This window comes from Paramacrobiotus metropolitanus, unplaced genomic scaffold (assembly GCF_019649055.1).
Source record: "Paramacrobiotus metropolitanus isolate TYO unplaced genomic scaffold, Prichtersi_v1.0 Parri_scaffold0000044, whole genome shotgun sequence".
NCBI classification, from domain to species: Eukaryota; Metazoa; Tardigrada; class Eutardigrada; order Parachela; family Macrobiotidae; genus Paramacrobiotus; species Paramacrobiotus metropolitanus.
In genome coordinates, this window is record NW_026570264.1 from 286389 (window position 1) to 427895 (window position 141507).

General features: G+C 42.1%; 11 protein-coding genes and 4 long non-coding RNA genes across 36 annotated transcripts; 6 read left to right on the forward strand and 9 right to left on the reverse strand.

Annotated features, from left to right (window-relative positions):
- Nucleotides 1–7238: 7238 nt before the first annotated feature.
- LOC129591144 (uncharacterized) lies at nt 7239–9922 on the reverse strand. Of its 2 annotated transcripts, XM_055486682.1 has the most exons (5): nt 9809–9922; nt 9550–9662; nt 9284–9461; nt 9027–9183; nt 7239–7539 (listed from the first exon to the last, which is right to left on the reverse strand). In XM_055486682.1, exons 2-5 carry the CDS (start codon nt 9647–9649, stop codon nt 7357–7359), a joined length of 618 nt encoding a protein of 205 aa, XP_055342657.1. In that variant the 5' UTR covers nt 9650–9662; nt 9809–9922; the 3' UTR covers nt 7239–7356. The 2 variants fall into 2 exon arrangements, with proteins under 2 accessions (XP_055342657.1, XP_055342656.1); XM_055486681.1 differs by having other exon boundaries at nt 9550–9908.
- A 6383-nt stretch (nt 9923–16305) lies between these two features.
- LOC129591052 (uncharacterized) lies at nt 16306–23167 on the forward strand. 8 transcript variants are annotated; one of them, XM_055486570.1, is made up of 7 exons: nt 17694–17734; nt 18758–18857; nt 19240–19983; nt 20273–21761; nt 22092–22374; nt 22555–22734; nt 22790–23167. In XM_055486570.1, the coding sequence occupies exons 4-7, from the start codon at nt 21118–21120 to the stop codon at nt 22895–22897; spliced, it is 1215 nt and encodes a 404-aa protein (XP_055342545.1). In that variant the 5' UTR covers nt 17694–17734; nt 18758–18857; nt 19240–19983; nt 20273–21117; the 3' UTR covers nt 22898–23167. The 8 variants fall into 8 exon arrangements, with proteins under 8 accessions (XP_055342544.1, XP_055342547.1, XP_055342541.1 ...); XM_055486569.1 differs by lacking the exons at nt 19240–19983; nt 20273–21761 and adding an exon at nt 16306–16510 and having other exon boundaries at nt 16847–17734; nt 22790–23150; XM_055486572.1 differs by lacking the exons at nt 19240–19983; nt 20273–21761; nt 22555–22734; nt 22790–23167 and adding an exon at nt 16306–16510 and having other exon boundaries at nt 16847–17734; nt 22092–22178; nt 22246–22346.
- Nucleotides 23168–23559: 392 nt separating this feature from the next.
- LOC129591110 (decapping and exoribonuclease protein-like) lies at nt 23560–26096 on the forward strand. The gene is made up of 7 exons (XM_055486642.1): nt 23560–23944; nt 24011–24084; nt 24155–24257; nt 24650–24892; nt 24975–25122; nt 25251–25345; nt 25728–26096. Exons 1-7 carry the CDS (start codon nt 23679–23681, stop codon nt 25861–25863), a joined length of 1065 nt encoding a protein of 354 aa, XP_055342617.1. The 5' UTR covers nt 23560–23678; the 3' UTR covers nt 25864–26096.
- Nucleotides 26097–26610: 514 nt separating this feature from the next.
- Nucleotides 26611–30972, reverse strand: LOC129591100 (pseudouridylate synthase TRUB2, mitochondrial-like). The gene is made up of 4 exons (XM_055486628.1): nt 30685–30972; nt 30366–30629; nt 27907–28225; nt 26611–27194 (listed from the first exon to the last, which is right to left on the reverse strand). The coding sequence occupies exons 1-4, from the start codon at nt 30806–30808 to the stop codon at nt 26915–26917; spliced, it is 987 nt and encodes a 328-aa protein (XP_055342603.1). The 5' UTR covers nt 30809–30972; the 3' UTR covers nt 26611–26914.
- A 5052-nt stretch (nt 30973–36024) lies between these two features.
- On the reverse strand, nt 36025–45797 carry LOC129591048 (uncharacterized). Of its 7 annotated transcripts, XM_055486559.1 has the most exons (5): nt 45539–45797; nt 44887–45087; nt 38759–39230; nt 37179–37720; nt 36025–36633 (listed from the first exon to the last, which is right to left on the reverse strand). In XM_055486559.1, the coding sequence occupies exons 3-5, from the start codon at nt 39170–39172 to the stop codon at nt 36216–36218; spliced, it is 1374 nt and encodes a 457-aa protein (XP_055342534.1). In that variant the 5' UTR covers nt 39173–39230; nt 44887–45087; nt 45539–45797; the 3' UTR covers nt 36025–36215. The 7 variants fall into 7 exon arrangements, with proteins under 7 accessions (XP_055342534.1, XP_055342533.1, XP_055342532.1 ...); XM_055486558.1 differs by lacking the exons at nt 44887–45087; nt 45539–45797 and adding an exon at nt 41849–42252; XM_055486557.1 differs by lacking the exons at nt 44887–45087; nt 45539–45797 and adding an exon at nt 41326–41786.
- Nucleotides 45798–52681: 6884 nt separating this feature from the next.
- On the reverse strand, nt 52682–70768 carry LOC129591050 (uncharacterized). Of its 2 annotated transcripts, XR_008690795.1 has the most exons (9): nt 70673–70761; nt 70292–70458; nt 69648–69980; nt 68868–69289; nt 68281–68583; nt 67758–67840; nt 55199–55563; nt 53592–54113; nt 52682–53081 (listed from the first exon to the last, which is right to left on the reverse strand). It is a non-coding gene; the product is annotated as an uncharacterized LOC129591050 (long non-coding RNA). The 2 variants fall into 2 exon arrangements; XR_008690794.1 differs by having other exon boundaries at nt 70292–70768.
- LOC129591051 (uncharacterized) lies at nt 58588–66851 on the forward strand. 2 transcript variants are annotated; one of them, XR_008690796.1, is made up of 5 exons: nt 58588–58915; nt 59090–59147; nt 59220–59353; nt 63005–63110; nt 66204–66851. It is a non-coding gene; the product is annotated as an uncharacterized LOC129591051 (long non-coding RNA). The 2 variants fall into 2 exon arrangements; XR_008690797.1 differs by having other exon boundaries at nt 59276–59353.
- A 1722-nt stretch (nt 70769–72490) lies between the features above and the next one.
- LOC129591093 (uncharacterized) lies at nt 72491–77180 on the forward strand. Of its 2 annotated transcripts, none has more exons than XM_055486619.1 (5): nt 72491–73005; nt 73502–73863; nt 74357–75013; nt 75845–76399; nt 76697–77180. In XM_055486619.1, exons 1-5 carry the CDS (start codon nt 72515–72517, stop codon nt 76930–76932), a joined length of 2301 nt encoding a protein of 766 aa, XP_055342594.1. In that variant the 5' UTR covers nt 72491–72514; the 3' UTR covers nt 76933–77180. The 2 variants fall into 2 exon arrangements, with proteins under 2 accessions (XP_055342594.1, XP_055342595.1); XM_055486620.1 differs by having other exon boundaries at nt 74375–75013.
- A 150-nt stretch (nt 77181–77330) lies between these two features.
- On the reverse strand, nt 77331–78898 carry LOC129591098 (uncharacterized). Its single transcript, XR_008690812.1, has 2 exons — nt 78760–78898; nt 77331–77799 (listed from the first exon to the last, which is right to left on the reverse strand). It is a non-coding gene; the product is annotated as an uncharacterized LOC129591098 (long non-coding RNA).
- Nucleotides 78899–82166: 3268 nt separating this feature from the next.
- On the forward strand, nt 82167–83057 carry LOC129591074 (melatonin-related receptor-like). Its single transcript, XM_055486594.1, has one exon. It carries the CDS (start codon nt 82167–82169, stop codon nt 83055–83057), a length of 891 nt encoding a protein of 296 aa, XP_055342569.1.
- Nucleotides 83058–95166: 12109 nt separating this feature from the next.
- Nucleotides 95167–96260, reverse strand: LOC129591127 (uncharacterized). Its single transcript, XR_008690816.1, has 2 exons — nt 95968–96260; nt 95167–95694 (listed from the first exon to the last, which is right to left on the reverse strand). It is a non-coding gene; the product is annotated as an uncharacterized LOC129591127 (long non-coding RNA).
- An 865-nt stretch (nt 96261–97125) lies between these two features.
- Nucleotides 97126–98721, reverse strand: LOC129591118 (uncharacterized). 2 transcript variants are annotated; one of them, XM_055486651.1, is made up of 4 exons: nt 98570–98721; nt 98380–98441; nt 98178–98270; nt 97126–98087 (listed from the first exon to the last, which is right to left on the reverse strand). In XM_055486651.1, exons 1-4 carry the CDS (start codon nt 98599–98601, stop codon nt 97273–97275), a joined length of 1002 nt encoding a protein of 333 aa, XP_055342626.1. In that variant the 5' UTR covers nt 98602–98721; the 3' UTR covers nt 97126–97272. The 2 variants fall into 2 exon arrangements, with proteins under 2 accessions (XP_055342626.1, XP_055342625.1); XM_055486650.1 differs by having other exon boundaries at nt 97126–98270; nt 98570–98712.
- A 1840-nt stretch (nt 98722–100561) lies between these two features.
- LOC129591092 (uncharacterized) lies at nt 100562–107047 on the reverse strand. Of its 4 annotated transcripts, XM_055486616.1 has the most exons (8): nt 106822–107047; nt 105409–105847; nt 105147–105257; nt 104181–104520; nt 103896–103963; nt 103746–103833; nt 103533–103658; nt 102866–103464 (listed from the first exon to the last, which is right to left on the reverse strand). In XM_055486616.1, exons 1-8 carry the CDS (start codon nt 106907–106909, stop codon nt 103336–103338), a joined length of 1389 nt encoding a protein of 462 aa, XP_055342591.1. In that variant the 5' UTR covers nt 106910–107047; the 3' UTR covers nt 102866–103335. The 4 variants fall into 4 exon arrangements, with proteins under 4 accessions (XP_055342592.1, XP_055342593.1, XP_055342591.1 ...); XM_055486617.1 differs by lacking the exons at nt 102866–103464; nt 103533–103658 and adding an exon at nt 100562–101580; XM_055486615.1 differs by having other exon boundaries at nt 103533–103833.
- A 10548-nt stretch (nt 107048–117595) lies between these two features.
- On the reverse strand, nt 117596–119115 carry LOC129591111 (uncharacterized). Its single transcript, XM_055486643.1, has 2 exons — nt 118864–119115; nt 117596–118753 (listed from the first exon to the last, which is right to left on the reverse strand). The coding sequence occupies exons 1-2, from the start codon at nt 118958–118960 to the stop codon at nt 117774–117776; spliced, it is 1077 nt and encodes a 358-aa protein (XP_055342618.1). The 5' UTR covers nt 118961–119115; the 3' UTR covers nt 117596–117773.
- Nucleotides 119116–132860: 13745 nt separating this feature from the next.
- LOC129591075 (uncharacterized) lies at nt 132861–135241 on the forward strand. Its single transcript, XM_055486595.1, has 3 exons — nt 132861–132998; nt 133155–133302; nt 134763–135241. Exons 1-3 carry the CDS (start codon nt 132861–132863, stop codon nt 135110–135112), a joined length of 636 nt encoding a protein of 211 aa, XP_055342570.1. The 3' UTR covers nt 135113–135241.
- The last annotated feature ends 6266 nt before the right edge of the window (nt 135242–141507 follow it).

Sequence of the window (141507 nt, forward strand, 5' to 3'; positions counted from 1 at the left end):
TGGCAATTTAATACCGTTTTTTTTTATTATGTTCTGGTTTTCCGATCTTGATGTCTCAGCTTTTTTGAAGTTATACTACACAGTAGATCTTGTTCCTGGATAAATACGTAGCAATACTTCACACATGAAACTGATGAAAGTGATGAAACTATTAAAACCGTGGGAAAACAAAATCTGATAAACGCTATCCTACCAGGTCAGTCGATTCTTTACGGTAAAATAGACTGGGTACTTATCGGTAAATGATAAGTCTGGTACACCATAGTATGTTATAACTTTCGCTTGTTGCTTTCGATACGTTGCTTTGCGTCACAACGTAAGTAAGGCGTTGCAACATCTAAACTCCAGTTTAATCCAGTTGTGTGGTATTACTATTACGCCGACGCAGCCTATGCATCCTGATGATAAGAACTCAGCCTACGGTAACATCTATGTGGAAGAGGAATTTCGGTGGCATCCACTACCTGGCTCGAACTGTCACGGACCACTGCCGTATTTTGTGAGAGTGGGAATACTGTCTGTTCTCCTTGGTCGGATTACTGAATTTCTTGTCATTGAAGCTAAAGTGGCTAGTCGTCACTGACAACGCGCAATTGTACATCCATGAATTGTTTGGTTTTCTTCAGCCGACCAATGTCTTAACCTTGACCGAGGCGGACGTGGACATGTTGTTCCCTTACAAATCTCCGGAATTCCGAACAATATGCGATAATATCCTGTTGCAAAATTGTGGGTTCAATGCGAAGGAGCCCATTAATTTTCCTATAATATGTGGCAACGGTAGTATGATGGACGCTGACAACGAACTGCTCATCCGATACGAAGGCACATTCTTTATCAGCGTGACTCATTGGTCGTTCAGTTTTGCCGGTAAAACGAAAGCGGATTATTCGGCGTCGGTTCGCAGGATGTGCGAAGTATGTTGTCCACAACTGGAGGACACAAAGCTGCACCGTCTGCTGGATGGCTTAAATGCTTTCCCACCCCCCAGACATCTACTTGAGGATTTACTGTAGGCGTTTCTAAGCGCCCCTTTTGTGCTGTAAGTAGTAAGTATTGATCCGCTGCCGTTCGTTTTGTGTTTTTTCAATGACGTTTGTGTGTCCACAGTAACGCAACGTCAATGGCCCTGAAATTACGAGTATTGGTGAACCAAAATTTTTTTTATAGTACTAGCGTGGATTAAGACTTGGAAGTCAAGACTCAAGCCCGTTCAGTATTTTATTACGCAGATGTACATTTGGCACTAATGAAGGTTATACATGTATTATTGCTTAAAATTAAACTTTTCCTAATGGGAGATTGTATTCTTTACGGTAACGGGCAGATCGTTCTTAACTTCAGCGGCTATCGTTCGAGCACCAATCACCAAGCAATTCTGCTCATTCTACAAAATGCTTACAAAATGCAATTGTTTTGAGTAAAGCCATCGTGCCGTGTTACGGAGTTCGGCGTAATATGTGAGTTTATGTATATTTTTCGCTCACTTTAAAAATTAAATTAATTAGAATTAATTGAATGCAATTTGGAGTTAGCATCTCCTGCCAAATTGATAAGTGGTAACTCGGTGTAACGATATAGCAGCGTAATGAATTGTTGGACGGAATTGTATATGTTTCATGAACACAATGCAGTTTACATGTTTGATGGAGAGCCGAGTTTCTCAGTCGTCGAAAACATTAGACAGCTTCGAGAACTGCAGCTTTAAATTAGTCTACAAGCCGTTTTAGGCAGCACTAGGAGCACGGTAAAGTGGCTGTTGAAATATTTGTAGGTGAAACAGTCCGCCTCCCGATACCATTTCTGACATTCGGACGGCCCTTCTGACAGAGTCGCCTAAGCGCCCAGCGGAACCTGGTAATCCCAACGCTGCTTTTATTACCATTCTTGAAAACAATTCCTGTAAACGGACGTTAGATCTGCAATGAAAGGGACCCTGGAATTCTAGAATGTTTTATTATTTCTTCCGTGAACATTAATTATCCTAATTATGGCGGTTCTGGCATTGTATACAACGTACCAGCCTACCTTACGACTCCTAGTGGATAGTGTTCGTGTGTGGCACATTCGTGCAATCGCGAAGCTTTCAGTAAACGGAAGCTCTCTTTGTTCCATGATGAGGGACCACTGTAAACCTTGCTTGGTAGCGTGAATGTTGCTGGTTCCTCTTGCAAAATAATAAAATCCCACCGTCTTTTTCACAGTTCTCATCGATCCAGCGACACGGCAACGAAAATAAAACTTTTTTACCATCTTTCACTAGTTAGATACTCCACGTTGTAGCATTGGCATTAATTTTGGGGTGTAGTTTAACTTCCAATAGAGTGATAACAATATTATCAAGATTCAGTTACACTTAAACAAAACACCACTTTCCACAGTACCAATAATAGAAGCGGCATTTCCTCTTTGGATGGCTAAAGAAATGTTCTGCTTTAAAAACTCATGGCTGCGAATCTCGCCTGTTTGTAATTCATTCAACCTTCTTTCCGACTTCTTTAGCCAGTTTCTTGGCTGATGAACCAAAACTACCAAAAGTTTCGAATCCAACAGCAGCGAACACATATCGTCCTGACAGGAAGCTGTATTGTGCACTTTTTCGGCTTCTGCCTGGTCGGCTGCCGCTCCGGCCCTTAAGCTGGTGTGATCCAAATATGAGCGCGCGACGGTGTCCCCACAGGTTACATCCCAGGCTAAACACAGCCTTTTCGTCCAGGGGAAAGTAGTGATTCCGTCTGGGCGTGTGTCGTTTTCGTGGTACATGCCTCTAGGTTCCGTTCGCGCCACGATGCCTGCCAAAACCACAGCTCGTCGGCATTAATTATTGGTGCGTCTTTCAGCAGTTCCTTGGCTAAAATGGCGTACGTTGCAAAAAATCCTGCCCTCTACAAATGAACGAGTACAGTGCATTCGTGCGCTAGCATACATACTGTACTCATAAAACAGGATACAACTACAGGTCAACCAAGCATTTCCTTGCTGCGGCTATCAACCCGCGGTCGAACAAGAAAAACCCTCCACCGGTCAACAGCGGCGGCAACCATCGCACGGAGCGCAAAAAATTCCGCAGACACTCCGTCTCAGATAAACTGTGTTCCGAGGAGTGCGTATCATGTCATTCCCGTGGCGACAGAAGCTTCTTCAGCATTATCTCCCACTGTGATGTAGCAAAAAATTAATGTCTTTAAAACGTTGTTAATATTTTCGCAAGTACTGCAAAATGATTCATCTTCGTCTGCATCAAGGAGAATTTATACTGTGGTAGCAAGACTGAAAATGAAATTTTTGAAATTCGTCAGTGTAATAATAATAGTTAGTATTAGTTACATCTATCACTGGGCGAAAGTTGAGTAAATTCAGGTGGCAACGAAAAAAGTTATTGATGTTTTTTCGTTGCCGACCATGAGCGATTCGGCGGGCTAGTGTCATGTCAAATGTGTGGTTTTGATGCAGCTCAATTGAGCCAGTGAGAATAGTCAAAAAAGGTCGAAACCGGTATAATCTCTTCTGAAATTTGCTGAAGGAGACACCATCATTCAATACAGAGTACATGGTCCAGAGGTCGTATTTCAAGATAATTTCGTGATATGTTGACGAATGTTGTACTGTTGTTAACGATTTCCGTACAGCTAACTGTACCTGTAATGTGGGCTAAGAAGAATGTATCATATTGCACGAACATGAGTTTATGTGCTGGAACCCAGAGCTGGGTTCCAGCTCTGGGTTTTTGGTTGTATAGTTAAATTTCTGAACCACTAACACACCAGCCGCTTTCATCGTCTTCTGCGCTGCATTTTACCTCAAAATGGAGCTTGATAGACAACACGATTGGCAACAGCATCGACAGCATACAAAACCCAATCACAATCACCGGTATCAGCGCTCTCACGGACCCACTGAATGCCGGATTGCAGAAACTCTGCACGAAGCACATCCTTAACCTACTGCAGCCAATATGAAACAGAACTATCAGCGAGAACGCTCTGCCCAACGCATCAATGTAGCTGCGCATTTTCATAACGCTTTCTTGAACAACCTCAGGCATGAACTCTTTTTTTCCGCAAATAGGCATCTCGCATCATAGCAATTCCGTCCAGAATACGCTTGCACATAACGGCCAGAACTAAGTAAGACAGCATCTGCGGCACGCCCATCAGCGGATACACGGCACACTGCCACGCCCACAGCGGCATGATGAATTCGCCCATCACTTGGAAGTAGTTAGCATCCATGGTCCGCGGTAGTGTGGTTAGAGAATTCTCGAACAATATCAGTATTCGTTGCGTAATCCAGCGAACCGTAAAGAAAGTTGTAAAGAACTCCACACTAAAATTGTTGCCGGCCGCGAGATACATGTAGCATTGAATACTTTCTGTTTGAAGACGAAAGCAAATACTATCAGCACCGCGGCTTCGTATATAACAGCTGAATGGCAACGGCTATATTTAAATTGGATAAGAAAAGGGCATGGAGACATCCGGCATGATGAAGGCGCTGAGCACCTGAGCATACCGCCCCATAACTAACAGCAGCTTTTAACGGCTTTGAACACAGTGAGTGGCTTATGCTGCAGGGTACAACCTACTTCATTTACATGCCCATTAGCAGATTTTACTTCACCAGAGGAAAAAAATTATTTGTTTGTGAAGCAATACAAGCGAACAAATCTGTAACACTCAGGATCTTCCGCTTCTGATTGCTGAGCAAGTCATAATCTTACTGCAGAATTTTTGTCACTTTATTGTAAAGCATTCGTGCAAATCTTCCCATCGATTGGATACCTTGTACCTGCTTCTCGCTGCTATGTCGAGAATCGTTGTGAATATCGTTCGACACGCTTAAACCAATAACTGTGTACGTGAAGCCATGAAGCATTGCACTGACAAACTTACATCTTTCTACGCCATTTCCAGCTTTCGCCGGTAGAATCCCGTACCAATACCCGTTGAAGCGCACCGTTCCAAACCTTTCGGGGTCATCAGTACCTGACGACCGTCCTCTAGTGCTTCTAGTGGGCCATTATTACCCTGATCACTATCCTCACCGCCATGGCCATGATTTCCGCCACCCTGTCCCTGAAAATCCTGACCTTCTGGCTTTTGCGCAGTACACCCAAAAGTGCACCTAGCTGATTGTCACAATTTTGACCTTTAACCCTCCAGCGCTCACTACTCGAACGGGTGGGAGTTTCTTTGTGAAAACCTGGATTTTACGATAAAAAAATTCAATTAAGAAAGGGAATTTTTTGTGTGCTTGTACTGACCATAGGTCACCGGCGGTGACATGGGTGATTAGCAACACCATTGGGCGCAGACGATTCTAGCCATGAAAACGTTTAATTCTATAATAATTCGGCGAACAACACCTGACAGAAACAAACGTTTATCGTACAGTTCATAAAGAGGGCTTCAAAACAAGGGCATTGCAGTGGTCAATAAACTGACCATTGGTCAGCAAAACTGGAAAATAAGCACAACGGTTTTTGCATGATGTATAGTAATTGGTGGATAACCGGACACAATAAGTACAGCGATTATCAACAATCCATCTATCAAATTAGCGTTACTTTTTAATTTTTATACAAGACATCGCGTAACAGTCTTCATGCCACGCTGAGCTGCTTTTACACTGCGTGCATGGTGCATGATTTAACTTTTATGGCCATGGATGTAGCCGCAGCGTTTGGATCGGAAATCAGCGATGACGGTACAGTAGCACGTGCGGTAGTGATGCGCTGAAGTTCACATCAACAGTTCTGGAAGCAGCAGCCGCCATCATGAACTCAGCATCGGCCGAATGTTATTAATACACCTGGCGCAAAGGTCACTACTCACTATCGACCATGTGCTTATTGGAGCTGTTATCATCCACACCTGCAGAAGACCGACATATTTTTTTCCTGCTCGCATACACCGCTGTAATGTCCGCTTCGTTTAAACTGCAGTAGATCGCACAAGGCGCAAGGCAGACTGCAGGATTGTAATGCCGATTACAGTGGAATTGCACTACTGCAGATTACGAAACAAGGTTACCACGCTCGGCTACCTTGAAGGCTTGGTTGTCCAGAAACGACCAACGATTCATTCGTTTGAGTGCCATTGCCGACCGCCCAGGGTGCCGCCCAACTAAATCGTTTTTGAAAGAGTTCCGGCAAGCAGAACCACGTGGATCGTGTTACGGTAGAGGTCCGAACCAACAAGACCTTATCCGATTTACATAATTATAAAAGTTTCGAAATTGCGACCGCCCGTACTTCAGGACCATACATGCCCAATGGTGTCTGCACGCAACACGAGTTTTCGATGGAGTGTGGCCATCTACTGTTTAACTTTCAGAACCGATGCTTGTTATTTTCTAATAAAGCATCACTGATATTACATTATTGAATTATCTCAGATTAATTTACTCTGTGACTACTTAGTTAATTAGCAGGACCTTCGGGAGGTCAGAAAGTTCGAAATTAGCGACTTTCGCGATCTCGTGGTTTTTGAGGGACTCAAGATTCCAGTTTGGCTTGTGTTTTTATTGCTGCTGTTAGGTCTCGTAACGCTGATTACGCTTTCAGATATCGGTTAATTGCTGTTGTTCATTACGAAAAACATTTTGAAGACCCTGTTGCGCCCCAACACCAATGGGCGTCAGCGGGTTAATCAACGGACCAGTCTGCGGAGACAAAACTGTTGTGTCAGCGTCCACGTCGGTGAACTTTGCTGCACGGAAGTACTGGTGTTGATCGTTTACATCGCGCTGCATTTAAGTACTCTGTGGATGTCATATTCACCGGAGAGTATAAAAAAAATTTGTTCTTATTCCAGTAGCACTCCCCGCGTAACGAGTTTTCATTATAGACCGCGATGATGCTGCTGGCATAAGCCCGCTCGCCAAAATGTGGCGTGGATTTTTTTTATAATCTGCACTTAATTTTGCGGTTATAGGATTCTTTGCAACTTATGCCGTGCTCATGAAACAGCTTTAGTGTAACTGCAGTTAATGGTTTGCTGAACGTTTCAGATGACGGACAGTTAATTTAAATTGCTCTTCTAGTGGTACCCGGCACTGCAACACTAATACGGCTATATGTGGCTTACTTAAATCAGTTAGAGGTGACCGTTCCGATGAATTAATCACGATGCGAAATATGTGGACGTACTCGGTTGTCGCTACTGAGTTGACTTAGCAATACAAGAATAAGCGTACATATAGTGTGTATGCGTTAAAAGTGCGTTGTTACTTTATTGTTCTTCCTTCGACACGATTCGTTTTAATAAAAAAACACGAACATATAAAAGGCACGACACAGCAATGGTGGCTACAACAAGGTTCGATTACTCGGGAACATCTTCGTTCCGTGGCCAATTATTTCTCATCCTTTGAACTGCGAGGGTTCGGGGTGCGCGATCGTGACCGTTTATCGCGATTGCGCTCGTGCACCTGGCTCCCGGAAAGTACCTCCCCGCTTGAATCCAGAACTTGGCTTGAGTTCATCCCGGTGGTCCGCATCTCAAAATTGCTGGAGCCAGCCTTTCCAGCGCGCGTGTCCTTCAACAACAACAGTAAAATTACAGACAAAACACCGTTTAAATTAGGAAGTTCCTAATTAGGTTCGTGCCTAGCGATAATGCCGATAAATAATTATAAACGAGAGTCTCAACGTAATAAAAGAGTCAATAGTGACCGCCTGCCGATACCAGCAGTTTACGCCAAAGACCTCGAAGACCGGGTTATGCTGCCGTAATGTTCAGGTGGACGGTTACCCCTTTTCTCTACGATCGGATGGCAGTCTTACAGTTTCTTCAAAAAATACGGCAAACAAGCGGCAACGGTAGAGAGTTTGCGGAACGATAGCTGAATTCGACCCACGCAGGGTCCTTTCAACACAAGCACGATCGAAACTATGTCCAGTTAGTCTCTATAGGGTTGCGCATTTTCGTTTCACTATCAAATGACGTTCGTAGAAGTATCTTCTGCCTAGCGGCTACAGTTATCGTATTCGCCTGATTGGCACGTGTCTTCCCGCTGATGACTGCTGCTTAAACGGACCCCGGTCCACACCTTATTACGGAACTGGCGCTCATCGCCTTCCATTGGCCAGACGTGACCGGCACTTCGTATACCGAACAGCGGCAAAGTGCAGGCTGGTGCACGGCAAGGCGACCAAACTCTCGAGATTTCGGTCGCATGACACCATATAAGCATTCACAATGAGTAGCTGTGAGCGGTGATGGTGTTTAGTGAGAAACTCCTAGATCCCAAAACGGAAGTGCAAAGGCTAGTGCAATGGTGAAGCTCAATGCTATGTCGGCTTATGCATTGCGCTGCCACTGTCGATGTCGAAGTTTCTTGCAGCGGCCCGACTCACAGAAGAACTCGAACGACATAGCACACAGTCAACTCGCACATGACGTTGTGCATCGGTTTCGTTATCCTGATGCTGATGTCGGCACTCCATATTAAGCGTTAGGCAACTTAGGCTATTGCAGTAGTGGGCATGACTTCGCATGTGGGCAGCCAATTTCAAAAGAAAGATATCACAAGATCATCGACCAAAATTAATTTTTTATAAATCCCAACGATCGGTGTCGTATCATTTCAACAACCTCAAAACAAAACCATTAGCGAAAATTTATAACTATGTATGAACCCTTGATCATGAAAACCTTCAGTTAGGAATCGATGCTTCTGTTAAAAATTAACTTTGTTTCGGGTTCACCCGTTGCTGACCATTGAGCGTGCATGACCAAAGGCGTCTGTGCAGCGACATCGGAAGAAATGTTTTCAATTTATAACGGAAGACTGGATCTGTTCTGTTTAATTTTTTTTAGTAAATCAAGGACTAACTGACAGGATAGAAATCATGTGTGAATGCGAGAGCGGTAACTAACCGAATTCTAGATCAGTATCTACGTACAGTATTTATCTCTCTTCTGAAATATTTGTTGCACAGCAGCTGTACAGGAAAATGGGGTAGCAAGGCTGCTCAAGACTGAAGTTAATTTTGGAAAATACTAGCTACAGGGAAAACTTACAACGTCAGTTTCCAACCAAAGATCCCGGTTTCGCAGTTTATCCCATTCGCGGATAGTTTCCGTCATGAACTTGCGCGTAATCCCATGTTCGGTCGAAATGCGAGTTTTCGAAAATCCTTCGATAACTGTATGCTCACGCCAGGCCTCGGGCCCCGATCTACAGCATACAGGAAAATTCAGGCAAAACTCGCAGTGCGACCAAGGCGAAAAGAACAGAAAATCAGAGAGCGAGAAAGATCTATAATACAGCCACTTACAACAACGCCGTAATCCCCTGCACCGCCTTCTTCAGCGATTTTTCATAGTGGCAGCCGAGAATTACGCACACGTCCGGGAGCCCGCTCCCTGGCAAAAATTTGCTGCGGCCCTTCACGTCTCGCAGCTCGTATTTCTTGTGTAACATAACCTTCGTCAGGCGCTTTTCGACGCGCTTGTCTGTAATATTCAGACATAAGGAGCCGTTTGCTTTCAGCGACTAAAATGTTTAAAAAATCATAATAATAATTATAATCATAATAATTACATCGTGTTCCGCTGAGTTTGTGCAAGATAAGCAAAGCAACGAAATAATCATCAGAATACGGGTCCTGATCTTCGAGGATTCGGAAACCACGGTCTGCCATGATGGAGATGATGCTCTCAAACAAAACACACACTGATGAATTTACAGAAAAACGAAGAACTTCGCACAAATCGTGGAGCACTACAATCGTACAGACCATGAGAAAACAAAAACGGAGTCTACAAACGAAAACTAAAAGTTTGTTGGGAATAAGAGTTACCTTTTGTAGATTTATGCTTAGAAGTTAAATCTGATAAAGCTCAAACAGTGAATACCAAGAACAATATTGAAAATCTCGTTTGATTACGAGTGTGCGAGTGGGATCTTCCGTCTTTGATAATAATTAATAATAATAACACTGTCGCAGTTATTCGTCAGAACATGGCGCTCCAGACTGTGAAGATACTTAGTACTGCTGCAGTGCCACACTTACAGGGTTTTCATTAGAGTGGCATTATTATTTGGCTCGGGAAATTGCTGATTAAGTACAGTAATTGTGCAGTAATGATGCTAATGGTAAGCGCAACCGAATGGACAGTACAGTACGAGCCGAAGTATTGGGTTCGGTTGCTGACCAGTAAAGTTGAAATCGGCGCATATTGACCAAAATATGAGACTTATACCACCTTGTAGTATAAAATCTGCACTATTTGGATAAATTTTTTATATTCCGGTAAGTATTATTAATTTCGTGTAATAATCATCCAAAGTAAGTATGAGAGAACGTTCGGTGACGTCTACTCGCGCACATCAAAGATGCCGCCCATCGCGTACCTGAGATACGGATCTTCTCAAATGCTGATCGCGGATATGCTGCATCGCCTGGTTATCAGTTGGCAGATCATATCCGCGGATTCAGTGCGAGCTGAAGTGAAGTCAGCTGTATCGTCTGAGCACTGAACGGCATAATTTTTGTTTCTGGTTCTACGAACCAGAAAAATTGCAATTCAAACTTTCTAGATTTGAAAACTTACGAAAATAATAGTATTCCGTCGGCGCTCTATGTAAATCGAAAATTAGAGCGAATAATAAATTTTCTTTTATCGTTAACGTAGCTGCTGTACAGACTGGCCAGCGCTGAAGATCGGAGTAAAGATCCGTATCTCAGGTGCGCGATGGGCGGCATCTTTGATGTGCGAGCGTAGACGTCACCGAACGTTCTCCCATACTTACTTTGGACGATTATTACACAAAAGTATTAATACTTACCGGAAAATAAAAAATTTATCCAGATACTACAGATTTTATACTACAAGGTGGTATAAGTCTCATATTTTGGTCAAAATATGCGCTGATTTCGACTTTACTGGTGAGAGCCCGAACTCAAGCTCGGATCTGAACTCAGACTTGGACTACTAAATTCAGACTACACTTACGCTTTGACTAGCACGTTTCTTGTTTTCTTATGTCTTCCTATCCATCCAGTACGAGTATATATTAAAGCAGGACTCTCTGTTCGAACAGATCCCGCCTCCAAGCTGTTCTGATTGTCCAGAACCAGCCTTTCGGCTTTCAAGCTTTTAGCTATAAGCTTTCGAAACCTTAGTGCCTGTTCCAGCCTTTATTTGATCAGCCAGAACTACCGGGTTTGATAGATAAATCAGAACTGCCGGATAAAACAGAGCTACCAGAGCAGCCAGATAAACCAAAACTAACAGATCAGCCAAAACTGACAAATCTGCCAGATCAGCCTGAACTGCCAATTCTTCCAGAAGTGAAGTTTCCAAACACACTAAACTTTTAAAGTTTAACAAAGCTAAGCTTTAGGAAGATTAGTACGACTAGGCTTTGGAAAGCTTAGTAAATTAATAAACCCAGAAACCTTGTAACCGTAGGCCACGCGTGGGTATCCACCTTTTTAAGCCTTTTGTACCCGAAAGCCACGCCTGTGGTACCCACGTTTTTAATCTTCGGTCACCGAAGGCTTTTTAAACCTTTGGTAACCTATGGCCTTTTAAACCTTTTGTCACCGAAAGCCACGCGTGCGGTACCCGCCTTATTAAGCCTTTGGTCTCCGAAGGCCAGTACTTTAAAAATTTTAAACGGGAGCACTGTTTAAATTCGTAACCGGTTTTGCAAAAGACTGAAAAATTACTTTACTATTTCTGTTTTCGAACAAAGCTCGTTACTGTACTTTATTAACCAGTTTAAAAACCTAAACTCAAAACATGAAGTATAAAATACTGGCAGTACTTTACATAAAATACTGACTTTATGTAAAGTACTGACTGTTCACCGATTCATGGATTCACGGCATGCGGGAAGTATAAAGTATTGGCAGTACTTTAAATAAAATACTGATTTTATGTAAAGTACTGACTTTTTCACCGATTTACGGAATTTAGTACATGTGGATGGATACACCGCTGTGCAGTACTTCACACAATCCCGGCATAGTGTGAAGGAATTTAACATGAGGCGCGAAAGAAAAGCTATTTTTGTTTGTCGTACAGGGGTGCCGCGCCAAGTTCGGACAGTTTATCTTAAAAATCACTTTAGGTCACCCACCAACAAATTACTAGTTATTGAATTTTTCTATTATTACTGTATGTGTCATGCATCTTTTTCACTATGGGTCGCGAAGCTGAGGGCGTGGCTTGCAATACAGCGAGATTTAAAGTAAAGCAGACCAGAGTGAAAAAACGATTCGACCCAACGACCATCCTAGTCTCCCTCCTGTTTAAAATTTGTTAAGAAATTCCACTGATGCTAGAGTCCAAAAAAGTGTATGCTGGACTGTTTGCCATTCAAAGCCGTTGCTAAATTCGTCTGACTTCATTCCATTTCAATAATGGCGACGTGACCTTTGCAATATTACTGTAGGCACTTGCAGAATGGTGGATGGTGCCCTTTGAGAGCTCGCACAGGAATCGCAGTAGGTGGGATGTGTCAAGTATGTACAAAAAACTCGTTGGCAAAGCACCGAGCAACATTTTAAGCTTTTGTTTTTGCCCAAAAGGCCTGCGACATCCCATTTCAGCACGTTTTCGCACCATCGAAAAATTTGTCTGGCCACTGCTGTGTCGGTGTTTTCTCCGATCCTTCTGCCACCCATGTCTTACTGCATGCTTGGTAGATAACAGATGGAATGCAAAAATCCTCTACTTTGATGCATGTCTCATTCTTGGGAAACATCTTCTCGAAGTTGTGTATCTCGGCGCGCTAGGCAACTACATTCTTCCGGAAGCACTGTTTAACATACAAGTCTATGGGAGGTGCATCTTCATTCTGGGTTACCTCGAGCACCATCCACAAGGAAGTTTTTGCTGACCCATACCACTTACTTACCTTTAAGGCCACTCAACAATTCAGAAAAATGTCCATCAAAGAATGTCACGTGGGGAATTTTCTAGAAGGTCAGTTATAAGCCCCCTGGAAATGACCACTACCCCATCCTGGTTTTAATCGGCTTACTACTTATTACCCCATTTAGCATTTCAAATTTTAGCATACTCAGATCCGCATTAAAAATTACACTAGAAAAGTGCAAAATAAAAAGTGAAACCAAGTATGCTAATATTTTTAAATTTAATTTTCGCAACTGTCCGAACTTGGCGCGGCACCCCTGTACTTACAGTTAATATAATATTATTATTATTACAATGTACGATCGTCGTACGTGAAATCCGGGTTCGTACCTTTTCTATATACCAAATTTTGACGTACTAAAGTTTCCTATAATTACAAAACTCCTGCGCATAGCTGTGACCTTGTATGTCGAACATCATCAGTCAAGCAAAACATTTTTAAAAAGGTCAAAGCTATGCGCTGGAGTTTTGTAATTATAAGAAACTTTAGTAAGTCAAAATTTTGTATATAGAAAAGGTGCGAACCCGGATTTCACGTACGACGATCTTACATTGTAATAATAATAATATTATATTAACTGTAAGTTGTTTTGCTTGACTGATGATGTACGACATGTTCAGCAGTCATCCGCATGTGTATAGAGTAGATACAGTTGTAGAATCTGTATTTACGTATAACGTCACTCTAAATTCCGAAATACTGTAGAAAAATCGGAAAGTTTGGAGGCTACAAAGCGAATGATTAAACATTCCTTTTCAAATAGAACTACCATTAAGTAGTATCAAGATTTCAAGTATTGCAGTATATACGCGTAATACATACTGTAGCCGCGCGATGAGTTTGCACCGCAGAGTCTGGTATACGGAAATCGTCATACACGCTGCAGCATGTTCTACGTAACGTGTGCGCTGTCCGATCGGGGGCAGGCAGCGCCCGGATCTAAAAGTGGTGCAAACTTATCGCACGGCTACAGTATTACATACGTACGTAATGTGCTTTCGCGTAATACGTAATACACGTATGCACATCCCTTTATTCTGATGGCTTTTGCCCAGTAAACATACGAGTATATAACATTCCTTCTGCGAAGCACAAAATTAATTTATTGGGCAGGGTATTGGCAGCCACCTTGCGCTGTGCGTTCAGTGAGATGGAAACTGGCGTCTTGCATAAAAGTCGTTTTGTGTGTGGGTTTGATTATTGTAGCACACGTGACCTTAGTTTTACTTTACAACGGTTTGATTGAGTATGCTTGAAGCAGCATATTTTAACTTCTTAAGAGCTCGATAAAAAGAAAATAACAAAATAAAAGAATTTAATTACAATTACAGAGACCCCTGTTTAGGTTTTCAATTATAATAATAGTTTATATCGCAAGAATAATGCACTACGCTTACGTTTGCGTATCACGCAGTGTAGAAATTTAAAGCGATGGTGTTAGAACAACTCAACACAAATTTGGCTGCGGCTCCTAGACTAAAACCAGAACAACAGAGCGGTATACATATATACGCATTCAGTTTTTTGAATATACTATATTTGTTTTACTTTTACGTCGGTCTGCACACAGATGCAGACTTAACACTATGTATGAAAAGAAGAAGACTAGTCTTCGCATAGGAATAGTGTTAACGTCTTGTTTTTGCTTTGTCTATGGAGATTTGTAACCAAAATGTTACACGCCTTTGATTCGCCCATTTTCGGGGAATGGTTTAGTATTTTCCGGAGGGCAAAATCCTGCAGAGCGCAGTGAGTTATCCATACATAAAGACACTGTATACGTTATGCATACAAAGACTAAGTATATACGGCTTGTTTTTGAACGGTTAATACTTTTTAAGAGAGTAGTTTAGCATTGCTGGCAGTGTAACTGTGCAACCATCCACAGTTGGTTTAGTTACTCAAGTAAGCCGCTGACCGCTGGTTGCGTTCCAGACTCCATCGAATGAAACGCTAGCTTTGTGTGTTATCGACTCATTCAATTTTGCTGAATCACCCAAGCATGGAGTTTGTAAGGATATTAGCAGTTACATTTAACGCAAAAGCCAAAAACATTTAGCTTTTTTTCTAATTCAGAATTTGTTTTTGCTGAGTGTTTTCAGAACATGCTGAATTTCTAATTTTAAATTTTCTAATTTAGAATTTGCTTTTTCATTTAAAACCGGTCAAGGGAAAATTCTGGTTGCCGGTTCCCGAGCACCACAAAAACTGAAGGCGGCGGCTGTGGAGTGTGGAGTAAAACGTACAAAGTCGATTTTGCATTCTTATCACTTACTTAAAATGAACTTAAACGTTTCATAAGCGTGATTCCGCATGTATTGAAATTTCTTGGCAGCGACAAAAGGTGTCACAGAAAGCAGCATGTTCTAAATTTTTGAAGTTGGTTTGTTTTATACAATGACTGATCGAGCCACAAGAGTTGGAGTTATCTGGGCAAGTCCAAGAAAAACGACCAGCCGTGAGAAACTGCATTAAACCGTCGCCTGTTTGCGATTGCATCGGTTACAGTGCACCTGTTAACGTGTTTTTTCAAAACATCAAATTTTTTAATTTTGGTTCAATCCACACCTAAGGGACTAATTTCAATATTTCAGGCAGGAAATGGGTGCTAAAATGTGCACATTCCCATTCCAGCAGCACGCTGCTGAAATGAAAATCTTTGAAAATTCGTAACTTTGTTATTTTCCGTGCTGAATTTTTTTATATGCGCTTAAAAAATATAAAATAATATATACTATTAGGAAGAATAACTGATTTTCTGGTTTGGTCTCAAGGTTTGGCACTCAGAGCATACGTGCTTAGCATAGCCGCCTATGAGAAATCTCGAATGAGTCTTCCATAGACAGGTACTTCTGTTAACAGCAAAGGCTCACAGTGAATAACCCGGAATTAAAAAACTGAGAATCAGTTTTTTTGCCTAACGGTATGCGTTATTTTGTATTTTTTAAGCTTATACAAAAGAATTTAACAATAAAATTTACAAAATTACGAATTTTTGAAGATTTTTATTCCAGCAGCGTGCTCCATGGGCCACCGCACGCGTACATCAGCTATGTTGCTGCTAGACAGCTGGCAAAATTTTGCCAGCGGCCCAGCAGTATTGCAAACAAAATCGACAATAAATTTAAGAAATAAGAATGGACTGCCTTGTAAATAGTATGCTCTCGTCGTACATTGTATAGTACTTAACTATCCTCCAAAATTGTTGCAAAACAGGTGCGTGTCACAGTTTGGTTACTGACTCTCGTTTCACTGTTCAGAAACAAGCCGTATAATTATAGACTATAGAAAGTCTCATGTATTCTCGATATATACCACGACCGACGGAACTATTTCCGCGAGGAAATGCCACGAAGTGTTTTTGCAAATGCGCAGACCGAAGACGACAGAGTACGATATTCCAAGATCCTTTTCATATTAAATTTTGAGGTATTTCCCCGCGAGTGTTGCATAGTCTGCCCAAAGGCCGTAGAACATTCTAGACTTTTGTCTGCCACATGAACAAGCCCTAGTAGTATGCCTTCTGTAAGTAGTAAGTACATATTGATCGGTGTTGTATAATTTTATGTGAAAGCAGATCTCTCGGAGGCTGTGCTGGTTATCGATCAGATCGGTATGTGAATCGCCTACTTAGTGCGCCTTTCTCACTCTGAACTGATTACCGAAAGCTCTGTATTTGTAAGTTTGTAACCTACTTCATTAACCATATTGCATATTATCACAGTCTCCAGTTCTACGTTCTACCACTAGTGTTCTCTGCTAAAACTGTGTTCCGCGCTTTGTAACACGTAATGCTTTTGTGTTAAACGGTATAAAAATCCAGCTTTAATCCTTTGCATTTTCATAATAGCGGTTAAATATTTGGCTTACAGTCGCTTAGTTAAAATTCAATAATTGTTACACTTCTACTATGTTTTCGTTAGGTGCATTGTATATTTTACATTTTCAGGTTAACGGCAGAGTAACTGCATCATAGATTGAATATCTATGGAAAAGTTCCTTATATTCCCAATTCACCAGCCAGAGTATGCCACACACGGGTCTGGAAATGGTCTTTATGACCCATTTGTTGTGGATATATGGGGAAATTCTGGTGAATTTCAGCGTGGTTACGTGTGTGATGTAGATGAACACGGCCTGTCCGTTAAGCTGGACGGCCATACGGTACAACGTGTTCCTTTCGGTCGCGCATGGCTTGTTAAACAACAAGATTTCCAAGAATCAGCTATCCATCTAAATTCGGGAGACGTTGATGTTCGCATCAGCCCCACCGACATGGGCGTGGCGTCGTGGACGCCAGCTCGGTTAGTAAACAGTATTTCGTGCGCGAGTACGGAAATGTACAAGTGTAGTTCGTGCCCGTATTCTGTTGCCACGGTGGAAGTGATCCAGCCGGGCACCATGGCAACACGATACACCGTTATTGATGGACCAACGGCACTGGCCCAACGACTGCGCAAGCGCAGAGATCTCGGCCCACTCGTCCCACAGAAAGCCTTTCAAAAGGTCCACATGCGAATGTTCGACGCATCAGCGGAATATCCGTATCCAGAGCGCTTAATGAGAACTGCACGTTCATCTCCACGATTCCAGAATTTCTGGCTGAGGCTCACCCGCACGATGTTAGTTAGCCTGCACGATGGGTATACGGAAGTGCTGCTACCCCCTGATTTCGAGAAATATTGTTCGAGGGAGGATGACGACAACGAGGGCGATGACCATTGCCGTCCGGTGTGGAAATCAATAGGGGATTTTGTGGATCGTTTGCTCGTAATGCAGCACAGGACCGTCGACCGAATACTGGACGGCTTGGTTATCGCTCTTCTGCAATCACACGGTAAGAAGACTCCAAGCAGTAAACACCGTTACAACTTTCATTTAGTTGACACAGTCAGCAGAATAAAGTTCGACAGATATTTGATGTACAGTATATGCCGACAACGTTCATAATCAGTAATACGACTTCATGGGGCGTGTCAGGACGAGAACGAGGCCGGTCGCAAGTTCACTGCCATTTATAATGGGGACAATGCGCAGCAGCAGGAAGATGGTCACACTGGCGGCAAAAACAATTATCACAAAAATCCTGAAGGTGCTAAATTTAATAATGGGGCTGAATATTTGCGATGTTTCAAGTGTTTGTTAACCTTTGCTTGGCACATTGCGGCTTGCCCTGCCGATGATTGCCGCCTAGTCGAAACCGAATGGAAAAGAGCAGCTCGTGGTAAAACTAAAATCAGTGAAGTGGATGATGGCGGTAATAGCCAAAAGGGGAAATGGAAGGGAGTTACAACAGTTAGTGGGAGTGCTTGTTTTATCATTTTATAAAAGGGGTGATAGAGGGCGGCAATAGTAGAAGCACACTCCTCATTAAAAATCTTAACAAATGTTTGAACACACCTAAATTTGTAAACAGGACAAAATGGAAAACCACGAAAATAAATTTATTCGTTCAACGTTGTAATTGCTACTAAAAGTTTTTTGACTATTACAAATAGAGAATGTTCACGTATAACATCACTAAAGAAAAAAATAAATATTTTACCTGTTGGATTTACATATTTGAAAGCAATCCTGATTGAAAATGAAGATAACGAGATTCAAATTATGAATGGGGAATCATCCATTCAAACCGGCTTTGCTGATGCGCTCACTGTATCCTGTATTTCCGATCCTATTGCCCCTGTGATTTAGCAAGTGGGTTTGTGCACATCTGGACTCCGAAGCCCTTTAATATCCTTGTGCACTGCAGCACTATAAGAGATTTTTAAATGGAAAGCGATTTTTAATCGTAACCAGTACATGGCTAAAAGTAACAGACTCATTAGCAACCTTGCATCGACGATTTCCTGATTTACAGAGATTCATGACAATGAGCTCTGCTTCGATGAACTATTCTTCGAAATCCAGCTATTTGTCTACTCATATCTGGATATATTCGACCAAAATTTAGTTAAAAGGTATGGAAATGGAAGTTCGGGTGATATTTTATTTCCACCAGTCTCAGACAAATGTTGTCTACTTGCCACAGTGTAATTTCTGCAATTTTGATTTACCGTGTGCATTATCTTTAACGTGGAATCGCATGCACCTATAAAAACTTACTTTTACTTTCATGCTTTCATGCTTTTACTTGCTTTCGCCTATAGTGTAGAATATAGAACACAAAGTACAGAACACAGTACAAAATAAGAAAGTTCCTGTACATGTAATACATAATTAAGCTTTGATTATTGACAATACTCAAGAGCAATGGTTTTTGAACAGCTAATGCATTATTAATATCAGTCATTTAAGAAGATCTTGCTGGGAAGGTTACAATACGTCGATTGACATTATCAGGGTGAGCAAAACGTCTTTTAGCCTGGTCAACAGCAACATAATTCAGTCCTGCGTCAATGTGCCAACGCGCCCTACCTTTGACGCCGTGAATCCCGACATTGCTGGATCAACACGCAGTCCCTGGATGTGGAAAGAAAGTTTCGCCTTTGCCCACCTCCTGGCTCGAACTGTCACAAGACACTGTCGTATTCTGTGCATAATCGGGGAGTGGGATAATTGTCTGTTTTCCTTGGTGCAATTACTGAATTTCTTGTCGCTGAAGTTAAAGTGGCTGGTCATCGCTGACAATGCGGAACTGTACATTCGAGAGTTCCTAGATTTTCCTAAACCGAATAATGTCTTAAATTTTTCCGAACCGGATGTGTATACGGTTACCTTTTACGAGTCGCCGGCATACGGAACAATTTGCGATAATATTCTGCTTCGAAATTGTGTGTTTCCTGTGCAAAATTCCATTACCTTTCCCGGTGTGCTCCATGAAGAGAAGATGCGTATCATTGACTGCCCACTGTACTTCCGCTACACGGACACGTTTTCTGTCAGCGTGACGAGTTATTCATTCAGTTTTATCGGCACAACGAAGGCGGATTATCTGGTTTCTGTTACCCACATGTTCGAAGTATTTTGTCCGGAGCTGGAAAGCATAAAACTGGACCGTCTGTTGGATGGCTTGAGCATTTTTCCCCTTCAAACACATCATCAAGGGCTATTGCAATGGGCGTTTATGCGAGCCTCCTTTATGCTGTAAGTAATGCACCACTATCGATTATTTTTATGGGTTTTTGACGTTCATTTGACCTTGCTGCACGGCTAATCGAAGTTAGGCTGTTGCATCTGTGCTGCTCAGAGTCTCAGCGCGACTGTTAAAAGCTTTCTGTCGAGGGGTTAGCTTTCAATAGACCTAACACCCAAGCTTCTGTCATTGCATCACAATACTTCCCGGCGGCTCGATAAAATAATGTCAGCAGGCTGTGAAAAGTCCCAGTACTTTTCTCATAGTAAAGTATCTAAAGTTGTTGGATCCGCTTTCTAGGTGGAGCAGTCCGTCCCCCGATACCATTTCCGATATTCAAAATGCCATCGTAAAGGGAGCATCACAGCGCAAACTTGTGACACAGACTCTGCATTTGTTAACATTCCTGCAGAGGCCCTTATAGAAGGGCGCTGGAGCCGCAATAAAAGACACCCCAAACGGATTGATTGTTATCTTTGCTACCGGAACACGGTCTTCCCAACATATATTCGCGCTTTTTGCACCACAAAAATTATACAATCGGAGAACGATAGCCAGAATTCATGACTAATAGCCGGAAACGGGTGACCCAAAAGCTGCAACAGATACCATTCTTACAGTAATTTCTGCAAAGAGGCGTTAGACCTGCAATAAAAGGAGCCATGGAGTGCTTGACTGATTTATAATTTTCTTCCATAAACATTATTTACGGCGCTACTAGTATTTGTATACTTTGTACCGGTCCACCTTACGACTCTTGCGTTATTAATGTTCCAGCAATCAGGAAGTATTTGTATCCCGTAAAATGTGTACTGTATGACTATGGTAAAGAGAAGAATATCCCATCTGTCCGCCTACTCGCAGACTGCAACACCAGCCGAGTAGCAGAATAAAATCATTTCCCATGTGACGGCAAGATAAACAAACAAATCCGCAAATAATCGGGATCCTGCGCTTCTCAGTGCTGGGCGAATCATAAATGCAGTTTATTGTCAAACACCATCTGCACCTCTACATCAATCGATCACTTTTCTTTCTTCCATCACGATTCACATGTTGAATATTACTGCGAACATCGTTTTCGTACATTTAACTTATGGTCTGTTGATTAAAATGACCGTGATAACGTCTTTATCCATTGAACCATGAAGCCGACAGCACACGGACCGACATATTCGTTCCTACGCTTTTTTCTTCTACTGCCTACGGAGTGCACCGACGCTTCTCGTTCCACCGGCCTGTTCCGAATCTGCCAGGGCCGCAACCGCTTGGCAACCGCCCTAAAATGTCTTTACTGGGCTATTATTTCTCTGATGACCATTCTCACCGCCATGGCCATGATTTCCGCCACCCTGTCCCTGGGTATCCTGACTTTTCTGGCGTTTGCGCGGTATGCCATAAAGACCCAGTGCTATCTGCTGATTGTCATCGTCTTCACCTTCAAACAACGCTGCTTCCATGCACTTTGCGCGGAGACCGCCCTTCCTTTTGTCACTCCACCGCGGCGAGCCCGTTGTAATGTGGAAGTACTGCTGATGGTCGTATACGCTGCGCTGCACGTGAGCGGATACGTCCTGATAACCAGTGAATACTATTTGGTAAATCACCATAACGCCTGGCTGACCGAGTTCAGCCGGTTTGATCCGGTGGGCACGATGAATATCCCTTTCTGGGCATGGCAGCTGGTGTCCTATCCGCTCACCGTGATGCCCACGCTGATGGCCGATTATGTCATCGCGCTAATGGTGCTGGGTGTGTACAAATGCACAAGGGCGGTGCAGTCGTTAAGGTGTGTTTGTAAACTGGAATGTGGTTGAGTAGGTTTGCTGTGACATTTAAACCTTTCGAAATATAGCATGTATTTCTCAGGTAATCCGTAGTATTTAACTAAGGATTATCTGAGAAAGGAACACATTGTACAGTAATAAATGTGTGGCTCATTTTTTAAATTTTTTTAAGTAGCTTTCTAACATTTTTTAGACTTGGTTAGCAGGAATTTAGTATATCAATACAGTTCAAATCACTTCAAGAACGCGAAGGCCTATTTGATTTTTTAAGTCCTTTTGCCCTGACGTCGAAATTTATAATCGTGAAAGTTTGACGTAAGTCTTACTTTAAGGCATAGTGGAGGCGCTGATAACACGGATTTGGACGGAGTTAAGCTGTCTGTGCTGCGGATTCGCGAGTACATCGCCAATCTGGAAAGGTGTTTTTCGTTGGTGTTATTGCTGCACTGTGTGGCCAGCTGTTTGACCATTCTGGGCTGGGTGCAGTGTATTCGCATGCCGGATGGCAACGGTCTGGTCAGCATGTTGGTGGTGCTGATTCAGTCGACGCTGGCCACATGGAATGCCGTGTCTATACTGATTCCTGTCGGTTTTATTATTCTGCTGCAAGATGAGGTAAAGCCGCGCTTCGATAGCGACAATATGCGGCGGAAGCCGAATATTGCCCTACATTGCACCTGCCAGCTTCGTATGGTCCTGCCCAACTAATGATAATTACCAATTTCCGGCGTTGCCTTGCTTTCAAACAACGCTTTTCACAAATTTATGAAATTAATAGTTGTGCTGCTACTTTAGCTGGATAAGATGATCGATACGTTCTTACTCCCGCTGGAGTCACCGTATCCCGCCGATTACTCCGACCGACAGATCTTGATGACGGAAAGCTTCAAGCAGTCCCTCAACGCGATGCGACTAATTCCCGTGCGGCTTACCGCGGGACGCTTCTTCATTATCGACCGCGGCTTTATTGCTGGTGTAAGCTGCACTTTGAAAATGTAGTCCGGTATGTTTATACAATTCCATTTTATAGTTAGTGGGATTCTTCGCAACGTATGCCGTGCTGGTGAAAGAACTTCTGAAGAACACTTCCACTTATGGCGCGTACAACGTTTCCGTCGTTTCGGAATCGAGTCAGTAGCTACTAGCTAGTTGGACGGTTAATTTAGGTTGTGGTGCATGCAACCCGGCACTGCAATGAATCCAGTGATATCGGCAGCTTGTAACCGTCGTGCTTCTTCACACGGTACACGGTACACCGTACTTCGTGCTTGAAATTGCCGTGAATCTGATAAATCTAAGGGAATTTTGTTTTCATGTTTGTACTCTTTTCAATAAAGAAGGCGTAAGAACTAATTTGATTGAACGGCTGTAGACTTGTAAGTTGTAAGTACTAAATGTCTGGTTTGTCACATCGCGTACGACAGTTCCTAAGCACTGGTAATGTTCTTTACGTAATTCGTTCCACTGCACTGCATGGATGACACATACACTGCATTCCATGACGCTCTGTTGACGTAATAAGATGTCAGCGACAGCGGCCCGTGCCAGTGACATACAAATATTGTGCTGCCGAGGCGGCGACGCACTATAGGGGCGGGCAGAGCGGATATATATCCGTAATGAACCGGAAATGTCTCATTGTGTCATCATCACCAATCATGTGTGTGCCTGTCTGCGCCTCCGCTGTAAGTACTTTTTATCGCATCAGTCATCACCTGTAGATATTTATGGCTCTATCAGGCAGTACAGTACCGTTATCAGTAATAATGATGGACTTAAGCATAGCCTAGAACAAACAACAATATCTGTATATAGTAATTATAATAGTATCGGTATCCTCGCTGTGTTACAAAGCGTTTCTCGACGAACGATCTACTGCATGTGTTTATCCATTTGGCATGAAGGTTAGTTAAGTCTGCATGACGGCGCACAGTGAACCGCACGAGATCGGCTCGTTTTCCTGGAGCACCGCGCCATCTGTGCAGCATCTACTCTATCACGACGACCGCAGTGGTCTAAGGGAGCTGCATCGTCGCGGCCGACCGGGACAGACCCTGGTTGAGGAACTGTTTATTCCGCTCGATAAGGGGCGCCCAACCGAATCAATCCAAAAGAATCCCGGGCCCGGTTTGGAGCTGTTGCTACACTGGATGCAGCGTCATCCCCACAGTGTCGTTAAACATTCGTAAGAACACTGCTTTGTGCTTGGTGACGCTGTTCTGTTTGGAACTGGAAGTTGGTTGTACTTTAGGTGCCATGCAACGATCATCTGCTGGCGTGACGTTCTACACAAAGTTATAGTGACACCATACGAGAGACTGAAAGGTAATGCAAGACTTTACATTTCGGCAATAACGAAAAGTCTTTACGATATTCTACTATCTGGTGGGGGCAGGCTGGATAATTTACGCATGCAACGTCGATGGCCAAATCTACCTGTCTCTCAAGGAACCGGGCCTTACTGCAGCCCGGAGTGGTCAATCCCGAGATGCTCACTGGTACGTCAGCTGCAGCAAATCTGATTGGTTATTTGGACACAACTTTACAACTTATGCCACTATTCCCTTGCGTCACATTAAATGTTATTGTTCTATTAAGAGCAGTTTACGTGTTTTTGTATTTAAACGAGCATGCGGGTATCAGAATGAATGCGAAGACTGAACACGGTTTTATCTTGTGACCTTAGTGTATGCGAGCTTGCAAATCACTAAAATTTTGGTCCGCTAGTCTGTCTGTTCAGCGGTCCCACGGAACGGGAGTTAGGCAGGCTGATATTCTACTGGAGATTTTTAAAGCTATGTACCGGGATAGTTAACTTAATGTTTGGGTGCTGTAGTCTTAAAATCGAAGACAGCACGACATAAAGTTTTCGATGCGGACCTAATTTCAGGCAGCGCAGTTTCCAGCATTACATGACCAGTCCACCGCAGCGTCCCGAATCTCTCCCGGCATCTCCCTCCACCCGGCATTTTTGCTCCGTAACCAGCACAACAGTCGGTAGCACGACGGTAATTTCCGGTGGCGTGGTGGTCTGCTTCGATCCCGGCAAACTGCACATTTCTCCGCCGCAGTGCTACGTCCAGTTGCATATCGAGCAGCGAGCGGATGAAGAGAATCTCTGGCGCAAACTGTGGTCAGTGAAGTAATAATTATTATTTCAGTTTGGCTATTCCGGCGCGTTTGTGCAAGGATCTTTGTTAACCGGTTCTGTATAGGGACCATAGTATGCGCTCCATATGGGCGGAATGCTTTCTGTCCGGCACACCAAAGGTCATCATCGGCTACCATGACCAGCTGGGACATGTGTCCATGACAGAGGAACTGCGGACGGCCAAAATTCCGGCTTTGACGAAATGCCACAAAGTCGGTAGAATATATGTATCAAGACATATACATATTGTGTGTGTAGAACATATATGTATATGTTGTTTCAAGACAAGGAACAACAAACGCTTCAAACTGAATTTTAGTACAGTAATTTACGTTTACAGCAAAAAGAAAACACCTGGTCGGACTCCGTGTGTCTGGGCTATCTGCGGACCTTTGCAGATTTGGTGACGCAGACGGTTACCGACGACTACAATGAGTAAGCGGCAGTTACGACACCGGTTAATATTTAAGACATAATTAATAACTAAGTACCTAATATCCGTCAGTAATCAAGAATTATTTTGTGGGTCCACATTACGCCATAGCATAAAAGTGTCCAGCTTGCAGCAGTACAGAATTACAGTAGTTAGAGGCTAGAGCAGCATTTCATAATTTTTGTCAGAATTTAGTTAATTCGGGAATAAATATAAATTCGAAGATACGCTAAAAATCAGCAGAACAAACATATATCAGTTTGTTTACAAACAATATATAAATACTAAAATAATTACCTTAATTTTTGCCATTTTCTTATTTTAAAAAAAAATATAAACTATCGGATTCAAGCATTTTAATAGGGGATTTTTTATTTCATGTAGAGCGACATACACATTCGAATGGGATGCCGTCAAGAGCGATACCATCACTGTGGAGCGGTTACCTAACGAATCTCAACACCGGTTCCTACCGGCGTGGTATCTGGCGCAACCGCCTTCGCCACCGGCAAATCATTAATAATCAATTAGCTAGGAACAATTCTTATCGTGGCGCTTGGAAGCCGAAATATATTATTTTCTTCTAACCTGGCTGCCCAGCGTTGAATCTACTGAGTGAGATTCTGCTTCATTGTATCACAATGCTGCCCAATGTTTTCTCTTTATTTCCCTTTACACGAAGTTCACAGATTTTTTCGAATTAACCGCATTTACCGAGTCCCCCGTCTTCCATACGCATTTTTACAAATAAAAGGAATAATCTAATGCGCTATTAACGAGCAATCGTCATGCTTTCTGACCCGAACAAAATTAACGGTATATACTTCTACAGCAATTATCCGTAAAAATGCGAGTATGTACACAGAAATTGGCTGTATCTTGTATATGATTTCTTTATCATTTTTCCCTACACGAGGTTTTCCGAGTTTTCTTCGAGTTAACCGCATCCAGTATTTCCTCCATTTCTCCACGGATATTTTCACGAATTAAAGAAATTTTTACATGTCATGTTTTGTAAGCCCAACAAAATTAACCCTATATAATTCACTATAAAAAAACATATGCAGATACTATGGGTGTATCTTACGGTTTCTTTTTTACTTTTCTGGCCATACTTTTTTCCGTTTTTTTCGCATTGACCTCATTAATTCCTCAGCTTTTCCATGGTTTAAATTTCCATGGATTTTCTATGAATATTTATTTTCTATTCTTAAAAATTAAAGGAATTTCTACAGCGTCCCACAACGAACAATTTTCCTGTTTTGTAAGCCGAACAAAATAACTCCATATAATTCACTATAAAAAACACATATAAAGATACAGTTGCTGTAGCTTATGGTTTCTTTCTAATTTTCCTGGGCCTATTTTTTTCCGTTTTTTTCTTTGAATTAATCGCGTCTATATTCCTCCATTTTTTCCATGGATATTCTTACAGAATAAATAAATTTCTCCAACATCCCGCAACGAACAACCGTCATTTGTAACCCGAACAAAATCAGCATATTCTCAGGCCGAAAACCAAAATAATAAGCCGACAAATAAGCGAGAAAGCGGTCGCATCACAGTCGTTTTCATTCGCGCACCAGTCGCAGCACATTGGGAATCCGTTCGCGTTCCTCCAGCGTCTCGGCCGGGATGCGCTGCAGGAAGGGTTCATCCAGCAGGGCCATCTCGCGGTCGGCGGCCACGGCGCACTCCTGGATGTTGGTGATGATGCCGGCGGCGGTCCAGTCGCTGCGGACCAGGGCGTGCTCCAGGGTGAAATTACCGCAGCGGATGCGCCGCAGCCGCGTCACCACGGCGCTGCACTTGCAGTCTTCGGCGATGTCGTTGATCATCTTCATTAAAAACCTGTGCAAAATACATATATGACCATTAATAAACTGCTATTAATTTAATCAGTATCTCTTTTTTATTATGTATTAGTAATAAGCATAGCGAAAATATTTTTTGTAATTAATATAAACAATATTTCTGGTAAAAAAATTAAAAAAAATTAACACTGACGAATTTATTAATTATTAACTAATTAATCAATGCAATTGCAGTCTTCCCGCGATGTCGCTCATCATCTTCATTAAAACCTGCAAAACAGTATCTTCTACAAATTAACGGAAAAAAATAATCCCTATCATTAAAAAAATATATGTCTTGCGCAAACCAAAGAGAAGTTAGTGCAGTGAGAGACGTTAGAAGCCAATGCAGATGTTCAACGTGAATTGATATCAACTTCCTGCCGCTGCACTACGATCAAACCCGGTTTGTACCGAGTGCGTATGAAAATCACACAAATCGTTGACATTATCTCTATGCAAAGACTAACGCTCTGTAGCCCAAATTCAATTTAATTAAAAATAAAACAATAAAAAATAATGCTTCTAATTTCTTAAATATAATAAAAATAATAATACGAATTTCACGACGGAAAGTTGCAATTATTTTGTAGATATTCACAAATTAAAAAAATATTCTCCATAGTATCGTAGGAAAATTGCCGAATGAATTTCTGAAGTTCGTAACCAGAAGGAAAAATAATTTCCTTTAAACTGAGAACTAAACGTACGTGTCAGTCTCGTTGATGCAGTGCACCTCCACGGTGAAGTAGGGCGGCTGGAAGTCCACCAGTTTGAGCCGGTAGATGAGCTGCAGGGAGTCGTCGCGCGGGCGCACCAGGCCGCGGGCGCGCAGTTCATAGGCGGTCTGACTGCGCGGATCGACGCCGTAGGATGACTGGATGTGCCGCTGGAACTGGCCTTGGTAAAAGGTCAAGAAGCGCTCCAGCCGGCCGCGCGTCACATGACTGAAGGTCGTCCGCTCCAGGACGCGGCCCGTCTGCAGGTAGTTGGTGGTGCGCAGGCCGAATTTACCCTGGATGTGGTACGCTGCGGGGAAGGGAAAACATTATTTTTCTGTGAATAACCATTAATCGAATTATTATGGGCCTGAAAACATTGTAGTTATTTTCATTTACTGTTGGGGAAATATTTAAAAAATTCTCAATCTTTACGTGACCGGTTATTACAGTAATTATTCATTCATTTCAATAATTTTTTTTATTAATTGAATTTATTAATTTGCGCGTTGATTAATTTATCTACATTCTCAAATAATTATTCATTTATCAACAGTTATTAACATGTTACACGTGACCAGTTATTTTTTGGTACTAATTTACGGCACATTAGCTGTATCATTGTAAGTGGATGCAGGAAACAAAATACTTTACATGACACATAAAAATATTTTGATAATACATGACAGTTCGGTTACCGATTCCAAAAATTCCACAAAAATTGTCGTAAATATTAAACAGTTATTCAAGTGTGTTTATTGGGCAATAGCCGCCATAACAACAAAAGTGCAAGCGCGGGCACACTACTTTACAGTTAAAATTTAAACATTAAAAAAACAACCAAAATCAATATCCGCCCGCGGGTTAAAAGGCAACGTACTTAACACAGCAGTAGCATTTCCCTTAATGACAGCCAAACTAAAACGTTGCTTCATAAAAGCAGTAGAACGCGCTTCTCCAGTTAATTCACGAGTTTTACGGCCCATAAAATGTACAAATTCACTTAAAGCTAGGCCAAAGACACCGAACGTTTCAACAACTATTCAAGTTACTTATTTTTATTCAAGTTACTTATTTTTTAGTTATTCAAGTTACATATTTTTATTACTTACAGTGATGCAGATACACATATCTGAAACAAGGGTGGCACTGGTAAAGATCTCGAGGTAATTATGCCGCTGCACTACGACTGGTTACCCCTTATTAGACGCGGTACAGTGGTAACTACTACCTAACTATTGTAGTAACTATGGAGAACTGAATAAAAGTATTATCGAGAGAAAAATTAATTACCCAGAGAATCACCAATAAACCGATTCTATCATATACTGTACGAGTAGTAACAGTGTAGTTTCTTCTTAAAATTCAGAATTAAATTTTCAGAATAAGACTTGAGAAAGCAATTTCCTTTTTAATACGAGTAAATTCGAACTCTCAACACGCATCACACTTCCACGTTACGAATAAATCTTTTAAAAAATATTATTCAAATTTTCAATGCTAAACAAAAATTAAAACTTCTGTTTCAATCGACATCGTTTCTTTCAATTTCGAAAACAGCCAACACTATACACAGTAAAAATTAATAGAAGTTGTAATACGGTAAAATTATGACAAAATATGGTAAAATTATTACGTAAGAAATTAAACTAAACTGATTATGTACAAAAATAAAAGACCTGGTTAACAGATTGTGCAGTGTCAAAATCAAAAAATTCTGCAGTAGGTAAACAGGCAGAAAGTAAAATGTATGGAAAAAGGGAATGTTAATACTGTAAACTTCTGTTTGTTAATCTAAACATTACTGCGAAATTTGGGAGACCGACACATGCTGCGCCACTGTTCTACGAAAATTACCGGCAGCAACCAAAAGTCCGAAACACGATAAATGAAAAAAAAAAAACTGCCAAAAAATACAAAATAAACAAAAAATTCCAAATCTATTCCACCAAGAATTTAAGTAATGTTTTCACCTGTTCGAACATACACCAACAAAAGAAAATTAAGTAATATGAAAACAAATTAACACAGCGTACTCGAAAGTTTCTGCAGGAATTAATGAACATCAGTCCGAACATCTCTGTAAATCACTACAAGCAATCGCAAAGAAGAAAATAAACAGTAAATTAAATATTAATACAACGTTCCTATCCTAAGCAAAACCCCTGGCAATAATCAAACACCAAAAACTTAACAGTAAAATTCCACAAAAATCTCCAAATTAGTCCAAAATAATTCCAAAATACAAGAAAACATAATACAAATAAACGGAAGAAAAAACAAACCAACCAAAACGAACTGTTCTACGGAAAATTCCTGACAACAATCAACACCGTTAAAAAATTTGACAAAATTTCCAGAACTATTCCACGAAGAAATTCCACAACCAGATATACGAAAAATCAAAGAAAGTAATTGAAAGAAAAATTAAGCAAACATGATTGACTCACTGCATACGGGATTGCGATGGGACATGCTCCGCAGGGCGCCCACCCCCCGCGCCCCCACCCCGCACACCGTCACCCCCGCCATCTCCGTCACCCCAAAATGGGCGATGCGGATGTTGAAGTCGGTCTTCTCGAAGGCCGGTCCCAGCAGCAGGGGATGGTCGCGAATGTCGGGGACCGTGGTGACACGGTACTCACTGGAGTTCTCATCCGGAGGCTCGATCTTCACCAGGGACTGGGCGCTGGCACGGGGCAGCTCGTTTAGATCTGCAAGATACGGATGTTAAAAAAGTGGAAGATGGTGGCGTGGTAAAGAGCACACCGCGGCAGAGATTGGTGCGCAGAGCCCAGCGCAGGATACGATGATGGAGATCCGAGGGTTTGTAGATGCAGAAGACACCGTTCAGCAGTTTGAACGCCATGGACGAGTTCTCGATGATCACCATTCTCGGGGTGAGGTATTATTACCGGAATGATGTCCCCCAATATGCTGGAATAATTTACCACTGTAATCACCAGTTAACAATCAGAATAAAAAGTTGAAAGTCAAAAGTGTTGGGAAAAATCAGTAAAGTATCTTAAAATTAGTTATTAGTATCCGAAAAATACGATTTCTCGATTTTTAAATTTTACAGCAGCAGGGTTTCTTCATTTTTCTAACTGCCGTCCTAGGAAGGGTAGCTACCAGATTGCCCGCTAAACCTTTGTAACTGATATCAGTGATATCAAAATCAACCGGAAAATTTTCCCTTGCAAGATTGGATAAAATATGTACTAACAAAAAAAACCGTGACAGCTTTAAATTTTCAAATTATTACTGCCGAATGATTTCGATAATGTTCAACGCCCGTTCAGCTGGGGAAGTCAGCTGCAGCTCCATTCGTACTGGTACAGTGTTTGAGTACATTAACGATAAGTATTTGTACATAGCTCTACATATAGATATACTATACGATATTACTGTAGTTTTTTTGAAAAAAAATAATTTTACAATATTTCGTTTGCTTCTGGCTTTACAGTTAGTCGAGGCATCAGTTTTAACATTTTTGCAATAAAAAACACTAAATACTTTAAAATAATTAATAAATAAACCCTTACAAAGATAAACTAAATTTTGTTTACAAGTGTGAAGTGTATTAGTTAATTTATTATAGAATATCCAGTGTTTCGCTCTATAGTACTATCATAATATTACTAAACTTAAGAGTTAAGGTTTAGTAGTATTATAATGGTACTATAGTCTATATATACTCGTGTTTTCTATAGCTGTGAACAGTATAGCTATGCTCACATTTTTTATTTTTTATTCTCGATCGCTGTAATTAAATCATAAATCACACCAACAATTACACTAATAATTCATATATCTACGCTCCGTATGATACGTATAAGCACTGATTATATTCCTCGTATCTCATGCACTTAACGGTCTGCATATTGTATTATTACTGACTTTTTTACTGGACCTTTCACATTTTCGCGCTCCTCCCAAGGTCACGTAAACAGGAAGATCATAATCTAATAGACAACCGAAACCGATGATTAGTTTAATGCTTCCTGTCTAAAACGTTATTCAGATTAATCAGCGTAGGTCGATAGATTTGGTACTAATCCTGTAACCATCGGATATAAATAAATGTAAATTAGGTAAATACTAATTAAAATTATTAACCTATAAGAAAAACACAATTTTGAAGGTGGCCTGCAGTATAAGGGGGACAGCTAGCCGGCGCAGTTAACGGTAAATACCCTCGATCGGGTCTAGAAATAGCCAGTTAAATTAACCAGCCATATATATATATATATAGACAATCGAAACCGATGATTAGTTTAATGCTTCCTGTCTAAAACTTTATTCAGATTAATCAGCGTAGGTCGATAGATTTGGTACTAATCCTGTAACCATCGGATGTAAATAAATGTAAAAAGTAAATACTAATTAAAATTATTAACCTATAAGAAAAACACAATTTTGAAGGTGGCCTGCAGTATAAGGGGGACAGCTAGCCGGCGCAGTTAACGGTAAATACCCTCGATCGGGTCTAGAAATAGCCAGTTGAATTAACCAGCCATATATATATATATAGACAATCGAAACCGATGATTAGTTTAATGCTTCCTGTCTAAAACTTTATTCAGATTAATCAGCGTAGGTCGATAGATTTGGTACTAATCCTGTAACCATCGGATATAAATAAATGTAAATTAGGTAAATACTAATTAAAATTATTAACCTATAAGAAAAACACAATTTTGAAGGTGGCCTGCAGTATAAGGGGGACAGCTAGCCGGCGCAGTTAACGGTAAATACCCTCGATCGGGTCTAGAAATAGCCAGTTAAATTAACCAGCCATATATATATATATAGACAATCGAAACCGATGATTAGTTTAATGCTTCCTGTCTAAAACTTTATTCAGATTAATCAGCGTAGGTCGATAGATTTGGTACTAATCCTGTAACCATCGGATATAAATAAATGTAAAAAGTAAATACTAATTAAAATTATTAACCTATAAGAAAAACACAATTTTGAAGGTGGCCTGCAGTATAAGGGGAACAGCTAGCCGGCGCAGTTAACGGTAAATACCCTCGAATCTCGATCGGTCTAGAAATAGCCAGTTAAATTAACCAGCCAGGCGGTGCTAATCGCTCGAGTTATATCAGGCGACAAATGTCTCCCGGCTGTACCAGGGAATCCAGGTCTTGGCGTCCAATTAATTTTTCTTTGCTTGGCCGGCTATTATTTGTGTGCATGTACTATGTATATGCATGGGCAGCCAGATTAGCGGTCATCAGCGCCCGCGAAGCCCGTCAACAAGGTGTCTCGTTAAATCAAATTGCTGTCGATCGATTTCTGCAGATTTTTGCACGCGACAGGGATAAACCATTCAGGGAAACTCTGAGTAAAAAAAATGGGAGTAATCCATCTTTGCCTCAGGAACTCTTTGTCCATTTAATTAATGGTACAGTATGCTAGTGGCATTTAGATTTAGATGCGACATTTCTTTAATTTATGCAGTTAATTTTAATCATTTAGATTTTTACCAACTGCCTGTCCATCCATATCTGTACATCGTTGCACATAGAAACAGTACACCGAGGCCGGATAAATATCCAAAAACTTACTGCGTGTATAATTAGTAATTAACTGTATGTGCTAAATTTGCTCTGGCTGTCATAGTGAATAATATACAAAGTAGGTATCATGATTTCCAGCCTGAAGGCTGCTTTAAAACTTTTTATTAAGTTCTGCCTCTGTATTGCCTGCAGTACTTGTATAATAGTTTCTAGCTTGGAAGTAGCCGTCCGTGAGATTGTGATTCCAAATACTTATGCATTTTCTTGTTCGCACAGACTTTTGTAAAGGACCCAATTCATCTTCCGGTGCAATACAACAATTTATTATTATGTGTTTACGAAATGTACATTTACAATACTCTTGTTTTTTTTGCGACGTACTAGTTTTACGTTAATTTTACAAACAATAACTATGGTTTTCCATACAGTTTTATAGTACGAGTAATACTGATTTTGTTTATAGTTTTTTATATCTATAATCTTCAGTTTACTAATTAATATGAACTTCATGATATATATTACGTATACAGCTTTTTGTACTACAATATATAAAATTTTATATAGACTCTAGTACTACGTGTATACCAGATACATTTAAAAATAAAAACACAGCAAAGCCTTAAATTTCGGCTGATAGGGGAGTTTTAATCTTGTACTAGTACTTATATATGTACTTTTCGTTAAGAATTAAAGGAAGAGTTTTTTGGGCAATTTGCATTGCCGGTGTGTCACTATTAAGTACTTTGGTGCAAGAATTAATAATATAAGTATCCAAGTGATAAGTTGACAACTCCGCCACATTCGGCCTCCTTATAATCCCGTGAGGCTCACGTGGGTCGGGCAGTGAATTAGCAGTTCCCGCCGGCGATAGCTGTAGCTCACGCAATGCTGCAATATTTTGGGCGAGTCAGGTCGCGGAGATTGCACGCGCCTTCCGATCCCACGGTGGCAATGGCATCGCTGACCTTCGCCAGATCATAAAAAGTGGGCGAGGTCATTCCAACCTGCAAGATTAATTTGAGTACATATACTAATACATGAAGTATTATAGTTTAAGAGCATATACTCGTACAGTATAGTTTCCCCAGCTGATACCAAAAATGAACAGCAATTGATCGCAACCAGTATATAGTATAACGACGTACGCTGTACATAATTGCTAATAAATACTTTTATAAATGTATGATTTTTGTGCCCACTTATTAATATATAAACACTTTTATACGTGTGGGCTGTATTATGAAGTTAATTGGCATACCATAATAATATTCTGAGCCTTTATTCTGGTGCTCCACGTATGCATATAAATATTCTACACATACGAGTATATAGATATACATTACTCTTATCTTTCTTTCCAAGTTTGTAGTTCTTAGTTGTAGTTTGTAGTCTTTTCTTTCCAAGTTTGTAGTTCTTTTCTTCTCGTAGGTTTTATTAACGAATACACAGCTGCTAAGCTTATTAGTATCTAAAACAACCTACAGAAAATCTCGCGAAAAATATGTGCTTAATTAAAAAATTTATTTTAGTTGTCAACGTTTTCTATTTTTAATGCTAACAGTGTATGAAAATTGTATTGTCTATAAACTATCTGTGATATCCTGAATCATCTAGCTTCGCTGTAGAATTAATGATTTATTTACAGTAATTAAAAAAGTGTAATTACTTATTACGCCTAATTCATTTTCTGACAAATTTCGTTTATTTCTACAATACTTGTACACCTAAAAAATATTTTCATTTTCTTTATTGCACGGCTTGTAAAAGAGGCCGCACGCGCGGTCATCAGCTAACTCTGCGTGTACGTTTTGTTTTGTTGATTATTTTGGCCGGCACTTTGCGCATGCGGAACAATCACGAGGGAAACCGTTTTACTCACGTTTTCATCAGCACGATGTGTTTCTTATGATCACCGACATAATCTGATCCTGACTTCATTCACGCCGCCCGGCTTCTCTGATCCTACACGGCGATATTCGGGTATTAATAGCGTTTATCCTATCTCGAAATTTCCATGTTCCTTGAGTAAACCGAGGAGCGGCGTTACTCAGTAAAATTGGGTGCCCTAAGAAATTAATTTCAACGTCGCTGGAGCGTCTCCAAAAATAAGATAAACACAAAATAAAATAATCAGCATAAATAATTAAAATAACAAATAATTAATATTTGATTAACCAAAATGTAATACTAATTAATAATCTTTTATGACAATAATATGTTTTATTTATTAAAAATAGTTAATAATATGTTTACTAAAAAATATATTTATTATTTCTTCTCAATATTTTTAACCTTTAAACTTTATTTTTTTTTAAAAATGAATTTTTCCATATTCATAAATCGACCGAAGCAAAGCGAAGGTCCTCTATGTTCAAGAAAACTGGATTTGTGTCGGTCAATCAAATTTTGTAAGAACGAATTTGATTATTGTTATTCGTAAATTATTCTGGTTTAAAGATACAATTAAAATATATTTTCCAATAAAATTTCTCCAATATAATTTTGGTGAAAATTGGTGTCACTTAATTTCAGGTGTTCTTATGCAATAAATCTGACTGCAAATTTCGAAAACGATGCCGGCACATGTCAATCGTTCTTTATAATATAAAAATTCGCCTCTCCCAAAACACGACCAACAAAAACATATGACACACAAAGAAACCACCACAGTAATAATAAAATGAACAACCCGAATGATAGATTCCGAGAGAATAATAACGACGCACAAACAACCGCGGAAAATACTTGAAAAAATCGCACAATTCAACCGCATTACAATCCGCGCCGTTTCTTCTTCCAGGCGCGTTCGGCATCAACCGCCGGGGCGTTCAACATGTGGTACAGCACCCGGCCGTTGTGATGATTATTTATTTCCACGTCATCGTCGTAGCGTTCTTGTAAGAGTTCCTGCGCCGAACTGATGCCGTGCGGTCCGATGGGCGTGTTGATGACCTCCTCGAATTCCTGTTGCAGACTGGATTCGCGGCGTTTCAGCGTCTCGATCTTCTGGCTGAGAAAGCCGCGCGGGCTCTCTTCGGCGGGGGCGCCGGCTTTGGCTTGGATGCGTTTGAGTTTGGTGGACAGGCGCTCCTCGCGCAGCGGCCGCCCCGGGTCGCTGCCGGCCGGCTCCGGGGAGATGGAGGCGGCGGGGGAGGCCGGGAGGCCCGAGAGGCGCGGGTAGGCGTGGGACCTGGATAAATTGAAAATTTTAGTAATTTTAGTAATTAAAATTATAAAATAAAATTATTTAAAAATAACTACAAGGCCAGGGAAAAAATCTGCCTTATTTTGTAACTATTTGGGATAATCTGCTTGAAAAAGTTAGCAAAAAGCAATTCTTACAGCCGTTATTTAGAAAATACAAATAAGGTTAAAGGTTTAATGGTTTAACGTCCGCACACATTCAGCGCGAGAGCCCAGTTCGAGGCAGCAGGCACTCACAAGTCACAACAACAACAATTCTCCAGAATACACAGTATTTCAGATCAAGCTTCCGCAGCGTATTTAAACACACAACTCAGTACACTTTTACATTACAATCTATGTAATGCAAACTGTAAAGATATTTATGTAACGTAAAGGTAAAGGCATCTATAAATAATTATTTACGGCAGCGGTGGAAATTTTTAGAATGGAGGGGTCAGAAAAATCCTTACAGAAATCAATAACAACCGTGTGTCGAAGGAGAAAAATCAATTATTAAAAAATAAGCTTTCGGTGGAGTTGATAGTTTACCTCGAGTGTGAAACGACGTCATTGGCGTGGTGTTTGTACACGGAGGGGTCCAGGCTGTGGGGAATGTACAGCGGTTCCCCGCCGGGCCGTTCCACCCGCACCATCATCCCGGGCACCAGCATCATGCGGGGATAATACGCCGCGGGGGCGGTGGCGGCGGGGAGGGACGGTTCCGTGATGAAGGTGGGCGGGGTGTACTTGACGCTGACGGAGCCGTCGTCCGAGAGCGCCGAGGAGGCGGAGGAGCGCGCTGACAGAGGAAGGCCGACGGCCGGCGAGCGCCGGATGACCGACACGGCGACGGTCTTCTTGCGGGCCGACCCGCTCCCGGGCTTGCCCAGGCGGGCTAGACTGGGGCTGGGCTGGCCGGGCGAGGGCACGGCCGGGACGCCCACCGCCCGCAGTTCCTGCTCGATCTCGGCGGCACGGGCGTTCTGCTCGGCGATCTTGTCCTGGATGGTGCGCCGGCCGCGCGGACGCCCCCAAGCCGTGCGTTTCTGCGAGGAGGGGGACGGTGCGTCGTGGTAGTATGACGCCGAGTCCTGATAAAAATTAACCGCAATTATTACATCGTTTTTCTAATTTTTAAAAAATTTATATGATATTTTTCTGAAATTTTTTTATACTTATTTTTCAAAAGATATGTTTAATTTTTTTAAATTTTATTTTTAAATTTTTATTCGTTATTTGAACTGGCTAAATTAAATTTTGTTTCATAAAGCCAAAGTCAGAATTATTTTATCATAAATTTAATTGATATCGGTTTCGGGAAACCACAGCCTTAAAAAATAAATGCAAATAAAGTTCCTTTTTCAATTTTAGAACGGTTAGAAATTAATTTAAATACTATGCTGCGAGATGAAATTAATATGGTTTTTTCGCTTATTTTTATTTATTGTGATCAAACCGGTTAATGTACGATTATGCAATATATTCGCGAAGATAAAACGCATCGTTATACTTCCGCTTCACGTGCTACCGCGGCCATTATCGCGGCCATAAAACGGTTGCACTCCTTTCTTTACGGCTTAATAAATACAGTCATACTGGCTATTTATACCACGGCACAGTGCAAACTCCCTCAATAAATTACGCTGCAGTTCTATGCATGACGCAGATAAATAACTTTCTAACTATCCACATGTTCTCACGCCAAATTCGGGCTAACTCATATCAATGATTAACGAACAAACAACCCGGGGTGTTCCTGTTGGCACGCGCGGACGCTCCACGTGTATTTTATTTTTCTTGCTCATTCCAATAAAAATGATTCAAAACAGATACTCGTATTTAAAAAAAACTAATTCAAAAACTGATCAAATATTATAGTATTAATTGTAATTATTTATTATTTAAAATTAATTTATTACTTTCTTACTATAGTTACGTTTTTCTTTTATATTTTTGCAAAGCATGGAAATTCTAATAAATTCTGTTTTAATTAACAATTATTACAGATTAATAAGTTCTGGTTTTTAATTAATTCTCATTTATTGCATTTTATTTTACGTAATTTTTGAAAATTTGTTTTATTGATTTTTATTTATTGACCGATTTGTTCATCATAACCGCGCATTTACCGAATGATGCGGCTGCTGTGAATCATCCATCTCCGGCTCATCATCCTCCTCGTCATACGTGGTCCACTGCGGCTTAATGGCAAACTCCAGGAAACTGCGCCGCGGGGCGGTCACCGGCCCCAGCATGGTAGCCAGGGCGTGGTGCTGTGGCGGCGACGGTGCGGCGTCGTACTTGCGTTTGCGGTGCACCGGGTGGGGGTGGTGGTGTTCCATGAGGGGGTGCGGGTGGTAGTCGTCGCGCGGCTCCTCCTCCTCATCGGAAAAGCGGCTACGGTAGGTGTAGGCCGGTTTGCGGCGGTAGGAGGCCGGCGAGGCGGACTCGTAGTCGTCGGCGTCGCCGGGGATGTTCATGACGGAGGGATTGGTGATGAGGGACTGCAGGGACACGGTGGCGTGGCTCGTGGCGATGGGCATTATGGGCTGGACGGGGTCCGACGAGCGGGGCGGTGTGGGACGGTTGTCGCCCGTTTTCCTGTTGAAAAAAGCTTGTTTATTTTTGGATCAAATATTTTCTTAGATTAACAGGGTATTTTATACGGATTATTTTCTTTGCTGTAAAGCTCATTTTTCTAACATAAGTATCATTTTATTTATACCTTTTTATTACGTTAATTAAATCAACTATTTTTCTGTTTTTATTTACTAACGGGTATTTTATTTAATCATCTATTTTCCTTATTTAATGCGTCTATTTTTTCACAGTTTATTTTCTTAAGCACCATTAAATTCGATCTTCTACAAATTTACCTACAATTATTTCCTATCAATTTGACGTTTTCTAAAACTGGTAATTCCATTAGGATGTACGCTAAATTATTCCTTTCTGCTGTGAAAGGATTTAGGGCGGTAACAAAATTCAGTTATTTTCGGCGAGATAATTTTTTTATTTATTACTGCAACAAATTGTCGACTAGATTATGCAGCAAAAAAAATAATAATTACCTCACATTAATCGGATTATCCGCGATTTATTTAAAAATAATTATAATTTAGCGCATAGTCTCAATTTTGAAGATGAGCGATTAGTATTACGGGGCTTCTCCGATGTTTTCATAACAATTCGTCACCATTACACAGTCGGGGACGGCGCTGCAGGTTGACGTTGGCGAAATATATAGGTGAAACATAATCCGTTGACGTTAACGACGACCTCAAATTTCTTTCACTTATGCAACATCATTCTGTAATTATACTTTTGTGACGCAGCACTCTGTCGCAGCGGCTGTGCGGCTTAAAGCCTGGTCGCAGCCCGCGCATTCGCCGGAAAAGGAAAATAAAAAGCAATATATAGATATTTATTTGCTGCCCCGGAGAAAATCGATACCGCACGTACAATGTAGGACTAAATGGTCGCATAGCCCCATACCCAGCATTCTGTACGCAAGCGGTGCAGTGCACTTGTACGAAACGGATATTTTGAACTCAGTCGTACAGTGCACTGCGCTGCATTCGTACTGAATGTGGAGATATTGGGTATGCGACCATTTTGTCCTAAGCTGTAAGACTGGTAATGAAAAATTCAATAAAATCCCAAAAATACCCCCAGTCCGAAATATTATCAATAATTCACTTACTTAACGCTGTGCACCCGATAAACCGTTATTTACACTGAGCACAAAATTCCCCGATAAGATCCAGTACATGCACTACGTAATTTGCAATAAATTTACATAATCCAAACAGATCAGCGGAACGCGCGGGTTATGGAGAAGTGCTGCGTCAAACCAGTTACCTCGAAGTTATAGCACAACGTGAACACACCGAATTACGGAGAAATCGTTATCGCGTCTGATCGGACGGGGTGATAAGCCCTCGTTTGGGGAAAAAACCGTATATTGATAATAAATACGGGAAAAATCGTTGCGCTGACGAACGACGATCATAAGCTGCTATCGACAGAAGTGCGCGTTTCTTTACCTTGTAACGAAGAACCGGTTAACTAGGTTGTGCAAGAGGGAGGAAAATGTTTCATCAAGTGACGCACGGATGCATTAAGAGGGAAATGTGAAAATGCCAACTTGCCTCGGTCTCGTGTGCCAGAGTGAAAAGGAAAATATCCTCTCTGTCTCTCTTTCTCCTTTCTGCCCCTCTCTCTGTCTCTTTATAGCTCTCTCTCTCTCTGCCGCTCTTTCTCTCTTGTCTGTCTCGTTCTCTCGATGACGCAGAGCCATTCACCCGCACTGCGTTATAGAAAAATTGCGCACACCGATGACGTCACGCCCATACGCTATCCTCATTCTGAGATTCTCTCTCTGCCAACGCGCTGATTTTTCATCCTCTGGTATTTTGCAATTTTCCATGGGGCGCTGCATGGACTAATTGTTATGAATTAAGCCGTTTAAAAATTCAAATGGAAAATTGCCGATTGACGGAAGAGCACAGCCTCCGATTGGCTGCCGTGCAATGGGCTGATTAAACACGACTGCCTCGTAAACAAGATAATTGTTATCGCGGCAATACACAGCCTTAATTGCGCTATCGGCTCAGGGACGGTCCGGGCGAGCCGTACCGGTTGATACGCAATTTGCTGATGATGTATCGATAAATGCCATCTGACAGTCACCTACCTGTTCATCGATACAAGAGACGCAAAAAGTTGGACGACGCCGCTGTGTTGCAAAACATGAATAAACGCGTTCTGCGTACACCCGGCATTAAACGCTGTTCTCTGTAATAGTTTTATAACTAGCTGAATCTCGTAGCAATGCGCCGCAGGTCTTATTCTGCAGCAGAAACGGATGTTTATCTGGAGAACTCGGTTTTTATTAATGCCGGGCCCTTAATGCTGTTCCGCAGAAGAGTTCATTGTGTGGGAAAACAAGTTCTGGTTGGCAGGCAGTGCGCGTGCAGATGGAGAAACTTGATAACGTCATGAAAAGTTTAACAACAGTAGAAAGACTTGCTTTCTGCCGCAGCTTACAGCGCAAAAGCCGATCGGTGTCGCTGATAATTTCCCTAACGGAAAAATGCTTTCTCACCCAATCAAAAATATTTGGCTAAATGTAGCCAATACTTGTGTTGACCGAACCATAAAACCAGACATTAATCTTTTTAAAAAGCGAGACAAATCCGTAAAATACTACTTCTTACCTGGATTGTAACCGCCGTGAAATAATAAAAATAATCAGCAAAATCACGGTAATAAACACCAAGTGTTGCAAAATGCAATGTGGAGCGTTAGCGTTGAGTGGTGATCATATAATCCTTGTTTACTGGCGCCACAGCGAGAAATAAAAACGCGTAATAGCACCGGCAAACGAACGCCAAACAGACTGCGCACAACGCACAAAATCTTGGGGCTGTGTATGTAATGTGTATCTCGTCAGAGAAGACCGATTTTCTCTAGTAACTCAACCGGCCAGAGCACTACATGGAGCGTTTACGTCGTCAAACGGTTTTGCAAGCTAACTACGTAGTTGGATTGCGCGATCATGGCGCAGACGCACTCTTATAAATACGTTCATATTTTAGCAAACGCCCGTTATTACGATACGTAGTGCGCTGATTCGTAATTTCATCGAAGTACTAGTATGGTTGAGCTTGCGATTCTAGCTGAAGTGGAGTATTTTGCTTGACCGTTGTACTCATACACGTTGTACCACCACTCTGTACCACGCACTGCACTCGGTACGTCTGTACTAATACACCTGACTCAGCCGGCTTTGTACGGGGCTGTACTTGTACGTACCAGGTACGTACCGCGATTACGCGGTATTCAGCGAATCAGCAGCAAGAAGTTGGTGAGCTGTTCATGACAGCTCATGCACAATGCACACACAAACACTTATTGTACCGCGTAAAGACAATTACCGTGTAATGGTCAATTGCATTCTTGGTCAACTCACGTCACTTTAATTTATCTGTATCGTTCTATCAATAACGGTAAGTTAGGAGTATTGGTTTTATCGATCACGTACCACCTTTTCGGCATCCTTCTCCGTTTATGAATTACACCCAAACATACGTAAGAATATCTCGGGTTTAGCATGACAATTAACAAAACTCAATTTTATCGCTGATTAGAGAGATTCCTGTTCCTCATGCGATTTAAATCCTGATGCGATTTTATGATACCTTGATACTGAAACAGGAAGTGCCGGGTTACATTGTCCGATACCCTTGCCGGACTTTTGATGACTTTGCAGCATTACAGTATATGAGTAATGTTTGAATTATTTAATTTGTAGGTACACATTTTAACCTTTTACCAGTGTATAGTTAGGCAGTAGAATTGCAATTTTAGCAGTCAAACCCTGCTTCCGTTATCGTTGAAAAACCTGACCCATCCTTTTTATAATTTATCATTCGATCGTCGTAAAATACCGTGACCCCAGGAAAACTTTTATCACAAATAAATAACGTTCTTAAAAAAAGAAACCACTCGAAATGAACAGCTTTTAATAAATCGATCGGGATTCTTTCAAATTAATCACAAAATTGCTGCGCCTATTCCTTGTGCGATACGCGGTACGTACCTAAGTTCTTATTTATATTTCGAGTAGGGACTGATTATACTAGTAAGAATTTTTCATAATTGCTGCTCAAGACAGTCATAGGTTTAATTAATACTAATGTATGAATGGCCGCTTGAATTCTACTTAAGAAAATTCCTTGAATGATGCTAAAGGAAACGGTGCGTCATGTAATTATGGTAATTGTGATGTAAATGTGCACCAGACATGGTGCAGTGATCCATGAAGATTCTGCAAAATTCTGCCGTGTCATATGAATTCGACCTTATCGGACATTGCGCTTAACTCTTAAAGCTATGCATGTACGTGTGCCAGTTAGTATTTAATTTAAGGTGCCACCGCTTCTGTCTTTGCTAATTGGAAAGGTCACCCTATAACACAGTACAAACGCGTACCCGTAATACCCGTAATGTTGGAAGCCCGCACTGCACAGCTCCAAAGTTCAAAGTGCAACAAAGTTTTGCTTTTTAAACTTAACGCTGGCTAGGTTAATACGAGAAGATTCGGAAATTCTTTTGTGTAGTTTACGTGACACTAACGGCATATAATTCGTCTTTCTAAGTCACGATGACTCGTTAAAAAGTAAAGTTTTGGTAAATTTGTATTCGCTTATACATAGCTTTTAATTTTCCTATCCGGCCAGCACCAAAACAAAACAGCATAACAACCTTGTCTCAATTTAAAATTCACTTACATATGTACGTACACTATCCACCAGTAATTATCAAGCTGACTCAAAGTACCGGTAACTCGGAATGTTTTTAATGATGCTGTTATTGGGTGCCCCTCCCCGGTAACCTAACCTACATGACCCTTGTTAGAAACGGAACGTTTCACTTTTAAAAAATAGGATACCGGGATACCCTGATATATGAGCCCTTCCTGCATTTGAATTAAGTAACAAAAAAGGGAACCCATATTTGCATAGAGGTAGTTGATAAAATGCACAACCTTATTAATTTTACTGTACCCTATTTAAAAAGCATTAACTTCAGTATAAGAAAGCTTAATAAGTAAGATCAAAGTAGCATAACTGATATTAGATTGGGTTTATAAACGTAGAATTAACATTCCTTTATCAATTGTACGTACCACTACAATATATTAAAGAACAATTATCTAGTAGCAGCATAAAACATAGCAATTATTATACTAAGCACTTTTAATTGAACGTGCACGGTATTTATCCTTTTAACTCCTATGAATAATTTAATATGGTTTAATTTTCAACCCTATTGCATGTTTTCCGTGAATACATTATAATACCGTAATTGTAATTAACGACCGAAAATTACATGCCCATCAGCGTATTTGGTGTGCGCAGGATTAAGTATGCCGGCTAGACGTTTCCTGCCTTATTTCGTTCATAAGTTGCCGTTTTACTGCGAAATAATTTTACGCAATTAGTAAATGATTCTTTCTGAATTATTTAATTCCCGGGTCATAAAACTGGCAAAAGTAAGGCATTTTCTATTATATAGATTGTTCGCATTCTCGTAAGGTTTTAACAGTTATTAACTGCGGACTGGAGCAATATTTATCATGATTATACGGGTATAATTATTTGTACTGCGTAACCCAAAATTACAACACATCACGTTCACGTGCAAAAGCTTCGCAAAATCCCGGAAAAAAATGCGAATAACAGTAACTAACCTTTAGTCTCGGTTCCAGCGCGGGTAAAAGCAATCAGCTGCGACGGGCTCAGTAGCACGTCTCACAGGAAATGTTGCCGGTAAACAACGCGGTAAGTAGAAATGTAGAGTGCCGGTGCACAAACGTTTGGAAAAAAATGCTGCAGACAGGGGAGGCTGTGTATGTGGTCACGCTACAGTACGCGGCATTACGCACTGATATCTGCAGAACAAACGTACTGCGTCAGCCTTAAGCCGAATTTGCTCTTAGAGTTAATGCAAAATGCCAACGGTCGCAATTATTTGTAAAGCCGGTTGATAATAACAAGGAGGAACTCAGGAAATGACTGCACGTTATGTATTGTAGAAAAAATACATTCAGCATTTTTTGTCGTCACCAGCTTTATATGAGTAAACTTTTCCAAAGCAAACTTTTTTCCTTTTCCAAAAACCAGATTATTTTATCATATGCAATAAGCACTTAAATTTAAACAAATAGATAAAATATTTATTGTTTACGAAATAATTAAATATTTATGTAATACGTGCGGATTAATAAATTAAATAAATACGCTAAGTGTTTTATATCACTTTCGATATACGATTCGTGATTTTACAATATTTGACCGTATTGCAAGTAAATTGTTGGACATACATGTTGATAATTATTTTACCTGCTTGAAAATCAGTTTCTAGGCCTGCACCTGATTTGGCTAATGCATTAATTGCACCGTGCACGAGGCAAACAATAAGGTCATATCAAAACGACCGGCACTAGTTGAGTACGATTATAACGAACAATTTAAGTGACATGTCGAGATATAATCGGTAATATTCTTGGCAAAAACACACACATTTCTTGGCTCGAAGTTCAGTCACTGGGCCCAGGTTTCAGCGAATATTGCGCGAATAATCAAACGAACCGGCCTGCGTATACTTTTCAGCTCTGCAAGGCACGTCCGCTGCCAAGGAGAAATAGAGAAAATTTAGCTGATAGATAAAAAGAACGGTTGCCGATTTCTCGTCACCGCGGTATTACCTTGCCTGCTGACTGCAGCATTGTCGGCGCAGTAGCGTGGCGAAAGTGGTCGTCTAGGTGCCGGTGCGCGCACGTAAGGATGGCTGTTTTATACAGAAAATGGATTTCAAGGTGGATTAAATTTTTTTGATGGAATTTCGTTTTAAACGGCCAAGTGAATTAACCCTGCATTATTGAAAATAAACTATCTGAATCCATTTTCAACACTTCCACGTTTTCGCTAAGGATTTTGCGTTAGAAATATTTATTTTTACATCAGTTACGCGCTTTGTTGAACACGTTTTAATCCCATGCTTTAATAGCTGCATTTCAGAGATTTTCTATTCAAACACTAATGTCACCAGATTAATTTTATAGCGAGGGTACTTTTTTGAATCTTACTTTATGAAAAAAACATTTTTCTTTTTCGAAAAACGTTAAAGTAAAAGATAACTACCTACTGTAGTCTGCCTAGACGAGTAGAAACTGAAATTTTTTATTTTACTTTTTAATTTCTGGTGCATCAACGTATTGCTTAATGTAAAATAAAGATATGCACATTTACACACATAAAATGTATGTACATGTACATAGTACATTTACATACAGTTTATGTACATGTACATAGTACATGTACATTACATAGATCATAGATAAAAAGTAAAGAATATGTAAAATACTGTTTGTAAAAAATCTAAACGTTCATGTATTAAAAATTTCAAAAGTTTTTTCAAACACGATACCATGGAAAATTCGCAGCTTTTGACTTCGGTCAAACCACAATACCACATTGCAACTACGAAGTACAAAGTACTTCGTTGCGCCCCGCCACTACAGCTTTACAACGCGTGCACGTAACAGCCAGCCTACCGAAAGAACACGTCATATCGATCGATATTCTCAGCTGTATCTGTACATGATTGTACGAGTATGATGCATGTGTAGCGCTGACAACAGCCGGTTGACTGCGCAGTACCGTGCAAACTGCAATGCATCGCAGCGCCCGGCATGACGCGCTTGATTACTGCAGCCACCACACCGCCGACTGCTGGGTTGCACGTCACCGCGTTAAGCCGGCTCTTCGCATAACATCAACGCGCAGGCAGCACACCGTCGCAATCTGCAACGTCATGTACGCTTACTTCTTTTCTCCTTGCACCTATAGCCTATACCTCAGCGTATCCATCGGAAAAATGTAGGCGGACGCGGGTGCCGGCGTTCTCGTCAAAGCAGCATTCAGTGCGCATATGTATTTTGTTCAACATACACACACATGCAGCCGGCATCTCGGGTTACTGGTAATTCATTTCCGCCGCGCGTGTTTATCCCGGCAGATACATTAATACCCGGCGATCGTCAACAAGGTCGCCGGTAGTGTGTGCTTTATATATGTGCACGGGCTTTTCACTTCACGGCGCACTGATTACGATATTATCGGGTGGCGTAATCGGAACTCGTCCACTTTTTCGATTATTTGATTAAGAAGGACGGACTTAGCGGAAAATTAAAAACATCCATATTATACAGCGGGATATTATGGATTAGCGTCTTTAATACACACGGTGACGACATAACAGATAATTGTTCGCTTCTCGGTCGCAGTTTAACGTCAACAATTATTGTTATTCAAAACAGCGGTATAAGTACATTACTTGTTAAATACATGAAAATTGTTGCAAAATTAATCATTATAAGGAGGCAGCGAGAAATAATGTTGTTTTTTTCCTGTGACGCTAAAACCAATGATGAAATTGATCAACCATTTAATTACGGAAAATTAATCAAATCATTGAATAAATTAAAATAAAATAATTAAGGATGGTATACACTATATACAGTAAACGAATTATTATTATTTGTAGCCGCCAATCAAAATACGTGCTGGTGAATTACGGATAAATGGAGGCATGTACAATTGTATATCATACGATACAGTATACATATATATACATCGTATGTAATACTGCAATCAAAATGTATCTGTACAGCTGTAAAACACATTATCGTTTGAATTCATTATTTAATCATTTCACATTTTTACATTTCACCTTCATCTGTAAATTTTAAAGGTTTAATCATATACTCGTATTTTATATTTGATAGATAATGCTTCTAATGCTATGATAAAAAGCAAAGTATTAGAAGCATTATCCGCTGTATATGTGGTATACCAATGATCAATGTATACCAATGTAGTGAAGTATGTAAAGAACCGATTAAACTGTACCCACAAAAAAAAACTTCTAAATTGCAAAAAGGCAATGAACACGCTGATCGCGTACGAATCGACGCCGACAACATGTTGTATTTCACTTATTACCTAACCTTTTCAGAAACTGGCTGCCATACGTTTGGTCATAGCACTATAATTAAGAAATGTGTACAAATATCTACGCATCGCAGAACGTACTGTCCATTAAGGAAACGCATTTTAAGAGATTACGTATACCGCGCGATTGCGAGAAACGAACGCGCGAGCCGTATATGTATTTAACGCGAAACCGGCACATGATGCATATGCACTTCGTAGATTTGTTTTTCGGTTGGAGAGATAATTGCCGGAAGGAGAATATATGGGCGCACCTCGTGATCCATACAATGGACTACATGCATCCGTGCGAACGCAGGTGCATATGTATATATGCGATACATTACAGACCACCACTTTTCTCGTGGTTCCACGTAGCACCATTGCGTGCAAAACATTTTCGATAATTATGCTACTGTGTATTGTATCGTTTGTGCACCTCGAACATATGTAACAATTAAAACATGTCATTTTATTGTTACGATTGATAATGACTTATCTCGATACATGCATTATAAAGCGTTTGAGAATTTAATGACGAACGAAGAAATTGTTACACAAACTATGCAGTTATGTTGCAACATACTCGTATATCTATATATATGCTCGTATCTGATACATAAAACTCTTGATTCCGATTCAATGACACAGTAAATAATCCCGTCAAGTGTCGGCTCAATGTACAGTAATAGTCTATTAGTTTTGTAATGGTACACATAGCAAAAAAAACAGTATTTAAACATGTGCACACTTAAATGACGGTGTAAATAATATCATTTCGAGACCCCTTTTTGAAAAAAAAACAAAGATTTGATATATAGGCGCAATTAGAATATAAAACTTACGAATTTTAGTAAAGATTAAAGTTGCCGACGCACATACGTACTGCATAAAAGTGCACATACAAAGCTGATAATTTTAACCGTAGCATAAAGGAAGCTTAATGTAGCAGTTTTATGATGCCCGAATGATGATATACTTCTTTAATTTATTATTTCCACTATTATATATTACCATTTTACAATGTTTGTAAATTGTAATTATACGTTGTTACTATTTCACTTTATTTTTGATATTATATATTATTATATATTATTATATATTATATATTATTATATATTATTATATATTATATATTATTATATATTATTAACTAATCATCATTATTGACCGTCAAAAATTTTACTGTTTTCATCCTTATATATTATATTTCTTCAGTACTGCAATAAAAACAGTGTTATTCCTCTATTTTAAATCTACAATAATGTGAAATTTTGCCGAATAGAGTGACGTAGGCTAAATTAGGGCCACAGAAAGAAAATAGATGATGGACAAGTGAGACATAATAACGCACGTTATTACCGGTAATTTGAGGGTTGATATCGGAGATTTCCCCGTGACGCACTTACATACAGCTTCTAGGCTAATAATTTAATGCCATCTAAACTATGTTTCTAAATTAAATTCCCATAGGTCAACAGACATAAAAAGGTCATGGATGGTTAGCAAATTAAATGGCATGGCTCGAATAACCCACCTACACAAGAATATTCTGGATGTTCCAACAAAACCGCTAAAGGTCATGCGGTGGGATGGGCATTGTGCGCTCAAGTAATGCGCATGCTGTAACATATTTTCGACATAGTCAGGTGATTATATTATTGAGGAAATGGTAAATGGAAATTATTGGTTCTAATTTTAATTCCGATTAAAACGCGTTATACGAATAACAAGTTAATCCGGATTGACGTCATTGTCAATATTGGTAATCCGTGAACAGTTGGTTGTCTTGTAATCATCTACCCACATATTTATATTGCACTCTATTTTAATATTTATGAATTTACTTATTTGATAACAATTTTATTTACTTTTTAATATTTGAACAGTGAATCAATAAATTTAAATTCTTTAACTTAAATTCGAAAAACTGGTGAAAAGTCTTCGTACGTATAAGACGGTTTATTTTGCTTTTCTGCTTTTACTAACAAGATATTGTTGACTCTATGTAAAAATAAAACTCCCGCCCAGTAAATCGCATGTTATCGTATCGGCAAGATGACATCAGATAAGAACATATAAATATCAACTGAAACCGCTTTCCATTAAATGTTTTACTACCGCAAAATTCTGAGAATTGGTTACGCGTTAAGCATTGAAGTTTCTCCGGAAACACTCCATCAAAATTTGTCACTGCATACATTTCACTGTAATATCCGATTACAGAAGGTACATCAGCAAATTTCACATTTTGCAGCTTATCGGTCAATGTTATTTGCGCAGAACTCTGACAATTGTGTTTATCCGCGCTGGCGAACAATGTGACGACACATTATCGAGGCCCAGTCTGCCTGGTACCCGTCCACTGATTAGCGCCTGACAGCGGTGCATTTTGCCTTCCGATACGAAAACGTCAGGTTACTGCTATAAATAATTTTCTAAAATGTAATCGGGACCACGCACGCCGCCACCTGATTTGCGTAAAGCGCTGCCAGAATTATTGCCCTTAATTAAACCGGTATAACAAGGTTGACCTTTTACCCTGGCTCCAGTTTACCTCTTATCCATTTAACACGCACTGTTCACGAAGGCGCCGCACAAATGAGGACGGTCTTTGTACTGATTTAAAGTCGTCTGTACGACCCTGTTTACTAGGCTGATTTGATAACGCAGAGGACAAACAACAACATACAGATTATTAAGTTTAAAACCTTTGAGGCGACGTTTTACCGAACTCCGTAGATAATCACTATATCGGCCCAAAAAACGCTCCGATTTCGAAACCAGCGCTGGCATGTATGCGCATAAATGAGTTTTTGTTGCACACTGTAAGAATAATACTAGTACTGAATTAAGTTCTGAACCGCGGACCGACCGGTCATTTCCGCCTTTTTTTGTTGTACAATCTTTTCCCTGACGAAAGCCAAACCATAATTCGAAACCGGTTTAATATGTTACGAAATATACAGAGTTTTACGTTTTACCGGTTAAAGACACTTTCGCTGCATTCTTTCTAGTGTTGCGGAACGAAAGCATTTTCGTATCAGTTTTTGTCACGCATTCAAATTTAACGTAACTCTTCGTTATCGTAAAGAAAACAAAAATTCGCCAACTAATCATCTTCGTTACGACAACCAAAGTGGTCTGAATTTCACTTTCATAAGAAAAGTAAAATTCAAGGACGTATACGTACGAAAAAGTTCCTTTTGCATAAAAACTTCCAACAGCATTATCAGCCGCTCGGGCGCGCGGTTCCTTGAACAGCGACAACTGGCGGAAGTCAGCGGTTACCGTTTATTTTCAAACATTTTTTTTATGAGATCCTCATTTTATGTGTTAATGTTAATACTATGCGCATATTAAATACCGGTCTATATAGAAAATTTTTTTACTTCATTGTTGTGCTCTTGGTTCTGGAACAAAGGGCCGCTACATTATTTACCTATGCAGCCGCAGAAAATATTTTTCATGTGGCCAGTAGTATAGGGAAATTGTTTTTGGCGGAATTTGTTGTACGATGTCATAATCCTAGCAAAAGCATTCATATTGCGAAAAACAATCTGAATACGGAAAGATAAGCATTACGGAAAAGCTAAAACTTTAAAAGGCCAAAGTGTAGTATGGGGTGATGTCTGGCTGTTGTAACGCTATGCCATAAATACCGTTGGTACAATGCGCCTTGTGACGCCGGCGTCCCGGTTGTAAGATGCTACCGCCAGCTGGCACCCTGTCTGACAGAATATATTTCGTCATATATAAGTATTTGTCACTACTATGAACAAACGATTAGCATGTTGATAAGCCAACACAATGCACATTCTTCCATTGTCATACACAGAAATAATTAATTGCAGTACTGAAAAGGTAGCAATGACCGCAATATCGCTAATCGGCGCATAGATAACTTAATTTTGAAAACAAGATACAGAGTCATACGATTGCGATGTAAAGTTCTCTTGCCTACTGGAAAGGTAATTGTAGTGTACCATACTCCAGAGTAGCACGACTCAGTCGTAAAGGTGACAAACTGCGGAAGGAACATCGAAATTTTTCTTGTTCTGATTATTGGGTATTTAAAGTTTGAATGTAAATGACATCGAAATAAAATTTATGGAACACGAAAAAAAGCAGAAAGAAATTACAATGACATAAAACAGAATTACTCGTCCAATAAGTCCTGCTTTTGTAGTTCCTTTCCTCAGTAGTTTGGTCAGTCTCTCTACCGCTAATTCGTCAAGGAAGGTCTTACATATGGTATCTGCAGAATAAGCCATAAGGTACATCCGTAAACGAACTGCACTCTATCACTATTAAGTCACTGATTCCAGTTCCCAAGTCAAAAAGTCGTACTGGTCTTGCAACTGTTTTGACTACTTGATTTGTACTTAGAACTTCCAGTTTGCACCTCGTGCAGTTACTAAATTGGGAGTGTTTTTCGTACCGTTTCCATTACTTTTTCGGGTGTTCTAGCGAACAAAATGAGGATCAATACTAGGTATTGTTAGCAACTTTTCGAACATTTAGGCAGCGCCGCAGCAGTGCATCGAACATCCTTAACCAGTATTCAGTAACGCATAACAATGGAACCCATGAAAAGCAGAATAACATCAGCAAAACATCAGCGAAATCAACAACACATCAGCGGTAACATCAGCAAATAATGGTAACATCAGCGAAATATTAATAGGTAACAGGACACATAATTGCATCCGCAATTATACAATAAAATAGTAAACTGCAACAAGAAAATGCAAAATAACCGAAAAAATAATTCTTCCACGACCACTCCGCACCGTTCATCTGCAGCCTGCAGGTGTAGCTTCTCGACCTTCTCCACCACGTGTCCAGTGTCCACTGTCCACGGGGTCCTGATGCGTAAAATGCTCGTACACTGCAAGTACCATTATATACAGAAACATTCACGACGTGTGTTACCATTAAAAATTCCCAAGAAAAAAATCTGAAATAATGCTGCGAACTGGATAAGCAGGCAACCCGTAACAACATCAATTCTTCAACGAATTATTACCGAAAACAGTCACATGCGTGCGTGCGTATACCAGTGCGTGTTCATAAATATTTGAATAGTAACTATAAATAATTTTTAGGATACGAGTATCCATTCAACAATGCTAGCATTACAACCGTAAAAAAATTCACCAATGCTTTTTCATTACGGCTAGTTACATTCAATAATTTATATGACTGACGTGGCATAACTGAGGCAGCAGTAAAATTTTATTTAAATATTATTCTTAGTTTAGTTTGTTCGAGCAGACAAAGTGACAAACCCTGAAGCACTTAAAAGGGTGGTCGCATTATGAGTGTCAATAACAACAAAAATAAACCAGTGAAGCAAATATACAGAATACAAGCCGTGATTATCTGCTAAAGAACGTACCGAGCGTTTCGCGCATGAGTTTGCACAAATTGATGGAGTCGGTGTCCATCATCAACTCCCTGACGACCCCACCCTGCTCGTTTTCAACCACGAGCACCACCTTCGGCTTGGCTATCCGCGCCATTATCATGCATCTGCCCTCCAAGAGCATCGTGTCGTAGAACTAGCGGCGGGGTGTGCTGCGCCCGAGATTCCAGGCCGCCACTTTTCATCAGCGAGAACGGGAAGGTGGTGCCTGTGGGGTAGGCGCAGAAACGATGCTTTGGATACAGCTCCGAGGCCATTGTGTCCCAGAACTCCAGGCAGATCTTGAAGATCTCGATCTCATCCACTAGCAAGATGAGCAGCACGTAGCGCAGCGTCTCCAGCAGCTGCGGCCGCAGCTCCGCCGTCTTCTCGATCAGCTTGCTGTGCTCCTTGCTGCAGGTGGCCAGGAAAAGCGCCAGGTTCTGGATGAACTTCTACTCGTCGTCCGTGCGCTTGCCGACACGCAACGCGGATGTCCGCCTCCAGCGGCAGTATCTAAACCATTTCCAACCACAATGCCACAACTAATTCACCAAAAAATAAAGAAAATTATCTTAAATTGTCAATTACACAAACACTTCACCAGCACGTATATACGCACATAAAAACTCGTTTACAAGAAACGATTGGTACCACAGTTCTTTGTTTGCGCTAACAAAACAGTTAATGTCGATGTGATAATAAAACCGTGCCACAAAAAAGTGTCACAAAACAAAATGAAAAAATATACGGTAACTATATCCATAGCAAAATGCAAATGCTACGAAATATGGAAAAAGTCTAGAATAAGAACTGAAAACTGATGAATATTCTTCAACGGTCGGAAGAAGTTAAATGTACACGACGAAAGTATAAACAACCACGCTAAATGAAAGCCATCGTGCCCATGAACTACGAAATCCACTCAATAATATAAATCTGCCATTAATATAAAAATATCTTCCCTTAAAAAAACGTTAGCTTTTAAAGTAAGATATTACACAGCAATAATTCTCTAACGTTTTGATATACGTTTTGATTCCTGCAAAACAAACCACGGTGCTGTCGACATTTTCTCCTGTTTAATTAATATTTTCCATATTTTTTTAGTTTTGCCATTTTCCGTCAATTCTTCCCTCTTATTTTTGGAAAAACTGGTTTTTCTTTTCCATAAGTAATCCGGCATCCACATTTTATCCTTCCGTTTTTACATTTTCGCTTCTTTAGAAGGTTCAGCACACACTTCATAATAATATTTAATTAAAAATATTTCTATTATGCACTTGAAGTTACCATGGAAGAAATTTAATGGACACGGAAATCGAAAAATTTCTACGAAAATGAATTATTTGAAGACGTACATCTACTTAACTGTTTCCATTTATGCCCTTCTTATTATCTCATTTCTTCGAATTCCGATAACGATGGTAAAAATGAACAATAAACTGCAGATTGCTGAGGAGCAAATTGAGAGAGGAAAAAACAAATTCGAAACAATATTCTTGAATTCGTCTGGAAATTTGAGAAACTGGGAAAACATTCCATACGAATTCCAAGTGATCAAACGTTAGGATTAGCTGGAAAACGAGAAAAACCCTCACCTTCACACTTGGCCATGGCAGCGTCTTCTACCTAGTATTGATGACGTTCTTGAGGATCTGCGATTTTGCGTGTCTGCAGGGCAAATTACTTGGTCTCGGGGGTCTGCGAGTATTCCACCATGGCGTGGGCACGCGTCCACGTTGCGAGATCTTCCGTTCCTCCGAGGCACCCTCTGCGCCTCTGATTGCTCATACTTGGCGCAGCAAAACATCCTGCCAAGCAGCGCAATGTCTAGTCGCTCGAAGAACTAACGGAGCTTTGCTGGCCCCCGAAGGACCAGAGTCTGCTGCAGCCATCCAGCCTGGTCGTCGCAGCCATCCAGGCTGGCCGTCGCTCACCCTTGTGGAAGTTGTCAAATTAAGTGCTACAATCAAGCGCTCAAATTGACGTTTACTGACAAGTTTACAATGACGCTGTTAAAAATCACACTCGGAAATCACGATAAGTATCAGGCGATTTTTAATTTTATACGCCACATTTCACAAACAAAAGTATAAAACTCAATAGTATTGCACTCTGTCGTGACTCAAAAAAATGGAGACGTTGTAAAAAAGCCGTTCGAAACTGCGTGCTATGAAGACGCAGCGCAGCGAGATGCTGCTTTGTGTGCGTCGGGTGCCCATATGCGGTATGCTGTAGAGGTTATCAGGTGGCGCTGCTAACTGTAAGTGCTGACTGCCCGCGCTTCTGACACGCTACCGCAGTATGAGCCAGTATGTATAAGACTAGTAAAATAGGAAATAGTATAAAATATATATAATAGGAAAGATTAGTATTTAGGAAATAGTATAAAATATATATAATAGGAAAGATTAGTAATACTAATCTTTCCTATTATATATATTTTATACTATTTCCTATTTTATAGCATTGTGAATTTCCTAGTATATATTTATCCTTTGTACTTGACTATTTCAACTTGTACAGTTTTCTTTCTATTTTCTACAGGCACGTAGTTTTCAAACTGCTGTATAGCAGAAAAAATGGAAATTAATAATTATTGCTGCTTCCAGCCAACAAAAAAACTTAACACAATATAAAAACTACCTGTATACATAAATTTTTTTTTAATTTGTATATTTTTATATTACTAGTAAATATACAAATTTTAAGTTACAAATACTACAGAATTAAATTTAATACTATTATAAATACTACTATTAATTTATTATTTGATACTATAGTATTAAATCTGTATATTAATTTTTATATATTTATTTTTGGTTATAAAGATACGTAATGCTTTTGGGCTGGCTGATGAAACATCGAACGTATATAACACACAACTGTCTTATTTTTCTGAACAATTTTCTGAAATCCATTACCGTTTCTCTATTTAAAGTGCTCTTTCTTTACTTTATGTAATCTTCTCCAACAAATAATTTGAACCACGTAGCCGCAGCGCACCGCTCTGCATCATTCACGGCCGGATTTTAAAAATGCATAAATATATAAATCAGATTATTCTTAGAGCATCCGATATGCAGAAAAGTGTTCCATGTTTCACACATATTTCCAGTATTCTTTTATACTTGAGTCGCTAATTAATTGACACTTAAAAAAACAGAAATCTAGTAATTTTTAGCAACTTCCGGTTCGAACTTGGAACTGGTCTAGACCTTTGGGTCTAATCCAGTACCATTATCTTCGTTCGGAAATCGTGACACCACATTCGAACCAGTATAGAGCTTTTCTGTGTACTTAGCAAGTACGAGTACGACCTTTTGACTTGGGGTTAGGATGCAGCGTCTCTGTACCGGTCTTTTGCCAAAGATGCTTCCGTAATTCGAGCATGAGAAATGCTTTTTCTATAGGACTTTGAAAAAAACCCAATCAATACCCAGCAGAGAGCAAACAAATTTCCCCGCAGTTATTCGAATTCCCGACGATAACCTTTTCTACAACTACGTACGTTGACAATAAGATTTCTTCAGTTTTAATTCAGAACCAGGTATCCTAAAGCTCAGCAGCAAACAATCCAGTAAAACAATTTTCGAAATGAAAACCTTTTGAAATACACAACTGCTGACATCCCCCATCTATCTTCTTCAAGTAGCCACATGACCTTTGGCGTCGATCACTTATTCGAGAAGTTTTATGAAGATCGTTCTACTGCGACTGTTCGGCTCCATATCCATACTGCTTGGCAAAATTTCTCCGGTAATTTAAAATTTCACACACGCGAATTGTAGGCTTACGCCGCAAAAAGATCACCCGCCACGCATGTCTGTCGGCATGGTCCGCTCAAATTATAATTGTCTATAACTGGTGAGACAATGATACTACTGATTCACCAGTACAGAAGGAAAAATCTCACTTTTTTATACACAAAAGACAATAGCAGAGTAACAGTTTGGATCAAAAGGGCACCAGAATGCCAACATCACAGTCCGTCCAAGCACTATGCCAACCTGTAAACACGGTGCGAAATGGCCTTAGGGCTTCCGGAATATTGCAAAAAAATTGTGCAGGTAAGCTGTCAGCTACGATAATGAGCCGGCAACCGAACCGAGATGGTTTTTATAGGCTAGGCTGCGCGAATGGCCCGAATCCGGTTCTGAAGATGGTAGACAAGCGGTTAAAAGGCAAAGAGAGGCTGGAAGTTCGGGTGGGCTTCATCACCAGAATCACCAGATTTCTCCCATCAGAGAACTCTTTACCAAAACTTCATAACTATTGGTGAAGTTTGTTCCTGAACAAATTAACCCCGTCATTTGATCGCTGCTGATCAGTTCTGCACCGTATAGTAAAAGTATGTTCAAACTGACAAACTTAATATGAATTCATGTATACCGTACGCATTCCGAGACATGCGTTCTAAATCGACGCTCTTCGCCTCCCTGGCAGTGGACATTGTGCGACAGAGTTTTTATTTTTAAATGTTTTCCCGTCAGGAACTGGAAAACGTGGGCGACCGTTTATCTGAGTGTTCAAAAGTTTTAATAAGAGCGATAGGTTGGTTAGAAATGTTAATTTACTACTTCGCATTTAAGACAAGAATGAGGCTTGCTGAATTTTCATGTTTGATAAGTTTCTCAGCGGGGCGGATCCTCAGAGCCGTAGTACGATAGCTATGCGCCATTCCATAGGCGATGAGTTTGAAGATGCTGAAGAAGCGAAACGTGGTCGGCTGCTCGCGGTACATTTGCCGCCACAAGTGTTTTGTGGGAAATTGACTGCAGTTTCTAGTGTTTCAGCTTGATGAGTCTGCAAAATTACCCGACGCCATTTCGCGAGTTCACCTAGCTGAAATAGCCATTCTGCTGCTGCTCAAGTATTGCCGACTACACAATTTGCTGAAAACTCCATTTTTCCGTCCCTTTTAAGAACTCTCCAAATTGTCAGCATAGTCAACGACTCAATGATAAACGTATAACACGTAAATGATTCTGATAGCGCCTTTCGTATATGTTATAAGGGCTCATAACGCCGGTTCAAATTTCATTAATCCAATTTTCCGGTCGGAAAATTTCTGAACTTTGTTAATGTGTGGGACCGCATCATAAACGATGAGCGTGCTGATTTATTTGCCTTGTCTATTTCTGTGCAACGCACAGAATTCTGTACAACCCACAGAATGAGGCAGCGCAAACAAATCGTTCACAGCGTATCGGCTCAGTCGGATGGATACGGTTTAGGCCAGAATCTTGGTCCTGTTGGCCGGGTCTGTTTCCTCTTGTTTCATTTACTTCGGCCTACCAGCTGGTACTCTTGATGTAAGTTAATTTAGTTTGTTTGTCTATTTTTTCTCACTTGCGTTGCGCCATTATTTAAAAAAAGTTTGGGCGCTGAAATGCGGGGACAAAGTACTCCATAACGTCAGTAAAACCATTTTTACGGTTCTCGTGGACTTTTGGCTTCTAGTAGACGTAAGCGTTTGGTTTTTTTAGTCAAAATTGACGTTGGATCAACCAGCCTCCAACTTTGTGGAAAATCGACACTCTTCCGGTGCGTACTGATTTACAATTAGAACTTAATCGTATGAAGATCAATCTCTTCTATAAAATCCAGTAAACTTAGGACATTAGCCAAACTCCACCGAACCGAATAATTAAAATATTCCTCTCCCTGACCAGAACTGTGAAGGCAATCCATACAAGTTTGGCTCACATTTCGGACGGATTTCCTTGACGGGAAGTCTGGATGATGATAATGTACGTCTTGTGTGTAAGCGCATGGTTACAATAATTATCAATATTTATTTCCTTCCTGCCGGACAAATGACCATTAGACTGAGACCGGTTAACTAAACTGTACTGGGTTCTGTTGTGTCGATATGCACATCAAAAGGCGCCATGTGTTAGTTATCTGAAATTCCAATCTAACTGGATGATTAATTCATCAGATCCTGGTGTCAGCAGAAAAACACCTGTACTGGCTGTACATGGCGGAGATATTGTCGAAAACAATTTATACTGTAGCTGTGTCAGTGTGAGTAACTATACATTGCAGCATTTCATTATAACTGGAAAACACTAAAACCGAGAAGTAAATTGTAACGTGATGAATACGATACTGGCTTACAGTTATATTACTTGTATTTTTCTACATGGTGCTTGGGCAGGACAAACATGATCGGATCCTGTATGACTTGTCGAAGCACCATTCGTAAAAATACATTCCCCATTTTACCCAGCCCACCGCATCCAGGGAGATTTGCAACGTGACCGGCTCTACCAGTGCAATGAGCGCTGCAACGCAGTAAAATACTCGTAGCATTAAGTAGCAGAAAAAGGGCAGCACGCATTGTATCTGCAATTTCCGTAGCACAGCCATCCGATTCTTACGTTATCCTCAACTATTTCTCGTTTAGTGCAGTCGCCGGTTGTCTGCGTTGGTTATTTTTTGCCACCTCCTGAGTTTCCGAAGAGGTCAAGGGTTTCCGATGTCTTCCCATGTTTTCTCATAGGTTTTCATAGGTTTCTTCAATTTTTTTTAGAATTTCTGAATTTTTGGTTTTCGTGATTTAGTTATTAAATAATTTTAACATTTTTAATAGTTAAAAGAAATAAATTATCAGGTCGGGTCTCTCCGCCCACCTGACTTGTTCTTCGCTTTTGTGCTTTGCTGTTTTTCGGGATTTCCATCCATGCATTTTACATGTTTTTGATGAATCTGCAGCATGTTTTGATGAATCTGTAGCTAGCGCAGCCTGCGCTAGCTACAGATCCAGTTTGGTGGTTTTCGTGTGGCGGCAACATCGCCAATAAAGTCGATGTTTCCAGGTTGTTCCGTCGAATGCACCTGCGGAGTCTATAACGCCCCACGTTACAAAACTACGAAACCTAGTAACAAAATGTCAGGGCGGGCTTATGATTCAGCCCTTCTGTCATTGGTTGGTTTTGGGTTTTTTCCTGTCTGGGCATTTTCATGCGTTTTGATGGCTCTGTAAGGCAGCTGCGCTGCCTACAGAGACCAGTTGGTTTTTGGCTGGCGCGCAAGGCGCGGTGTGTGTTAGATTTCGGCATTAAAGCCTTCATCCGGGTTTGCTTTTGTTCCGCTGTCGATGGAGGATGCGCGCTTAGCCAGCGCCATCTGATAAAAAAATCCGCGACCACCAATAAAAGATATTATTAAGAATGCTACGAATATTAAGAAATTTAAGAAACCTATATGAACGATGACCTGAATGTCGGAATACTCAGCGCAGAAACTGGATCCAGTTATGAATTGCCGTTTTACCGCTTGCCAGTAAGCCGCTAGTGCCGCTATGCCGGTGACAACAGCCAGTGGCAGGTCCCACCGCTACATTTCACAACCCTGCCTACACGCTGAAGACACCGTCGCTTTGGCTCGCACGCGTGTTCTACCAAGTAGTTAATGGCATTAAACTAGGTATCAAGACAGAATAGCAACTAACGATAAACACTCTGTACTTAAGGCAGAAACTGTGGATGAACTTAGCACTTCTTGTTAGTAGTTGTTGTTGTTAATTAACTTGCCGTTTATGGAAGCCACGGATTTCTCCTGAAGACCTGGACAGCTAGAAAAGCGCAGATAAAAAGCCAACGAAGAAAAAACATTTTTGCGTTGCTTGAGTTTTTTATAAATACATAGATACAGTGGTGTTAACGGTAGGAGGTACAGATAGCCTTAAGCCCATAACTGCAACTCGCTGTCCAAAACACCAGCACAACAGAAAGGTTGGCCTTTCTACCAAACGAGGTTAAAATGGTGTGTTATTACACACTTTCGACGGTTTTTTATTCCGGACATTTTTACAGTACGGATTCGCGTACCGGACACCAGATGCACGGTATTTTCCGCGTTGTTCCATGCGACAAACGCTTTTCGAAAATGGATACATGATGGTTATCGTTTTCATACACGCTTATGCACGAGATTAATGAAAAAATTAATTACCAGGTTTTCTAGTGTGCAAACAACGCCGAGAATGGTGTCCGTCTTTTTGGTGCCCGGTGTGTGGATCTGCACTGTGTAAGTGTCCGCAATGCAAAAATAATCTGTTTTGTGTATTAATCCGCTACCCGCGACCCGGCCGATAGCTGGTTCGGCCGTGCCTAACGTAACTGCGACGCGATGAGTGATACTGCGGCCGCCCGATGACACCTCCAATGCACACCGATTCAAACGGTCATAACAAAACTTTTCCAGGGTCATTATTTTATTGGGAAATAATGGTGAAGGCTATTCGAGAAACGAAGGAGTTCTCTTATCAAAATATCAAAACATAACTTTGTAAAAGCTGCGGACGATTAAGACGCAATAGTTTAACCCAGTGTTTACAAATTTACAGGACTTCAGAAAATTGATGTTACCAATCAGCCTCCAGCGCTACAAGATATTGCTCACAGACAGATGTTTTTGCTCCCATTTGGAAGACTGTTGTTGCGTTGCTAACATGCCCATCTTCCTTAAATCATGGATGTACTTGTACCTAACTTAACCTAAGTGTGCCCATGATACATGTAGCAACACAGTCGCCGTACTGAAAAGTACGTAATTTATTCTCCGTCACAACAATCGCTGATCTAAATATTGCCAGCCATCACTTTGGGTTTGATGCACCAAATATTGCTAAAACACATCCGCACTGTTACCTATACTGGCTATACAGACATAACAAATGCATAATTTGTTTGTTTTCGGCTTTCGCAGTATCTCACCTAGTCACACCGTTGTTACCGGCAACATTGGTGTTCTTCTGCTACCGCTGCCCACTGTGGTAAACAGCAGTAGATTCCTCAATAGTTTTCGACCAGAAGCAGAAGAAGCTGCTCACCGGTCTACCAATGCACCACTCGGCGCATTCGGTGCACTAATTTATCAAAGGTTAATAAAAGAATTAATGATCAGGACTGTGTGCGAGAGCGTTTACGAAACTGCGTCAGCGTTTAAGAAATCCGACAAAGGCGAATGGAATGTTCGTTATCTGCTCCCGTTTTCCGCAGGAAACCGGAAGTAGGATGAGTAAACTTTCGCAAACGGATGGTGCAGGCGTGAGAAGTAAGCAGTCACCCGGTGACACAACGGTGCATCTTGTAAGTTGTAACACGCACCCCAGTCGATGTCTGATAGTCCATTTGTTGTTGCGTACTAACGTGCAGCATGGGGCAGACCCGATGGTGCATAACTTACACAAAGGTATGTAAGCCTGCTTACACACATATACTTATGCTTATGCTTATACTTCTGCTTACACACATATACATATGCTTACACACATATACTTACACACATATAATCCTGCTACAAGAGCATTTGTTCCTCATTCTACATTTTTTGTAATGTGTGATTGTTTTTGACAAAACGGTCTGTATATTTCTGCCCGGATATTTCTTTAGGCAAATCCGCAAAAACTCGGTTATCACATTTGCAATTTGCGGGGCATTTTGCGGGTTTTTGTTAGCTGTGGTTCTCTTGAACGGAGCGGCAGCGGACCGGCCTAGGGTAAGAAATCCACATTAAAAATAACTAGAAAAATGCACGTTGGCGTGCCTTAGCAGACCGGAGCGAAGCGATTTCACAGCTTGGTCAAGAAGCTTTGTTGCATGGCCCGCCGACAAAAATTCATTGAAATTTTTTGTAAATCATTCTCGGACAACATGTAGGAAAAACTGAAAACCAGACTAAACTTTTTTGCCACCGTTCTTCTGTCATTTCTGTTCTTTCTTTCTTCTTTCAGTTTTAGTTTTCTCACTTTGTAGTTAAGCAAGCTTAGAGCAGTTGTTCCCAGAATTTGCCACATATCACCCGTCAACAAATACAAATTGATCATTTTTAAGTTATTACCGTATGTCCAGTATCTTTTGCGAGTATTTTCAAGTTATTTCTGACACTAAACCGTGATTACAGCGAAATTAAAACTACGGCAAATTTGCTTAACCCGGCAATGCCCGAGGTATCAAGGAATTTTTTGTCGAAGTTGAAATTCATACCATAGAATAACAATAAATAACCCTGAACTATGTTTTTCAAAATTTTTGCTGCAGTAGTTTAGAATTTGAAGGGTAGGTGGGTAGGTGGGTAGGTGGCACCGCTTGGGCATTAACGATATACAATACGGGCGGTGTGGGCAGTGGGCACGGTGGTTGCCGGTGCCACACCACACAAATTCCGTTGTACACAACATTGTGGCTACTTGATCTACTCGAATCAACCTGGCTGTGGTAGCTGCTTACACTTTATAATAGTTAGCTTGTGCAATGTAATTCATCATGAAAAGGTTCATGGTTGAATTTATACTCAAAAAAATGTTTGAATTCCGGTCAGTATGCAACAGGGTCATGGTGGGCTGCGCCAGTTTACATGAGCATAACACTGATCATAGCCAGCCATATTTATTGTTGGCTGCTTCGATCACAACGTCGTTCTATTGTTCTTTTCCTATTGCAGTCGAAGAAAATATTGTGATATGATAAGAAAAATGTTTTATTAGCATTTATGCTATTATAAAAGCACTGAGATGTCCTTATTTGTTTGATATTTTGATCAGTTTGCTGACAGTGTTATGGTTTGGCTACTCTCTTAGTACGCAACGGCTGAATCATATGAAGTGTGCGGCTCTGGTTATTGTGCCTGTTCAGGCAGCATGTTACTGTCCTACGACAATGCCTAAGCGGTGGAATTTCCACCAGTTTTTTACAGAAGAGCTGCAGACTTTTGTGGGATACTGAAATTGTGAGATACTCATATGAAGTTATCACCAATTAAATGCCAAATTTTTACCATAACAGCCGATTTAGATACACTTCGTAGAACTTTGCGTTATTTTTTGAGTGTTTTCTGTTTTTTCAGTGTTTTTTTTTCAGTGTAAATTCACAGTTTTTTCAAAAGAGCTGCAGACTTTTGTGTAATACTGAAATTGTGAGATACTCATATGGAGTTATCACCAATTTAATCCCAAATTATTACCATAAGAGCCGATTTAGATACACTTCGTAGTACTTTACGTTATTTTTTCAGTGGGTTTTAAGCCATGTAGGTTTTTTAAGGTACTAAAATACAGTATGCAACTAAAATACACTATCTTTGCTCTATCTAATCTAACGCATATGTGACCCAGGCAATAACAATAGTCCTGGTGTTGTAAAAACTGGCGAACTACAGTATACTGGTGGTTTTTCCACCTAGCAGACGTTGCCGGGTTGAAGCAGTTCAACCCAGGGTCCCTAAAGCACCTCCTCCCATTAAAAATTCGTTTTTAGTTGTTGCCAGAGTTGAAGGTAATTAGTTTAGAAACCGTTTAGGTATCATAAGCCCGCTTCTCTAAATAAATGTTGTAACAAACAACGGAATTTTACGCAAACAATGGAGTGTCTATTTGCCAGTCGATTTTAACCAAGCTCTGGGTGACCTTTTTGAATTATTGCCGGCACTGTTAAAATTGGTGATCACCCCCAGTTGCTTCTTACAACTGCCTAAGCCAGGGTTGGCACGGGTCTTCATTATCTAAGCCAGGGTGCCCTTACTTGTCGAGCTTCTTCTATAAGTTAGGCACGTTTTATTCGAATGCGACATTGGGAAAGGTTGCTATTTGAAGTGCCACTGTGTTCTTCATTAGCGTTTTAAGCATACAGGAAACACCACGTTACCATCAACGGTGCTTCCCCAACAGACACAAGATAAGCAGTGCAAAACTGTTCTACAGTCTCATGGCGTTATCGGGCTAGTCCGCGGTAAAGTCATATTTGGGACTTTCGTAACGGACACAAGTTAAGCACTGCAAAAGTACTGTACAGAGCCGTGACGTCATCTGACTTATCCAGGATGACGTCATAGCTAGACTTCCGTAACGGACACAAGTGAAGCTAAGCACTGGAGCTGAATCAGGAAGACCTTCGCTTCGCTCCGGTCAATAATAACATTATTAACCATTAACATAAGCGCCACGTTCTGATTTCATCGGTCGGGATTGATGTCATCAAGTCAGTAGCCCGCAAACGTAGTTAGTTCAGTACCTCGACTATCGCCTCTAGATAAACTGTGCTTATATAGCATTATATTAGTGTTTCTTTCTGATGTAACCACTAGATCTTGAAATGGTAGTCGGGCAAGAATTTGCTTATGCGAATACGATCCCGGGCGTGACTATTTGAAGTAAAAAAATTTCGCAAATGAGATTTTAAATTGACAGTTTAAATTTCAAACTAACTTAGATTTGGATTTCAAATTGCAAATCCAAGAAAATTATTCAAATCGAATCTTCAAATTTTCGAATCTTCTTATTCGGACAATACCCGGTTAAACAGCCGTTCTACGATCCAACTGGGACACTGTCTGCATAATGCTCCGGTTTATATGTGCTAAAAAAGTCTGTGATGTCTGATCCAACCCGGACAGTAGCTGCTTAACTCAGGTTTTGTTTGTTTCCAAAAATCTCGGATATCCGTTGTCTGATCCGAAACTGGAGTTCGGAGCGAATAGGATGGGATATTCCGATTTATCGCCAATCTCTGATGCATACTAAATTATACGCGTTGCAAAGCCACGAGATTACCCATAGGCTACTCCGAATATGTAACAGAATATCGTTCATCCTAGATCTTCGTGGACAAGGGTTCTCGCTCAAGCTCGAATGCAGGCTTGCAGTTGGACATAAGCAACATTCGCGACTATCTGTGCAATACCGACTACGACGTCGAGGGAGATCCACCGGGTATTGGTAGTCGTATTATAAGTGGCAGTATGGTGGCTTCCCGTTGCTGGAAGCATGACCGCTACTGCCGGGAAAGCTGTCAAAGACTCCATCAGTCTCCCCTTGCCGTAGGCTACTGTTTTGGAACACCTCCGAAGTGCTACTGCGAATATGAGCAACGTACACACACTCCACAGTCTAGAAACTCTTCATTGACCGAAGACTCCGGCGCTGATTACGCAGAGTAAACAACAATCATTACCACTTACTCCCGATTGTTCTCCCACAAGCAAACGAATGTTTTGAGCGTTGAGTTATGTAAACGGGCTCGAACAAACGCAAAAAGATCCAAGATAAAGCTCACTTTTACAGATACATAGCACATACAGTGCGAGATAATAATTATACATGTATTATCCTCGTTGAAAATCTGGAAGTTCTAAACTATATTTTTTGCCGTTTATCTGTATGTTTTGTCACTGTTGTGTGCTCCTGTAGTGAGCACAATGATGTTTTACCTGGCCTGTCACTTTTACGATTATAAAGCAGCTCTGCAGTGCATTTATTGAATTCATTTCGCCGTCGTTGTTCGTAAGACCGCACGCTAGAGTATCCGTGGAGTCTAAAGATGCTGATTCAGCACTGCTGTATCTGCCGATAATTTAGCTTATGCAAAATAATACAGCCGAAAGTTGCAAAGCAAAGGCATAATCTTAATGGCGGTGGTGGCTTCACTTCAGACCAGACGTATTAGAAAGTGCGTACCGTTGTATCCCGTTATAAGCTATGCTTTGTCGTCCAAGGCAGCTGAGCTCACGTTCATTACAACCCGTAAAAACATCTGCCGTAAAACACGATGCAACAGCGTTCCTGAGCATGGCGTGCAATAAGCCGTTTTAAAACTGTATAAGCGACGCGTGGGCGCCGAGCTAACGGGAGCAACTTACCATTTTACTGGGACCGTTCTTGTCCAATTGGTACGGGTTATGCTGTACCAAGTACAGCGTACAGGCACACACTCGAATATGTTCAATGCAAATCAGCGGTTTGTGCTTCTTATGGGCTGCATGGGATGCATGCCGCGACATTACCACAGAGGTGCGGGAACGCTGATACTTGTTTTGTCGCAAATACCCTGTCGGTCCGCTAAAGAAAACCACGTGAAATCCCAGTGTTCGTGGATGGGCCCATTCATCCCAGCCGCTGGAGCCCTCGAAACGCGTATTCCTCTACGTAAACTTAGGTGAAAGGCCCCTTGATGTGCCCTGATATGGCTACTCATTGTAATTATTATAATTATTATTAATATTAATACGAATATTAGATGATTAGGATTAATTATTAATTAATTATTATTATTATTTAATTAAATATTAGTAATTACTATTAATAATTAGTAATTACTATAAATTACTATGGAATTACTATACTGTTAATAACTATTAATTACTATAAATTACTATGGAATCAGGAATGGACCGTGGTGAAAGGGTCCAACTGGATTGTCCAACCAACTGGAGGATCGGTTATCCAAATAGCTAACCTAATCCAAATAGTTAACGCTTATCAGAATAGTGATAATCAGTAAAGAAGCCTGAGTACAGTACATAAGTAATTACGCACCGATTAATCGTGTACGTAATTATTACGACGCTAAGGAGAACTAAAAAACTGTTGGAGGAGTAATATTGTACGTAATTATTCTACGATAAGGAAAACTTCAACCTGAGAAAGTTAGGACGAGTCATACAAACCAGGAAAACAGTAATAAAAATTATCAGGGCACATAAAGGGGCCCTTCACCGCAGTTATGCGACAAATATAATATAAAAACCGTTATAATTTATTATCCTTCCATAAAAACGGTGGTTTCATCCCGTTTTGGCAGAAATGCTGTCTTCGTTTCTCTACGTTCCTCTACGTAAACGGGGATAAATACCACACCGGTCTACAATATGTGTTAAATCCGAAGCGAGTCCGCACCTGGGATGGGCTGCTAGCAGATTGGTCCAATTGGATCCGGCCCCGCTTTGGCGCTATACGCCGTGTGCTGACGCCCAAACGTGGATGAATGGACCCAACACCCTCTGTACCACTACTGCATTGTCATCCGTCCGCCGCATTACTGTGCCATCTTCGGTACTCTCATCTGGATAATGCTGCAGAAGGTTACGGGTGAAATACTGCAACCAGCGAGGAAAGCTACGGATTTTGTCCAGTGTTAGTCCGCTTTCCACGAGACTCTTATCCTTCCAGGCATCTGCACTGCCCGGCAAGCCGAAGTACCTACAAAAAATCGAAAAATTTTTACCTCTTGGCGTTTTCTGATCTTTTACATGTAAAGATCTCATTTATGTCACGGAATAACTGGAATACGAGCCGTAATCTAATTGTGTACAATGGCTGGCTCGACAGCAGTGTCGTCAATCGCATCTATCAAAAGTTCAAAAATTTTTAGGACTCTAAAATTTTTTGTTGTTTTCACACTAGAATTGGGCAGCATTATTTTAGCTGACTGGAAACCGGTGCCAGTTACGCAAAAACCGTTGATGATACACATCTAAAGTCACCTGATCCAATAGCCCGCGTAAGAACCAAGCTTCGTTGATGACCATAACACTCGCTGCATAATTCTTTCATCCTCCGGTGTCAATGGTGTTGTTATCAATCTCCCGAATAGCTGCAAACTCTGGTCGAAAAGCCACATTTCCTCTCTGGTGATGGTCTCCTTGGCCACATTCGTACAGAGAACGATTGGAACTGGCCTGGTATTTCCCCATGGATCGAAAATTTCTTCCCATGGTTTGAAGTGACAGTATATGGGGTATTTTCAAAAGTAACTGCATTACGAAAATTTGGCATCTTGTTCGACAGGGCGTTGATGTATAACTTCAAATTCTGCAGCACTAGCGTAAGATTCTTCAATCCATTAGCATTCCCTTCCGGGTCGCGATGAATGCTATGGAGCATTTCGGCAATTTCTCCAATTATGCTGTGCATAACAGATTGACATGTCACAAATGAATGAGAGGCGTGCACTCTTTCAACTACAGGTTTACAGCATAGCCGAGTGTGTGCATTTATGAACAATTGACTATAAACTACTCCTGTCAGGCAGTTTTCAAATTGAAAATTTCAACGAGTCTTACTGTAAATTCGTTTTCATAGCCTCCAAAACTATTTTGTGATGAACATATCATTGCCTGTTTCACTTCCCCAGTTCTAAGTACTTCTCCAAATATTTCTAGCTTCGCTTCGGTCTTTTAGTGCTAGCGAGCAGCGGTGCACTTCCCTAGTTATATAAACTTTTATGCAACACCTGAGTCTGCATTCCTGATATTCCCACGTACCGAAGCGCATTAAAAGGGTGGTAATAGTATTCATAATAGCAGGGCTCAATTGGAAATGAGCTGTATTCCCCACGATCATACGACGTTTTTATAAGGAGCTCTGCATTGGGTGCACATATGTCCAGTGGCCAACGGAGAATCAGGGCGCGCGTGGCCCGTGTAACGAATCTGGTAACCAGTGGCTTAATTTTTCGGCGAGCTCGCACGACATATTTCGGGACTGGATAATCGTCCGGGCCGCTGCAGCCATATTTTTCCCATTTTAACAAATCAATGACGACGTTTCGTTGGATGGATGGCAACCGGCTTATGGTCTCCCATCGCTTGCACACACTAACAAGTCGCACCAGTCAGCATAATATTACGGTACATAATTTGATAAACAAATGTACTGTACGTATATTACGAACTAGGAAAGTCACTCTACGAATTCTCGTTAGCTAAAGTTTTATATATTAAGCCTAAAGGGTAAAGCAATAATATTTTCAGTTTTTTTTGGGAGGGGGAATCATTACAAGCATATCTTTTGTTATTGGTTGCTCCGTTGCTGCAGTATGATGCAACCTGTAATAACTTGTTTCAAATTGCTACCATGGTGTGTGTGAACATCCTCTATTACGTATTATGGACTTACTGTCACTTACGTTGTACCATTGGAAATCTCAAAAATGTCCAAGAAGGAGAGCACACGTGCTACGAGTTCAACGGGCAAAGTATGAAAAAAGCAAGGCTGCTCAGCGGCACTATTGACTCGCTCGGAATCGCTTGTGTTGTGATGTTTTCCATCAAGTGCCATTTCAACCAACCTGTACTGGTTAACAAAATACTTTTGTAACGCACTCGCTGCAGCACGAAACATATCACGAAAACAAATCCAAATATTTATGATTACTGCAAATTTTCGTTTCTTGTCTGAGTCGTATTGTGAGATCAGAGACTATCAGAGACATATGCTAAGCACCGGATGTTCGTAACGTTATGCTAACCAAGGAAACATAAACTAAAAAAAGGGGGCAAAGATTCACCGTTTCCGTAATCAAATATATATGGGAAATTCAATAAGGAAGCTGTTCAAGCAAAACTTCAATCATCCACGCAACGGACAGTACATGCATGAAGCTTTTCAAAATGTTTGCGCACTATATGCAGTTACTGCCAAACCAGTTGGTAACACTATGCACCTGAATACCATAGTGAAATCATGCAACAATCACGCTACAAACGTCGTGGTTTATCATCAGTATGCAGCGCTAACCTGTGCTTACATAAAAACATCAGCTGTCAGAACGAGTCGACCAAGCTGCGTTTTTCCTTATATCACTGCTGTGTCGCTGCTTTGCAGCTGAATCATACTTAAACTGCGCGGCCACTGTGACTTCCAAACATGCAGAACAAAGCAACAACCATGATGCCACCTATATTTCTGTAATAACTAGCACAGTACAATGAGTACATTAATTTTGCATGAAACCGAAAAACATAGCTAGTGTACATTGTAGGCCGAAAGAAGCGCCTAGTTCTATAACTCTGACGGCACATGCGGGCTGCGTAGACGTTACCAACTGAGGCATAGAACTGTAATATAACTGTTTTAAACCATATTTTGATTACGTATTGCGATAGTTCCTCCAAATAACCCGCCGACTGCGGTGACCAAAACACTCGTCTGTACAAGTACAGTACAGCTAGTGCTAGTGCTAGTGTCCAGTATGATCGTGGTAATTCTGCTAAAATTAATCATCACTCGGGATAGAACGCCGACACCAAGTCTACAATGTACAGTAAAACCTGCGTACATTGAACACCTGCGGTTCCAGCTTTTCCGTTCAATGTAGACGCCTGTTCAATGTACAGAACAGCTGCCCCCAAGGGGACCGCCCCTGGGGGCAGTGGTTCTGTGCACTAAAGCTGCTCCTGAGGGCGAACGGACGCCGCCTCAATGGATCAATCCCGCTACCAAGCCTTTTTTATGCTTTTTTCGCGCATAACAAATCAAAAATCGTGTGGTGTTAAAGGTGGAACAAGCGAATGGCTAGTGAACTCTGGTCCGTTGAGCGCTTTTCTTGTGTTTTTTTTCGCTCCCAAAACCAGATTCTGGCGCTTTGTTCATTTTCGAAAGGGCTAAACATTAGTAAATAATTAGCTTCGTTCCAGCTAATTTGTTCAATGTTCACTTTAGAGAGATGTTCAATATACGCGAGCTCCCCCCTGTGTTATAGTCTACCCAACGCGCCGGTTCCGTAATGACCGTTCAATGTACACCAGTGTTTAATTTACGCGAGTGTTCAAAGTCACAGGTTTTACTGTACACAAATAATCTGGCGAGCTAGTACAATACTACTGCACTCTGTACTTGCGAACGGGTTACGGGAAAATGTCTTATGTTTCCGTCAAACTGCCAGGTGGAGGTAGAGTTGACCAAACGTTTTACTGGTTGTGCCGATATTCCCTTTGGCAACAGGACTTTGACTTTTTTAGTACGCTCTCGGAAAGCCGTAATCGTTATTTGCGCCACACAAGGCGTACAGATACTACTCATACGCTTTATAAGAAGAGCACACCATCACTTGGTAGCCAATGAGCTACGTGGTGGAAACGGAATATTGTCGATAAAACTGCAATCAAATTATACGCCTGGCATGAAGTTGTACCTTGCCTTAAGACTACCGGCTTCTGGACACAGCCAGTCAGCCAGTAAAAGTGGACTGCCCCACGCGAGAGAAGTTCAAACTAGCACGCATGAAACCGACATTAAACTCGTTTAAGTGGTTTCTAACTGATAAGCGCCCACGCTTCGCAGCATGTCAAGTCGGCATTAAAACAACCTCTAACTGCGACGAAATCACATCTTTAACCCTGAACACACCATGACCACGCTCCCACCGCTCAGCCACAAAGAGCGCCGTGAGGTCTCCGAACTCCCGGACGACCCGCCGCACCCACCCCCGTCGCATCCCCACATCCTGCACAATGTCAGTTCCACCTCCCTCCTCCCGCACGCCGTCTACCAGAGTCAGCGGGTGCGGGTCCGTCCCTTCTTTGTGCAGTGCAAATCCTCCAAGGTGGAGAAACGACCGTCCCTGCTCAGTCGTCTGCACACGTGGATGGTGTGCGGGAAGGATCCCTTCGATGTGGACTGGACCACGCCGGCCGGGAATCTGCTGGCCACGGCGCTGTTCCTGGCCGATTTATTCTCGGATTTTGCCGTGGCGTGGTACCATTTTCAGGAGGGGAACTACGGTTATGCCGGGATTAGTTTTATGATTTTTATCGTACCTATTATTCTGTCGATCGGGTATTACTCTGTTTATAAGAAATATCCATGGTATTTTGCGCATCCGTTCGAGCCGATTTACTGGTAAGAAAATCATATACGTATATGTCACCGCAATCAGGATCACGAGATTTACCGAAACATGTACCAAATCGCTTTAATGCATTTCCTGCAAAAATAAAACTGGAATAATGCCAGCTGCAGGTTTAAATAAAATTTTATATGACAATTTCTCAATATTTTGGTTACTCATCTTGGCATAATTATTTAAGGTACATATTAATTTGTTACAATACAAAAAACAATTACAATTAATCAGTTTGCTAAATTTGGTTACAATATAATTATGAGCTTGATAGTTCTCCTATCATTATTTTTTTAATGGAAAGTAGTAATATTTATTTAAGTTGTATTAATTTATTTGTCGTAGGTTTTGCACGAGTCGCTAGAATTTAAACAATTGCATAGATTATTATTATTGGTTTCGTTTTTTCGCCATTTAATGGTTTTGCAACCGGCAATTAATTGTGTATGCTTGTAAAATTTTTTCAGGCCTTAAAAGAAGTATTAATTTATTTAGGTTTAAGAAATCATATTCGGAGTATCGTAAGGTCGTCGAGCAGCGCAATGAAGATATGGGTCGCGAGGACGCCTGGCTGCATTTCCACACGGTGAAGAGCTTCCGTACATCCAGTTGGGCACGTGTCTCCGCCGTGCGCCTGCAAGTCCACTTAGCGGCTCTGCCGCAATTGCTCTTCCAGTGTTACACCGTCAACGAGCTACTGCACGATCGGGAACTAAAGCGGATATCATGGTTCAGTTGGATTTCCATCGGGCTATCCGTGATTTCACTGTCCATGTACCACCATACGCTGGCTCTGGCGCAGGAAAAAGTCATCGAGAAAGACCACGACCAAGACAATTTCACCAGGAATTCACCAAGTAACTGCCGTATGATATGTGGAGCTATCCGTTTGCTTTATACTGTAATATGTAAACTTTTGGCGGGAATTTCGCGTTTATAACACAGAACGGGTTTTAAAAAATTAGCAAGAATGCTGGTTGTTTTGTTGGGTAATAAATAGATAGTCAAAAGAACCAACCACGCGAAATTTTTCTAATGTAGAATTTCGCGAGAAAATCAGTTAACGAAAGGACGAAAATTTTTCAAAATTAACTGAGTAAGAATAACAGAAAATAAACAGAAATGGCTGAATTTTTTTATAATGCAAGTAGCGCGATTTCTGATGTTTTGTTAGCATAAAAAGGTTTTAAATGATTTTAATAACTAATAAGGAAACTGTTTTTTTCTCCGGTGACAAATGTTTAGTAAAAATGCAATTTTCTTAGAAACGTAAAGTTTGACGGGAATTAAATATGTACCGCGAAAAACTTTACAAAGCTATTAAACCGATGCATGTTTTTTGGCTAAAAGAAACCTGGGATCTCGCAGGCATCCTGCTGGACCTGGTCGGCCAAGGCGTCTTCGACTGCGTATACATCGTGTGTCGCGCCGTGGCCATCTCCTGCTTCTGCACCGTCCATCCGCCCTGGCTGAACGGCCTGGTCTTCCTGACCCTCCACCTGGCGGCCTCCTCCCTCCTCATCTACTTCGCCGGCCCCAAACTCCCCAACCAGTTCACCCCCGACTTCCGCCTGATCCTGTACAACCGCACCAATCACCCGGACATCCTCACCGCCGCCGTGGCCAGTTTGGTCCTGCCGCCGTTGATCAACATCCAGGAGAAGGTTAATATTGAGCTGGAGCGCTCGGAACATGCTAAATCTTCGGCCCAGGAACCGGCCGGGCATTGCGCCCGCATCAGGAGAGCGAGGTTCGCGAAGCATTGGTTGTCGGCGCAGGCGCGGACCTTCTGGGTGGCGGCCATGTTATTGATGGTGGAAACGGAGGCGATCTTGTTGTTCTGGGTGCGACTGAATCCGGATCATGTGCCCGGGCACGCGCGGATTGTGACCATGGCCGTGATTAGTGCCGCGATGTTGGGGGTGCTGGTTGGGCATGTCGTGTATGTGACCTTTATCTGTGTGCCGATTAAGCAGCGCGAACGACTCGTATGCATCCGGAATAAAGGTAAATAATCAAACTCGTAACGATACAATTTAGGTAGGGCATGCGGTAATTCCATTCCCATTAAACTACCGTCTCACTTCTGGATGACTGGATCCACTGATCAAAATTTAATCGTTGATGGTCAATTTTATCGCTGCTATGAAACTCAAATAAAATAATGTCAAAAAAAATGAATGACCCAATTCCAAAATTTGAAACTTACAGAATGCTGAAATTGCTGATGTTGCTAATTTTAAAACTTAGAGGAATGCCAGAATGTGAATTTGTAATATCTGATTTGTACTCACAGCTCTGTGCTCCTTACAGCAAACTTTCAAAATCTTCGGGTAATAACGCTGACTTCTAAGCACGGCATTGTGGTTATTTTTCTGTCCATTTCGATTCGCCCAATTCAACAACAGAATGTTCGCAAGCGCAGAAGGTTTCCGGGCAAATTTGCGTAAATAATTTGATGTAGAACGGTTCTGCAGTCAAATGATTTGCCCATATTCGCCCGGAAAAATACTACTCGTAGAACGGATGGAACAAATTGAACATATAAAAAATGGGCGTGGGAGCGAGCATTTGAATCCATGTATAAGGTACTGGCACCATGTATCTGACCGTTTTCCATCCGCTGGAATATGTGTTGGAGAGAGAATATTGTCCAAACGTCTTTGTAAAAATAAATAATAGTTTTACTGTCGAACAACGCGATACTGTGCAATTTCCTTGGCTAAGAGCGCAACATGTCCTTCGTTTAGCACCTTTGTAAACCAAAATAAATGGCGTCTCGCTTCGGTTACTGCAACCTGGAATATTTTCGGCAGCAATAGTGTTCACTCATTGCAGGCATCGTAGCGAAATGCTGGATTCTGGAGCTGGCCGACGTCCACTACAACTACCTTCAAGAACAGGTCATGCAGCGCCTGATCAACACCGGTTTCACCGTCTTCACCCGCAAAACCAGCAACATCGACTCTCCCAACCGCAGCCCCATCTCCCCGCATCCCGCTCTGTGGCGGGTGGGGTCCGTGGTAGACGATGAAGCCTACCAAGCCCCGCCCGATTACGAAGAGAACGCCCTGGTGTACGATCGGGACTTCCCGGCACGCGAGAGCAACTGCACCCTGACCACGGAGGATCTGACGTGGATCACGGAGACCCTACGGGTTGTCACCGACCAGCGAGAGAAGGGAGATGAACGCCGCGGGTCAATGAGCGGAGGAAAGGGCGAACTTGGGTTAAAATGGCAGCGGAGACACTTTTTCAAGACGATTATCCTGATGGAGCGCCAGTTGACAAAGAAGATCGCTCGGATGGCGCAGCGGCAGCTGGATGAAGTGGTGCGGTTCGGTGTGGTGTTGGATACGGAGGAAAAGGTCCCGTTGACTCAGGAATGCAAGCGTAGGTCGATTGTTAAAATGTCGGACAAAAATAAATGTTTCGCTAAACGCCCAGCGCTATTTGTGCGAATCCAGTACGAGCGTTCCCTGCGCTTTGAATTTGCTTCTGTCATATACACCTGTGAATATTTTATTCGATTTAGCACTAGTAATATCTGAACCACGGAGCGACCAGGCAGTTTTTTGCTTTTTTTTCTATTTTTAAATGTGGTTAGTCTGTCACAGTTATTCTAAATGCTCGATGTGGTTTGCTAAATAAACGTACCGAAGCTGTACTTGTGGCAGCTATACTTTGCAGGTTTGATAACGTTCTGGATGGAAGTGACCTTTCGAGCCATCACCCACCAACCGCTGCCGAACTGTCTGGAGGATATGCCGGCACACGATACCGCCTTGCGCATGCTAGAATGGTACGGGAATGCCACCCGGCGGGCGGAGCCGGAGGTGGTGACTTTTGTTAGTCCTGTGGATGATGATCCGGGATCGCGACGCACTAACGGCATTCTCAACAAGCCGCCAAGTTTGCCCCATTGAGGATTATTAATGCTTTCTTTATTACATGGATTTTCTTTAACATTTTTGTGTACCGTGGCGAAATAATATTACGGTACCGTTATTTGACTTTGTTTTAGTGAAGTCCGATTTAAGAAGAACAAATCATCTTCACACATGTGCAGTAAACTAATAAACCGTTACCATTAACTCCGTTATCTACATATTAGCCTGCAAGAGCCAGAACATTATGTTAAAACTGATTTTTATATTTCATTTTTCGGGTTATTTCCTTCCATTCCATCTTTATTTCATTAACTTTCACAAACTGCTCGCAATCTCTTGAACTTAGTCCGTGCCTATTACGCTTAAAGATGTTTTTAACGCAATAAAGAATTTTAACCCGTGCCTGTTACGCTTAAAGATGTGCAGCCCACCAATGAACGGCACATCATTCTTAATATTTATTTCTTCTCAAGGCTTTACCGCAGTGCGCTACCATCCTATCGGATCGAGTACAGGAACCAAAAGAAAACAATCGCGCTGAATATGTTAGACAAAATCCAGTACAAGGCTTATAAGGTGGCTGCTGCCACAGCTCACGACGCAAGACAACCCGGAAGTATCGACATTTAATGGAGAATGGAGATACGGCGCTAAACCAAAAACCAACCAACTGACAAGAGCGGATTCTGTAGCCAGCGCAGCTGTGCTGTAGACCCGGAAAAGCGTGTAAAACACCAGAAACAGAAGCAGCGAATAGCTAGTGAGGAGGGTGGAGCTACCCACCCTGACAGGCTCATACTCCGATTTCCGAGCATTAACTGGATTTCTGTTTGATGACAGGGATGGCATGTCCCTCCAAACGTAAGTTTTCGCCACATTCTCCTTTAGATGCGACGATGACACCTGCGTTAAGTAACGGCGTCTGGATGCTTCTTACACCAGTGAGCAAAGTAACTGTAATCTTAAGGCGATAACTGCTCCCCAAGTATGTCTTATATAAGCCTGGCGACACTGTAGCTGACAATGCATTTGTTCCGACAGTAATAACAACTAGTATTAAATTAATAATATTAAATTAAATTGTAAAAAATTAAATAATAACTTTAACTAACCAAGGAACATTTTGAGGCTATAAATTCAGAAAATCCTTGATTTTTTGCAGAAAGCTGGAAAACTATTTAGGATGCCTAAAAAATTATTTCATGTGCCAATGGGCGTGGCCAAAACAGATTTTTAAAAGTTAATCCTACACTGTGCTGTAGCCTATAGGCAGTGCACCGCATTATACTTTACGAGACTAATATAAACGTTACTGAACAATCTTCACCAGTACGAGGCCAGCTTACTCGTTCGAAATTTTTATCTGTGCTTCACAAGCGGCTGAGTTGGGAATATTTCTTTGCGTTTGGAGTCTTACGACTTCGACGTAATATTCGAGCAATTGCTAACAGAAATCAAAGTGAATCGTTTACTAAAAAAAATGAACTGCAAACTGTATAATCTCCAGAAACGGGAAACAGCTATTACAGACCACAAGCGAGCAACACAGATACAAATTTGAAACGAGAAAGCTGGCCTCATATTGGTACAGATTGTTCAGTAACGTTTATATTAGTCTCGTAAGGTATAACGCAGTGCACTGCCTACAGGCTGCAGCACATTGTAGGATTAACTTTTAAAAATCTGTTTGGGCCACCGCCATTGGCCATGGCACATGAAATAATTTTTTAGGCAACCTATATGGTTGTTCTAACTCTCTGCAAAAATTGAGGATTTTCTGAATTTATAGCCTCAAAATGTTTCCTGGTAAGCCAACACATCAAGGAATATTAAAAACTTTGGCGCTGTGCTTCGCACACTTACGGGCAGCCCTCGCAAAACAGGCGTTAGAATACGTCCGTCCATTATCCCCACATACCGGAAGATAAACTAGCGGGCAAGAGGTGGCTGTAAAAAAATAACCAGGGAAACGTTTAATTCCCACGACAAAGGGCATAATACATACTGGCGGTACTGTACAATTATTTCCGAAATGCAGCAAATGTCAGCAAACGACTAGCTGCGCCGGGGTATTTGTCTGTCTTCTAAACCGTGATAAGTAATGATTACTTATCACGGTCTAGAGAACGGACAAATACCCCGGCGCAGCTACATGGAGTCCCTTCTATCCTTGTAATTATCTTAACCAACCTGGTGTTGCTGGAACCAGCAACAGAATGAGAGCAATGGCAACACAGACATACATCGTGATGCACGTTTCTAGTTTGCTGATGAAGTCTTACGATCGGGGAAAGATTTTCAGAAAAGCGTTATTAGTATACGGTAATCGCACTATTGCAAACTTTCGAATTGCCAACGCCTGGAGAGATGCTATGAATGCAATAAAACGTGGTCCACGTTTTATATGTTTCGGAATGCAGAATACAATGAATAAACACAAATGAGGATTTTTTGGCGAGAAAGCGGTGAGTCTGAACCTGTGTATGGTATTTCGGCGAAAAGCGTCACACTGCATCCTGATCACCTTGAACAAGCGCCTGCGATGCACGACAGCACTACTGCATGCGGACAAAAAAATCTGACCGCTTGTGAAGCAGCAGACAAGTGGTATTCTACGCTCGCTATACATGGTTTTAGGAAAGGCTTTGTGCCGGTGGAAGCCTGTAAGCCTTATTTTTTACGATAATCATAGCCCTCACTATCAGCTTGGTAAGTCATGCTTTTACCGCTAACGCAAACTGTTATCATCGCGTATAGTTCGCCTTTTTCGATAACGGACCAAATTACCAGTGCATCCTGATTAAAAACGGATCACCGCATCCGCCACACGTGGCGCGTTACATGATGAACTGTGCCGATCGCCTCATCGATTAGCTCCATAGACTGATGTGTTAATTCGTTATTGGGAAAAGTTGGAATACTGGAAAGCCTGGACCTTTGTTCTGGGCTCTGTTATTTCGAAAAACCCTCTACTGCCTGTAAAGGCAGTTGAGCTACTGTGCGTCAGCTGCTTGCACTAGTGTATTGTGGAGCGCCACTGACTTAAGGGATTTGGCCCGGTACATAGTACTAAAATCGTGTACACTGACGGGAATATTCGCTTTCCCGCACTTCCAAACACATTTTTGGCTTGCTTTTAGACATTTTGTGTAGATAAATGATTTGTATACATAGGCGTTAAATCCGTTTGCGCGCGCAACATCCGGTTGCGGAGTTATGAGGGTAAAAAATTCTAAAAAGGTTAAACGCATTCAGATGTACCAAAAGTCTCATTATGGAGCGATCCCGTTCAAATTTCGAAATAATGCACAGTACGATGAAGATCGTTTTTCACCGATCCAGACTTCCACGATTTTTTGCAAATTTTAAAATGAATTTTAAAATTTTTGGAATTCATTTTAAAATATGCAAAAACTGCCAGAACAGCAGATCGGTGTAAGAACGATCTTCATGGTCATGTGCATTTACGTGCAAAATCTGGAAGGGATCGGTCCATAAATGAGACTTTTGGTAAACCTGAATGCATTTAAACTTTTTGGAATTTTCTTACCCTCACAAGTCCGCAACCGGATGTTGCGCGCGCAAACGGATTTCACACTTACGTATACAATTCTTTTGGCTACAAAATACCATAAGGCATTGCAGAAAAGTGTTTGGGAGTGCGCGGTAGCGAAAGTTCCCGTGAATGTACACGAATTTGGTGCTATGTACCAGGCCAAATCCCTTAAGGGTGATGCGTGACCCGATACATGACGCTAAATTTGGGTATCCAAAGAAACTTTCGTGCACTTTCAAACACGTTTTGGGATTGCTCTATAACATTCTGTAGCCAAATGATTTGCACACATAAGGGTGAAAACCGCTTTCGCGCGCAACTTCCGGTCGCGTAGTTATTTGCATGAGAGCAACAAAATTCCATACTGTATGCGCGATGGAGGCGTTGCCCTGAGGAAATAATACTTCTTCATAAAAATTAAGTTAACCTGTACCGTACGGTCATCATGCAGTGCGTGTATGACAGTGCTGGGGAAGACGAACGCCACAAAGTTTGCACATTTTGACAGCGAAAGCGGTTATCATGTTGCTGACGTTGGCAGAACTGTGCGAGCGCTGGAACTCCAAATGATATTTTAGGAAGCAAGCTCTTTCGACCGATAAACTAAAGAATGCCCGGTGAAACCATTCAAAGCGATCTAAGAAAAACCGCATTTGTATCACACCGACACGCTATGACCGAGTCAATATCCATTGCATAGACTGTTTTCCGGAAGCACGTCACTGACAAATATATAATCGTCTAAATTCCTGGAATTATTTAATGTTATCCTACTTCGCAAATTTGGCGGCGCTTTGCATGATCATAAGACAAAACGACTGTAAACAATGCTTTCCCCTTCATATCCTCTATAGAGGTGGTAACAGGTACACAGGTCCAATCATCCCATGTCTAAGCATTACGTATTGATCTCGGCTATTAATTCGCCTCCAAGGCACTGGAAGACATTAAGCAAGACGCTTTGCTGCATATTCCTTATTTTTAAGTTTTCTGTTCCAAAGGATTATCATAATACTGTAATATCCTACAATCATCACAATTCAAATGCGTTTGCATTAGCGAGGCAGTCATACTTAATATCATGAATTATTAGACCCCGTCAGTATTACGTTTCAATATGACGTTTATTTAATTTTTAAATTCTCCATCCATGACAAACCTACAGCCTTCTTGTTACGAAAAATCTGACCTTGTGGCTTGTATGACGATGTACTGCTGCAGATTTTGCGTCCAGCAGTTCGTACAGATATGCTGTGAAAACGTGGGTACTGTATAAGGTAATGCTGCCTAATTAGTGGTTAAATAACGCCGTTATGACAGGTTTCTCCATGTACACTCTCAATGCCAAATGCTGTATCATCCGCTCTAAAACGGCAGTATATTGCGTGATCGACAGAGATTAACCGTCACGGACAAAACTGCATATTGTATGGCTGCTGTTCCGCCAGCTCTTCTACTAAAGTGGCTCATTGTCCCATTTTCCGGGAAAATTTCAACATTATTGTTATTATTTCCGCAGAAACGGAAGCCCTCCAGATGGCACATCTACCTACACTGCGTCGGTTTCTCCGTTCTCATTTGCCAACAAGGAGCGTTACATGATACCCTATACGGACGTATAACTACCATGCTTCCAGCATAAATTCTTGCAGATTGTCTCCGCACTGTGGGAACAAGAAAATACGTTCAATCTGGGCGGTGAATAATTACCGCCATGAACGCCACGAACGACAGTTTTTTATTGTTTAACAGCACTAAATTTACCTCGACGCCCTCAACAGAACTGTTAACATTATGGGCGTCCTGGTACCTAACTTTCTGTTACGGAGGCGCCGTTTCCAACAGCCTGGTAGCCGGGTTAATCCTCGCCAACGTCCGGCTGCGTGCCGGTTGCGGACTGCTCATCGGACACTATCTTATCGCGCATGCCGCACTGTGTTTTCTCAGCTATCCGGCCATCGGCATCATGATTTACCAGAAACTGATGTTGCACTGGGATTTGGAGATCCGCTTCTGCGGCATTCTCATGTGGATCCACATGACCATCCGCTATGCTGGCAACTGGATCGAAAGCTATGTTGCCATAAATCGCCTCGTCGCGCTGTGTTTTCCCTTCCAATACCGGCGTTTTGCCAATCAGCGATTAGAGCAGTTAATGGTGATTGTCTTGTGGGTGACGGCGGGATGTCTTGCGTGCCTCGGGTGTTTTGATCTGGGCGTGGTCTACGCCAAGAGCCCGCTGGGCAGTTGTGGAATCTTACAGAAAGATGGTTTCGGTGTGTTGACCTTTGTGGTGGGATACTACGGTCCGCTGGGCGTGGCGGCGGCTGCTTACTCGGTAATCTACCTCAAGTTATTGCTGGACCGGCGAAGGCGGAAGAAGATCCGACAGGCAAACCAGCGGAACGGGTTTCAAAAACCGAACCGAAAACGGGTGGTGAAGGCTAACATGATGTTTGTGGCGTTTTTATGGAACAGCGTATGCTATTTGGTTTGGCCAATGACGTTGACAGTGTCGCCGGAGCTGCAGCGACAGCGTCCGTTGGTGGCATTGTTGTTGGGATCACTGCAGATGGTTGGCTACGTTACAAACCCGGTAACGTAATGATGTTAAATGAAACATTAATCAGGCTTTTCTATGGATGCTTTATTTGCTAAGGGAAGCAGCGCAAATCGAAATCAGCTTCGTAGTACTTTCCTGAACTCTAAAGCCAAGTTATATGAAAGAAAGCAAATAAAATTTGTAAGAGAATCTAGTTTTTGCAACGATTTTTGTTTCTCTTGTCTTCCTAGATACCTGTATGTGTTCTTTGATATAAATTTGCTATCAGGTCAGATGATAATCTTGATTTAGCGGCACTACAGACGGTACCGGGCTTCAGCTTGTTATCCATTTTATTGTCGCTGCCTCTCGTTGTCAGCCGGTTCCGCTCAGAAATAGCTTTTAGGTGAAATTATAGAAGTTCTCTGACTACAGCATAACGCGTGTTGCAGATATATATTAAAAAAAAATAAATACAGAAAGTGAGTTGAAGCGCTTACTTTTCTTGAAATTTTTTGTAGCTTATCTTCTTCGCAATGTGCGCGGAGTACCGGGCAGAGTGCGTACGGATATTTACCTTATTTTGGAGCAAGTGTATTACACGACGCGATACGTCAACATCAGCGCCCAATATCACGGCGATGGATGGAAATATTTGATTGGGACAATTCAATGCTAAGGAGGAGAACCGTTCCACGGCTTCGTTCCAAGATAAATAATGTTCAGGCCCTGTGGGTGACTTTTTCCAGGATGCGGTATCATTGGAATCTGGCTGGCTGCTTCTCAAAGCGAGGCAGATATTCGCCGGATATGGAAGCGCACTGGAACTGTTCTACGTTTTCCGATTGCGTGACTGAGAAAGGTCTGGGTTCTAATGCACAATCTCATGAAATCCACACTCTCTGCCTGACTTTGAACTTGTCGTCTGTCTGGCTGTGAATGTGATACCATCAGGCCGCAGCGGATCAGCTTATGCTCACAGCAAAGATTAACTGCATTTTTACGAGTACATTGCCATTTTGTTATTATGTAAACGACAGCGCAATGAAAGCGCTGAATATATAACTGCTGTATTCTGTGCTTAGCTGTCACGCGCAAAAGACGTGATGTCTGCACTCATATTTGCTTCGCTTAAACCCGCTGCCTCTATTACTGTATGGTTACTGGTCGCCAGAGAGCTTACGGTTTTCATACAACAACTGCAGTCAGTTTGTTTAAGGTTATCCTAATAATACAGTACTATACCAGGTCTAATCGTTTTGTAGGTACGCGTACTTAATTTACCTGCAAAGCGGAAACGTGGTAACTAACGCAAATTATTTAAGCGACGCACCTTGTACACAAAGATGGAGAATATATCCACAGATAGAACGAAATAGTGTGCGTGTAAAGCGCAAATTTTCCTTCTGCTACAGAAGAGGCCATCCGGCAAATGGAAAATCGGAAACGGCAAAAGTTATAGATTCTAGGCGCCCCGCGCTCAAGCTCAGACCGCTCAAACGCTTACCCTCAAAGTCTGACTCTGACCGCAACACTTCGACCACTAAAACTGTCCACCAGTAAAAACAGGTTCTTAGGTTTACATTGGATTTCCTATGTTCTTAGGTTTCATAGGTTGTTATGTCCTAAGTCCTAGATTCTTAGGTCTTTCTAAAGTGGCTAAGGTCACGTTTCTTATTTAAGCATTCTTACGTTTTCAAAAAATCATTAAAACAGAAAAATAACATAAGAAACCTAAGAATAACCTAAGAGACCTGAGAAACCTAATAAACATAAGAAACACAAGAGCAAACTCGCAATAACCTAGGAAAGGTTATTAAGGAGTGAGCTTAGGAAAGTACCTTTTATTTCCAAAAACGCGATAACAATATCAAGAATCAGTTTCGGTTGAAGAAATCAACAATTTCAACCGTACCAGTAGCAGAAGCGGCATTACCCCTTTGAACTGGTAATGAAATAATATTCTGCCTTAAAACTCATAGCTTCTTATCTCGCCGGTTTGTAACTCGATCCTCCTTCCGACTTCTTTGAGCAGCTTCTTAGCCGATGTACCAAAACTACCAAAAGTCTCGAAACCAAAAGCGGCAAACTCATATCGTCCTGACAGGAAGCTGTACTTCTTCATTTTTTCCGCTTCAGCATGGTCGGCTGCCGCTCCGGCCTTTACGCTGGTTAGGTCCAAGTGAGAGCGGGCGACAGTGTCGACGCAGGTTACGTCCCATGCTAAGCATAACCCTCGGGCCCAAGGGAAGGTAGTGATTCCATCTGGGCGTGTGTCGTTTTCGTAGTGCATACCTCTAGGCTCCGTTCGCGCGGGGATGCCTGCTGAACCCAAAGCCCGACGCAGAATATCGTTGATGCAGTCGTGTCTTGGCCTTCTTCCAGCTGAAAATTTGCAACTTAGGCCATGGTGGCCGTTAGCGGCGACATCGGTACCACACCTGCACTGGTGTTTGGCGGAAACAGTTGCGCCCAGACGAATGGCAACGGTGATGCGGAAAGATTCGTCGTCCAGGAGATTACCGATGGAGGACGAGGGTAGTGCGTGGGTCCATACACCGGACTCTGGTGTTGAAACAGCCAGCAGCCGTGTTTTGTTAGTGGCATCTGACGCTTCGTACAGCAGAGTTGCCTGCTCTGCTAAACAGTAAGGCGTATCCCAAGCACGTTGTAAATGTCTGCTTTCGGAGAGAGGCGGCGAAGCGTCGTCAGAGAGATAGCTCCAAAGTGCAATGTGGTCATCCGCGGCAACTCCTGTTGAGTGTGGCAGTAGTTTGGAAACCAGGCTACGGGTATGTCGTGTACGTTGCTTTCCTAGCAACTACTGTTTTACTTCTTACTTCTTTTTGCTGCACTTTCTGTCATTCTACCTGCTGCGCGGTTCCTGTTCACTTCATTAATTATGTAGTATTAATTAACTATTAAAGTATTACTTATACAATACTTCACATTGGCGTGAAGAATTCGGATTCATGCTTACTAATTTCTCCTACGACTACACTCTACGGTCATAATCTGCCATGGGAGGGATCCAATGCCGATTCCGCATGCACTCGCCTGGCAGCCTGCCACCGCCCCACAACTGTTCGGCAGCGGATGCTCTGCCACCCTTTTCCCCACGATGCTGGTGGATATTATTTACTGCTGGTACCGCCCTGCCAGTACCATAGCGCTGCCAACGGATCTTCGTTCCGTGTAGTTGCCTGAACGTGCACTGCCAAACTGCTCAACGTAATGCCAATCGTCTTTCTGGATCTGGATGGAGCCAATTCTTCGTAACGCCCTGATGACCTTGCAGAGCGCTGTTTCGCACTACACGTCATTTTCGGGAATTTCCATTCAGTTGCTGTTGGTTGTTGTCATGGCCTGCGTTCACCATTGTTCTATGCAGCGTTTGCTCTGCAATCCAGTAATTCCGTACAGTACGTATCCTTGCTTACCTCCTTCCGCATTCCGCAGAACAACCTGAACGCGTTATGTACGAATGTACAGTACGTCCTATCCTGGAGTACAATACACAGTATCGTACAATTTTACACCGTTGTTCGAGCCGACTACGCAATGGTTAAATCCTTCGTATGGCGCCTTACACTTTGAAGTTGGATAACCATGCTATTACGGTTCGTATGGTTTACACCGTATTTCCTGCACTTGGATGATGCGATGAATTCAACTCGCATTCCTGTTGCCGTTCCAGTTCGGTTGCCTGGATCCGGGATCGTACTCCTACATGTACCTTACAATGCAGTGCAATACTTTTACTTATACGGATTAATTCTGATAGTACTTTCATAATGGTACAGTTTCGCGTACGCTTCTATAATTACATCTTACTTTACATTCCGTGCAAATTCAATGTACGTACAAATTACAATTTCCGATACTTAATTTCGTATCACTTTCGATACGTGGGGACGAGTTGTCGTGTACGTTGCTTTCCTAGCAACTAGTGTTTTACTTCTTACTTCTTTTTGCTGTACTTTCTGTCATTCTACCTGCTGCGCAGTTCCTGTTCACTTCATTAATTATGTAGTATTAATTAACAATTAAAGTGTTACTTATACAATACTTCACAGGGTAGCATGAATCGAGGCCAAATAGGCCGGCAATGATAATAGGAAAGGAAAGTTAAGGCATTAGGAAAGTTAAGGACAACTAAGGAAACTTTAGAACCTGTTTTTATTGGGCTGAATCAGAGGATCGGTGGTCAGAGAGTAATTGCGGTCCGAGTGAGATCTGAACAGTCAAAATGTTTGAGTGGTCAGTCTAAGAGTCAGAGTTTGAGCGTGGGCAATTCTAGCCGAGCATTCCGTGTTGTATCCTTTCATTCATGGAGACGCTAGCGGTTTTGGTGGAATCGTGGAAGCAGCAAAAGTAATTGTCGGTTGGACGTACGAAATCGACAAAACCGTCCTGTTGAATGGAGCGTCCAAGCTGTCTTTTTCTGCTGTTGACAAGCCGGTAAAACCGTCCGCGGGTGAAAAAATCCAGGTCCGCTGTAATTTTATCCGACCAATTGTCTGTGCCATTTTCGATAGAGTGAATCGTTCGGACTGCGAATCCTTTCGGATTGCCATTCCGGGCTATCGTTTCGGGGACGGTCGCTTTTCCCGGTTACTGTTACTTGTATCAGTTGTATGTGTCATGTTCGTAAGTATGTATTGTAAGATTCTATTATCTTCACAGCAGGGCAACCGAACGACAACTAAATCTAAAAGTATGTAATGAGACTGCCAAATAAAGCAATCGTACTGCTATTCGGGGTACATAAGCAGATGACCTGTTTACGGACAAGGGCAGTCATATGCATGTCAATATGTAACTGTAAAGAAAGCACTATGAGAATATCACAGTATGCATACCCCAACGAAAAGTTAGACGAAAGCAGATCAATGACAGTTTTTAGCAACGGATCAATCTAGCTATAATGGCCGTCTCTAGTTCTTTCCGGGCAAAAATAAATGGTTCACAAACGATCGATTACAGCTGCTCGTAGCCGTTATCAAGGCTAATAGTGTTAGAGCAAGACTTACACACAGAATGAAAATAGATTACGAAAATGTATGGAAGTATACAAGGAAATGATGTTATATTACGTATATAATCAAGTAAAAACAAAATATTGCTGGATAGCGTATAATTACTAAAAAAACTAGTAAGAAGAAACATAATAATTACTAGTAAGAAAACAATTATCTGAAGTATTGGAAGGTGTAATCTTTATGAAATAGCACCACATTGTACGCAGTCCGAATTCTCTTCGATCACCGCTAAAAAAGGGAAATCAGTGTAGAAAAGTTCTGGAAAAAACGACTGCGGCTTTATGTGCGGCGCACCTCGTCGTCACATAGGAGTATCAAAAGGATTAGGCATATTTATTCTGTTGAAACTGCCTGCTGTTCCTGTTGATCGATGATATCCGACTAAAAAACATTTACTCGTTGGCTAAACTATTTACTGGCATTAAATCACGCTCGACTGTTCCCCATCGTTTACGACCCAGCGCACTGACGTTGTTCTATCTCGAGCCCAGCAAAGGCTCCACAGCAAGTTAAACACTTCCTGTGCATTCTTGTGCTCATTGCAAAGAAAGTCAACTAAAATCAATATCCAAGGATTTTTCTGAACTATCGTTCCGCTGAACCAGTGTTGCGACATCGAGCGCCGAAGATTACTTTTTAAATCGAGTAAAAACCAATGCATTTGGTTTGACCGTTTTACGACATTCGCTAGGAGGAGCCCATTACTATTATTCCTTTGAATAGAATAATTAGGTTAATTGAGATCTGTGGTCTCAGGCTGTTATTCAAGGAGTTCCCAATGAATCGAATAAATCAAAGCAGCTCCTGCTGGCCACGAATAAGGTGTTTACGAAAACAGCTGGGAGAACCGTTGCCTTCAGGAAATAAATTCACAATTACTGTACACGTACGTGAACTATAATTTAAATGATATACAATTTCACAATTTATGGTTCAAGGTGGCACGCAGAGAGTAGCATGAGAGGCATCGCTGACCGCGACATATCTTGGCAAATATATCAGTTTCCAGTTCGCAGAACTGCTTTTCCGGAAGCGCGTCAGAACCCGTGTCTTCGGGGCACGGAAGCATGCTCCGGATGTCAACTGCCAAACCGAGTGCCGCAGTGCGCCCCGGTGCAACCCTATATGCAGCATACATTTTAGCCAGATGATGCGCAAAGGGTGCAGGGATTCGTTAGCGGCGCCAATCTTTAATTACGTGTATCATTCTGAACAATATACGCAGTTCGCATCAGTAAACGCTAAACCGGCTAAGGAAGCGGAAGGTCGTCGGCGTGCAGGTAATATCTGATCCTAAGGCGCAATGGGTTGTTGTTCCGTCAATTAGATATTTGATCACCTCACATCACTGCTTGTTTCCAGGAAATAACAGCTCCTTTTCGCAGAAAACGTTAGCTAATTGGGAAGATGCGCCTTTCCAGGACGGTGATAATTATTACCTGTCGTCTTTCAGAGTCAGTCAAACGTACAAAAATAGGCGCCTTCCCGCATGCTTTCAGTTATGTAGGGAAAAACCGCCTTACGGATTGTCACTGCCTTAACACGTTTAAGCGCTCTGCAGTGTGTGAAATATACAGCAAACGTTCGCTTCAGCCTGCATGCTAATGTGCAGCCATGAACGCCACTAACGCCAGCTTCGCACTGTTCCAGAATACAAGCTTTACGCCAGTTCTCTCACCCGGCGCTTTATTCGCATGGACATCCGTGTATTTGACTTTGAGCTACGGTGGCGCCGCTTTCAACAGTCTGCTTTCCGGGATAATCCTAGCCAGTGCCCGTCTGCGTGGCGGTTGCGGACTGCTCATCGGACACTACTTAGTCACACATGCAGCGCTGTGTTTTATCAGCTATCCTGCGATAGCCATCATGATCTACCAGAAACTACTGCTGCACTGGAATCGGGAGCTCCGCTTTTGCGGCATCCTCATGTGGATCCAGATGACCATTCGCTACGCGGGCAACTGGATGGAAAGCTATGTCGCGATCAACCGCGTCGTGGCGCTTTGTTTTCCCTACCATTACCGGCGTTTTGCCAATCAGCGTTTGGAAAAGTTGATTTTAGCGGGGCTATGGGTGACGGCAGGGTGTCTAGCGTGCCTCGGATGCTTCGACCTGGGCGTGGCGTACGCTAAGAGTCCGCTGGGAAGCTGCGGGGTTTCTCAGAAAAATGGTTTTGGTTTGTTGACCTTTGTCGTGGGCTACTACGCCCCGTTAAGTGCAGCGGCGGCTGGTTACTCGCTCATCTATCTCAAGCTGTTGGTGAACAGACGGAAACGGAACAAGGCCGTTGGAGAGATCGTACACGAGGGGCAGGGCGGCCTGGAACGGAAGCGGGTAGTCAAGACGAACATGGTGTTTACGGCGTTTCTGTGGAATAGCGTGTGTTATTTGGTTTGGCCAATGATGTTGACCTTGTCGCCCGAGCTGCAGCGACAGCGTCCGTTGACAGCGTTGTGGCTGGGATTGCTGCAAATGGTTGGCTATGTTACAAGCCCGGTATGATAATTAAAGTAATTGTAGTTCACCTGAGGTTTGTTTGGTTTTTTTAAGTAGGAATTTTTTTACATATATTTTTTTACATATTTACAATATATCACAAACATTTTATCCATTTATTTAAAGCATTTGCTAGCTGTATTTACTTAAAGAAACAAGCAAACAAGCAAAACAAGTAAGCATTTTTCGCCTTTCTATAGCGTTTTTATATTATAGGATACTTTATGATCAGGTAAACTGTGGTCAGCAGCATTTGTTGCTATTCCTTAAGATGACGGCCGTCTACATCTGGTAAATGCACAAAAAATTTTTTTAGTTGATTTTTTTCGCGATGAGCGTGGAATACCGATCCGAGTGCATTCGGATGTTCGAATTATTGGGAAGCAAGTGTTGCACCGGACGTAAGCGTGAGAAGACATCCTCAGTGCACAGTATGACCGTCACCGGTGGGAACAGTCGATCGCGGTGTACTGCCAGCAACATGAATAGATTTATCTAATATCAAATGATTTTTCTGTCCTGTTTGTTTACGTTGGGCAATAACTCTGATGCGGTGTGAGTAAAATCTGTTCAGAGCTCTTTGGTTCTGGAGTTAGATGTGGGCCGAGTAAGCCGTGCTGTTCTTTATCTGCAAAACTCATCTATGTTTCGTTGTTTTTTAATGCGCCGTTCGAAAGAGAATCTGGGATTTGCACAATGTGCAGCTCCTAAAATTTGCACTTACGCTCATGAAATTAGAAACAATCCAATAAAAATATCATTTTTATAATGCGTTGCGATAACCCTTCTTTCTTTGGAAACCGGCCCCTCCTCCAAAAAAAACATTCTTGAAACCGTTTTTTAAGGATTTAAGACAAATTACGTAGTACGGATTTTGTATAACAGCGTTTGCCACCGATGATGGACAGACGAAATTCCCTATGTTTCATGTCTTCATGAATTTAAGAAGCCGAAGAAACCAGTAACAATTGTGAGTGCGCAGTTAATCACACCTTTTGTCATACTCTTACATGCTGAATGGTAGTATCTGGCTTTGCAAGATGCACCTTTCAGTTTCCACAGCGGCAGCGCATTGCCTCGCTCGTTAAGGGATTTGGCCCGGTACACAGCATTAAATTCGTGTACATCAACGGGAATTTTCGCTGTCGCGCACTCCCAAACACTTCTTTCCATTGCTTTATGATATTTTATAGTCAAATGATTTGTATACAGAGGCGTAATGTCCGTTTTCGCGCACAACATCCGGTTCGGGAGTTATGGCTGTTTGAAAATTCCAAAAAGTTTAATGCATTCAGATGTACCAAAAGTCTCATTATGGACCGATCCCTTTCAAATTTTGTACGTAAATGCGCATAACTATGAAGATCGTTTTTGCACCGATCCACTGTTCTCGCATGTTTTTCAAATTTTAAAATGAATTTCAAAAATTTTAAAATTCATTTTAAAATTCTAAAAAAATCGTGGAAGTCTGGGTCCGTGTAAGAACGCTCTTCATGGTTATGTGCATTTGCGTGCAAAATTTGAAAGGGATCGGTCCATATTGAGACTTCTGGTACACCTGGATGCATTTAAACTTTTTGGAATTTTCTAACAGCCATAACTCCCGAACCGGATGTTGCGCGCGAAAACGGTTTCACGCCTCTGTATACAAATCATTTGGCTACATAATGTCAAAAAGCAATTCAAAAAAGTGTTTGGAAGTGCGCGAAAGCTAATATTCCCGTCAATGTACACGAATTTAGTGCTATGTACCGGGCCGAATCCCTTAAGCCATAATCCGGCTGATTTAACCGTCACCCATGTTTGGGTGCACTCTGCAGCGGTTACTCAACCATATGATGTTGATTACTATTACCTGTTCAGTGTACACCTTTAGAGCAGAATGCTATGACTCGCTGCAGTTTCCGTTTTTCCGCGTAAATTAAAGCAGTTTCCTTTACATGTGGCCTCGTGCAAGGTGTACTTTATGCAGCATCTACGCACGACGCAACTTTATGCAGCATCTACGCACGACGCAGGTACAGCATGCCAAAAGGCAGCACACTCCCTGATATGTCGTAATTCATTGGCAATTACCGTATTATGATGGCGTAATAATCCTAGCGAAGCATTGACCCGATATGTTATGATAAAGGCGTTATTTTTCCATTACATCGAAAGGGTTTCACGAGAATACTTCAATGTTCGTAGTTATCCAACCATTTCCCCGGAAGGAATTAATACACGCTCCGGAATTTCGTCAGCGTTTCACGTATTGCACAGTGTTTAGTAGTTAAAGGGTAGTATGGTACAAAGTTGTTGGTTTTGGAAAACAGATTTTCAGAGTTGGGTATGTAGAGATAGTATGTAGAATCTACATGCAGTGCTGTATCAGATAATAATATATCGACTGGTACTCTCGGCACAGAACAGTTCACCTCCAAACAATTTAGGCACCAGTGGCAATGCAAGCGCTGGCCAAGAGTTCGATAGCTGTTAAAAAAACCAAAGCCTTTCTCTTCGCTCGGCTTCCAAGGCAAGATACGCACAGTGCCCTTCTCATGCCCTGCAAAACTGCTGCTGGACAAAAACCTTGCTTGAGATGATTGAGAGAAGCAGCAGAAATACTCTAGTCAAATCGTGAATTGTTCTTCCCATGAAATATAATAATTTATTTGAAGGGCTCAAGGGTTGTTATTCCGTTAATTACATACTATTCAATCAGCTGATATTCCATTGCCTCCGGAAATAACAGCTGTTTTTCACAGAAGTGGTTCCCATTTTCGATCATGGATGAACGTAGTTAGGAGAGGCTTGATTTCTAAACGACTAGAGTCAGTGTCATGCACACCCATTGTCAGTAAATCCATGCAAATATAAAGGTCGGAGAAGCCTTGCTCTCGGTAGAGTCGCTGCCTGCATGTGCTCAATTCAGTCAATTGTGTAGCAACCGTTGGTTTAGTTTGAGATTAGCAAATCTGTGGACTACCAACCAAGTACTGCCATGAATGCCGCTAACGCTAGTATTCTACTGCTCAACAATACCAAGTACGTGGCGATACTTTCGACGGAAGCGGTGACCCCTTGGACTGTCAAATACTTAATTCTGAGCTACGGTGGCGCCGCTTTCAATAGCCTTGTTGCCGGCATAATCCTCGCTAACGCCCGGCTGCGCGCCGGTTACGGACTCCTCATCGGACACTATCTAGGCACGCATGGCGCGCTGTGTTTTATCAGCTATCCGGCCTTGGCCGCCATGATCTACCAGAAACTGCTGCTGCATTGGGATTCGGACCTAACGATGGAACAACCTCGTCCTACATAACCGCATTGATGTTTCCAATGCGGTTAACGTTGGCAGATTTGGAATCATTGGAACATACAGAATTTGTTAATAAAAACGATAATTCGAGCAGTTTATTTAGTTATCATCATGAACGTCACTAACGTTAGTTTTACCATTCTGTCCAACACCACAACCCTTTCAACAGTTCTGACGACAGAGGCGCTATCAAAATGGGCCTTTGTGTACCTGGCCTTATGCTATCTGGGTGGCGTCTCCAACAGTCTGGTGGCGGGATTGATTCTGACCAACGCTCGCCTCCGCACCGGCTGCGGATTACTAATTGGGCACTACATCTTTTCCCATGCCGCACTATGTCTCCTGAGCTATCCTTTTACGGCCATAATGGTGTACGAAAAAGCAGCTAAACACCAGGACTTTGAGGCGCGCTATTGCAGTCTTCTACTATGGATGCAGATGACCATTCGTTACTCCGGCAACTGGATTGAAAGCTATGTCGCCATCAACCGCGTCGTCGCTCTATGTTTCCCTTACCAATACCGGCGTTTTGCCAGTCATCGTTTAGAGCGATTAATCTTAGCGGTGGTATGGATCACAGCGGGATGTCTGGCGTGCCTGGGGTGCTTTAACCTGGGCGTGGCTTATACTAAATCTCCGCTGGGTAATTGCGGAATCATTCAGAAAGATGGGTTCGGTTTGTTAACCTTTGTGGTGGGCTACTACGGTCCACTGGCCGTGGCGGCCGCTGGCTACGCGTTAATTTATCTCAAGTTACTGGTAGATCGACGAAAACGAACGAAGGTCGTGGCGGAGAATTCGCGTGATGGAGAGCGAGCGCCGGAACGCAAGCGGGTGATCAAGGCGAACATGTTGTGTGTTTTCTTTCTGTGGAATAGCGTGTGTTATTTGATTTGGCCGATAATTATCACGGTGTGGCCGGAATTACTGCGGCAACATCCGCTGCTGGGCATCTGGTTGGGATCGGTGCAGATGGTCGGTTACGTCACAAGTCCGGTACGAGTACCGGGAATAATATTTTTCATAACTTATTTCAACGACACAACGTATTACAGAAGTGAAAAGCAAATGCTAACAAATGCGCTATTGGTCGTTGTTTGCAATAAGCTTCTGATATATGTACAACTGTTTCAGCTGATTTTCTTCGTCATGAGTGCGGAGTCGAGAAGAATTTCTTCGGATGTGTAATTTATTATGGAGAAAGTGCGGACGGCGTGATAGGGCAACCTCGGCGAGAAACTTCAACGCGGCAGGAGGGAACCGCCGGTCATGGTTTACCGCCAGCAACAATGATGGAAGCAGTACACAGTGAACGGCCGAGCCAGATGAAGCACCACACCGTCAACCTTTAATCAATATAAACTCCCAATACATAACTCATAACTGAAGCACTTTCTGCGTCAACAACCAAAAGATTTTTATTAAATTTTTTTTGACGAAATTGTGCACCAGTAAATTCTGGGCAGCATTGCGGTCAAAACTCGGAAAGAGCAATCCGTTGCCCGTTTGCTGCATGGCCAAAAAAATCAATCGATAACCTGCATTTTAAAACTTTACTCAATAATTCATCATTCCCTGCTGACAGATTTAAATAAATGAGCGCCGTTAGCTTCTAAAAGTTACTAAATTTATTGCCATTCCATATTGATCACTTCGCAATACAGAATGACACCCTCACAGTAGAGAATGCCATATACGCGAAAGGCAGAAAATACACGGTGCGTTCACCCCCGGTGACCAGCCGCACCGGCACCCCATGGAGTATCAAAACCTCCATCATCCCACCATCCACGCTGAGAATTCCGGATAATCGGTCGCGCCAGCTGGTGATGCTGACCAGGATGTGGGCCTACTCTTCCGTCTCCAACGTAGAAAAAAATTCATTCAATTTATGACTAGATAATCACGCACACAACCGGTGTTATTGTATCGTTCTACCACCAATCACCATTCAACATATAAGTTATTATAGTGGAACGAAATCATCGTTACAGTAGAAAGCAAACAGGAAGCTCGATGATTTTTACGACAGCGCAGTGCATACATAGCGTTCCAGTCACGTATTCTTTAGGAAGAAAAGGCACTGGTGCTTACGGTTTAATACTGTGTAATTTTTTTACACAAATAAAATTACCGTTAAATTTTCCGACGCCCAGTTCTGGAACGGAAACACTTTGTACTTGTTGATCTCCACTGAAAGCAGTTAGGAAAATAAGAAAACCAAATAATAATCGACGTGGTACCATGGTTGGCCTTAGCAGGTAGCCAACAATATTGTTAATCCAAAGAACGAAAAAATGCAGACCGTGCACCAAGTAGAAAATGTCGAAAACCCTTTTCAGCAACATTCAGTTACGAAATGCGTTTGCCGGTGATGCAACTTTGCGGTCGGATTTACTAGAAAATATGAGTTTCGTAAATTATACAAATAAGGCACTGCGAAATTTCATGTGCGCATACACCATAGAAATAAAATAAATATCAATGGAACTCCATAAAACAAGAACAAACACGGCATCGTTTTATCCACATACCTAAATATGTGCCATTTAGCTTTATTTACATAATTAAACCAAGGAGCATTACTTTTTATGAGTGCACGTCCGATTCCTGTATTACGTATTTATGCAATGGAAAGTTTTGTTGACTGAATTGAGTCATCGACAATTTCGATAGTGCAATCGCTGCATTTTAGTGTAGTTTTAGCCGTTTCCCAGCAATATAAATGGGATAACGTGACAGATTTATCCTGCAATAAGGGCAGTGATGCAACATAGAATGATTTTTCGGCGCCACTGCTGGACAGAGGCGCTATTTACAGTGATTTACACCCCGTAAACCGCTTTTCCGCTGCAACAGTGCAACCACACGATTCGAGAAGAAGGTCCGCGTGACACACTAGACAAAAACGGAAACGTTTAGTGTTCGCTTTCTCGATCGTTTCAGCCTTTTAATAAACAGGAATATGGGTAACGGTTAAACGCTTAAACACTACCCCAAAACTCTAAACAAGCATTCTAACCAAGCACTCTAAGCAAGCTGAATTTGGACGTAATCGTCCAAACCATATGCATCAAGTTTTTGGTCTCAGCATAAATATTTTCTTGATTATTCACACTTATATAAAAATGGTAGAAACCATGATTTGCAAGTTAGGCAGCCTTTATTTTTCTTTCGAACTGTCGAACCAGCTGACAAAAATTTCAATGGTAAAGCCAACACCCTCCGCAAACTTTGGTAACATGATGAAAGCTTTACTTTACAGCTTTCGTAGAAAATCCGTAATTGTGCCAAATGTGTCGTATTACACTGATTTACACGTATAGACTGTCGTATGCGTGCGCTTTACTTAATTGAACCCCTTGGGTGCGTTTTAAACAACAAGTCACGGACAGGGCATATATTTCCATATTATGATTGCGGTGCATGGCAAGCGTAATCAGCATGTCAGATTGTAGCAACCAGTATTGTAGGAAAATTCACTGCCGGCTAGAAAATTCGTCGGCGTTAAATCACGCTGACAGTCGACACTAAGAAATTCTGGATACCCCATGGCGCGACCATCAACAATATCCGAAGCGTAACTGCCGACGATAAAAACTTCTCCACGATCTTTTTCTGTCGTGAGATATGGATGAGTCTTGAAGAAGTTTCGTAGCCACGCAAAGGAGCAGTCACAATGCAGCCGGTATACTTCCTCCAACTCATAATACTTCCAATTTGGTGGAAGAGGCAGAGCAACTTCTTCATTCATCTTATCCCGCTCTTCGTGGTGCACCATATCCACACTGACATAGCTCTCCAAAACCAGGCTGTGCAGATGCACCAGTGTTGTGAAAGTGTACGGCTCGAGAAACTGTATACTCGACAAGCGAAGGACAATTTGGCGCACGCGGGGCATCCGCTGAAAATCCCGCTTGCGGACGATCAATCCCGAGCAATGATTAATTTGAAGGCCCAGCAGATTTATCAGGTCGCCAAGGCGGTGAATTTTAACCGTCGTATAGGGCGTGGCACAACTGCCCACGCTCAAACTGATTATCTGCTGACGAATGGGTTCCACGACACTGGCTTGCAGTGTGTCTTCTGTGCCGTTTCCGTCGGAAAGGGAAAGGACGACGGCGCGCCGAGGACTTATGCGGCTGATGTTTGCAGCTGCTGCGGCTACCAAACGGCTTTCTTCGCATGCCACCTCAAGATATGTTTCGAAAGGATCATAGTCCGGGGTCGCTGGGGCGGTACAGTAGGATAGTTCTAGAGAATGGACAGGACTACAATAATAATCATGTAGCATGACATACTGGATACATTCCGCCGCGGTCAGTCGGTCGAGACGGAACCCACCGCCCGGGAGGTATAGTTCGGGTGCGATGGCAATTTGCTGTTCGTCAGTGCGCTCTTGTTTAGTGCATTCGGTTTCAAATCTTCCTTCCAGAGCTAAACCAAAGTACCAAGCGTACATTAATGAATGTAATTACGAGTATTTTACAATAAGAACGGAATAATTTGAGTGCCACCTTTGTTTTTTCAGTAGATGTTCGGTTACCTGATAAATACATGGGAAAGCATGCCAGAAAAACCCACACAGAATACGGACTCAAGGAATACCTGCTAAGAATACACATTATCTTCCACTCGCAGTTCAATACTTCAAACAAGAAGTGCTCCTGTATACAAATCCGCACAGCTGAAGGATTATTCACTGCAGTATTGTGCAGCGCCGATGATATTCTTACCGTCTAGACTTAGAGACAATGCCTTGAGGCATAAAGAGCGTGGTAGAAATATGGTAAATAAGACCCGCATAATGCCGTAATACTGGTGACTGTGCTTCACCGTGGCATGTGATTTCGTTCCCAACACATGAAGGTTCCGTGCAAGTCTTTTCAATCTTTTGACATTTCCCGTTATTCCGAATGCCGGTATATGTATTCATTACGACGCTTCTGTACGTAAGAGTAGGATATTCTGTCTTTGCGTTGTTTCCAACGTCGGCGGTGCTAATACCGTGCATGAAAACCCTCGAGGAATGAGACCTATGGATTCCATGAAAAATATTAATTTTAGTCAGCGAGTAAGACCGGTATGCGCTATGCATTTCCATTACACGTGACACTGTGACTAGATTAATATCTTAATGGCATGCTGTTCAGTTAGTCCCAGCAGCCCTTATGCTACTCGTTATTTTTCTGCAGCCAGCGCTCAATGCTTAGAACTTAAAACAATATTATTGCTCCAAGGTGCAGTATTTGTTTGGGTTTAGTGACAGACCGTGCAAATACTGTTGGCCTAAAAGGATATATGTACCCGGGTGGCTGAACAAAATGGCGGGCTCCGTTTATAACTTGCTCCTCGCAAACCGCCTGCCCCACCGTAAACTATTTAGACTAGTTAAATAGACAATTTTATTGGCTACTAGAAACAACAAAACATTTGTTAAAAAATTAAATCATTCTTGTTTTAAATGGTTCCAGTCAAAGTCATGTCAAAAATTATTCTGGCCAGCTCGCAAAACTTGGAATATCATGGCATTTCTTTTCCGTACGGACTTTTTTGATATTATTTTATTGTTTTGTCTGGAAAACTACATCTTCTTTCATTAGTAAAAATGCTCTGTACCTGCCGCATGCGCTGGACGAGTTATTCACCAGCGCACTTTTTGATTTTCCCAAAAATTGCCGATCTTTTATTTGATTTGCGTAAGCAGTTTTGGTTGAAATTTTCGGCTGGATGACAGGTTGCACCAAAAGATGTCGGTTTCGATTTTATATGTGACTAACACATTGTCCTTGCAGAAATAAGATTAAAGCAACCTTTAAAACGGTGGTCAGAAATTCGCTTTCGAAAACTCTGCTTGCCGATTTCACGAAATTATTCGTACCGACTTTCAGTTATTTCCAATACTGGCCAAAGACGGGTGCTAGAATTTTCCTGTTCCCAACAGCAAAAAAAACTCGAAACAACACCTGTATTCGAAATAGCAACGTGAGCTACATGAATGTCCTTAACTGTTCAGAACAGTAGCAAATTTTTGTTTAAAAAAGGGATGAAATCGAATTTTCGTTTCTGGCCAACCGTCAAACCCACCTAGCTTTCCAAAACAATTCATAAAAAAGTCGAACCTTTGTTTATTGTCGGTTTAATTTAACTTTCATATGCTAAAAACATTGCTCTTTCGGTTGAGACTAGAACGATGTCAGTCAGACATCGGACGGACCCAGCGCACTCTGGTAAAACAGACCGCCATTTTGTTCAGCCACCCGGATAAAGGATATTATAGGTACGAGTACTGTAGATGTGTGTGCAATACGAACATGATTAAGTATTTCCTTCCGGAAGACCGTTAGAAGACTAAGATCAGTAAACCAGCTGGATACAGCTGTGACGGCAAGTTTACGAACACTTTGGTCACACACTGCGCCCAGTGCTTGCAGGTAAAAGTTGGCGCTAACGTAGTAAAAGGTCTGAGCTCGGGGTCTTCTTCGCTGAGCAATTGAGAGACAATTTTACACGCGCTCTCGTTAATGCTTTTGCTACCCCGTTTAAGAGAAGCAGGTATTCTTTGGGTTAGTTTCATAGCGATATGGAGTTTACTATCAGATGTAACTGGTTGGTTTACTAACTTTACTTATAAGACTTAACACTGTTTATGGTTTCGCGAACAGGTCAACAACGCGTTTCATTAATCAGGGAACACACCATTAAACCTAAACCGATTGCCAGTAAAGTATTGCTTTTAGGGCTCAAAAGCGAAAACATGCAACATCGTTTAACACGTCACATTGTAGCAGCCAGTATTGTAGGAAAATTCCGCCCCGGTCTGTAAATTATCCAGCGTGAAATTCCGTTTACAATCTACGCTGAGACTGTCTGAATAATTACTGGCACGGCCGCTTGTATCTGGCGATACGTAGCTCGCCACACTGAAGACATCTTTTTTCCCTTTCGATGACGTGAGATACGCATGGGTCTTGAGAAAATTCCTGAGCCAGGCGAAAGAACAATGGCAGTGCAATCGCCGCACTTCTTCCTCATCCATAGACGGTTTCACGTTTTTCATAAAGTAATGAAGATCTGTCCAATACCAGCTGATGCCGCTTTCCAGCACTAAACTGCGCAGGTGCGGTAATGTGGTGAAGGTATACGGCTCCAGGAAGCGCATGCTTGCAGATTGGAAGAGAATTTGTCGTATACGCGGCATCTGATGAATCCTGCTTGTGGACGATCAATCCCAAGGAAGAGCTTATCTGGAGTTGCAGTAGATTAACTAAATCGCCCAAGCGGTAGATCCTGGCAATGGTATAGGGCGTGGCCGAGCCGTCCACGTCCAGGGCGATTGACTGCTGCCGAATGGGTCCAAGGACACTGGCTTGCAATGTATCCATGGTGCCGTTGCCGTCACCGAGCGCCAGGATGACAGCACGTCTAAGGCTTATGTTGCCAATATTGGATACAGCCGCAGCTATTATGCTGCTTTCGTCGGCCATGCAGTTCAGCTGAAGAACCGTATTGTAGGTCACAGGGTAGTCCGGGACTTTGGGCGCTCCGCAGTCAGCCCGAGAAAAATGCCACATGGGAAAGAACATACTCGTACATCCGATTCTCCGCGTGGCGAACTGCCTGCATTCCGAAGAGGTTATCGGGTCGGTGCGGAAACCGCCCGGGATATATGGTTCGGGAGCGATAGCGATCGGTTCGGCACTTCGCTCTTGGGTAGTGCAATCGGTTTCCAGCCTTTCGTTTAGACCTATAATATTCAAAAAAAGTTGTTGAGGTAGATGTACTGTGAACTGCAGTTGATACCTGAAAAAGATCCCTCAGAATTAAAGATCACAGCTGTTGGGCAGGTATTCGCTAGCCGATGTAGTCGTGGTGGAGCAAACCAGGAGAACACAATTCAGCGTAGACATTTAAGGATTTTGCATTTTACTTCGCGAGAGTCGAACAATTACAGTGTACGCATTCTTACGACTCCACCAACATGCAGACTTAGCTTCAGTGCCTACAGAAACGCTGCTCAAAACAATAATTTTGCATGCAGCAGCTTATACTTTAGTTCTTTAAGCAAGAGAAACTGTGAAATCCTGCAGTATTGACCAAGCAAATGCACCAGAACGAACGTTTGGCAATTTGTAGGATAGCGAAATTTCTGATTTTGGTAAAAATATTCTCACCGTCGAAAATATGCCCTCGAGGTATACATGCTGGCGCATTCAGAACATGTAAACTGAACATCTGTGAGTCATTCAAGCAGGAATCTTGGAACTGACATGATATTTTATTATAGTGTCTTACACCTGGTGATGCGCGGGTCGTTTAACGACCCGCGCATCACCAGGTGTTTGAGAGTGTATAGTCTGAGATTTTGCACGAGTGCATCAGAGAATACAGAAATCGGACCTAGGCGCGTCCGCTTAGCAATAACGTTGTTGATTCGCGCAGTCTGATCCGGCTAGCGGCACTATTCGATTGAAACGCAACGGTAGCAATACTGTTATAGCAAATAAATTTTCCGTATAGTGCAATGAGAAACAGTACAAAAATCTGCAATACTCGTACAAAAAAACGCATGTGAGAGCTGTCTTACGTTGCATCTCTTGGTTTAACACTTCTCGTATTTTGGTTTTCAATTGCATAGAATATTACTGTAGGCTTGTCAGGCCAACCAATCGAATGTGGTAGACACGCGTCACAAAGTCGTTTAAACAGGCTCGAAGATCGCTCGCGCCCTAATTAACTGTGCAGCGGAAACTCAAACAGCTATGATTCAGCTAATCCCAGTATCACCTTGCCAAAACAAAACCTGATTTCTTGTATTTGCTCGACCCAAACTAAAATACCTAGTATTTATGTACAATAAAATGAAAAAGCTAAAAAAACTTCAGGATACCTGTTTTATTCACATTAGGTTCGAGGATCTCAACTGCTGCACTGTAGCGTTTGATATGTCGCTGCATAACATACTGTAGCAGTATAGCTGGCTGTTATTCCAATGAAACCAGAGGTCGACCTAGGAAATGAAGTTTCAAAATTTGAAAACATGTTATAGAAATCTCCTATCGTTTCCAAACGGAGCTTTGCGAATGAGATCGCAAACATAAGAAGAAACAGTTGTAAACGAAAAAAATTAATTTCGCGCAGCCAACACAGAATTCGGTTTGCACTGCCAACCGGGCGGGCGCGATAAATATGGACACTTTTTTCGTCGAATTTTGCCTAAAAGCGTGTTTGTGTTAAAACCGGTACAGTTTCCTGTCAGACTTTTTTATGAACTTGATTTATGTTAAATATGGGAGAGAAAACATTTCTGCATAACTTATACTGTGAAAGTTTTGAAAAACTAAAATTCGTTGAAGGGCTATAGACGAATTTCTAACCACTTCCGGCAAAATAGGCCTTAAAGGCCGGGTCGATTTCTCTTTTCCTAAAGCCTCCTCTGAAAAACTGTAAGAGCAGTTTTGAAGAACCAAAAATCCTCGAGGAATTCAGGGGTGGCAGAGACCTATATCTCTAAAGTGGAATTTTTGGCGAATTTCTTAATTAGTCTGAAGCCCGCGCCGACCGACCCCGTACGAGTAGTATTAAGAAAAAATCGCCGAATATTGTTTCGTCCACGATCAGAATCCGAGGTCTGCTCAAAATATAAAAGTTGTTGTGTGATCCAGTCACATAAACATTTTTATGTTACTTTCCACTTACACTAACAGTTCCAACGGGGTTTGAAGAATTGTTGCAGTCAACGGTAAAACTATATGACCCTTGATCTAACCCTGGCTTTCGTAAGTTGACGTTTAGTATCCCAATAAAAACATCTGTGCCGCACACCTGTCTCTCAACAAACCGAATTATTGAAAAAGCTGAAACCCCCACGGACAACTCGCGATAGTCAGTTTTTCGTGAAATTTTCCTTACCGACTGATTAGTTACTTGCCCGGCAACTCGCAAGTGAACCGTATGATCGGTTGGGGCCGACAGCGGACGGGCAAGAGTTATGGTACCCCTTGAAAATGCAGAAACGGTTTATTTTGGTTAAGTTCAGATTTCACTACTGCAATGTATTACTGGTCCGAAATGTTGAAATAGCCGGTAGCAGACGCGTCATTAATTTGAAACCGGAACCCGGGCGATGGCTGCAGCAAAAGAGACCTTTATTTAGTTACCTACTCCGTATTTTAAGGGTTATGCTACCATGAATGATCTATAAAAGGCGCTCTGTAGGCGATGTATTTTATGGTTGAAAATACTTTTCCTGTAGCTGTAATGGAGCAAACAACGTCCTATTACAATAATTTTGAATTTCGATAATTAACAAAATATTGCTAAGTGGGGTGTTTTTGAGCAACGTACAATGGACGGAAGATTGGTTACCACGGTACCAACAGGTGTATCTTCATTGATAATAATGGAAACCGTTTCCACACTACACGGCGGGAGTTCCGGAACAATCAACGGTGGATCGCTGGTGCCCGTGCTCGGTGGCATGGAAGTAGTTCGCTCGAAATTTAGCGCGTTGCATAGCACGGAAATCACCAACTGCTGCGATGTGGTTAACAGACCGCCTCCTCCGTAATTTACTGGTATTATGTACACTCCAAGCATACTTTGGTCTATTGGTCGGGAGAGAACTATTGTGACGTTGCACTGAAAATCCGGATCGCAGACTACCGGAAGTACAGGTTGGAAAATTCTGTAATGTATAATTATTGCATAATTATTCGCGACTGGTGGCATATCTGTACTTCGATCTGTCTCTTATTTCGCTCGCTTTAGGCGTACGGTTTCATACTGCGCTCACTGGTCACAGGCGCAACCGCCATGGGGCGCGCAACTTGAATAAATGCAAACTTATCAACATTTTACTGTTTTTTGCCTTGTTTGTCATTATCCTAGTTCAGTTTTCAATGTTGAATTTCTTCGCGGTAAGCCTCTAAGACTGTCATGGATTCGGCCGCCATTGACGACATTCGTCAAGGCATCTTCAGTATCTTGTCTGTGCGGAGTTTTCTTGGTTCTGGTTCAGAACGAGGTGGACTATGTACTTATGCTCTGGTCTATAAATTCAATCCGACAGAACCATTAATGTCCTAACATGGCCATTTCATGACGCATAAAGATCTGTCTCCGTTTAAAGCGACATGAAAAGATGTCGAAATTTGAGATTTGTGAGCATGTTGACCCGTCAGTATTTAGTCATGTAGCGGGCCACATGGCGTTTGCGCCGGTAACCGTAAGCGAAATATGAAATCATACACTTAAAGCCAGCGAAAATACATAAGAGACAAATCGAAGTAAATCGTTGAAGCTTAGTGTCACCTGCTTGAGATTGTCATTCGCAGTTTCGAGAAATCCACATTGGGGCTGAATTTCGCGAGGAATGATCCTACGACTGTAGGGGCACTAGACCCTGCCTGACATCCATCTACACTACAAATTAATTAAAGCATTTAACGGAATACGTTCTGTAAATCAGTGGCGTACGACTATTGTGGAGAATCATTACTACGACACTATAAATTTAAAAAAATAATAATTTTTAATTCATTTGATTAAAAAATTTGCCTAGTGGGAAACCTACGTAAACGACGCATCGGGAATGGCGACCAATGACGGTGCACGCTTTAACGCCAGTGATACATTCGGATACAGCAAATCCGGAGCCGGCGTTGTCGGCGCCTGGACAGGTTTAATCTGACAGGATTGAACGTACTGCCATGGGGAATAGATGGCAATGGCCAGGATTCCCTCCACTACGCTACCAGCCACATCGCGGCCTTGGATACTGACAAATTCCCGGGTGGTGCTGCGGGGTGGACAATAGCCACTGGTCAGTGTCAGGTCTGCCGTTCGCGGGTCCAACACAACGAAAGGATTCCCACCTGGTGCAAGAGTAGCCTGGCTCCAGCCCGAGGCATTGAATTTTCCAAATACGGTGGATGTGCCAGAGTAATATGGAACGAAGAATGACCACACCGGTGGAGAACTGAGAAGTCCGTCCGAAACTAATTTTTCAATATCTGCAAAATGATGTGAGGATGTGCGGTCAGTTTACAATTCACAAACGGCATGATCCCATACAGGACCCAAGTAAATATTATAGCAATCACCTACCGTAATTATCGAATTTGCGCCGCACCCATAATAAGCCCCCTTTTCTCGACCGGTTTCGAAAAATAAGGACTCCCCCGAAATCACCACTCGCAGGGGCATTAAAAAACGTCAAGCGCCACAAGATGATAGGAATACCGCAAATTCCTTCATAATATTTTTACGATTTAATGGGAAACCGTAAGCGGACATAAAAAAATGTGGTGTTCGTTGGCAAGCAGCCGTAGATAATGTTACAGGATGCTACTCTCCATGTGGTGCTACTGCAAATACCGGTAACCAAGGCATTTAGTTTCAGTGGAACAGAATACGGAGTTGTTTGAAACATAACGGCCCTCTCCGAAAAATACTGTTCGAAAATTAGCACCCCCCTGAAATAGAGCCTCCTCTTAGAAATAAGTACCCTTTCCTCCGGGGGACGTTTGAACTTTTACACCCCAGGTTTGCAATTTCGATAATTACGGTACATTCATTCCAAACGTGATAAGCCAAGAGTCAGTTGTTATGAGTTTTAAATAAGCAGAAGCGACCGAATATAGGAAACCGAAACATATTATTAAAAATTTTTGTAACACAATTACAAGTTTTTGAGTCCATAGTTGTTTCTAGCCAACTGCGGATTATAACTTACAAATTTGTAGGTGCAAATAGTTAATACTGTAAGTAAGTATAATTGTTAATACAAATATTTCTTTCTAAAATCAAATGGTTAATCAAATCCCAAATTGTAATACGGTAAGACATATGTCACAAAATAATTTTCAAAGCCGCACTGGAACCAGCCAGCAGAAATAAGCAAAATTAAAAATACAATTGCCTTTCTAAATGCTTTAACTGCAGTTTCCATTGCCTAACTCGATGAAGCTCCAGTTCATTCAAATACCTTGATTGTCCAAAGTGGAACATGCAAAAAGAACGCATAACGGCGCAAAAATTCGTTTTACTCTGTGTATCTGTACTTCGCCTTGCATTTGATGAAATAGGAACCCCAAGGTTTATGATTTCGATCCAGTAAAAAAGCGTTGCACCGCACAAGGGACAGAAGTTTTAATAATAATATAACACCGCTACTACCACACTTAGCCAGGGAGCGGAACTGCTCGTAGTTGATTTAGTCAAATACGAGCACACGAAGCAAATGTTGTGCCATGCGAACAGTGCGAAGACACAAATCTGTTAACACACTGCGACTCCAACAACGCTCGTACCGTGTAAGATGACCCTCAAGGCATATAGACACATATTACGGACTCCATGAATAATTGTTCGGCAAACGAGTTAATACCGTATGCAGTTGCCTTCCTTGTTGCAGTGTGGCTTTAATTCATGACACATGAGTAAGGAAAGAATTTACCTGCATCAACCGTAACTATTAATAAATCATCCAATTTAAAATCGCTTTCCCAGTCGTAATCGCTTTCATATTGAAGGTGGCTAGACAGCCGCTGCTGCGATTCTCTTCTAACCACGACACATAACTGCCGTGCCTGGAAAAGCGGTACAAATAAAGCGAATCAGTCTCCCGCGCGCTGTTGTGATGTCGCTCAACGATGCAACGATGCACGAGACGTCCGGCAAATCAAAATCATCAGCAGATCATCAGCCGCATTAAGACCCATTCGTATCTCCCGACAGAGAAATACGATTTAGACGTCTTCATTATACATCAAGCTCTGTTCAAACATGCAGTTCAGCCAACGTACGTGTCGAGAGGTGAAATGTCGTCTGAAAGCGGCTAAACTGTCAGCGTAAGGGTCCAGTTGGAACTAAAGAAATCGAAAACAATTCTCGAAGGATAAAATTTTCAACGGGCGGTTCGGTCGGTTACCAGCAAAGTCTTGGAAAATGTCATGTTTGTAGCGGCGGTAAAATACCTTTATTATTATCCGCTCGCTGGCCGAACGTAAACCGACTAAATAGACTTAACGTAACAACCTTGGTACTCCCATTACCAGCTCCTACGGCACAATGGACACCGAACAATATTCACATTCACGAGAACACACATCGCTGCACTTGTACGTGCGTGTACTTCCTACTTACATGTATACACTACAGAAAACATTTCGCAAATCTCTCGATCACCGGGGACACCACAATTACCCTAGGTCATGAGTACATGTTCTGTATAAAGGCAACGGTGCCATTAATTCTGAATATGGAAGATCTTCGCTACGGTTCGGTCGACTGTTCGGTAATGATGTCCACTGCGAACTTTTTAAAATATTTTTCTGCTAAGTTTTTAAAATATTTTTCTGGGACGTGTTGTCGAACGTATCGGTACTTGACACTTTTTTTAGAAATACCAGATTTCTGTTGCCATGTTCTGTGCACAATTTCTGCGCTTTTTTTCATATTTTTTATTAGCTGTCAGCAAATGCTTTAGCAAAATTTAAGCTGAGTTTCTACTCGTCTGCACCCCTCTTGCGAGAAAAAACACCACTGCGGGCTCGTAAACAGTTCTATAATGTACGTTACTGCTATCGGTGCTCAAAACATTGAACTTTACCGATTAAAACTCAAAATGTGCGCGCAATAACCGGCTGTTGCGTTATCACCGGCAAAAGTTTAAAAACTCAGTCGCGTCAAATAATTCACCTATCTATCCGACTCCGACCAAATTTACCATTATGGTAAATCTATATCTAAAGAACATTCTGAATCATTATGGTGATGATATCTTAAAAAACAAAGATGCAATGAATTTTTGAAAATTTTAAACTCTTATAACTTAGTCATTTTAGATCTGACCAGCTTCATTTTGGTTCAGAATGTGTATTGGAATTTACTCCATGTGATTGAATGATCAAACTTGAAATAGGATACAACACCGAATTATTTGCCCCACATTTGTTGTTTTGGGAAAATGAAGTTTTTGTGAACGGTATAGACAAGGCTGGACAGCTGGCCTATTCTTGGTGCGATTGCTGCGCTTCCTGTTGTGTCCCGGCCTGATCGGGCCACGTATTGTTTCAGCTGAGCAGGAATGACTCTCTGACACTCAAGGGCTAAGTGGTGAATGGAGATGGAGATGAGAACAGGGCAATAAATTTCATTGTTCTTCCTGACCATTTATGATAGCGCGCATATCTTCTCATTCTTCTGTTCTTATACAAACATTTGCTGCCGCTGATGATTTCGTGGCTTGTGGTCAAGCAAACTTGTCATCCCCCCAGAACAGAGATATCTCCTCTTCTGCGTAGTATTAGAACCTTCTAAAAGATTTCTGCTCTATGATAGTTTTTAAAATAGGTAACTGTGCGCAAGTTTTTCATAAAAGCTTGATTCACATCAGTAGATAGAGAAATGAATTCTTTATCGATTCCTGTATAAATTAAAATGGTGTAATTTGAGTGGAAATTCACCTTAAGGCGCATCGTGCAGCACAGTGCATGGAATGCCAACATTTCGAAAAGCGACGCCATTTTATGTTCCGCATTATCCGCAATCGTGCTTTGGGTCGGACGTGGTGTACTTTGTCCGCGCAATCCTCTCAGCTAATGTATGGTGTTATCGCCAGTGCAGCTAATGTGCACGAGTGCAGAATTTACTAGGTTTGTGCCGGGGTTCTCAACAAACACCTGCAGATACGCATGTCATTGTACACTGTAAGGGGTACAAAACGTAGAGCTATGAGTGCCCGCTTACCAATAACGTTGTTGATTGGCGCAGTGTGCCCGTCAGTCGAATAGTGCCGCTCGCCGGATCAACTGTAGCAATACTGTAAAGCAAGGGGTATACTCCAACTGAAACTGATGGGAACGTCCATACTGGAGCAACTGGAGGTCCGAACTGACGAATTAAACCGGTTCATTTCATCAGTTTTACTGGGGCTCCGCCCCACCAGTTGGAGTATAGTAGATGCTTAAGATATAGATTGTTTTTCCCGATAATTCAATAAGAAATCGAACAAGGTACAGCCGTTACCAATTAAAGAAATTTAAGGACAAGTGAGGATTGTCTTACGCTGTATACTCCGGCTTAAGGAAAAATCGGCGGGTTTTGTTTCGCTCATGATCGGAATCATAGGCCTGCTCATATTTAAACGGTATTCGGTGCAGGCACTTGCATAAACATTTTCACATTATTTTAACACTCACGCTAACAGCTCCAATGGGGTTCGAGGGATTATTGCAGTCAGCGGCAAAACTGTATGACGCTTGATTAAGCTCTGGTTTTCGTAAGCTGACGTTTCTTATGCCAATAAGGACCTCCGTAGCGCACACCTATCAGCCAAACGAAATTATTTAAATACCCACGAACACCGTGCTGCTTGATTAGGTGGAGCTTCTTTGAATTTCCTTACCGGCTGGTTACTGACTTGCCCGGAAACTCGCAAGTGAACCGAATCAACAGTTCGTCTCGATAGCGGACTAGCAACTGATACTAAACCTCTAAAGCGCAGGAACGGTGTACCTTTGTTACGTTCAGATATTACGAACAAAATACATTACTTGTCTGAATTGGAACAGTAAAAAACACAAAAAATTCATAGGTTGCACAATTCTCCGAAAAAAGGCGCACCGCACCACCTTATTTACGCGTTACACCCGTACATTTTTCATGGTGGGTGCATATTAAGGGATTTGACCCGGTACATAGTAACAAATTTGGGCACATACACGGGAACTTTCGCTGTCGCGCACTCCTAAACACTTTTTTGCATTGCGTTATGACATTTTGTAGCCAAAGGATTTGCATACGTAGGCGTGATATCCGTTTGCGCGCGCAACTTCCGCTTCGAGAGTTATTAGTGAAATAAAATCCCAAAAGTTTAAACGCGCGGAGGTGTACCAAAAGTCTCATTATGATTTATGAACCGATGCTCTTCAAATTTTGCACGAAAGCGCACATTACTATGAAGGTCGTTTTGGTACCGAGCTATGTAGGTTTCCACCATTTTGTTCAAATTTTAAATTAATTTTTAAAATTTTTGAAATTCATTTTAAAATTTGAAAAAAATGGCATAAAGCTGGTTCGGTACCAAAACGGTCTTCACAGTAATGTGTGTTTTCGTGCGTAATTTGAAGAGCATCGGTTCATAATGAGACTTTTGGTACACCTCCGCGCGTTTAAACTTTTGGGATTTTATTTCACTAATAACTCCCGAACCGGATGTTGCGCGCGCAAACGGATTTCACGCCTACGTATGCAAATCCTTTGGCTACAAAATGTCATAACGCAATGCAAAAAAGTGCTTAGGAGTGCGCGACAGCGAAAGTTGCCGTGGATGTATACAAATTTGGTGCTATGTACCGGGCCAAATCCCTTAATTATTCCGAAACATTCGTATTTTCACAACTAATACGAGTACGAATCACCATAATCGTCCGATGAGCGGCAAAAAATGCGTCCGATGAAGAAAATTAACGTACTGCATATCATATCATTTGACTATAGGATGACTTAAAATTAAACAAGGAAAAAGGGATCGGCGTGCGCGAAAGCGAAAGTGTTCCTTTATGTGCATCAGTTTGGCATTTTGTGCCGGCAAAAGTCTTCTAATTTCATCGACGCCAAGGCTCATCTGCTTGTGTTTCATTGTAAAGCTTAATTTATGTATGCGTTTTTGCTTGAGGTAAAAGAAATGCAACGAAGGTCGAGTAAGAGCAAAGCCAGTAGAATATTCTACTGGCTTCGGTAAGAGCAGGCCCCAAATCAGCGAAATGTATGTCAGCTGCAGCGGTTACCGTGCTGCAAGTCAACCTGCTACTGCACTGACGCGGTGAATGCACTCGTAATTAACACTGTACCCTACCTGTGCCGTCGTTAAACAATTACAGCAGCGCGTTCAACCGCAAGCCGTATTCCAGCGGCGTGCGTTTGTAACCGGCAAAATCGTCCGGACGGATGAACCGTCCGCCGGACGCTTTTGCCTGTAAGCCGGCAAAACCTTCCGTCCCCGAATCTACAGTCCGGCAAAACCGTCCGCTCCCGAATTTACAGTCCGGGATGTTTACAAGATCGAACAGAGCAGAAAAAACTGGGTAGGCAAAATTCACGGCGGACGTTTTCTTGGACCGCCGGACGGTTTTGCCGGCTTACAGGCAAAAGCGTCCGGCGGACGGTTCATCCGTCCGGACGATTTTGCCGGTTACATTTTGCGTTCTAGATCGGGGTGTACCGGAATTGTATTTTTTAAAACGCCTCAGCATTCTCTTTCTGCGGTACTTTGCGCAAACGACGAAACACAATGTGACCTTTTAAAATTGTGTATGTCGGTTCTTGCTTACGTACTTCGTGCATGGCCAGTAATGCTGTTATGATTTTATTAAAAAACTGACTATGTATTGGCAGCATTTTAAAGAATTATAGATTTGAAACACGCTTTACACCCGATTATTAAGTGTGCCACATTTTATGTGGCATCTGCCAGGTTTTATAGCTTGCCAGTTGCCAGAGTCTCCAGGTTTTATTGCTCGCCATGCCATTGGCAGTGCCACTGGCAGGTGCCAATGCCACGTTTTACCCCATGCCCCAGTATTGTAGGAAAATTCACTGCCGGCTAGAAAATTCGTCGGCGATAAATCACGCTGACAGTCGACGCTAAGAAATTCTGGATACCCTTGGCGCTGCCATATCAACATCCGAAGCGTAACTACCAACAATAAAGACTTCTCCCTGGTCTTTCTCGGCCGTGAGATACGAATGAGTCTTGAAGAAGTTTCGAAGCCACGCGAAGGAGCAGTCACAATGCAGCCGGTACACTTCCTCCAACTCATAATACTTTAAATTAGGTGGAAGAGGCAGATCAACTTCCTCATTCATCTTATCCCGCTCTTCGTGGTGCACCATATCCACACTGACATAGCTCTCCAACACCAGGCTGCGCAGATGCACCAGTGTTGTGAAAGTGTACGGCTCGAGAAACTGTATACTCGACAAGCGAAAGACAATTTGGCGTACGCGCGGCATCCGCTGGAAATCCCGCGTGCGGACGATCAATCCCGAGCAATGATTAATTCGAATGCCCAACAGATTTATCAGGTCGCCAAGGCGGTGAATTTTGGCCGTCGTATAGGGCGTGGCACAACCGCCCACGCTCAGACTGATTATCTGCTGACGAATGGGTTCCACGACACTGGCTTTCAGTGTGTCTTCTGTGCCGTTTCCGTCGGAAAGGGCAAGGACGACGGCGCGTCGAGAACTTATGCGGCGGATGTTTGCGGCTGCTGCGGCCACCAAGCGGCTTTCGTCGCATGCCACCTCAAGATAGGTTTCGAAAGGATCGTAGTCCGGAGTCGCTTGGGCGGTGCAGTAGGGTAGTTCTAGAGAATGGACAGGACTACAATAATAATCACGTAGCATGACATACTGGATACATTCCGCCGCGCTTAGTCGGTCGAGACGGAACCCACCGCCCGGGAGGTATAGTTCGGGTGCGATGGCAGTTTGCTGTTAGTCGGTTTGCTCTTGTGTAGTGCATTCTGTTTCAAGATTTTCTTTGTGACCTACAATAATACTACAAAGCTTTCACGTTTTGCTGCAGAATATTTTGATACAAAGCTGCGACACTTTGGACGTCACCTAGGTTCAATAAATGATCGGTTACCTAATAAATGCGTGGAGAAGCATACCCAAAAAAGGCCACTAATAGCAAAAATGAAATTACATCAAAGAAATGTGGGGTTTGACTTCGCCAAAATGCACACAGTCAGGTCCGTCTTTAAGAAGGGAGGTGCGCTGGCGCCCCCCCCCCCATCCCGGAGGGAGAAAACGGGAAAAAGGTGTGCCGGGAGCTAGCGCTGGCGCAAGAAATGCGACTGGCGCGGGCGCACTGGCGCTGGCGGAACGAAAATTACAATAGAAAACCGTAGAAAAGTGGCTTTTTTGAGACACTTTTCTACGTTTTTCTTGAACAAATTTTCGGCCATTTCCCAACTGGCGCAGCTGGCGCGAGGTTTTGCGCACCCCCCTTCCAAAAAGCTAAAGACAGGCCTGCACACAGAACACTGGCTCAGAAAATAACTGTTAATATTATACAGAATACGTCATCCGTTGGCGACTGACACTGTTAACGATGTATTCGAGAAACGCCGGCATGGGTTTTTGGGGCATATGGCCAGCCTCGGCTCGGCCGCGGAGTCTCGTGGAAAACGTCAGAACATGCTCGGCCACCGGAAGGAGCGTATACGTGTTATCGCGAGCAGTGCCACCTGGTGCGTGGCCAGGTGACCCCCGATTCGTGGCCAGGGAGTGTGATGGATCCTGATCCGTGGCCAGGATGTTGCGGCTGCCTTCCGGTGCGGTTCTGTGCGTACCATAGCGAGAGAGCAGCGCGAGTGAGGGATGACCTTTAATGAGTTTCACAATAGTGCTCATATAACTGATGAAGCCAGCAAAACAAAACTTGATTGCTTAAGGGTTGGGAAGGCGGGTAACAGGAAAATTACCAACGTCAACTTTCAATGATCAACATCCAATTCTGACAACACAAAAAATGAGGATAACATGCGAAAAGCTCGCACATACCGAAACACACAAATTCGATAAATGCAAGTAGGCTAGCATGAGATGGAACTGACGGCTAGGTGGTCCGTTGGTGAAATGGCAGTTTGCACACCGTACGCAAACAGGAAAGGCAGGCGATTCGCTGGCAGACATGCCGGTGGTATATTCCAGGAAGGAGGAGAAAGAATCCGTCGGCTCGCTCAAAGTCCGGCGGCTAATCATTGAAATCCTGTGCAGAAAGAGAGAGCAGCTCTTGCCGGCGTTTCTCTCGCATCGTTAAAACAAGTTAGCGAGTAAACGCAAACTTCAATTAATTACTCGCAGTTCGACACTTCGAAGAAGAAACACTCACTTATGCCACAAGAAAAGAATTGCTCACTGCAGTATTGTGCATATTCTTACCGTCTAGACTTAGAGATTAATGCCTTGAGGCCTAAAGACACCATAAGAAATATGGTAAATACAGTAATTCGAACGAGTAGTTTCCTGATGGGTCGTATGATGATGTCGTTATTCTGATAACTGTACATCACCGTGGCGAAACTGCAGTATTGCACTGCAGTACGTATTGTGCACATTCGCATATGTGCATATGTGCGGCTCACTGCAGTATTGTGCATATTCTTACCGTCTAGACTTAGAGAACAATGCCTTGAGGCCTAAAGACACCATAAGAAATATGGTAAATACAGTAATTCGAACGAGTAGTTTCCTGATGGGTCGTACGATGATGTCGTAATTCTGATAAGTGTACATCAAGCGTGGCGGATTTCGTTCCCAATGCACACGAAGGTTCCATGAATGTCTTTTCAACCTTTGGACATTTCCAGTTATTCTGAACGCCGGTATATGTGCTTCGAAGTATTCATAACAACGCGTCCATACGTTAGTTAACTGACAACTTCTGTTTATATAATCTGTGTCTGTCGATAGTGCATGGAATCAGGAACGGATGGTCATTATTTCTGCATTCAATATTTTTGCGGCTGTATTTATAGTGCTGCATTTTCTGCGTTGTGAATGAAATGCAATTTATTACAGATACATCGGCTTTTCGAAAGCGTAGTTACTATATTCAAGGAAATTTTGCCGGTTGTCTGCTGTCGATTGGGTTCACTGACAGCGCTCTGCAGTTTTTCTGCCGTGCCGTTGCCGTGCTGCACAGTGACGACTGCACCAGCAAGGTGATTTTAATATTTATACCAAAATCTGATGGCTTATGTTTTATTGCAAGATTAGTAACTGAACAGAAGCCGCTGTACTGGAGCACGCATGACCCTGATATGCGCTTCTGAAATCATGCGAGTGTTTTTATGCTGGTTGAGTAGTATTTTGAACTAACTCGTATTGGTTTTCAAAACAAATATGACCGGTTAATTACAGAATTACAAATACGACTGTAACGTTGTTAATTGTGTAAAGCCAGCTAATGCTGGGTTTTATCTATTTCGATTAGAGAATGAAGACCGAAATCATCATTAGCTGATTGTCGATAATGTATTGCTTTTACATGGTCAAAGAGAAACCAGACTCTATGGAGAGGACCATAGTGCTGCATGTCAGATTGTAGCAGCCACTATGGTAGGAAAATTCACTGCCGGCTAGTAAATTACCCTGCGTAAAATTCCGTTGACAATCAACGCTGAGAATGTCTGAAAAATTCCCGGCGTGGCCCCTGACAACTTCCGATACGAAAGTCCCCATACTGAAGACTTCTCCTCATTTTTCTGTGCGGTGAGGTACGCGTGGGTCTTGAGGTAATTTCGGAGCCACGCAAAAGAGCAATCACAGTGCAGCTGGCCGATTTCCTCTAATTTAAACATTTCCGAACTCGACGCGTTCTTGTCTTCCCATTCAAGGCGATTCGCCAGATTCCAGGCGATCATGCCCTCCAGTATCAAACTGCTCAGATGCGGTAATGTGGTGAAGGTGTACGGCTCTATGGATTTTAGACTGGTCCACCGGAACGCGATTTGGCGTACGCGCGGGATACGCTGAAAATCCTGCGTGTGAACGATCAAGCCTGAACAACCGTATATGAGCAGTCCAGCAAATTCATCAGGTCCCCGAGGTGGTAACCCTTGGCGGTGGTGTAGGGCGTCGAACAACTGAATACCTGTAGGCCGAAAAACTGCTGACGGATGGGATCTACGACACTGCACTGCAGTTGTGTTTTTGTATCATCGCCATCCGCGAGCATCAGCACAACAGCACGCTCTGGACTAATGCGGCTCACATGGTACCCATAGCGGTAATATTATCGTCAGATGCGCAGGTCAGAAAAATATAACTATGGTGTCGCGGATGGAACATAAAGGTTTCGGGTGCGGTGCAGCCGCGTTCAGGACGAACAGGACTACAGCGTGTATTGGGTAGTTGGGCATATTCATTGCATTCTGCCAGTGTTAGGTTGTCCAGACGGAACCCGTTCGGCGGAAAACACGGTTCGGGCTCGATTTTGACCGGCTCGAGAGTCGCCTCTTGTTTAGTGCACTCGGTTTCCAGTCCTTCGTTTAGATCTGTAAGACCGTTTCTAAATACTTCTGCAGCATTTTTCATTGTAAGAATAATTTACGCTACAATAATTTGAATTACAACCAAAACCCTCATTGCTCACTTACCTGCCGAATTCAAAGCGGGACATGCTGAAAGAATGCATGTTACCAGAACGATTAGTTGCACTTCTTGCCGCATTTGATGCAGCGTGTAGCCGAAGGTTTGGAATTTAGATCCTGATAAAGCGCTCCAGAAAATACGGAATGTTAACAAAGATTGGAAGCATCTATTGTTACATTTAGGAGCGGTACTCTTGAACCTGCTTAAAGTTGGCGTTGCTGCACACGAAGACGGATGGTCTGCCATGCGCATGTTGAAATAAACATATTCGTTTAATAGAGTCGTATTTATATCTTCGCGTTGCTTTCAACGCCGACGATGCTAGTTCCGTGCAAGAAAACCCTCAGGGATTTAGACTTTATGGATTCCATGAATATTATTAAGTAAGCGAGTAAGACCGGTATGCGCTATGCCTTTCCGTTACATGTGACTCCATGACTGGATTAATGCCTTAATGACATGCTGCGCTGTAGCCTGGTCCCCTCATCCTGTATGCCACTCGTTATTTTTCTGCAGCCACTGCACAATGCTAAAAAAAAACAATACTCGTATTGCTAGTAATATTATCCAAGATGCAGCAGCACTTTGTTCCTAGCGATAAACTGATACAAATATGTTCGGCTTGCGAATATGATACGAACACGATTTAGGTTTTAGTCAAAAAGTCAACAAAGCGTTTTATCAATCGTTGATCAAACGAATAAGTCGATTGCCGGTAAAGTGTTGCGTTTAGGGTTCAAAAGCGAACACATGCAAGTCGATCAGAGTTTAACACGTCAGATTGTAGCAGCCAGTATTATAGGAGAATTCCGTCCCAGTTTGCAAATTATCCAGAGTAAAATTCCCTTTACAATCGACACTGAGACTGTCTGAATAATTACTGCCACGGCCGCTTGTATCTGGCGATATGTAGCTCGCCACACTGAAGACATCTTCTTTCCCTTTCGATGACGTGAGATACGCATGGGTCTTGAGAAAATTCCTGAGCCAAGCGAAAGAACAATCGCAGTGCAATCGCCGCACTTCATCCTCATCCATAGACGGTTTCACGTTTTTCATAAAGTAATTACGATCTATCCAATACCAGCTGATGCCGCCATCCAGCACTAAACTGCGCAGGTGCGGTAATGTGGTGAAGGTATACGGCTCCAAGAAGCGTATGCTTGCTGATTCGAAACTAATTTGTCGGATACGCGGCATCCGATGAAAATCCTGCTTGTGGACGATCAATCCCGAGGAAGAGCTTATCTGGAGTTGCAATAGGTTTACTAAATCTCCCACGCGGTAGATCCTGGCGGTGGTGTAGGGCGTGGCCGCGCCGACGACGCCCAAGGCGATTAACTGCTGCCGAATGGATCCGACGATACTGGCTTGTAATGTATTCATGGTACCGTTGCCGTCGCTGAGCCCCAGGATGACAGCACGTCTGGGGCTTATGTGGCTTATATTCGATACAGCCGCAGCTATAATGCTGCTTTCGTCGGATATGCAGTTCAGTTGAAGAACCGTATCGTAGGTCACAGGGTAATCCGGGACTTTGGGCGCTCCGCAGTCAGCCACAGAAAAAGGCCACATGGGAAAGCACATACTGTTGCTTCTGAATCTCCGCATGGCGAGCTGTCTGCATTCCGAAGAGCTTATCGGGTCGGTGCGGAAACCGCCCGGGATATATGGTTCGGGATTGATGGCGATCGGTTCGACACTTCGCTCTTCGGTAGTACATTCGGTTTCCAGGCTTTCGTTCAGACCTATAGAAATCGAAAGCATGTTAAAGTACATACACTTTGATTTGCAGTTGATTTCTGAAAAGAAGTGAAGCGAATTAGCGATCGCAGTTGCTGGATACATGTTCGATTACTTGATTCAGTCGCGGTGGAGCAGGCCAAAAGAACACAGTTCAGCGTAAAAATCAAATGTTTCTGCATTGTACTTTGCGAAAATCTAATACAGTACATTCTAATAAACACAAAGGCTTCACTACAGCGCCTTTACAACATCGAGCCAAAACAGCAAATTTTATTTTTAATGGAGTAGCTTAATCTTCAGTTAGCAGGCGGAACTATGAATGTTTGCACTACTGATCGCACTAGAACGAACACTTTGCAGGTTGTACGATAAGGAAATCACTTCTGGCAGTATTTTGCGACGCGGAAATGTTATAATATTCTTACCGTCAAAATTTCCCTCGAGGTATACTGCCGCATACAGCTCATGAGTCATTCAAACAGGAATCTTGGAACTGGCATGCTTTTGCATTAAATGTGTCTGTAGTCTGTATATTCACTGTTAACTGCCATGCCGGTTGGTTTCCGTTGCTGTACTGCACTACCATGGCACTGATGTAAGTACTCGTGCCGGCTGCTATTGTAAAAATTGTATTGCTGCTATCTGCAGAGTGATTAAAATCAGACAGTGGCTGAACGAAATCGACTTTACTGTAAGCAAGCGTAACCGGTTTTTTGATAGGTGGTCGGAGACAGATGGTCGCTGCAGCATACAGAGCATGTACTAATCTGTGATGGTACGCCCTCTCTATGTTGAAGCATCGGGCGAAATTAGAGCGCTACCCGACCACCCAGTAAAAAATCGGTTACGCTTGCTTTACGGTAAATTCAGTTTTGTTCAGCCACTGTATAATATTTATCACTTTGCATTGTGTAAGAAGTTGAGAAATGGGAGTCATTTTGTCTTACTTCTGCACACTAATCGGTTGTTTATTCGCAGGCTCCGATAATATGGTTTGGACAGGCATGACGGAAGATATCCCGTGAAACGCATTCAGAATCTGAAGGACAATCAGTGTTGTTCAGAGTGGGTTCGCAAACGTCCAGCACTTGTGCGGTGATTTGGCTCGGATCTATGGGAGACACGATTGCTCTTAGCCGTTTACTGAGGTTCAAAACACCACTAGATAAAACGCAGTAATCTCTTTCGAAAGTTGGCCAACATTCTTTTTCCACTGGATTGTAGAAACTTATTATTTACGTGTCTGTGTGTGTCAACCTCTTGAAATACCGTATTCCACAGTGAAATGTACAGACGGTGGACTAAAAAGAAACTTCGATTTCATTAATCAGCCGGCTCTGACCAGAAACCAGAAGGTCCGAGATGCGGCAGTTAACATTGCATGCTGAGGAGGACTGAGAAAACGTCCGCCGTAACTGGGCGTGAGCATATTGATCTCCAAGTTGTATACGTAACAGTATATAATTCTAACACTCCAGTCGTAATGTATTTACGCTTACACTGGCATTCTAGAACGCTGGGATTACCAGCGTGGGGCCTGGAAACCGATTCCCTCCACAATCACATCGTTTAGTTTCGTGGTTGCAGCGGAGTGGTGACGGACAATAGTTAATGCACTCTAAACTCCTCCAGTCTGCGTTTATCCCAGGTCAATATAATCTGTTTCTGTAGACATGGCAGTTTTTTTTAAAGTTTTACCTACCCAAACAAATTTTTCTACGGAAATCGTCCGGGAACAGGTATGTACGCAGCCTGCACGAGCACTGGAACTTCAGTTCCTGCATTGTACAAACAGCGTTGCAGCCAAAGTGTTGGGCACACATAGAGGAACCCATTTCGCATCCGGGCATCTCTGAAGAAGAACCAACTGCGTTACCGTTTGCAAAGCCTTTCTAGTATAGGTAAAGTTTTGGAAAAACCGTTTACTCAACAGCTGAAGATACAAAACCTATTTGTTATTACAGATAATATTTTAAATGGTTTCCGAAACCCCGGTTTCCTGGTTCATTACCTTGGCATGCCTTGCCGTCAGCAGAAAAACCTTTTGCGCATGCGCATTTACCAGGGATTCCATCTTGGAGAGGTGCTGCGCATTTTGCCACAGGAGAGTACTGGCGACAATCTTCGTCAATTTGACAATCTGCTGCTTCAAGATGCATAATAGAGGAATCAAGTTTAGCCCTGCAACGTCGCAAGCTGCTTGTTCCAAACTGGAAAACGCAAGCCTTGTAAAAAAATTATGGGTGGCTATTTCCAACTGACTATTTGGCTTCGGAATGAATCGTGGAGCTGAAATATAGCTTAAATAACAGTAGATTGGACCGAACCGCTGTTTGTACACAGGACGCTTTGCAAAAGCGCCTCAATTTATTAGGCTTATTTACAAAGGGCAACTCGAACTACATCCTAGAAACAAATTTCGGCTCTCACGATAACTGAGTGTCCAAATAGTCCAAAACAAAATGCTTCATGCAAGATTTTATTCGCCCCCTACCGGGCCGCCGCTGGCGTTGTAGCTTTCGTAGTCAGGTTTGCATTTGCAGACAAAGCCTGTGGGACTATCGTCCAACGCACACTGCTCCGTTGAGGGCTCCACAGTCCGTTTATGCTATTGGAAAGCACCATTCTCCCAAAAGTTGTTTCTTAAAGTTTAAAATTATTGTTGTGCGAATACGGAGCGCATCTGACCTACTGTAGCCGTTAGACGAAACTGCACCGCTTTCTGATCCGGCGGCTGTGTACACTGTGCACCCTGCCGGGCAGCGCACAGTCGCAAAAGTTAGGTAAAACGTCGCGCAACGTGTGTATAGTTTACCGTATATCAGACGCTGTGGTGCAATTTCGTCTAGCGGCTACAACTTACAAGCCGGATCCACAATTGATCGCGTAAAGATGCAGGTACAGTAGTGCAGTATTGGCGCTTAATTGTCAGCAGCAGCACTACACACTTAGCTTAACACATGAATCTGCATTCTTCGCTGTACCTTTACGCAACCAGTTATCATTCTGTCTTGTACGTACGGTTCGCTTGCAGTATAAAATTAAAATTTAACAATTTGAGATTCCAAACATTTCAACTGCATGTTTTATTGCACGACTAATTTGCGGTGTTTTGCACAGCGGCTATACACCACCGGATTTAGGTAACATCATCGCATTCAGTTACCAGAAATCGAAGAGGAACATCCTGAAAGAACCCACACCAGCGCACACATCAGCCGCACTTTCCGCGGCATTTGATGCAGCAGAAATCCAAAAGTTTCGGATTTAGATCAAAATAAAGCAGCTCCAGCGCTTAAAGCCGCCCTGAAATCTTTACTTACTTTTACTTTTACTGTTCCCAAAAAACTTAAATGTTTATTTACTGTTTAATATTAGGCTACTGTTTACTGCCGGTTTACTTACTGTTTACCAAGTAAAGCAACATTGGTACCAGGTTACTTCCCTTATCCGCCTTCAGACATTCAGTACAGCTCAGTGTACTAGTACGTATCAAGAATGGAAACATCGTCCTGCAACCATTTCGCGGGGAATCTGTCCAGTGTCTAGATGATAGAATAAGGGTGCACTGCAAGCTACAATAGCCAGCATCATGCACTGTACGCACTCGTCTGCGCGTCCTGTGAAAATGAAACCCACTGGAGCCCACTGGTCGAGACGGAGCTCGCGTGCTACGGCAGTTTGTTGCTCGAAAGCTCGCTTTTATTTGCTGGATTCCGTTTCCAGTTTATCGTTCAGTGTCTGACCGTTATTAAGAAAGCACTCGCGATATCCTTGCAACACTGAGGATGTAGCATCCTTGGGCATCCCGATCCGGTTTCCTAATGCATAAGTACTGCACAAGATCAAATGACACAGTTCACTGTATAAAATAAATTTGGCTGCATTACCGTTTATCGTCACCGGGCTAAAAAAGTAATAGCACATGTAAAGTTATCGCGTTACAGTTTGGATCTGTTGTGACCCTCCGTTCACAACCGTTCAATCGGCTCGCTATCTTTTCTACTACCTTTTAACTCCGTGTACAGAGTTCTACCATTTCCGGTAGTGAAAATGAAATCTGTTAACTGTGTCTTCTGCCAAGTACGAAATGGATTTATTTTCACTTGTTGCTTACAGATAGTTTCCGCCACACCTGTTTGCATCAGAACTATTTTCATATAATTTCCATAAATATTCCTAACCTAATGGTACTTACTACGTATTTCAAACAAAATGCCATTTATGTATGTTGCCTCTGCAGTTAATTCAAGGACATAGGCTCCAGTGAATTTGTTATTATGTTATCGTTTTGAAGTTTGCAAAACTATGGGTTGGAACTTGGGAAGCGGTGGGATATGCCTCCACCTTGTACAAAGGACGCGCGTTTGTCCTAGCGACGCTGTCCGTATTGTTGCTGACAAACAGTGTCAGCAAAATTACATGCTATTTTGTCTAGCTACGATTCACAAATAAAGCGGTACTGTTCCCACATATACAACAGAAATAAGTGATTATAAAGTTTCGTCCCGCTTTTGCTCTTAATAAGATCCCAAATTGCGAACACGTACCACATGCTGCGCGTTTCGAAAACTAAGTGTTTTATCGAAAACTGACACTGCTCCCGAGGTTTCTCGGTTGCTGGCATTGCAAAAATTGCCGGCTGTTGTTGTCCACATGGCATTAATTTTACGAATGGATGGTATTGCGCTAATGCTTGTCAAGTGCATGGGCGCCAAAGTTGCTGAAGCGGGCTTAACCACCACCATTTTCCTTGCACAATTCCAATATTTCCAATTATTTCCAGTTGAGCCTCTAAAAAGCGTATGGTACATAAACTATCTCCAAATGCCGTTGTTAATAGTGACTTTATCATAGACTCAAGCTCTTTTATCGTCTGTGTTTGCTCCCAAATATCATAAATCGTTAAAGGTGATTAAACGTCGTTTACATACACAATGCATATTCTGATATTTGCACTTTGTCTGGCTCTGCTTGTTATTCAACAAAGCGTTCTCGCAGATGTTCGGGATGACAATCTGGGAAACGGAACTCGACATGTTAAAGCTAAAGTAAGTTCGCCCTACTTTTTTATTTTGCCTTTGCCGCTGTATTGTGAAAAAACCACTTATGAATATCTGTACGCTTGACAGCGTATTTTCGTAAAATGCTATTGTGCATACCGCATGCCCATACGCACTGTATTAACACAGTATGTATGTAAACAGGTTATACTTATACATATACTATATGTACACTTTATTTATGCGGAAACAATTCAGCTTACAATTTGGTGAAAGTATTGTTGTTTGTTTCTAGTTCGCGGATCATGTGATGCAAGCCGCCGTCGGGTCGACTAGGCCACCAAAAACGACGACAGCTCCGTGCTCCCAACTTGATTGCCACTCCGTGCTCCCAACTTGATTGCCACGCTTCAGGTGCATACAGTAATAAATAGTAAATAGTAGAGTAGAAGAGGCTCAACGCATTGATTCACAATTTAATTCTTTTGAAGTGACGGACATATGAACGCATCATGCGGACGCTTGGCAGAGAGTGTTGCAGGCTTCGATGATTTTGCAGGGCATCCTTCAGCGACACCAGGGGGCACGGGAATTGCACTGCAACGTGTAAGACCCAATAGCTTTAGCACTCAGTACGGCAGAAAGTCGTTGGTGCGACCAGGCAGCGAATATCATCATATTCGATTTGGATAACTTGTTCCAAGCAACACAAGATCCTTTCGTCTTTATTTTTAAAAAGAAATGTTTCATGCACGAGTATTTCCATCACACCGGTTGGCTCAGTATGCATCATGGCGTGTAATTTGTGTTTGCTAATACAAATATAAATGACAGCTATAAATCGAAGTGACCGTATTTTAACTTTTAAGTCGTTTTTAGCCGAAAGGTCACTTGTCTTATTTCCGATTTTTAGATTCTAAAAGATATTTTTATGTTTTAATAATAAAAGTCATGCTTGGATTTTTGGATATATCATTTTATCTTGTATGTACTTGAAACAGAATTATTAGAACAAGCCATATTTCATGGCAATAGTACGGTAGCTGACAAGAAACCGGTTAATGCGATCAGTTCATTGCGCAGACAAACATTTACGTTGTATATACGGAAAATTCCAGATCGTTGTACACTGCTAAGAGTCCATCACGCATGCTTTCCTTAAGTTCAACCTTGTACAAGCAAATGCCATTTACAATTTAAAACTCAAATACCGAGCAGCTAGAACAAATAAAACAGCTCTTCTAGCTCTTTTGAACAACCAACAGTTCCCAGAACAGAAGCGGCATTTCCGCGCTGAATTTCAACACTTATGCGCTGCCACAAAAATTTGGTAGCGCGCGCTTCTCCGGTTTGATCTTTTATGCGTCGACCAATTTCATTGATGAACTGACGGGTACTGGCGCCACAAGTTCCCGTAGTCTCCAGGGCCACAGGTTGGAAAAAATGACGATCAGTCAGTTCCCTGTAATTGCCCCTCTTTCGTTCTTCCGCGCTCTCTGCTGCCGATCCCGCTACCTCTGATGAGCCAGCAATGTACGATATAGCGAATGTGTTGCACACTGTTACATCCCAAATCAAAGGAAGGCCGTTCTTCCAAGGGAAAAGAGATAAACCGTCCGGCCGCTTCCCATCTAACCTGCTTAACCCCGGCGGCTCTAGAATAGTAGGGACTTTTGCTGATCCCAGGCTGCGCTGAATTAGGCTATTCAGGCTTGCGTGACGCCTAAATCTCCCTTGACTTTTCAAGCATGACAAACCGTGCAAACCTTGGGCGTCAACTACATCGCCGCATCGGCATTTGTGCTGCTTGCAGATCGGAGCTCCCATCCGTAACACAACAGCGATTCGTAACGCAGCATCGTCTAAAAGTGTACCAAGGCTAGCAACCGGTAAGGCGAACAACCAGGCACTGGCATCCCTAGTAGAGGCAGCCAACAGGCGAGCAGAGGCGATAACGTCGGCATCATCTCTTAAGGCTTCCAGCTTCCTGACAGTCAACATTTCCGACCACAGGCGTTGATTGCTTCGGTCCTCCATAGCTGGGGCTGATTTCCCAGTCAATCCTTCCCAGCACAACTCGACATCCAGTCGGTCATCTGGGCAGTCCTCGGGCACAATACTACTGACCAGCTCGTCGGTGGAATAAAGTGAAGAAAGATATGCTGGTGCTGCAATTTCTTCCGCTTTCGGCAGACCCAGCCCACCTGATTTAACCGGCAGAGAAGCTTGCCCGTATGTAACATCGTCCATCTTGACATTTGTGATTTCTTCGGCCTTGGACTTAATCGCAACATCAAATTCTCTGAGCTTCTCTGGGTATTTGTAGCAAGGCGCTGCTCTGAGAATGTACATGAGTCGCGGCACGGACATGCTGTTTCTGAGTAAAACAACGACTGATGCGCAGGCAGAACTCCCAGTGATTCAGTCAGCTTCTTTACTTGACTGATTTTACTGTCCAAAACTCGTTCAATAGACCAATCAGTGAGAGGAGCACCAAGCAGTTCAAGTGTCTCTGGGGTAACCAGCTGAATTCCAGGTGCAATTGCATTAAAGCGATTGTAGATACTCAGTCGTTCTTCTTCGGACCCGCCGAACACATACAGCTCGCACTTGGCAAAATTGAGTTCCAGGCCGAGCTTGGAGGCTTCTTTCCTTAAGAATACCACTACAATAACAATGATTACGCGCATTTCATGCGACGGGCACCAGAAATTTAAGAATTTAGATGCAAATAAAGGCGCTCCGGTGCATAAGGAATATGTACTGGCAAACAGGTAGCGGCGAGAGAGAAGAGAAAAAAGCGACACCGAAACCAAAATGAAAGCGATCCCAGTGGATATGGGCAATCTTCTGTGCTCACTAACCTGTGATTTTTTTGTTTTTACCTGTGTCAGCTAATTTGTCATTAATTTTAGTTTGTCGAAGTTTATCGAATGTTTTTGGTTTGAGGTTTTCTTATTAGGTAGAATTTACTCGTATCAGTCGGGCGTACTGGCGCAGCGCAATTTATTTTTACTTGCGCCGTTTTACCATTTTCACTTAGCACATGTATCGCTTGCACAGCGACGGCGCAGCCGCACATATGTGGTGGCGACTGCAGTTTTAAGATGTAGTACAGTGGCTCACGTGGCGTGGCTTAAGCGTTTCGTCACTGTTTTAAAATTTCTAGTAATCTGTAAAGGGTACGCTATGCTTAATTGAGTAAAGAAAAAAACCAGAAGAAAAACGGTTTGTGGGAATTGCAATTCACGATGGCCACTTTGAACGACCATCGCCATTCACTTATATAGGTGGCCCGTGGCCAACCGAGCTACCGTACGAGTAGTGCGTCCAGTGGGTAGTTGCTAACTTGCTGTCGATAACGGACCTGGCAACAGCGCACCGGAACAGATTTGGCTTTTTTGTGCCGCTGCTTCAGAAGGGAAGTGACCCAGTACATAGAACCCAATTCGTATAAATGCACGAAAGCTTTCCTTTTGTACACTCATAAATACTTTTTGCTTTGTTTTATGACATTCTGTAGCAGAAAATTGGTATACATAAAATGGGCATGAAAAACCGTTTGGGCGGGCAACATCCGGTTCGTGAGTTACGGCTGACAGAGGATTCTTTAAATTCTGTACATAAATGCTAAGTATGAAAATCGTTTTAACACCAAATCAGCGTTGCACCATTTTTTTTCAAATTTTAAAGCGAATTTTAAAATTTTGAAATTCTTTTTAAAATTTGCTAAAACCGTGGTTCGGTGTAAAAATGATTTTCATGCTTATGTGCGTTCACATAACAAAATTAAAGGAGACCTGTCTGTAATGAGACTTTTGGTATATCTGAATGCATTCAAACTTTTGGAATTTTCAGACAGTCATGACTCCCGAACCAGATGTTACGCGCACAAAACGGTTTTCAGCCTATCTATAAAACTTATCTGGCTACATGTTGTCATAAAACAAAGCAAAAAGCCAGCATGGCACACTGTACGGGAGTGCGGCTTATTTACAACTAATTATCCACAGTTTTAATTATCTGCACTTATTGCCTACAATCATTTGTGCTACAGTTAAAAGTTTGCTCAACTTTCTTGCAGCACGATCTAAAAATTTTAATTACGGAAGGGACGTTGTTCAAATCAGTTGCTTAAAAACCGCTGCGCAAACCAGCCAGCTGTACAAACAATTTCAAAAATAAGTTGCGTCCACTAAACATTTCCACGGTATTTTGCAAGGTACGAGCTTGCCCTTTATTTTGCATAAAAGCCTTTCGCAGCCGCATTTAATTACCTTCCGAATTCGACGTGGAACATGTTAAAAAAAGCACGTCGTCCCAAGAATTAGGTGCACTTCTCGCTGCATTTCATGCAGTATCAGTACAAACCTTTGGAATTTAGATTCAGAAAAAGACCTTCCTGTGCACAGCAAACGGTAGCGAAACATGACATAGCTATTACTACACTTATCAAGGTAGCGAAATCGTGCTTGTACATTCCGATCGGAAATTTTTAGCTCAAACATACTATAATGAGTGTGGTTGTATGCGCGCTGTACGTACTCTGCTACCGGTATATCCTGATTCTAAATTTGAGTTTGTTTTAGATATCTATATATGGGTGCGCAGTGCTGCAGCATTCTCAGTCTCTGTAAGGTTTTGTATAAGCACATCCCTTATTTTCACCTCCGCGCTAAAAATTTCCGATCGGACAGTAGTTGACTTGACTTCAGACTAAGCAACGAATGGACTGGATTGTCAGGGGCAAAATAAAGAGGAAAAATCTCTTTATGTCCTCCGGTTATTTTGCGACGCCAACAGCAATTGTCGTACCCCGTACAAAAACCCTCAAGGGATATGGAATTTGTGGCATATGCAATTCCATGAACAATTACAATTATTCAGTCAGCGAGTTGAGAACCCGTATGCAGTTGCTTTTATGTGGCATTTCATGTGAAAATGAGAAAATTAGTTAACATCAATGAGCTTGGAAAGGGTTTTGTTGCATCGAGTAATCGTGATGATTCTCTACTAGTACTCAACTCATAAAACCCAGAATGTTTTCTGTTGTCTTTAGATCATACTGACTCATCCATTTACGCCAGAATCTGATGTTTTGACTCAGAAAGCTGAGTTTTCGCGAAATCCGTTGCACTAACTGTCAAAAGAGGACATAGTGGTGATCGAGGCATCACGTAAGACTAAGGCATAAAATCGAACTCTGCTGTATCAAAACAGTGGAGACGCAGCACACTGAACCCAATATATGACATGCACCAACCAGCACACAATTTATTTCTTAAACTTCTTAATTTTACGATCAGACACATCAGAAACACCAACTTTTCTTTTACTTCTTGAAATTTCATCGTTCTTCTTTCTCTGAAATCCATTTAATAAAGTATTTGTGCAGACTTTTATAACTTTACGCGACAGGTTGACAAAAGATTCGCCCCATCCATTACAACTGGTTTCCATCATATCTGTGCACTGCTCTTGCAAATATTTTTCGGATATCTGCATAATAGCAGTTCGGTGAGATACGTTTCCATGCAAGAACAGATCTTCTCCCTCACCCTTTGTGAAGATCGAAAAAACGAAATAGCAGTACCGTGCAGTCATCATCGCAGAACCTGATGGATACGTCAATCCGCCTCTGTTCAACTTACGAATCAGATTATATTCACAGTTCTCATCCAACTGGTACGGCATCACTTTGTTCATTTTTAAAGCTGCACGACATTCTTGACAACAAATTTTTCGGCACACTTTGAAGGCGCAATATCCTGCGATAAAAGTCAGTATTCCATTATCTTTTTTGTCTAATTTATCCGGAAAATGAAGTGCGGGATCCACATTGGCATTAAAGTTGATTAAACCACTCAGCCAATTGTGTCGAACAATCAATTGTGGACTTTTGTGGTTATCTCACGAGAAGTTAAAGAACGATCGATCTTTGAAACACCGAAAGGAACCTTATGCGCTTTCAAATAGCCGCTCACCCGCAACTTGGCCTGAGACACAAACACCTCGGAAACAGAAACTAAGTTGCTAGCTCCCGAAAGTTGTCGGTATGATCCGAATGTTCCTTCAATGCAGTCGTTAGAAATTTTGGCTAAAAAATATAATGCTGAATACAAGTGTATTTTTTCAATTTTACTCAACATGAAGTAGCACATTACCTGTCAGTATGCAGCACCCTGGGATCAATTTTAACACTGCTTTACAGAATAACGAACAACAACGCTTATTTTTTTTGTGGTTGTCCAAGAGGACCGCGAAAACCATGAAGCCCTTCTCCTCCAACTGTTCGATAATCCGTAATGTTTTCTGATAAATATCCTCGGCTTTCACATTGCTAACCGGAAACATAGCCACCATTTCTCGCAGGTCAGAAAGCAACCCGGTTATCATGAATCCTAAAATGGATGTTGCTGCGCCCTTCCAGTCTCGGATTGACCTGTAATCTAAAAAAACATAAAACAACAAATCGACTTTTTTTTCATTTTTTTATTATATTCCGGGTAGATTTACTAAAATTTGAATAGTCACTAAAACTTTCCTCTTGAGCGTACCTTTCCTCCTTTATAGGAGTATGATGGACGAACATTAATTTCGTCCGGGTGCAGAAGAATTATGCGTTTACGAATACCGTCGTATTTTTTTGCTGATGTGTCCAATAGCTTCAACTGGCCCTCGCCGAGACCCGGGCCGCACTTAAACGGTTTCATAATTTTATTCAAAAGATATCTTGCTGGGCAGTGTCAGAGCAAATGTATCTTTGCAAAACCTACAAAATTATTGGTAAAACATTTCTTTAAAAAAGAAAACCGTAGTCTTGCCACAAAAATACAGTATCTGTATGCACTTCGAGATTTGGAGTAGAACGCAGCGCTCCATGAATACATTTCCGGGGAGAAACGGCGCTGTTTTGGTAGTGTTTCGTTTAACGCAAGTTGGTTAAGAATAAAAGAATACTTTGCACTTTTTTCGCTGTCTTCTTGGCTGTTGATTTTAAGTTCTTGTAGAACTGTCATTGCTCGTTCCACTAAATCGGTACTAGACAAAAGTGCACTGAAAGTCTATCAGGGAATATGGTGGGAATTGCATTCTGTGAAAGTTTCGATCTGCCTCTTTGGCATTCTAAAATCGTTCCGTCCGGCCTTTTGATAATATCAGTGCGTATGATATAACGCTCCTCAAAATGAATTTCACATATTCGAGATGATTCAGAAACAGTAAAATTGGTCCTAGAAAGAGCGCGTACCCACGCAGATCGCCGATCATGATTCTTGGGAAAAGAAAACCGCGAACGATTCTCCGTGCAACCCACTCGTCCTAGGTCACACCCTGGCGCTACACAGTCTGGCATTTTACGCGAAAATATATTTATGAAATGACATTGCTCAAATGTATGAAAAAAACTTAAAACCCGGCGAATACTAAACAAACAACTTCTGCATAAATAGTATTATTGTCTTCATTACTGCTCTCCTCTACTGCTACGTCATCGTACGTGGTGCGCATTCGATTTTATGCCTTAGTCTTACGTGATGCCTCGTGGTGATATATGCATGAATTACAAGTAAGCACGTCAAGTTGCAAAACCCTTTATTGTAAGAAAATTCTTTTTCAGTTAAAAAATTTCCAGCGAGAAATGGCGTTCACAGTCGACGCTGGGGACGGCTGGACAGCCGGTGCAACAACGACCCGTCATATGGCCATCTGGGCAAATGTCACAGAAAAGAATTTTCCTTAGGCGAAATATCCGGAAAAGCAAATATGTTGCCGCCAGCTATCTCGTGACGGATAATCCTCACGGAAAACCGTCTCCTATAAGTTGAGCGCAACCACAAGTCCCATGACTAATAATAATGACTTTCTGCCGCGCAGCCTAATATACTCCCATCGTATATGTATGTGCAACTGATAGCAACACGGCCAACACTATATGATGCATACAAAAATTTGTGGCGGTGGCCGCATGGATAGATATCGTGTTTTCCATTAACGTTGAATATCGAGACCTTTCATAGTTTCGGTCAAAAATAGAAACCGCAGAATCGACGACGCTGACAATATTCTTGCCGTATAGAGGAACTCTCAACGCACCAAGAAATATTTCAAAATATTTCATCCAGGAATCGAAAACTGGAATGTGGTTTGTAACTACGTAACTGTGTTGATATTACACAAATGTACAGCTACAGCACAGATTTAATGCAGCTTTCCAAAACTTTATGTAATAATCGTTCTTATCGTCTTCGTCAAGCACAGATCAGCAGCGGTATTACTTCAGTTTACTTATATTCTTTATTGTAAGCTTTGACAGAGCCAAAAAGTGCGTTGTACAGTAGTAATTTTCTCGTTGTCGTTACTAGAGAAACAATTTTACATGAAAAATTTTATACCGAAAATTGCTGCTTCCAACTGCTACATGTACGGCTGATCTCCGTAATAAACATAGTCATAATGCTAAACTATGAAAACGCTATCCCGGAATAACCTTCCATGAAAGCCGGCGTTATACGCTACCTTTTACAAGGTACTGGGTACTGCCACAAGTACTTACAAGTTTGCCCGAAAATGACTACATTTTGAAGTGTTTTGATCGCGGATTCCAGAAAAGCAGCAGTTTGCTGTTCGGGTTAGGTATTGCTTAGGAGAATACCAGGCACCATATCAATTTTCCCAAGTGGCTAAGGTGACATATTTGCTGAATATTCAAAACCAACACACTTCTTGGGCCCGATTTCAATGTTTTCTCGAATTCAGCTTTTGCCTGCCACAAGTGTACTTGCCGAAAAGGACCATACTGCCTTGTTATTCGGGCTGCTGGTTCTTCAAAAACTGCAGATCCTTGTTTTAATCATGCACTAACTTGAGAGTACCAGGTATCACAATAGTACGTCTCAAGTGGTAATGCTAAAAAGTTTGCTGAACATTCAAAGGCAGCACATTTTTACCGGGCGGTTTCCAAGATTCTTCGATTCTCAAGCTGAGCTTGCGAAAAGAAGGCCTACTTAAATGAGAGGAACGGGTCACTTTGGAGCAGTTCACACATTTTTTCCAAAACTTCTTCGTTAATTTCACTTAGCGTGAATTTAACTTAATCGCTGTTAAAATGACTCATCAACTCGTCGTTATCATGCGCAGTCTGACTTTTTTGCACTATTCTATTCTCGTTCTCAACGTATTTGCCGGTTTTTCAGCGGCACTAGAAGAGGGATTTGAAGTCGCGATCAACGACTCTTTGGCCGACGTGAGTATAATTTTTCGACATCTTAATCCAAGAAACTTGCAGCATAAGAAAGGGTAATCTGCATAAATAATGATGATTGCCATATAACTTGTTTAGAAGAAAAATTAATTTCAATTTGCAGCATCTGTTTCAAAGTAGGATATGCGATTTTTTTAGATTGGTCAAAAGGCAGCGAGTTACTTTAGCCAAGCCGCTCTTAAAGGCGAGAATGCCACTTCTCCGTTCCTGTTGGCCATGAAAAATCCAACACCACCAACCACCACAACAACTACGACGACGCAATGCTCGAATTGTCACAGCTCTGGTAAGCACAGACTGCACAGTAAATTATTATATAACATATTCAACCTACTGAACCCGTCTAATATTATTATATGCCAATTGCCTGAGAATATTACCGTTTAATGAACTGTGAACAATGATTACCGGCTTCTTACAAAAATTCAAAATAGCGATTACTGTGGAATAAATTTTCTGACGCTAAACGATTTTTTTAAAAAAAAGCAATAAACAAATTAACAATTTCACCATAACTTGTGCGATTCCTAGTTTATATATTTGATATTTCCCGTGCATTACGGTATTGGAGGGTGATGGCTGCCTGTGGAGGGTTATTTCTAAATTTTTTATCTTTAATGTTTAGATTTTCAAATGTTCCCGTACAGTTCTAGTAGATCAAACCCTAATGGTTTTGTCCTTATGCATATTCATTTTTCCACGGCATCTAAATTTTTAGCCGCTTTCTAAAAAATAATTTTTTTTGCATCATAAACGGAGTAACTCTCATTATCAGAATTCCTGCATTGCTACAGATACATTGTGCGGTCTGGGTCAACAGTTCTCCGTAATACTGTATGTGTATTGTGCCTGCTTGTCCCGTAATTTCTAGCGCATTAATACAGCGCATACGGCATATATATTATTAATGCGCATTTCTAGCGCATTAATAATGTATATTTGAATATTTCTCGCGAAATATTCAAATATAGAAAACAGCGAAGCATGCCAAATATCGATAAAAATAATATGATGAACATAGAAGTATTAACCTTATTTATTCGGTTTTGTGTCGCATATTATAACAATTAACTTTGAAAATTTTGACAGGAGTAAATTTGTCGCTGCGGTAGATAAGACAATCATAATGGGATATTTTGAGACAAGCTTGTATTGGTGTGGCATGCTCTCTGAATTTTTATTAGTCCTGTTTCTTGAACCTTTCCATAATTGTGATGTTTAATTAGGCAGCTGCTTCATTAGCTTTATGCGATATTGGAGCGTACTGTATGTAATCATTCGGATAATGTTGAAGCGAACAATCGCTGGTAAAAGGAGCCCTAAATTCGCTAGAGGCAAGCGAAAGCAAGTTTAGCATGCAGTTCGTTTAAACTTCCTTTTATATTTCGCTCTGCCAAAACTCTTTAACATTCAGCAGCCAATATAGCCGGAAACCGTGCAGTCATGAAATATCTAAAAGTAATTCTGCTATGCAGTATGAAATAATCCCCTTGTCTACGTACGTAGATAACATCGCCAGTATAAGAAGACAGAAATGCACGGCAGAAAAACTGATGAGCTACTGCACTCTGATATTTGCATTGTAGCACTATTCGCATGCTTGGTATTATATTTTGGCGCAGATAGTTTTTTCCGTGTGTATGTTTATCTCTGCTCCGATTTCAACTGTGATCCGAAATAGCAGAATTCGACATTATTGACAATAAACTATGTCTTCACTGTTGACATTCGTCATTTCGTGCATAGGCAAACCATATTGCACACAACGCTACGCAGGCGAACACCCGTGCTTTGGCGATCCCTTCATGATTTTGTTGGAACGAGCGGACCTCGGCGGCTGTCTTGAGAAGATTATCTGGGGAGGACCGGGCACTGAGGGCACCACTGACTGGGCATGGAATCGTCCGGAATTTTGGTACAGTATACCAGTAAAGAGCCAGGAAGGCAACAATGGCTATCACCGCTACACTGGGTCGTTGGGTACTTGCAGCACCAAGTATTTGGTATCGATACGCAAATCAGCCTGCAACAATGAGTGCAGAACGGAGGTCGCCTATTTTATAAAAGGATCACCTAAGATTCCCAAAAACCACTGATAACTGTTTTTATGTACGCGATAGATGCTGATCTGCTTTTTCATCGTGTTAGCCGTTATTCATTGGGTGCGGTCTGCTTTATTCGCAACTGAAAAAAATTGAATGTTTAAGCTTCAATATTATTATCTTTAAGAAGTGCATGCACCATAGTTTCTTCTTATGTCATCGACCGAATCGAAGCGAAGATCTCCATGTTAAAAAAAACGGGATGTTTTGTCTGTTGGTAACCCACGTCTGTCACGCCCTTAGCACTAGTATGCCTAAGTAACCATAAATTTTAATGCCTTGGTAAGCTTGGTTCGGGTCCGCCAACTTCGCCTTTGCTGTCCATTTGCCTTTGCCGTTTTAGTTTGCATTTCAACTTTATCTTACCTTTGCCGCCAAAAAGCCATTAACATACTACTCTGCCGTTTCAGAACACCCTCTTTAAAAAGCCTTTGGCGTTTCAAAACAAATTACCGTTTATTTACTCAGTGCCATTTCTAAACTTTTTCAGCGCTGTGGACAGTGTTTCATATGAATGCAAACGGGTCGCGATGGCAGTGGAAGACGAGAAGGAAAGATGTTTCTTGACGGTCTTTATTCTATGAATCGTGATTTAATGTTGACGCCACTTGTTTATGCATAGTTTATTCGTAGGCAGATCAACGTAATTAAATGTCGTATTTACAGTATTTTGATTACATTCAGTTATTCTTGCCCTTGAGTTCACAACTTCACATTATGTCTTCATGTTCAAACTTCAAAGTATGTGGATTAGTGGATAACTTTGCTGGCGCGCCAATAACTTTAACGTTATCATTTTCTGTGCTAATGCAGAGATTACACGGTACTGTATTAATTGGACTTGATGATTTTTATGCAGACACGAAAATAAGTGAAGTTACCAAGTTGGTTTTCACGCGTAAAGTTGTTGATATCGATGTACCGGAGTTCGACATAATCTTGATTACAGTAAAATAATGGAACTGCTATTATGGCATGCAGCAAAACTCGACCACACCAGTTTATAGATATAAGATAGTGTGCTAGCCACGTTCGACAGGAAAGAAAAGTTGTATACGTGCTCAGATATGTTGTGTTACGGGTGCTGGTACAAGTCAAATAGGCTTACCGTTAATTTTTGACTCTCAGTTTCGGAAAAGAAACGCTTCCATTGACTACATCCCTGCTGGAAATCATTATGAAAATAAGAGAAACGGAAATTAAATGAAGCCGTAACTTTGTCGACACCAGCACTTGGCCAATAGTGTTGTAAATCCAAAAAATACAATCAGGACTTATCAGGTCAACAGAAAATGAAGTAGATGAAATGATGAATCCGCAGGACGTCTTAGACAATTTCAGCAGCATTCGTTACGAAATGCCTTTGAATGTGTTACATATATGTATGCAGACGAAAGAAATACGGTATTGAAAAATATGAGCTTTTAAAATTACAAACGAAGCACTAAGAAAATTATAGTATGTACTATGTATTCACCATACAAATTACGTTTTTGTCTAAGATTTACAAAACAAATAAAGGAAGAACAAACACATCAGCTCTTAATCCACGCTTTCGAGTTTGCTTTATTTGGGTACGTATAAATCAGGAACATTACTTTTCATGAATGCAAATGAGGCCCTTGTTTCTTTTATTCAACAGATGCATAACAACTGAATCGAAAGCTGAAAGCGTAATCACTGCAGTTTAATACAATCTTTAACGACATAATAAGAGAAACGCCGGCGATTGTGTTGGGGCATGTGGCCAGCCTGAGCTCAGCCGCGGAGTCTCGTGGAAACCTCAGAACATGCTCGACCACCGGAAGGAGCGTATGCGTGGAGTGGGACACCTGATGCGTGGCCAGGTGAATAGCTGCTCCCTGATACGTGGCCAGGGATGTTTTACGGCACCTGATTCGTGGCCAGGTGATGGATCCTGATTCGTGGTCAGGATGTATGAGTGCACCTTCCGGTGCGGTTCTGTGCGTACCATTGCGAGAGAGCTGCGCGAGTGAGAGCTGGCCTTTAATCAATATCTTACAAAGTACCAATGCGGAAGTTTAGAGAGTAGAAACATGATGCTAAAAAAGGGTGGGAAGGCTGGTAACTTCCAGTAGTTGAAAGGTCACATTCAAGCGTTAAGGGGGACTAATTTATAGCAGGTCTCCGATTTTATAAATAACTGATTTTCTAAACTGAGTATGTCCTTATAAAACAAACATTCCTCTATTTGGAACAAGTTAGATATTGTAGAACGGATGAGTCGTTCATTTCTTATGCATTTTTTTGCGAAGGCGGTCGTAAAAGCAAATAGCTGGCGCAACTGGTAATTTAACAGCGCGCGATTGATTGTTTGTCTGTTTCTGGTAAAAGAGTCAGACGAGTGATGGTCTCTCAGCCGGCTAGCGGTCAAGCAGAGCTGGCCGCATCGGCTGTCAGCGATGTCCAGCGAAGTGGTCAATAGAGCAGACAATCACTACACAGTCACATACATGTACACCTGCTCATCTGCCTCCTGTCTTGCCGACCACACTTTATGATTGTGTATTATGTATTATCTCGTCAAAACCGTCAAAACACATGAGAGACTGAGACGGCGCAGTCTGATCCGAGAAAGTCACAACTATGTAACAAATTAGAACCACAAATTGCGCGCACAAATACAATAACAATCAGATCAGATAATAGGAGCAAACCGCATTCGTATTATTCAACTACAAGGTGCAACGGCCAAGATCAGTCTCCATAATTTTTGTTCACCTGTACTGTAACAGTTCTGTTTGGGAGTGATACGTTAATGTCTCCCTTGCTGGTCGCTTTGCCGGTGGTTGGAGAGCGTTGGCGTTGGTTCTTTTACCTCGTCTCCCCGACATCGCGATGTTAAATACCAGTGGAATAACTTCCAAACTGTTGCAAAAAACTTCCAGTAGTTGAAAGGTCACATTCAAGCGTTAACTGTTGCAAAAATTTTACAATCCGACACGAGAAGAGTACTCGCGGAATAAATAGCATTTTTTTTGCGTCCAAATAGCATCCCCCGCCCCTTTCCCGCGTCGGGATAGCATCCCCCGCCCCCGCCCGTACAAATAGCATGGACTTCCGTGGGGCGGGCTCTCTCCCTGTGTACTGTGTGTGTGTGTGTGTGTGTGTGTTTTACCTATTTATTTTTATTATATTAATTTTATTTTACTTAAAGCAACTACTGTACCCGAAACATCATTTTATTAATCAGCAAATAACAGACAGCGGCAATTACCTTCAGAACATACACTACAATAACAACGGCATGCAAAAAATCCCCGTTACCTGATTAACAATAGCGCTAACATACTACCTTAACCGCCCACCACCACCAACAACTATAACCACCACTAATATGGACCACACCACCACCAACCAGCACCCGCCGCCGCCGCCGCCGCCTTCGTCTTGACAACCACACACACAACAACTGCATTCACTCACTGGTGGTGGTGGTGGTGGTGGTGGTGGTGGTAGCGGTAACAGTCAGGTATTTCAGATATGCATGCGCATACGGGTTATGTTTCATCTCAGCGTAGCGATTAATACAACCCGTGACCAACAATTCTGCAATGCGCCCCCCGTAAATCGCGGCAACACTCTCCAACAGTTCGCTGCCTTGGCGGGTCAACCCAGCCAACTTCTTCTGGGTGTCGTCCGAGGCAGCTTTGGCAACACGCCAACGCACTTCCCAGATCATGGCCTTGATGTTGGTGTCGCGGAGCTGATTGGCTTCTTCCGGGTAGCAGGCAGTATAATTGGCGTTAGCAATCGGCTTCAAACACTCAGGAATAATCCGCGGAAGCTTCCCCTGTTCGATGGCAAGGATTGCAGTTGTCAGCTTGACGATTTCTTCCTTGCACTTCTGCTGGTCAACCTAAAAACCCGATTACAATTACAACAAATATTCAATTAATAAAAATAAAATGATGTAAAATAGGTAAAATACCGACCATGAGCTTAATCAGCTCTTTCGAATATTTTTGGATGTTTCCGTCCAAAGTAATACGGATTTCAGCCCGCTTGACGGCCTCCGGATCCAACCAGACCTTGACGGCTTCGCTGCTGTCAGTCGAGGTCGAGGCTGCACCCTCTACCTTCTGCCGCAGCGCCGCCCGTTCGGCTGCCGCTTGCTCCTTCAGCTTCTGGCGCTCTGCGACCGTCCGTTGTTCCCGCTCACTGTCAACTCTCTTCAGCAGAGAGTCGTATAGGCTTTTGGCCAGGTGCAGCTCTTTGGACAAGTCGAAATTGGCCTGGCGCAGATGGGCCACCTGGACCTCCAGGGCGGCTTCTTTCTGCTGAGCGGTCTCAGCGGCTGTCTTGACTTTCTTTGCCGGTGGCGGGGTCATCTACAAAGTAAAATTGAATATTAGAATCTTATACAATGTAACAACAACAACAACACTAACCAGTATAACACTACCTTAACTTATAACTTCTAAGATCTGAAGTAGTGTGAAAGCTGACAATTTGAGCTTTCGACCTTCTTGTTTGAATTCTATAGAAGGGATGTACATAGACGTTAACGGGTGCAGTATAATTTCGAGTTCTGTATTTAATGTGTAAACATGCTCGGGCTGGTCTAACTCAGGAGCATAGCGCTCCATTTCAGTCATCCACTGTAGAAATTCTAGCAATCGTTGTGTTAAAGTTATCCCCGTTCTTTTCGCTTCCCCATAACCATATTCATCCACTGACGATACATTGTTTGCTAAAACCATTATACCAGCAGTATAGTGCCAGAAAACAAAAGTCTTGCCATTTCCAAAGCGATAAGTTCTTATCCCCTCCAAACCGGGGTATGAAATTTCTTCCAACTTTGATTCCATGTCCAATTAGAGGTGTACTACATACTGTGGTTCGTCTGTGCAATTCCTTAATGCAAAAAAGGTTCCCAAAATAGTAACGATGTCAGCTTGTCTGTCGATTATTCTGACAAGCTAAGACCGTCACTAATTTGGGGCAACGCCCTCTTTTTTTTTGCATTTTGATTTTTTTTGCTTTTTTTTATTTATTTCATTGGGGAAAATATATTCAGAGTGTTAGAACAGCTAATTTGGCGCATAGGCCACTAAACTGAACAAAAGTTAGATCCAAGGGCACAGCACCAGCGCTAGTGATGCGGAAGCAGTTTGTGTCCCATAAGTGTGGTCTGAGACGGATCCGAACGGTTCTCCCTGTGTCGGTCCTGATTCGATAGCACTGAGTTTTCCGTGAAGTAAAAGCCCGATCCCACATCCGAAGAATTGTACCGTCTACATACAACTTTGCCATCCGTATAACACTTGCTTTATCATACTCGCCGACGGATTGCACAAGACTCCAACTGGATCCACGAGCTGCTAATGATCCGATAATAAGATGCCCATCCTGTATTCTGACACCCACGCGAATGTTGTCCGTTAAGTGATACCATAGCACGCCATGGGAAAGGCATAACAACGGTAAAGATAGGCGCTCCATATTGGCGGCTGCAGAAGGCGAGATATGTGATTATAGACTCCTAGTTTTTCCTAGATAGCGATGCATGTGTGTAACCGCTACACTTCTGACCTTCAAAGTGGCTATGTTATTTCTGTACAACTTCTGACTATACCGCTTACCATTACTGATCGATCAGTGTCATGAGAGTTGCACAAAGCATCCGGAACTCTAATGCAGATATTTCCACGGGTCCACCGTTAGCTGGACGTATAAAACAGATCTGTGCTTGCTTATTTATCGCATGTCCGTTCACTTTGATGAACAAATCTTTACGCTTGGCATCAGCGATTACCCGAACAATAGGTTGCCAACAATTAATCGATTTGACAAGTGTCTGGGGCATCTCACCGGAGAGTTCCATCCTAATAAGTTTGCGAGCCACACGCACATCATACTCATCCATACTCTCAACAGACTGTTCAAAACCTGCATTAGGATCATTATTCACCAAACCGCCAGGGCATACCCGTACAAGCATAAAAGACTTGTTAGCGGCACGCCACCCCATGCACAGAGTTTCGGTAAAATGGTAATACTTCACACCGTCCTTCTCCTCTGTGTTAACGGACATAGCGTCTTTAGGTTGTGGCTTGATTGAAGACATTCTTAGTTCTAGTTTGAAAGAGAAAACTGGTTTGTTTAATACTGAATGTCCACCGTGATGATACGTAATGCTGTTTCCTGGTTGACTTCTGACATACTCATACCTTCATGGATCTGCACATTGAGAGTAGCTTTACATCTGCCATTTTTTTACTTAAACAGTTAAAGGTCCGTAGCCGGTTATTCTGTATATTTGTCGTCCACTCAATAGGCTAGTTACGTTATGAAAAATCTTGTTGAACATGACTTCAGGGATCATAACCGGATCACTAGGCAGCTGTGATGTCATTTTGATTTGA

Excerpts from the sequence above, each read along its gene's own strand:
- LOC129591092 (XM_055486615.1), bottom strand. The coding sequence starts at position 106,909 with ATGCAAGGCGAAGTACAGATACACAGAGTAAAACGAATTTTTGCGCCG. Across the intron at positions 105,848-106,821 it reads TTCCACTTTGGACAATCAAG|ATATTGAAAAATTAGTTTCG; the intron begins GTATTTGAATGA and ends ATCATTTTGCAG. Across the intron at positions 103,465-103,532 it reads ACCCCGTTGGAACTGTTAGT|ACCTCGGATTCTGATCGTGG; the intron begins GTAAGTGGAAAG and ends TATTTTGAGCAG.
- LOC129591144 (XM_055486681.1), bottom strand. The coding sequence starts at position 9,748 with ATGGTCTGTACGATTGTAGTGCTCCACGATTTGTGCGAAGTTCTTCGT. Across the intron at positions 9,462-9,549 it reads CAAACTCAGCGGAACACGAT|ACAAGCGCGTCGAAAAGCGC; the intron begins GTAATTATTATG and ends TGAATATTACAG. Across the intron at positions 9,184-9,283 it reads CAGGGGATTACGGCGTTGTT|ATCGGGGCCCGAGGCCTGGC; the intron begins GTAAGTGGCTGT and ends TGTATGCTGTAG.
- LOC129591100 (XM_055486628.1), bottom strand. The coding sequence starts at position 30,808 with ATGGTGATCATCGAGAACTCGTCCATGGCGTTCAAACTGCTGAACGGT. Across the intron at positions 30,630-30,684 it reads GCGCACCAATCTCTGCCGCG|ATCTAAACGAGCTGCCCCGT; the intron begins GTGTGCTCTTTA and ends CGTATCTTGCAG. Across the intron at positions 28,226-30,365 it reads CCATCGCAATCCCGTATGCA|CGTACCACATCCAGGGTAAA; the intron begins GTGAGTCAATCA and ends CCTTCCCCGCAG.
- LOC129591111 (XM_055486643.1), bottom strand. The coding sequence starts at position 118,960 with ATGTACTGTATTAGATTTTCGCAAAGTACAATGCAGAAACATTTGATT. Across the intron at positions 118,754-118,863 it reads CTCCACCGCGACTGAATCAA|GTCTGAACGAAAGCCTGGAA; the intron begins GTAATCGAACAT and ends CGATTTCTATAG.
- LOC129591074 (XM_055486594.1), top strand. The coding sequence starts at position 82,167 with ATGAACGCCACGAACGACAGTTTTTTATTGTTTAACAGCACTAAATTT.
- LOC129591048 (XM_055486557.1), bottom strand. Across the intron at positions 37,721-38,758 it reads CACAGCAGCCGCATCATTCG|GACTCGGCGTCATACTACCA; the intron begins GTAAATGCGCGG and ends AATTTTTATCAG. Across the intron at positions 36,634-37,178 it reads GACGTCGTTTCACACTCGAG|GTCCCACGCCTACCCGCGCC; the intron begins GTAAACTATCAA and ends CAATTTATCCAG.
- LOC129591110 (XM_055486642.1), top strand. The coding sequence starts at position 23,679 with ATGACGGCGCACAGTGAACCGCACGAGATCGGCTCGTTTTCCTGGAGC. Across the intron at positions 23,945-24,010 it reads CACAGTGTCGTTAAACATTC|GTGCCATGCAACGATCATCT; the intron begins GTAAGAACACTG and ends GTTGTACTTTAG. Across the intron at positions 24,893-24,974 it reads AATCTCTGGCGCAAACTGTG|GGACCATAGTATGCGCTCCA; the intron begins GTCAGTGAAGTA and ends GGTTCTGTATAG.
- LOC129591052 (XM_055486566.1), top strand. The coding sequence starts at position 16,885 with ATGGAAAAGTTCCTTATATTCCCAATTCACCAGCCAGAGTATGCCACA. Across the intron at positions 17,735-18,757 it reads CGCTCTTCTGCAATCACACG|AGATTCATGACAATGAGCTC; the intron begins GTAAGAAGACTC and ends CCTGATTTACAG. Across the intron at positions 18,858-19,239 it reads GACCAAAATTTAGTTAAAAG|GGTGAGCAAAACGTCTTTTA; the intron begins GTATGGAAATGG and ends TGACATTATCAG.
- LOC129591118 (XM_055486650.1), bottom strand. The coding sequence starts at position 98,601 with ATGCCTCAAGGCATTGTCTCTAAGTCTAGACG. Across the intron at positions 98,442-98,569 it reads ATTGTCTCTAAGTCTAGACG|GTATTCCTTGAGTCCGTATT; the intron begins GTAAGAATATCA and ends TATTCTTAGCAG. Across the intron at positions 98,271-98,379 it reads CTTTCCCATGTATTTATCAG|CTCTGGAAGGAAGATTTGAA; the intron begins GTAACCGAACAT and ends ACTTTGGTTTAG.
- LOC129591075 (XM_055486595.1), top strand. The coding sequence starts at position 132,861 with ATGACTCATCAACTCGTCGTTATCATGCGCAGTCTGACTTTTTTGCAC. Across the intron at positions 132,999-133,154 it reads TCAACGACTCTTTGGCCGAC|ATTGGTCAAAAGGCAGCGAG; the intron begins GTGAGTATAATT and ends CGATTTTTTTAG. Across the intron at positions 133,303-134,762 it reads CTCGAATTGTCACAGCTCTG|GCAAACCATATTGCACACAA; the intron begins GTAAGCACAGAC and ends TTTCGTGCATAG.
- LOC129591093 (XM_055486619.1), top strand. The coding sequence starts at position 72,515 with ATGACCACGCTCCCACCGCTCAGCCACAAAGAGCGCCGTGAGGTCTCC. Across the intron at positions 73,006-73,501 it reads CCGTTCGAGCCGATTTACTG|GTTTAAGAAATCATATTCGG; the intron begins GTAAGAAAATCA and ends TAATTTATTTAG. Across the intron at positions 75,014-75,844 it reads CGTATGCATCCGGAATAAAG|GCATCGTAGCGAAATGCTGG; the intron begins GTAAATAATCAA and ends CACTCATTGCAG.